The sequence below is a fragment of the Trachypithecus francoisi genome, unplaced genomic scaffold (genome assembly GCF_009764315.1).
Source record: "Trachypithecus francoisi isolate TF-2019V2 unplaced genomic scaffold, Tfra_2.0 Contig00054, whole genome shotgun sequence".
Lineage (NCBI taxonomy): Eukaryota > Metazoa > Chordata > Mammalia > Primates > Cercopithecidae > Trachypithecus > Trachypithecus francoisi.
This window is the reverse complement of record NW_022680465.1, coordinates 125,809-269,987: the sequence shown is the minus strand read 5'-3', so window position 1 is coordinate 269,987 and position 144,179 is coordinate 125,809. Positions and strand designations below refer to the sequence as shown.

General features: G+C 40.8%; 3 protein-coding genes, 1 non-coding gene and 2 pseudogenes across 6 annotated transcripts; 4 read left to right on the top strand and 2 right to left on the bottom strand.

The window, feature by feature from the left end:
• Window positions 1-25,561: 25,561 nt before the first annotated feature.
• XKRX (XK related X-linked) lies at window positions 25,562-42,964 on the top strand. Its single transcript, XM_033213757.1, has 3 exons — window positions 25,562-27,087; window positions 32,030-32,298; window positions 41,327-42,964. The coding sequence occupies exons 1-3, from the start codon at window positions 26,714-26,716 to the stop codon at window positions 42,070-42,072; spliced, it is 1,389 nt and encodes a 462-aa protein (XP_033069648.1). The 5' UTR covers window positions 25,562-26,713; the 3' UTR covers window positions 42,073-42,964.
• LOC117085185 lies at window positions 32,181-71,097 on the top strand (annotated as a pseudogene).
• Window positions 45,230-46,025, bottom strand: LOC117085235 (annotated as a pseudogene).
• Window positions 71,098-75,113: 4,016 nt separating the features above from the next.
• NOX1 (NADPH oxidase 1) lies at window positions 75,114-107,840 on the top strand. 3 transcript variants are annotated; one of them, XM_033213338.1, is made up of 13 exons: window positions 75,114-75,149; window positions 87,209-87,304; window positions 91,841-91,951; window positions 92,507-92,591; window positions 92,929-93,080; window positions 93,176-93,357; window positions 93,446-93,578; window positions 99,796-99,888; window positions 100,700-100,935; window positions 101,152-101,314; window positions 101,658-101,804; window positions 102,330-102,454; window positions 107,091-107,840. In XM_033213338.1, the coding sequence occupies exons 1-13, from the start codon at window positions 75,135-75,137 to the stop codon at window positions 107,215-107,217; spliced, it is 1,665 nt and encodes a 554-aa protein (XP_033069229.1). In that variant the 5' UTR covers window positions 75,114-75,134; the 3' UTR covers window positions 107,218-107,840. The 3 variants fall into 3 exon arrangements, with proteins under 3 accessions (XP_033069229.1, XP_033069266.1, XP_033069200.1); XM_033213309.1 differs by lacking the exon at window positions 75,114-75,149 and adding an exon at window positions 81,803-83,933; XM_033213375.1 differs by lacking the exons at window positions 75,114-75,149; window positions 102,330-102,454 and adding an exon at window positions 81,801-83,933.
• A 1,866-nt stretch (window positions 107,841-109,706) lies between these two features.
• On the bottom strand, window positions 109,707-131,562 carry CSTF2 (cleavage stimulation factor subunit 2). The gene is given in 16 exon segments (XM_033213498.1): window positions 109,707-110,517; window positions 112,875-113,000; window positions 113,805-113,915; window positions 117,822-118,117; window positions 118,386-118,561; window positions 119,648-119,789; window positions 123,204-123,266; window positions 124,565-124,688; window positions 127,050-127,187; window positions 127,301-127,420; window positions 127,877-127,998; window positions 128,001-128,012; window positions 128,882-129,051; window positions 130,031-130,078; window positions 130,080-130,107; window positions 131,165-131,562. Coding segments are annotated over 15 exon segments (1,731 nt in total). The 5' UTR covers window positions 131,223-131,562; the 3' UTR covers window positions 109,707-110,517; window positions 112,875-112,877.
• Window positions 128,552-128,683, top strand: LOC117086797. The gene has a single exon (XR_004438589.1). It is a non-coding gene; the product is annotated as a small nucleolar RNA SNORA9 (small nucleolar RNA).
• Window positions 131,563-144,179: the final 12,617 nt, after the last annotated feature.

Here is a 144,179-nt window from a genome sequence, read left to right as displayed (position 1 = left end):
GGATTGAGCCCAGGAGGTGGAGGTTGCAATGAGCCAAGATCATGCCACTGCACTCCAGCCTGGGCAACAGAGCCAGACCCTGTCTCAAAAAAAAATAATTCATGTATTATCAGTTGAAATACATTTGAATATATTGGAATAAATAATGGTGTTGTAATGCTGCAACTTTCTTATGAGTACCACTTTAGCTGCATAGTATAGGTTTTGATGGGTTCTGATTTTCCTGCTGATTATTTTACAGTTTGTGATTTCTGTTTTGATTCTCTGTTTAACTCAAGGGTTATTAGAAGACTGTTTCTAAAATGCCAAGTGGATAGATGATAAGAGCTGCCCTTTGTGCCTGTAGATTTCCACATAAGGCCAGGCAGGCCCTCAGAGAGCTAGGGTTTTTCTGAAGAGCTGTCATGTAAAAAAACGAGATTGGAAATTTGGTTCCCTGCTACTTTTTTTCCCTGTCTTTATTCTTCAGGTGTTTATTGTATACTCATTATATGCAATAAGTCTAAGTTGCTTTCCTTTGATGAGGAGAAAAAGAAAGTTAATACATAGTTCCTGGATCTTATTTTGAAGATGGCCGAATAGGAACAGCTCCAGTCTCCAACTCCCAGCGCGAGCGACACAGAAGACCGGTGATTTCTGCATTTTCACTGAGGTACTGGGGTCATCTCTCTAGGGAGTGCTGGACAATCGGTGCTGGTCAGCTGCTGCAGCCTGACCAGCGAGCTGAAGCAGGGCGAGGCATCGCCTCACCTGGAAGCGCAAGGGGAAGGAAATCCGTTTTCCTAGCCAGGGGAACTGAGACACACAACACCTGGAAAATCGGGTAACTCCCACCCCAATACTGCGCTTTAAGGAAACAGGCACACCAGGAGAATATATCCCACACCTGGCCGGGAGGGTCCCACGCCCACGGAGCCTCCCTCACTGCTAACACAGCAGTCTGCGGCGATCGATCCGCAAGGCAGCAGCGAGGCTGGGGGAGGGGCGCCCGCCATTGCTGAGGCTTAAGTAGGTAAACAAAGCCGCTGGGAAGCTCGAACTGGGTGGAGCTCACAGCAGCTCAAGGAAGCCTGCTGTCTCTGTAGACTCTACCTCTGCGGACAGCGCACAGCTGCAGTCCAATAGGGGAAAGAGCGGGGGCCGGTGCAGACGTGAACGACTCTGTCTGACAGCTTTGGGAGAGCCGTGGATCTCCTAACGCGGAGGTTGAGATCTGAGAACGGACAGACTGCCTGCTCAGGTGGGTCCCTGACCCCTGAGTAGCCTAGCTGGGAGACATCCCCCACTAGGGGCAGTCTGACACCCCACACCTCACAGGGTGGAGTCACCCCTGAGCGGAAACTTCCAAAGGAAGAATCAGACAGGTACACTCGCTGTTCAGCAATATTCTATCTTCGGCAACCTCTGCTGCTGATACCCAGGCAAACAGGGTCTGGAGTGGACCTCAAGCAATCTCCAACAGACCAACAGACAGTCCTTCTGACTGTCAGAAGGAAAACTATCAAACAGGAAGGACACCTATACCAAACCCCATCAGTACGTCACCATCATCAAAGACCAGAGACAGATAAAACCACAAAGATGGGGAAGAAGCAGGGCAGAAAAGCTGGAAATTCAAAAAATAAGAGCGCATCTCCCCCTGCAAAGGAGCGCAGCCCATCGCCAGCAACGGATCAAGCTGGTCAGAGAATGACTTTGACAAGATGAGAGAAGAAGGCTTCAGTCCATCCATCAAACCTCTCAGAGCTAAAGGAGGAATTACGTACCCAGCGCAAAGAAACTAAAAATCTTGAAAAAAAGTGGAAGAATTGACAGCTAGACTAATTAATGCAGAGAAGATCATAAACGAAATGACAGAGATGAAAACCATGACACGAGAAATACGTGACAAATGCACAAGCTTCAGTAACCAACTCGATCAACTGGAAGAAAGAGTATCAGCGATTGAGGATCAAATGAATGAAATGAAGCTGAAGAGAGAAGAGAAACAAAGAAAAAAGAAGAAAAAGAAAAGAAAGAACAAAGCCTGCAAGAAGTATGGGATTATGTAAAAAGACCAAATCTACGTCTGATTGGGGTGCCTGAAAGTGAGGGGGAAAATGGAACCAAGTTGGAAAACACTCTTCAGGATATCATTCAGGAGAACTTCCCCAACTAGTAGGGCAGGCCAACATTCAAATTCAGGAAATACAGAGAACGCCACAAAGATACTCCTCCAGAAGAGCAACTCCAAGACACATAATTGCCAGATTCACCAAAGTTGAAATGAAGGAAAAAATCTTAAGGGCAGCCAGAGAGAAAGGTCGGGTTACCCACAAAGGGAAGCCCATCAGAATAACAGCAGACCTCTCGGCAGAAACTCTACAAGCCAGAAGAGAGTGGGGGCCAATATTCAACGTTCTTAAAGAAAGGAATTTTCAACCCAGAATTCATATCCAGCCAAACTAAGCTTCATCAGTGAAGGAGAAATAAAATCCTTTACAGATAAGCAAATGCTTAGAGATTTTGTCACCACCAGGCCTGCCTTACAAGAGACCCTGAAGGAAGGCCTAAACATGGAAAGGAACAACCGGTACCAGCCATTGCAAAAACATGCCAAAATGTAAAGACCATCGAGGCTAGGAAGAAACTGCATCAACTAACGAGCAAAATAACCAGTTAATATCATAATGACAGGATCAAGTTCACACATAACAATATTAACCTTAAATGTCAATGGACTAAATGCTCCAATTAAAAGACACAGACTGGCAACTGGATAAAGAGTCAAGACCCATCAGTCTGCTGTATTCAGGAGACCCATCTCACATGCAGAGACATACATAGGCTCAAAATAAAGGGATGGAGGAAGATCTACCAAGCAAATGGAGAACAAAAAAAAGCAGGGGTTGCAATCCTAGTCTCTGATAAAAAGACTTTAAACCATCAAAGATCAAAAGAGACAAAGAAGGCCATTACATAATGGTAAAGGGATCAATTCAACAGGAGAGCTAACTCTCCTAAATATATATGCACCCAATACAGGAGCACCTAGATTCATAAAGCAAGTCCTTAGAGACCTACAAAAAGAGACTTAGACTCCCATACAATAATAATGGGAGACTTCAACACTCCACTGTCAACATTAGACAGATCAACGAGACAGAAAGTTAACAAGGATATCCAGGAATTGAACTCATCTCTGCACCAAGCGGACCTAATAGACATCTATAGAACTCTCCACCCCAAATCAACAGAAATAACATTCTCTCAGCACCACATCGTACTTATTCCAAATTGACCACATAATTGGAAGTAAAGCACTCCTCAGCAAATGTACAAGAAGAGAAATTATAACAAACTGTCTCTCAGACCACAGTGCAATCAAACTAGAACTCAGGACTAAGAAACTCAATCCAAACCGCTCAACTACATGGAAACTGAACAACCTGCTCCTGAATGACTACTGGGTACATAACGAAATGAAAGCAGAAATAAAGATGTTCTTTGAAACCAATGAGAACAAAGATACAACATACCAGAATCTCTGGGACACATTTAAAGCAGTGTGTAGAGGGAAATTTATAGCACTAAATGCCCACAAGAGAAAGCAGGAAAGATCTAAAATGGACACTCTAACATCACAATTAAAAGAACTAGAGAGGCAAGAGCAAACACATTCAAAAGCTAGCAGAAGCCAAGAAATAACTAAGATCAGAGCAGAACTGAAGGAGATAGAGACACAAAAAACCCTCCAAAAAATCAATGAATCCAGGAGTTGGTTTTTGAAAAGATCAACAAATTGACAGACCGCTAGTAGCAGGACAAATAAAGAAGAAAAGAGAGAGGAATCAAATAGACGCAATAAAAAATGATAAAGGGGATATCACCACTGACCCCACAGAAATACAAACAACATCAGAGAATACTATAAATGCCTCTACACAAATCAACTAGATAATCTAGAAGAAATGGATAATTTCCTGGACACTTACACTCTCCCAAGACTAAACCAGGAAGAAGTTGAATCCCTGAATAGACCAATAGCAGGCTCTGAAATTGAGGCAACAATTAATAGCCTACCCACCAAAAAAAGTCCAGGACCAGATGGATTCACAGCTGAATTCTACCCAGGGTACAAGGAGGAGCTGGTACCATTCCTTCTGAAACTATTCCAATCAATAGAAAAAGAGGGAATCCTCCCTAACTCATTTTATGAGGCCAACATCATCCTGATACCAAAGCCTGGCAGAGACACAACAAAAAAAGAGAATTTTAGACCAATATCCCTGATGAACATCGATGCAAAAATCCTCAATAAAATACTGGCAAAACGGATTCAGCAGCACATCAAAAAGCTTATCCACCATGATCAAGTGGGCTTCATCCCTGGGATGCAAGGCTGGTTCAACATTTGCAAATCAATAAACGTAATCCAGCATATAAACAGAACCCAAGACAAGAACCACATGATATCTCAATAGATGCAGAAAAGACTTTTGACAAAATTCAACCAGCCTTCATGCTAAAAATGCTCAATAAATTCAGTATTGATGGAATGTACCTCAAAATAATAAGAGCTATTTATGACAAACCCACAGCTAATATCATACTGAATGGGCAAAAACTGGAAAAATTCCCTTTGAAAACTGGCACAAGACAGGGATGCCCTCTCTCACCACTCTATTCAACATAGTGTTGGAAGTTCTGGCTAGGGCAATCAGGCAAGAGAAAGAAATCAAGGGTATCCAGTTAGGAAAAGAAGAAGTCAATTGTCCCCGTTTGCAGATGACATGATTGTATATTTAGAAAAGCCCATGTCTCAGCCCAAAATCTCCTTAAGCTGATAAGCAACTTCAGCAAAGTCTCAGGATACAAAATTATGTGCAAAAATCACAAGCATTCTTATACACCAGTAACAGACAAGCAGAGAGCCAAATCAGGAATGAACTTCCATTCACAATTGCTTCAAAGAGAATAAAATACCTAGGAATCCAGCTTACAAGGGATGTAAAGGACCTCTTCAAGGAGAACTACAAACCACTGCTCAGTGAAATCAAAGAGGACACAAACAAATGGAAGAACATACCATGCTCATGGATAGGAAGAATCAATATCGTGAAAATGGCCATACTGCCAAGGTTATTTATAGATTCAATGCCATCCCCATCAAGCTACCAATGACTTTCTTCACAGAATTGGAAAAAAATGCTTTAAAGTTCATATGGAACCAAAAAGAGCCCGCATTGCCAAGACAATCCTAAGTCAAAAGGACAAAGCTGGAGGCGTCACGCTACCTGACTTCAAACTATACTACAAGGCTACAGTAACCAAAACAGCATGGTACTTGGTACCACAACAGAGATAGAGACCAATGGAACAGAACAGAGTCCTCAGAAATAATACCACACATCTACAGCCATCTGATCTTTGACAAACCTGAGAGAAACAAGAAATGGGGAAAGGATTCCCTATTAATAAATGGTGCTGGGAAAATTGGCTAGCCATAAGTAGAAAGCTGAAACTGGATCCTTTCCTTACCCCTTATACGAAAATTAATTCAAGATGGATTAGAGACTTAAATGTTAGACCTAATACCATAAAAACCCTAGAAGAAAATCTAGGTAGTACCATTCAGGACATAGGCATGGGCAAGGACTTCATGTCTAAAACACCAAAAGCAACGGCAGCAAAAGCAAAAATTGACACATGGGATCTAATTAAACTAAAGAGCTTTTGCACAGCTAAAGAAACTACCATCAGAGTGAACAGACAACCTACAGAATGGGAGAAAATTTTTGCAACCTACTCATCTGACAAAGGGCTAATATCCAGAATCTACAAAGAACTCAAACAAATATACAAGAAAAAAAACAAACAACCCCATCAAAAAGTGGGTAAAGGATATGAACAGACATTTCTCAAAAGAAGACATTCATACAGCCAACAGACACATGAAAAAATGCTCATCATCACTCGCCATCAGAGAAATGCAAATCAAAACCACAATGAGATACCATCTCACACCAGTTAGAATGGCAATCATTAAGAAGTCAGGAAACAACAGGTGTTGGAGAGGATGTGGAGAAATAGGAACACTTTTACACTGTTGGTGGGATTGTAAACTAGTTCAACCATTATGGAAAACAGTATGGCGATTCCTCAAGGATCTAGAACTAGATGTACCATATGACCCAGCCATCCCACTACTGGGTATATACCCAAAGGATTATAAATTACTCTACTACAAAGACACATGCACACGTATGTTTATTGCGGCACTATTCACAATAGCAAAGACTTGGAATCAACCCAAATGTCCATCTGTGACAGACTGGATTAAGAAAATGTGGCACATATACACCATGGAATACTATGCAGCCATAAAAAAGGATGAGTTTGCGTCCTTTGTAGGGACATGGATGCAGCTGGAAACCATCATTCTTAGCAAACTATCACAAGAAGAGAAAACCAAACACCGCATGTTCTCACTCATAAGTGGGAACTGAACAATGAGATCACTTGGACTCGGAAGGGGAACATCACACACTGGGGCCTATCATGGGGAGGGGGAGGAGGGAGGGATTGCTTTGGGGAGTTATACATGATATAAGCGTCATGCACATGTACCCTAGAACTTAAAGTATAATAAAAAAAAAAAAAAGAAAATGAATATACAAAAAAAAAAAAAAATGGGCAACCAGCAGTCTTTGGGGCTGCTCTGTCTATGGAGTAGCCATTCTTTAATTCCCTTATTTTCTTAATAAACTTGCTTTTGTTTTGCAAAAAAAAAAAAAAAAAAAAGTATCTTATTTTTATGTTCCAAAAAAAAAAAAAAATACATAGTTCCTGCCCTTCAGAAGTGTAGTATTTAATTAGCATGATAATATGTATACACAAAGCAGTTAAATAGCAGTACTTGACAATAGTGACTAAATTACCACGGGAGTTCATACACAAGGAAAATCAGTGGCGGCTAAAGTAATTGGGGGAAAGACCTGTTGGAGGAGGGAGAAGTATTTGAGTTGGACCTTAAAGGGTAAGTAAGATGTAAATATGCACAGAGGAAATGAAAGGGTGTTGCTGGCTGAGAAACTGGTGTATCCAAAGGCTACCATGGTAGGGAAATGGGAAAGCTAAATTAGCTTGGTAGTGGAAGATGAATTCAGTTTTAGCTGTATTGGGTTTTAGATGATACAGGACGTGTAATGGGGAGATACTCTGAAAATTATTGATCCCCATTTCTTGATAAATTAGTTGAACTTAACCTTGTCCGAAACAGTAGTCTGTTCTCTTTTGGCTTGGTCAGAGGAATATAGTGTTCTGGTTTGGATGTATTTTAGTTGAATATATGTGTCACAGGTGGTGTACCAGGTATCTTCTACTTAACCCTCCTGATCTGCTCTTCACCCTTTTATACCCTGCTCTGTGCTCCCGGACGACAAACTATGTGGATTACATCAGTGAGTTCCTTTCCCATTTTGGCTTCTGGTAGGGTTTGAGCAGTGGAGATCCCTGGCAGGACATCACCGGAAGGGAAGAAATTGAGCTCAGGGTGTGTATTTCTGGCTTCCTCCTTGGAAGATTGCCTCAGGCTAGCTACTGTCCCTTAACTAAAGGTCACAGCTCTCTCATGGGGACTCTCTGTATCACATTCTTCTTTTTTCTTCTATGTGTTTCTCCCCTCATCCTCTTGTGCATAGGGTAGTAATGGCCCCAAGTTATGCATTCTCTCTCCCTGTTGGTTTTCTTATACCCTGCCCACACCTTTGTAGATAGTCCTTTTGTGAAACTTTCCACCAATTATGCTAATTTGAATGTGCCATCTGTTTCCTGCTAGGACCCTGACTGATAAAGATGAGGTCTCAATTGTCAAAGAATTAGAATCCAATGAAATAAACCTAACAAAATATGACTAAATATGATTCAATCTGTCTCTCTGATTAATGTAGGCTCTTGCAGAGATTTCAGATAATTATTCTGAACTGCAATCTTTAGCGTATAGATGTGTTGAGAGTGACAGTTCATGGAATATTAATAATAACTGGCATTTATTAATTACTTACTCTTTCCATGCACCATGCTAGGCTTTTTTTTTTTTCTTTTTAGACGGAGTCTCACATTGTCGCCTGGGCTGGAGTGCATGGCGCTAACTCGGCTCACTGCAACCTCTGTCTCCCGGGTTCAAGCAATTCTCCTGCCTCAGCCTCTCGAGTAGCTGGGATTATAGGCACCCGCCACCATGCCCAGCTAATTTTTCATATTTTTAGTAGAGACAGGGTTTCACCATGTTGGCCAGGCTGGTCTTGAACTCCTGACCTCAGGTGATTCATCTGCCTTGGCCTCCCAAAGTGCTGGGATTACAGGCGTGAGCCATCGTGCCTGGCTGCTAGGCATGTTTTTATGTGCATCGTTTCACTTAATCTCCACAGCAACCCTAGAAGTAGGTAATTTTGTCTCTCCCCCCTCCCCTCTCTTTTTGAGACAGAATTTCACTCTGTTGCCAGGCTGCAGTGCAGTGGCCCGATCTCGGCTCACAGCAACCTCCGCCTCCTGGGTTCAAGCAATTCTCCTGCCTCAGCCTCCCAGTTTATCTCCTTTTCATGGGCGAGGAAACTAAGGCTCAGCGAGATTAAATAACCTACCGAGATTTCATAGCTAAAAATAGTGGAACTGGGATTGAAATTCAGGTCTGCCTGACTCCATAGCTCATGTTCTAAGATAAATATGTCGTCTTCAGATTAGCAGCATTGGAGAGCTTCTTAGAAATGTAGACTCTCAGGCTTTACCTCATACCTACTAAATTAGAATCTGCATTTTAGAAAGATCCCAGGTGATTCACATTCATATTAAAGTTTGAGAAGCAGGGCTGGGCACGGTAGCTCATGCCCGTAATCCCAGAACTTGGAGAGGCCAAGGCCAAGGCAGGCAGATCACTTGAGTTCGGGAGTTTGAGACCAGCCTGGGCAAAATGGCAAAACCCTGTCTCTACAAATATATATATATATATATATATCATATATATCACCCAGGCGTGGTGATGCATAACCTGCAGTCCTAGCTACTTGGGAGGCTGAGGCAGGAGGATCACCTCAGCCCAGGAAGGTCAAGGCTGCAGTGAGCTGCATTCACACCACTGCACTCCAGTCTGGGTGACAGAGCAAGACCTTGTCTTAAAAAAAAAAAAAAAGAAAAACAAAAGAAAATTTGAGAAGCAATACTATAAACCATGTTGCTATTACAGTTTGCCTATTACAGACTGCTATAGAAAGTTCTGTTTGATTGATGTGGGGTACAAAGAGCATTTACCCTTCTGTGCTCTTTAACACTGATGTCATATGGCCTTCTAGCTGGAATCTGACAAGCCAGTGCTGCCATTTTTGAGACAAGGACATTGAGATTCAGTAGGGAAAATAACTTGGTGAGAGACGCCAGGAAACAGCATGAACTGCTGCTGTTGTGGAAAGGAGAACTTGGCCTCAGGTCACTGCCAGGAATTTTTTGTGGTTGGAGTTCAAGGATGCACCATTAACTACTGTGCTTAGAAACTCCCAAATTCGTATATACTTGACTAGTTCTCAGAAAAACTGGTGCATTCAAAAAGTTTGATTTGGCTGGGCATGGTGGCTCACACCTGTAATCCCAGCACTTTGGGAGGCCGAGGTAGGTGGATCACCTGAGGTCAGGAGTTCGAGACCAGCCTGGCCAACGTGGTAAAACCCCATCTCTACTAAAACTACAATTATTAGCTGGGTGTGGTGGCAGGCGTCTGTAATTCCAGCCACTTGGGAGGCTGAGGCAGGAGAATCGCTTGAACCCAGGAGGCAGAGGTTGCAGTGAGCTGAGATTGTGCCATTGCACTCCAGCCTGGGTGACAAGAGTGAAACTCAGTCTCAAAAAACAAAACAAAACAAAAAGTTTGATTTAGTGTCCTTAGACTCTCCTTTCTACAGTGCTCACTTCTCACCCTCATTTCATAGTCACTACCTCTCCTCCATGTCCATCATGCCACCCTTTTCTTGTTTCTGTTGATATCTGCTTTAAGAAAGCATATCAGATGGGAAATCTATGAAAAGTGCTCTATCTCACTATTAATGAGGGAAATTCAAACTAAAACCACAATGAGATACTACTGCACACCCATCAGAAGAGCTCAAATGAAAAAAGACTGACATTACCATGTATTGGCGAAGATGAGGATGTATTGGAACTTTTGTACACTATTGGTGATTATATGAATTGGTACAACTACTCTGAAAAGCTATTTGGCAGTGTCTACCAAAGCTGAACTTAGGCATACCCCAATGACCAAGTAATACCACTCCTAGATATTTAACCGAGAGAAAATCTCCACATGTACATAAGGATACACATTTATATGTAAATGTCCATTGAAGGATTTTGTTTGAGACAGTAAGAAATGAAAAGCAACCTAAATGATCATCAACAGAATGAACACATCAACTATGATATATTCATCTGATGGGATTCCATACAGCAGTTAAAATGAATGAATTATAACTATATGTAGCAACACAGAGCTACAGCAAAATATATGAAAACCATACTGTTGGCCAGGTGCGGTGGCTCACGCCTGTAATCCCAGCACTTTGGGAGGCCAAGGTGGGAGGATCACCTGAGGTCAGGAGTTCGAGACCAGCCTGGCCAACATGGTGAAACCCCGTCTCTACTAAAATTACAAAAATTAGCTGGGCATGGTGGCGGGCACCTGTAATCCCAGCTACTCAGGAGGCTGAGGCAGGAGAATTGCTTGAACCCAGGAGGCGAAGGTTGTAGTGAGCTGAGATCATACCACTGCACTCCAGCCTGGGTGACAGAGCAAGACTCCATCTCAAACAAAACAAAACAAAACAAAACAAAACAAAACAAAACACACAAAGACACAGAAACATGCAGTTGAGGAAAAAAGGTTAAAAAGTTATAGAAAATTCTGTGTAATAGTATTAATGTAAAGCATAAAAACATAAAACAATATCCTATTATGTTATAGGTTATATTATTTGTGGTACATGCATATATAGTAAAAGGAAAGTTAAATATATTTATGTTTCTAGTACATGCATAGATTTAGTGTTTATGGTATGTGCATAGAGAGTAAAAGGAAAAGAGCTCTCACTAAATACACATACACACACACACACACACATACACACACACACACACACACACACACAGAGTCAGTTAGTTGCATAACTAGGACGAGAAGCCAGTTTTGCTTATTCTTCCTTAGCCTAAGTAATAGAGGCTTCAAAATCTAAATGGTCTGCATGGTCATTAACTTGGCTTCTTGTCTCCTGTAGCTAGGTTTTGTATAGCTCAGAACACGTTATGGGAGCCTGGTGAGTTTTCGGGGAGTGGAGTTAGTATCTCTTTTACATGAAGGCAGGGGGCAAGGTTGCTACAAACTTTTTTTTTTTTTCCACATTCTCAACCCCTGTCTACTGGCCAGGAATGCTGAGTTTGACCTGATTAAGGGTATCAGTAAACAAGGTAATGTGAAACACTAGTAAGCTGGTGACTGTTCCAGCCTAAAGCTGAACTCCTCTAGCACTTCTCAGTCGTGTTTGACTAGCTCTGGCAGGAGCTGCTGGACACAGAGGCAAACTCAGAGAACCAAAGAGCTATAAATGGCCTCCAGTGTGATTAAAATGGACTATTGGCATGGTAGTTGGATCAAAATTCTAACTTCTGAACAACATAGGTTTTCATGTACAGGGTCTACAGGGTATAGGATAAGACAAAATTCCGGAAAATGAAAGGCAGTATATGGCCCCTGCTGTCCCGGATCGACTGTGGTTATTTTTTTGTCAGTTATCTAATAATTGCCTTTAAATTCCCAGGCTGTTAAGACCTCGAAAATCTACCAGAGGGATATGTGAGATAGAGCAAGAAAGAGAGTTTTAGAAGGGCAAACAAAAAGGGGAAAATAAAAGAGGAGACTCTCTTGAATGGGTTGTTTCTGTTCTTTGATGATCTGACCTGCTTTTTTTTATGCATTTGATCTAGTAATGACTCATGAGGAGAGCCTCGGAAGATGTTTGGGTTCTAGTCCTAATACCTCTATTGCAGTGACCTTGAGCAGATCAATTAACCTCTTTGAACTTCATATACCTCATCTGTAAAATGGAGATAATAATAGTATTTACCTAATATGGTTGTTAAGGTATGTAAAGTGCTTGGCATGGTGCCTGGCACAAGGTAAGTAAATAATTAATAAATTAGTGATGATCTTTCTTCTTGTTGTTGTTACAGTATCGAGAAGCAAAGGAGGAGAGCATTTTGAGCAGGAGAGGGAAGTCTGGTCTACAGAATGCCAGATGCAGCAGAGACGTCCAGAAGGATGAGAATTGAGAGAAGGCAAGGGTTCTGAGGCTTGATGAGAAATGCTGAGTGATAGGCCGGGTGCAGTGACTAACGCCTGCAATCCCAGCACTTTGGGAGGCCGAGGCGGGTAGATCACCTGAGGTCAGGAGTTCAAGAACAGCCTGGCCAACATGGTGAAACCCCATCTCTACTAAAAATACAAAAATTTGCCGGGCATGGTGGCATGTGCCTGTAATCCCAGCTACTCGGGAGGCTGAGGCAGGAGAATCGCTTGAACCCAGGAGGCGGAGGTTGCAGTGAGCCAAGACCACATCTCAAAAAAAAAAAAAAAAAGGAAGAAAGAAAAGAAATGATGAATGGTATTTACATTTGAAACCTATCTTCTGAGCTCCTTATTTTTACTGGAAATGGGAATCAGAGTTTAAAAAGAAATCCCATCACTTTTTGTTCTCAGGATACATATTTAGTTAAGTTCACAGGAAGCAATGTTTATTGGGAGAATATGTAAGAAGGTAGCTGCAGCTGTAACAGCCACAACAGACTCTTTATGCTTGTCCATTAAAACTTTCTGTGATGTGGACATCTTCTATATCTGTGCTATCCATACACGTGTGGCTATTGAGCACTTGAAATATGCTAGTGCTCTAGTGTGACTGAGGAAATGAAATTTTAATTTTTTTTTTTTTTTTTTTTTGAGGCAGAGTCTGGCTCTGTCACCCAGGCTGGAGTGCAATGGCGCAATCTCGGCTCACTGCAACCTCTGCCTCCTGGGTTCAAGCAATTCTCCTGCCTCAGCCTCCCAAGTAGCTGGGATTATAGGCGTGCACCACCATGCCTAGCTAATTTTTGTATTTTTAGTAGAGACAGGGTTTCACTATACGTTGGCCAGGCTGGTCTCGAGCTCTTGACCTCAGGTGATCACCTGCCTTGGCTTCCCAAAGTGTTAGGATAACAGGCGTGAGCCACCACGCCAGGCCTGAAATTTTAATTGTGTTTAATCTTAATTAGCTTAAGTTTAAACAGCCATATGTAGCTTGTGGCTACTCTAATGGATAGCTCTAGCTGCCCTGAAAAAGCCATCATTGTTATTAGGGGAGCAAGGCATATACTCTTGAGACCAGTTAAATACCAAAATAATTGGGGTCAGACAGTAGAGACTTAATATTCAGAAAACAAATGATATCCACTGGCCGGAGAATTTAAAGAGAGTCTTATAAAGTAAGTGAAACTTGGGCTTAAGCTAGAGGGATGTACAGTGGCTAGGAGGAAAGAAGGCAAGAGGTTATTCTGATGGGTTGGAGGGTGTGGGCAAACGTTTGCAGTTAAAAAATATCTCCTACATGAGAAGTTTGAGGACAATGACTATTCTAAAATAGAGCACTCATATTGGGAGTTAGTCGTGTTTGGGCCAGGTCATGGACAGTCTTGAATGCTAGCACACAGAGTTTGGGCTGTCTACATAGGCCGATGTTTTGCCAGGCTTGCTTAAAACATAGATTCTCAGGCCCCACCTTGACCTACTACATCAAATTTTCTGGGTTGGAGCCTAAGAAATCAGTATTTTGAGCAAGCTCCCCAGATGTTGATGATGCACATTCAAGTTTGAGATCTATTAGATAAACAGAAAGGAGCCCATGGGAGCTTTTGGTGAAGAGAGTCTTATTAAGTAAGTGAAGGGAGTGATGTGATAATAGCAGTATCTTAGGAAGCTCGATAGGGTGGGACAGTGTAAGACGTAGAATCTAGAGTAAGGAAACCAGTTAGGTGACTGTTAAAAAGTAGTTCAGATATGAACTTCACAAATTCAGATTTTCTTTCTGGCTGGTACCCCTGGAATTGTCAAATTGACTCCCTAAAATTTCCCTGCAGGCCATATTTTAATTTTCAACACAATTTGTTTGCTGTTTTAAATGACTAGGGCCCAGGGCCCAAAGCCTGACTTCCTTGGCTCAAATCCAAGCTCTACTACTTAAGTGACTTTAGCTTAGACAAGTTTTCATAACTTTTCTGTGTTTCAACTTCCTTTTCTATAAACTGGAGATGATTATAGCTCCTATCTCATAAGGGCATTGCAGGTGTTAAATTAGATCATAAAGGCTCACAACACTACTTGGCACATAGTAAGCACTCAATAAATGTTGGTATTAATATTATTTAAACTAAAGAGCCCTTTAGTTTATTACAGTTTGTATAATAGTTAAAACCAGTCAATTACCTTTCACACACACAAAAACATGTTAAATGTGTCCATTTGGTATGTTAAAACTGAGTTCTAGACTTTTTGCTGAATGAGTTGTATTTCAAGGCATAATACTTCAGTTAATTTTATATATGATTATCCTTCATAAAATAAGTCTAAACAGGATGAATTGTCTTTCCCACTAATTGTGTTAATCTGTGATTAGTGCTTGGTTATGAATGATATATCTTTTTAAACTTTGTCCTTTTAGATTGCTACTAGCTTTCAGTGGATACTATTCGTGATATTTATTTCTGAAGAAAAGAACAGACACTCTTTTGCTCTTCAGGGGGACTGATAGTGGAAATAAAATTTGATTTGTTATCTGGGCATGTGGCCTGGTGTCAGCTGATCCCGTGACTTACCCTGGAGGTGCGGCAACAGGTTTCTGAAGGAGTGAGAAAGTCTTTTCAGGTGCCTTACTTGGGAATATGTGAACTTCTGGTTGCTGCTTCACTCTTCTTCCAGGCCTCACTGACACAGAGGCTTCTAACCTCTCCAGTTTCCTTTGTATTGTCAGCTGCCTGAAGCAACTCTCAAGATGCACCTGCAAGTCAAGGGTGAGGAGGGTAGGAAACAGCTAAGACCCATGATAGCTATCTACACACTTCTGAGCCAGGCTGAGCCAACACGTTGCCTCAAAATCTTCTTTCTGCTTTCAGAAACAAAGTCACTCCTAACTTTGATCTCTTAAGTTCTGTTAGATAGTTGAAGAAGAGAGGTCTATGACACAGTTGGTTAAGATTCTTTTTTTAATGTTTTGACAAGATGAATACTATATTCCCTGCCATCTCCCGACTTGTCCATTTCCCTTCCTGGAGGCAATCAGTTACCAGTTTCCTGTGTATCCTTTCAGAGATCTTCTGTACATGTAGTATATGTATAACCTGATTTTTTTTCTTTATGTCCTTAAGTTTTATACAAATAGTAGCATACCATAAATGATATCCTGCACCTTGCTTTTTTCCTTTAATATATACTGGAGACCATTTCATATCAGCACATACAGAGCTTCTTTATGGCTGTAGGGCAGCACTGTGTGGGATCTAAGTATTTCATAATTACTGCAGATGTACCAGAATGTGTTTTAGCAGTTCTTTATTGATGGGTATTTGCATTGCATCTCAACTTTGGTGATTATCAACATGAGTATACATATTTCACATGTGAGAGTATATCTTTACGAGAAATTGGTTAGGACACTTTGGCGATTGACCTGTTCAAGTGGCTGTATAACCACAGTGCTGTGTGTAGAATCAATTTGCCATGCTTAAATAGGGAGTTACAGGATGTTAGAGCTAGAAGAGATCTTAGAGATTCCAGAGAAACCCAAGATTACATGAAGAATTAAAGGCAGATTCAAGACTAAATCCCACAGTTTTTTTTTTTTTTCTTTTTGAGACAGAGTCTTGCTCTGTTGCCCAGGTTGGAGTGCAGTGGCATGATCTCAGCTCACTGCAACCTCTGCCTCCTGGGTTCAATTCTCCTGCCTCGGCCTCCTGAGTAACTGGGATTGCAGGAGCATGCCACCACGCCCAGCTAATTTTTACATTTTTAGTAGAGATGGGATTTCACCATGTTGGCCAGGCTGGTCTCAACTCCTGACCTCAGGTGATCCGCCCGCCCCAGCCTCCCAAAGTGCTGGGATTACAGGCATGAGCCACCACGCCCGGCCAATCCCACAGTTTTTTACTCCAGTCCATAATGTAGCTCTTTGTACTGGAAAGAAAAAGAAAAAGATCTTGGGCCATTACCAGATCACCTCCCTAGCACTAGTGAGTGCCTACCACCACCACTCTAACTGCCATCAATGTTAGCTCAGATTCTCCAAGGAGCAGATACTAAGATGGAATTAGATATGCAAGAGATTGATTGGGGGGAAATGCCCGTAACAGAAAGGGCGAGAACTGGAAGAGGCTGGAAAAGCTGTCAGACTGCAATGTAAATCTGACCTTTATGGATAAGAGAAGGCAAGAAGAAGGTTGGGAAGGAAGAGTCTTGGCCTGAAGAGCAGTTCTAATAAAATTTTCCCTAGCTGATGGGAGTCCTGTAGCCAAAGCTGCCTATTGGAATAGTTCTATCTTCCAGAAATGGATCTGACTTAGTATCACTGCTGTGCTCAGTCATTGGCTGGAAGCAATGTGGCCTCAAAGAAAAAGCTGCAAATGTTGGGGTGAATTTAGAACCTAGCAGCTAGGGCCAAGGTCATTTACATTCCCCATGCTGGGAGAACTGAAAGGCTGTTTGTGAGAGAGGTTGGGAATGGCCTGATTTCTGTCCCAACAAGCAGGACTGTGCATTTTCCGGCCCACTGCAGTGTCACTTTCTGTTCTATCTGATTTCTCTTTCTAGGGTCTGACTCTGTCAGCCTGACTTTCCCTACTTTCTCTGCTGCTCTGGACACTACTAATAACTGCTCTAATAATAACTACTTTTTTCTTTTAAAATTAAAACCAAAGTCCTTTATGGTTTCGGATCCTTTCTTTAGTAGTAAAGGCAAATCAGTGAGGCAGGAGTGCTAGGACGGTGATCTGGTAATGGCCTAGATTCATGATCTTTCCCACTGCTTTCTACTCTTAACTCGTCCATTGAGTCATCATGATGTAGTCTAGGGAGAATCCTTTTCTCCTCTTGGCACTGCTGGAGTATCTCCTCTTCTTGACCATAAGATTGAGCACCTTAAGGTCCAACAAGTGCTTAATGTACCCAATAAGGAAGAATATGAAAATGTGTGCACATAGTTTCATTATTACTGAATTATATTAGGGAAGTAATATTCTTTATTTGCAGCCCAAGGAAATCAAGAGCCTTGGTGTCACAGACAGATCCTTGTGTGCGAATGACTCTGAAGTTAAGCTTAACTCTGGCCCATGCCACAGAGGTGTAAACTGCTACAAACCTTTTTGAAATCAATACTAGGATAATGGATGAAACTGTACTAGGAATAGACTGTAGAGCTATCCCTAGGACAGTTTTTCTCGAAGTATAGTCAGTCCTCTGACCACCTGCGTTGTTCAAAAGTTGGCACCCTGGAGTCTGCAAGTAGTCCTTCTTTGCCCTCAAGTGATTCTTATATGAACTTAACTATGACAACTACTGCCTAAGAAATGGTAAACTGGGGAGATGGTGATGAGTCTTTCAATTTGAAGCAGCTTATAAAATTAGTGATAAGAGGTGACTAGCAACTCCAGGTTGTGTACAGTTAATGTCATTTGGGGAGATGTAAATACTATGTTAGGTGGCTGGGCGCAGTGGCTTATGCCTGTAATCCCAGAACTTCGGGAGGCCAAGGCTGGTGGATCATTTGAGGTCAGGAGTTCGAGACCAGCCTGGCCAACATGGTGAAACCTCGTCTCTACTAAAAATACGAAAATTAGCTGGACATGGTGACACGTGCCTGTAATCCCAGCTGCTCAGGAGGCTGAAGCAGAGAATTGCTTGACCCTGGGAGGCAGAGGCTGCGGTGAGCAGAGATCTCGCCACTGCACTCCATTCTGGGCAAGAGAATGAGACCCTGTCTCAAAAAAAAAAAAGGCTGTGTTAGGTGCCCCATGTGCTCCCACAGACCCCTGTGCTTCTGTTACAACCTGACATGGTTTGGCTCTGTGTCTCCACCCAAATCTTATCTTGAATTGTAATTTCCACGTGTGGGGAGGCCGGGGGAACCAGGTAAGAGGGGATTGGATCATGGGGGTGTTCATGGGGGTGTTCTTGTGATAGTGAGTTCCCCATGCTGTTCTTGTGATCGTGAGTTCTCATGAGAGCTGATGGTTTTAAAGTGTGGCATTTCCTCATTCCTGCATTCACTCTTTCCTGCTGCCTCATGATGAAGGTGCCTGCTTCCCCTTCTGCCATGATTGTAAGTTTCCTGAGGCCTCCCCAGCCACGTGGAACTGTGAGTCGATTAAACTTCTTGCCTTTATAAATCATTCAGTCTTGGGCCTTCCTTCCTTCCTTCCTTCCTTCTTTTTCTTTTTCTTTTTCTTTTTTTTTTTTTTTTTTTGAGACAGAGTCTCGCACTGTTGCCCAGGCTGGAGTGCAGTGGCGTGATCTCAGTTCACTGCAGCCTCTGCCTCCTGGGTTCAACGAATTCTCCTGCCTCAGCCTCCCAAGTAGCTGGGACCATAGGTGCGTGCCACCGTGCCTGGCTAATTTTTATATTTTTAGTAGAGATGGGGTTTCACCATTTTAGCCAGGCTAGTCTCATACTCCTGGCCTCAAGTGATCCGCCCACCTCAGCCTCCCAAAGTGCTGGGATTACAGGTGTGAGCCACCATGCCTGGCCATGGGTATTTCTTTATAGCAGTGTGAGAATGGACTAATACACAACCTTTATCATGCTGTATTGTGATTGAATGTTTTTGTCACTTCCCTGTATAATCCAGAGGGTTTTCAGTTGTGAGCAACAGAAATTGACTAATTTAGGCAGAAAACATATATATTGAAAGCGTATTGAATAGCTCACAAAATCACCAGGTGGACTGGAGAACTAGACTCAGGCCTATATAGCCAACATCACAGCTGCCACTGCTACTACCACCAAGAGGAGAAAGGGACTCTCCCTAGACTACATGATGACTCAATGGACAAGCTAAGAATAGAAAGCAACAGGAAAGATCATGAATCTTGGGCCATTACCAGATCACCTCCCTAGCACTAGTGAGTGCCTACCACCACCACTCTAACTGCCATCAATGTTAGCTCAGATTCTCCAAGGAGCAGATACTAAGATGGAATTAGATATGCAAGAGATTGATTGGGGGGAAATGCCCATAACAGAAAGGGCGAGAACTGGAAGAGGCTGGAAAAGCTGTCAGACTGCAATGTAAATCTGACCTTTATGGATAGAGAAGGCAAGAAGAAGGTTGGGAAGGAAGAGTCTTGGCCTGAAGAGCAGTTCTAATAAAATTTTCCCTAGCTGATGGGAGTCCTGTAGCCAAAGCTGCCTATTGGAATAGTTCTGTCTTCCAGAAATGGATCTGACTTAGTATCACTGCTGTGCTCAGTCATTGGCTGGAAGCAATGTGGCCTCAAAGAAAAAGCTGCAAATGTTGGGGTGAATTTAGAACCTAGCAGCTAGGGCCAAGGTCATTTACATTCCCCATGCTGGGAGAACTGAAAGGCACATTTTCATAGCTGTCTCAATCAGAGATTTTCCACTGCTTTGGGTCGCTGGCTCCCAGTCCAAGGAATGGATCCTTGGATTGGATGAGCCAAGGTCATGTGCCTGTGTTCTGACTGCAAGGGGGACCTGCTTCCCACCAAGATTCCTAAGCCCTCTCTCCCAAATAAAGGGGTTCATATGCTGGACAGCAACCCCCACAAAGGACAAATGTCCACTATACTGTGTGACCTCCTTAAGAGCAGAGATCTTTGTCTTGCTGATTGCAATTATAAATATTTACAAATGAATGTTTATTGAAGTAACTGAGTGCCCCACAATGCTATATCTGACTAGGAAAAAAAGAAGAAAAGTGAAATAACTGAATGAATGTAACCAGCTGATGTTCAAATGCCCTTACATACTCTTTCTCTCTCTGTCTGTCTCTCTCTGTCTCTCTCACACACACTCTTTCTCAGTCAATCGATTTAGCTCTCAGGGAAATGCAAACCAAATCCACTAGGATGACTATACTTAAAAAGACAGATAAAAATTGTTGTCAAGTATGCGGAGAAATTGGAACCATCATACACTGCTGATGGAAATGTAAAATGGTGCAGCCACTTTAGAAGAGTCTGGCAACCCTCAAAACATAGTTACCATATGATCTAGCATTTTACTCCTAAGTATGTACCCAAGTGAACTGAAAACACATATTCATGCAAAAACTTGTATTCAAATCATCCTCATAAGAGCCAAAAAGTGGAGACAATCCTGTTGTGGTTAATATTATGTGTCAACTTGGCTAGGCTATTGTGCCCAGTTGTTTGGTCACACACCAGTCTAGATATTGTAGTGAAGGTATTTTTCAGAGGGGATTAACAAAATCAGTAGACGGATTACCCTCCATAATGTCAGTGGGCTTCATCCAATCAGTTGAAGGCAATAAGAGCAAAGGCCGAGGTCTCCTGAAGAAGAAGGAATTCTGCCTCCAGGCTGCAATATAGAAATTCTGCCTACATTTCAAGCCTTTGGATCCAAGACTGCAACACCATCTCTTTTCTGAATTTCCAGCCTGCCAGTCTGCCCCAAGTTTCAGACCTGCCAGTCCCCCAAATTGCATAAGCTAATTTCTTAAAATATATCTCCAACCATCCCCTTGTGCCAATTGGTTCTGTTTCTCTGTGATAGATCCATACAGTGTAGTATTACCATAAAAAGAAATGAAGTACTGATACATGCTACAACATGGATGAACCTTGAAAACATACTAAGTGAAAGAAGCCAGATACAAAAGGTTGTATATGATCATATATTGTATGATTCCATCCAGAATAGACAAATCTATTGAGATGGAAAGTGGATTCGTGCTTGCCTAGTGCTGCAGGGAGTGGAGAATGGGGACTGAGTGCTTAATGGGTATGGGTTTCTTGGGGTGATGAAATGTTCTGGCACTAGGTCATGGTAATGGCTGCAGCTTTGTACTAAAACTACTAAATTGTACACTTTAAGTGGGTGAATTGTATGGCATATGAGTTATTTCTAAATAAAGGGTATTATTTAAAAAATAAATAATATCATTATATTCCCCTCTCTGACCCTTCTATTCCACCAGGCAATGTAAATAGAGTTCGCCAGCTGCCTGGCAACACCAACATCCCAAATGCCATGCTGCATTATGTGGCAGCACTTCTTTCCCTTCAAGACTAATTTAGATGTCATTTCTAACCAGATTTGTTGAAGAAAAATGCTAGGGGTGAGGGCTGCAGGGAAGTTACTTCTGTTTTAACTCTAGGCCCAAATCCCAGCTATGGATGATATTGATGAGGGAGTGGCTCAGAACTAACAGGCAAGGGTCTTTGTTCTCAGGGAGTTTATAGCGAAAAGAAAAATAAGACCTAGATGATATGACTGATTTTGCATTCGTTTTGTGTTTGTTTGGTTTTTTTGTTTGTTTTTTATTTTTTAGACGGAGTCTCAGTGTCACCCAGGCTGGAGTGCAATGGCACAATCTCGACTCACTGCAACCTCCACCTCCTGGGTTCAAGCGATTCTCATGCTTCAGCCTCTCAAGTTGCTGGGATTACAAATGTGTGCCACCACTCCTGGCTAATTTTTGTATTTTTAGTAGAAATGGGGTTTCACGATGTTGCCCAGTCTGGTCTTGAACTCCTGACCTCAGGTGATCTACCCATCTCGGCCTCCTAAAGTGCTGGGATTAACAGGTGTGAACCACTGCGCCTGGCTTTTTTATGTTTTCTTTCTTTTTTTATTTTGAGACAGAGTTGCTCTGTCGCACAGGTTGGAGTGCAGTGGCGCAATCACAACTCACTGCAGCTTCAACTTCCCGGGCTCAAGTGATCCTCCCCATTTCAGCCTCCAGAGTAGCTAGGACTACAGATGTGTGTCACCATGCCCAGCTAATTTTGTTTTTATTTTTTATTTTTTATTTTTTGTAGAGACAGGGTCTCACTTTGTTGCTCAGGCTGGTCTCAAACTCCTGGGCTCAAGCAGTCCTCCCACCTCAGCCTCCCAAAGCGCTGGGATTACAGGCGTGAGCCACCACGCCTGGCCTCTAGATACATTTTAAGCATCCTAATAGCCCAAACTGAGCATTCTGTAGAAGGAAGCCATCTTCTATTCTGGCTATTGATTTTCTGGGCCTTGCCCATCACCTCCCACCAATGAGTGTTCTGTGACTGGACTGTCAGTCACTTGCTGCAGATCTCTGTCCTTCCTCTCCTCTTTCCTCATGGATGCCACGCACCTCTTACAGATCAATTCCTTGGAGACTTTTGAGCAGTCTTCAGGCTGCAGAGACTTGGAAAGCTCAACCCCATCCCTGAGCCTTACAGAGGGATTCTGAATGCTGATAAAGATGCCAAGAGCTTTTAGACCACATGGCTTTTAGATGCACTCTTTGTTCCCATTGAGTCAATGGTTGGAAGTAGAGTAGTAAGGAGTCAGATCTTGGTCTTCCCCTTTCTTGCAGAATTCTAGTGCTTCTCAGGAGGAGAAATTTATGCTTGAACACTACTTGGCATTCAGGGGGCAGCCTAGGTGTCATCCCAGATGACTAGTCTGTGGGAGATCAGCGCTCTTAATGGGACAGGGGTTCCTAGAGCCTCAGCAGCCTTATGACTGCAAACATTTCCAGCATCTTTAGTCCCAAGAAGAGTAAAGAGCTTGAATCTAAAGATGGCCTGAGAGAGCAAGGAGTGTTTGGACAGAAACGGCAAATTCTCACTTAGCTACTCCCAGCAAAGCAAAGGAACAGGGAAATAAGAGACCAGAGGATTTAGTGACCTAAAGCGCCAGAGAGTCCTAGGGCTGAAAATAGAGAAGTTGGTGGGTGAGGGGGATCAGATGACAGGAACTTTACAGGTCTATACCAGTCATGGGGGAGTCTAACAAAAGTACCGTAATGGGGCTCTGCCCTCAAGGAGCCTGTGATAATTTAGTTGGGGAATAAAAATTAATACACTTGAAATAATTTTTGTGCTACACTCTGGTATAAACAAAAGAATGCTGTAGAAATTCTTGAGAAGGGACAGATCATGTGGTCTGGGAACCTCTGTGAGCTGATGGCTGAATGAGACAATGCTCATTCAGCCAGAGGAGTTTATGCCCCAGCTACAGTGGCCACAACTTTTAGAGATGAGTGTGTCTGAGTCTTGCATGGTTTCATGGAGGAAGTATGGGGGAGGAAGCTTCATCATCAACACCATTTGTCAGTCACCATGTCATCAACAAGTGCCTCAAAAAACAGTCATTGAGCATCCTTCTCTCACTAACTTACACTTTTTGGAGGGAGGCAGGACAAACACAGAAAGAGTTGAAGGACTAGTACAAAAGAGCATGTGCTAGTGGCACAAAGATAGGGAAAAGTGAGAGTTGGGGAGGTGACAGAAGGCTTCTTGGAGGAGGGAGCACTTGGGCTGACCCTTGAAAGAAAGTTATGGTTTGGACTAATGGAGAAAAGGGTGAAGGGGGTTGTAAATTGCATCAACAAGCCAGAGAGGTGGGAGTGAGCAAGGCAAATAGGAGTAGTGAGAAAACCGGCTGGCCTTGTGGTAGGGGTAGTGTGGGCAATAAAATCCGAGAGGGAAGTGTGATGATTATACAGAGCCTTGAATGACAGACAGAAGGAGTCATTTTGGAACAAAGTAGGAAGGCATTGTAAATTTTTGTATTTGGGGAGAGAGAAGGGCATGGAGAAGAAGAGGAAAGGCTAAAAGGTAAATGTTGGGATTCTACATTCTTCTTCGTAGCTTTACTCTCCCATGTTTTTTTTTTTATTTTTAATTTTTATTTTTTTGAAATGGAGTTTTCACTCTTGTCACCCAGGCTGGAGTGCAATGGTGCTATCTTAGCTCACTGCAACCTCTGCCTCCTGGGTTCAAGGGGTTCTCCTGCCTCAGTCTCCTGAGTAGCTGGGATTACAGGTGCCCACCACCATGTCCAGCTACTTTTGAATTTTTAGTAGAGATGGGATTTCACCATGTTGGTCAGGCTGCTCTCAAACTCCTGACCTCAGGCGATTCACCCGCCTTGGCTTCCCAAAATGCTGGGATTACAGGCGTGAGCCACCGTGCCCAGCTGACTCTCCCATGTTAGGGGGACCAACTCCCCCTCTCCCAGTGAAATGGGATTAATTGGTCACCTTGCCTGAGATTCACCTTGTGAACAGGTAACTAGAGCAGCCCCAAGAGGTTCTGCACCATATACTGGTGCTGGAGAACCCTGTCCCAGTTGGAATGTCCCAACTAATAAGATAAAGAACACTCTCTGAAGTTGTTCTCAATAGTGTTGACTTCCTTCATGAAATGGAAAGGAGAAAGGAGCAGCCTCCTAGCCTAGATGCTGGCATAGGTGCAGACCAAGATGGGGAGTCTGCTTCAGAATGCGACAACCTTTAGATGTTGAATCTGTCCCTGAATCAGCCCTGGGGAAAGGAGGCAGCAATCATGGAAACCTTAAAAAACAACATAAGACAGGACTACCTGGAGGCCATCATTTTGGTGGCTGCTACTTGGCCACTCCTCACATGGATTTGTTTTACTGACTTCCTGCAGCAAAAGGAGATTGGCACAGGCTCTGCTACATTATTATTAGTAGTAGTAAGACGTAGTCTTGCTCTGTTGCCCAGACTGGAGTGCAGTGGCGCAATCTCAGCTCACTGCAACCTCTGCCTTCCGGGTTCAAGTGATTCTCCTGCCTCAGCCTCCTGAGTAGCTGGGATTACAGTCATGCACCACCACACCCGGCTGATTTTTGTAGTTTTAGTAGAGATGGGGTTTCAACATGTTGGCCAGACTGGTCTCAAACTCCTGACCTCAAGTGATCTGCCGGCCTCAGCCTCCCAAAGTGCTGGGATTACAGGCGTGAGCCACTGTGCCTGGCCTACATTTATATTATTACCAGGAGGCAGATGTTTTCTCTTTTTCTCTGAGGTTTAGAATTATGCAAATGAAGACATGCAAACAAAAGCTCAGTGAGGTAGCGGAGGATTACACTTAAGAATACAGGTAATTTGCAAAGCTCTTTAAGACACCCCTCTCAGTTTTTACTAACAGCTCTCTCTTGGCTCTTTGCCAGTCTGTTTAGAATTTGGCACCTCTTCATAACCTTTCAACCAAAGACCTGTAAGTTCTTTCTAAAGCTCCTATCCTGACCTCATTTTGCAAGTGGAGAAATCAAGACATAAAATATGAGCTTTCAGTGTCTGTGGGCTGACCTTGAGTCTTGACCTTTATCCTGTTCCATCTTCCCTCGCTGAAAACTCTGGCCCAATTCCTCCCAGGTTCCCCCTCGCATGATATTATCTGGAGGGCAATAGGACCTAGGGAGGTTCAACCCTGCGGCCGAGGGAGACCACACCTGCCTAACCGCGTGGGTAGAATGAGTGTTAGAGCAAGTTACTTAACTAGTTAGGGAGGGCGGGGTAGAAGTGGGCGCCTGCTGCTCTTAGGGAAGAGTAAAGCTGTGGCTTCCGCCTGGGTCTGGAGGTCGTGGTCAGAAGTGCTTCTAAAGAGCGGCCCAAGCCCCTTTTGTCCCGCCACTCCTCAAGGAGCATCCCCCGGCTGGCCGCCTGCCCGGGAACTCTCTGGCTGGTTTTGTTTGGCCCCAGCCGTCCCGCCCATCTCGCCCGCCCCCGCCGTCCCGGTGCCTTAGTTTTTGAAGCTGCCGGCCTCTCGCAGCTGGAATCGCAGGCCAGGCAGGACCCTGGCAGCAGACGGCGTCCAAGAGTTTGGCGACATCTGTCCAGCCAGGTTGGCGACCCGCACGTCGTGCCTCTCACTAGTAAAGTTTCTCCAAGGAGAAGCAGCCCCTCCAGCCTTTTCTTGATCCTGTAGAGCGAGCGCGCTCTGCTTCTTTCCCTCAACACTGCTCTCGGAGACAGGGTGGTGACAATACTCCAGTCCCGGGCCAGGCGGTCTTGGGGGCGGGGCTGGGGAATCCGAGGAGCTATCCTGAGAACCCTGGACTCAGCAAAGGTCCTGAGAGCGCGCAGGTGAGCGGGCGAGCTGATAGCTACAGCCTAGCAATAGCTAGGATACCTAGGCACTGAACTGAATCCCGGCTGCGCCCCCTCTTCTGCCCTGGCTCAGCTCTCGCTGACTTGAGAGAACACACTGGTCAGCACTCTTTGTGAGGAGCTGTTGAGTGTCGGTGCCCCCAACAGATTGGCTACCCTCTGCCTGAGGGGCTGCAAAAGGAGCTGCCACGGAAGCCACTGTTCTCATGACTCTTCACGTCCCTGGAGTTGGACTCTGGATGGGGCGCTGGGATGCTTGCTTTTGTCTTGTTCAAGTTTTACAGCAAGTATGTTGACGATTGGAATCCTGGGCCAATCAAGAGTCGAGTTCAAAGTGGTACTCCAGGGTTTTCCATCCCAGACTCCAAGTCGAATCCGAGTCTAGAAGAGAGCGGTTTCTTGCTCTAACTAGTGAATCTCTGTTCCCAAACGGGACTTGACAGAGCTCTCCTCACCTATACTTGGACTGCAGCGGCTACAGGGTTCTCTTGGGGATGGATGGGAGGGTGCTATGAACACCAGACCACAACATTCAGAAAGAACCTCAACAATGGACAGAGTTTATGAAATTCCTGAGGAGCCAAATGTGGATCCGGTTTCATCTCTGCAGGAAGATGTCATCCGTGGAACCAACCCCCGATTTACTTTTCCATTTAGCATCCTTTTCTCCACCTTTTTGTACTGTGGGGAGGCTGCATCTGCTTTGTACATGGTTAGAATCTATCGAAAGAATAGTGAAACTTACTGGATGACATACACCTTTTCTTTCTTTATGTTTTCATCCATTATGGTCCAGTTGACCCTCATTTTTGTTCACAGAGATCTAGCCAAAGATAAACCGCTATCATTATTTATGCATCTAATCCTCTTGGGACCTGTTATCAGGTGAGCAACTTTTAAATCTTTTCTTTACCCCCCAAACCCCACCCCAGACTTGGGCAGAGAAAGATGAAAGATTTACAAGATGGCTACTATGGCTCTAATCAATTCTCTCATTTCCTCCCACTCTCCCTGTCTACCATCCAAAAAACTTATCTGAAATCTCAAATGCCACCATGATGAACATGTGGTATGTACCTGTGTTCCAAAACAATGAACGATACTATTAACAAGACTTTATTAGAGAATGTTTGCTGTCTGGATTTGGGTTGTGTAAACTAGTATGGGAACAACAAGACGTGATCACCCTGTGCATGAAGGCCATAGCTGCAGAGTGTGTAATTTTATTTTTTTAATTTTTTTTTTCTAAGACAAGGTCTTGCTCTGTCTCCCAGGCTACAGTGCAGTGGTGCGATCCTGGCTCACTGCAGCCTTGATCTCCTGGGATCAAGCGATCCTCCCACCTCAGCCTCCAAGTAGCTGGGACCAAAGGCATGCCTCACCATGCCTGGTTAATTTTTTTAAAAAAATTCTAGACCAGGTATGGTGACTCACACGTGTAATCCCAGCACTTTGGGAGGCCGAGGCGGGTGGATCACCTGAGGTCAGGAGTTCAAGACCAGCCTGGCCAACATGGTGAAACCCCATCTCTACTAAAAATCAGCTGGGAGTGGTGGCGCACATCTGTAATCCCAGCTACTCTGGTGGCTGAGGCAGGAGAATCACTTGAACCCGAAAGGTGGAGGTTGCAGTGAGCCAAGATGGGTGCCACTGCACTCCAGCCTGGGCGATAGAATGAGACTCCATCTCAAAAAACAAATAAACAAAAAATTGTAGAGATGGGGTCTCGTTATGTGGACTGGGCTCAAGTGATCTTCCTGCCTCAGCCTCCCAAAGTGAGCCACCGTGCCTGGCCTGAGTGTAATTTTGACTCTACCTTTTGGATGCTTTGTAAATTGGATAAGAGTTTCTTTACCCTGAGCTGCTTGGGCTGGTGCTACTGCCATTTTCAAATTTTCAAAGTAATTTGACATCTGGAAAATATTTTAAACCATCTGTGGTAATCTGGTACCCCAACTCAATGTAGTTCATTCTCTGTTGGTTTATCAGTCTCCTGTTTATCTCTTTGTATATTTCTGCAATAAAGATACAAAGTTAGGAGGGGACAAAGGAAGACAGTTCATCTCTCTATGTGGATGCAGTAGCACAATTTAGTAGTATCAAGTATTTCCATTCAGATTGCCTTCAAGTGGAGAGAATGTACTTAATCCTAGGAAGACAGGCATCTCTGTCAACAGTCTCATCTGGATGCTATGGGGTTTTAAAGGTAGAGAGATGTTGCAAAATTTATGAGTTCAGGAGTAAGGAATGGACCACGTTTGTCTTGATTGCAAGAGAGGTAGACAACTGCAGTCAGCCGAGGAATATGGGCCAGAGTGTTGCAATGGGAAGATACTTCATCATTAGATTAAGGATGGAACTCACTCCTTTATAAAATTTCATATGTGTACATATATATAATTTTTATTTGTCATTTATACCTCAATAAAGCCAGAATTTTTTTTATCAATACATTTTTAAGTGGGGAGGAATTGATTAGGCTCCATCAGAGAGAATATGGGATATCAACAGAAACAGTGGCCTGAAATTCAGGAGATTTGGAGTCTAGTCTTCCCTCTGTCATTGACTGGTTGTGTGTTCTTGGTAAAATCTCTGAAGATGCCTTCACAGGAAGGCATATACAGTTCTCTCATCTGTAAAGCAAATGGGTTAGTCTAAATCATGGGTCTCAAACTCAAACGCTTGCAGGGACCAGGCAGGTATCATAAATGAATGAAGCAGGCCTAGTATAAGAAAAAACAGTAGCCTTGTATGTGATGATAAATGAAAACAAAGTCTCAGTGTTAGAGAAATACTGAGGAGTAGTGGATACCATGGTGATCTGAAATCTTCATGACCTGCCTGAAGGAGGTAGCCCCTCTAGAGCCCTGGCCCATTGTTTCCATGTTGGAATTCAGACCCAGTATTGCCAGATCCACTAAGTTTTCAGGAGATGCTCCAAAGACAGGATTTTTACATGAAATGTCATGATTTTAAATTGTCACAGCTGATTAAAGCAACAACAACAACAACACAGGATGGACCAAACCATCTATTGGTCAGATATAACTCAGCTGGCCTATATGCATCTTTGGACTGGGTAATCTAAAGGTCCTTTACGGTTCTAAATCTTTGAAGTTAAGCTGTAAAAGGAAGACCTCATCTTGACCTTGAAACCAAGAAATTTAAAGATGTCACTAGAGGAGCAAACAAACCATTCGTCCCTCCTTTTTCAAATGCAATATATTGAGTTAACCAATCGAAAACTCTCAAGATACAAATTTCAGAAAGTACCCAGCTGCACCCTCCCCTCTTTTTGACTTCCTTTGTTTGCTTTGTGAACCCTCTGTGTGGAGTGTTGAGTACTGTTTTTCATTTTTGTTGTTTAGCTTTCACTAGAAATGATTGGGAAGCATTTATAACTCAGGCAGCTAAGCCCACAGCAGAGAAAAGATCATTAAAAACTCATAAATTATACTCTGGATTTGTTTATTTTCAAGGCCAATTACTTGTTAGATAGGTAGGAACTTGATTAGTGCTATCAGGCACATGAAAGTGCTTGTAGGGTCTGGGTGCCTTACATGAAATGCAAGCATACTTCTGAAATGAAAATGTACTCTAATTTACTGAAGCTTATAAATGGGCAAACACCCTTGCTTAAACCAGAAAATAGCCTTGAGAATAGAAACGGAACATTTATGTAAATGTAAATGGAACATTTCATGCCACCACCTTCTCCAATACTGTTCTCCAATTTAGCAATAGTACTGATGGGTTTGGATTAAAATATAAAATTTTTCATTGAAAATGCACTTATGCAGAACAAGAATCAGAAAAAAGTGTTGCTTTTTCTTCTCTGTTCTTTCTTTGCATCTTTTTTCCCAGGTCTTAGAGTTTGTCCCTAGAAGGTGAAAATTTCAAGCTACATGCTTCAGAGTGGTACACATGCATCAATCTTAGGGTGATCTATGGAGACTGGCAGTCAGCATATGTTCCAACTTTTCCTTATCAGGAACTAAAGGCTAGAGAGCATATCAACCTCCGGGCTTGTCTTTGGTCTACTTTTCTGTTAAATTTCATTGCTGTTATTATTATCCTCTCCTCCCATAATTGCTTACCCTGTATCATTTTCTCCCTTCTTATTCTTTCATTTACTCAGCAAATATTTCTCAAATACCCACTAAGTGATAAGAGCTGTAAACAAGAAAAATACAACCCTTGACCTCAGTCTATTAGGCAAGATGCCTTAATGTCCACTACAAATGTTCTTACTAGTCATAAGTAGTCCACAGTTTTTATTCGTTCAAGGTGAGTAGGGAAGTGGTAACTCAGGTGTTCCAGAACAAGATGTTCTAGTTGCTTCTCTTCCACTTACCACATCAGAACTGCTATAGACTTCTGATTTGTATGGGGGAGATGGGGGGGCATAGCAGGAAATGTCATCTTACCCTTATTCCAAGGATGATAGACTTTCATAAGGACTTTCTCTTTGTAAAGAAAGAATCCAGTTTAAAAGGCTTCTGTCCACAAACAGGTCAAGAGGCACAAAAAGTAACTATTACAGTGATCTTTTGAGGGCCTAGATATGTAGTTCATTCAGGTTTGAGTTGTCGTCTTTTAAGTACCTTTGTTGCTTTCATTGCTTCCTGTGTATATGAGATATTTTTTTTTCCCTGATCTCTCCCAAGACTTTTTGGCTGAGATATAGTTATGAGCCCTTTCTTGAAAAAGCAGAATCTGGCCAGGTGCCAGCCTCCCAGCACTTTGGGAGGCTGAGGCGGGTGGATCACCTGAGGTCAGGAGTTCAAGACCAGCCTGGCCAATATGGTGAAAACCCATCTCTACTAAAAATACAAAAACAAAAACAAAAACAAAAACAAAAAACTTAGCCAGACGTGGTGGCACGTGCCTGTAATCCCAGCTACTCAGGAGGCTGAGGCAGGAGAATCACTTGAACCCAGGAGGCAGAGGTTACAGTGAGCCGAGATCGTGCCACTGCACTCCAGCCTGGGTGACAGAGCAAGACTCTGTCTCAAAATTAAATTAAATTAAATTAAATTAAAGAAAAAGCAGAATCTGAAACCTTGGTTATGGAGCTGAATGCTTTGAGTGAGGAATGCTTTACCTCACGAATTTGAGGTAAGAAAACAGGCCTTTTGGAACCTTCATCATTTCGCTAGGAAAACAGTATTGACTTAATACCTCTGTGTTCAAGGCACTTTTCTACCTGCCATAGGCCTATTCTTAAAAAGACAAAACAATTCCTCAAGTCCTCAAACAAGTACTTCTGAAATGGTGTTCTTAGGATAGTCAATGACTGGACAAAAAAGGATTTCGATTCATGTAACTTGTAGAAGGCATGATCTACCCTTTGACTTATGAGAAATGATCAGAGCAGGAGAGAGAAAAAGACAAAAAAGTAGTGCAGGCCGGCCATGGTGTCCCACACGTGTGATCCCAGCACTTTAGGATCCCAGCACTTTGGGTCAAGGCAGTAGGATTTCTTGAGCCCAGGGGTTCGAGACCAGTCTGGGAAACATGCTCTCATCTCTACACAGATTAAAAATAGCTGGCATGGTGGCATATGCCTGTAGTCCTAGCTACTCAGAAGGCTGAGATGGGAGGATCGCTTGAGACCAGGAGGTCAAGGCTGCAATGAATCATGATTGTGCCACTGCACTCTAGCCAGGGTGACAGAGTAAGACCTTGTCTCAAAAATAAAATAAAATAAAACAAAACAAAATAAAATAAAGTAGCACAGCCTCCCCAAGTTATTTTTTTCCCCTCATTACAACCTCCCTTCCCAGGACAGCTTTAGTTAAGTTCGCATGATGCTTTACTTCTGCAGATGTTTGGAGGCCATGATTAAGTACCTCACACTGTGGAAGAAAGAGGAGCAGGAGGAGCCCTATGTCAGCCTCACCCGAAAGAAGATGCTAATAGATGGCGAGGAGGTGCTGATAGAATGGGAGGTGGGCCACTCCATCCGGACCCTGGCTATGCACCGCAATGCCTACAAACGTATGTCACAGATCCAAGCCTTCCTGGGCTCAGTGCCCCAGCTGACCTATCAGCTCTATGTGAGCCTGATCTCTGCAGAGGTTCCCCTGGGTAGAGGTGAGTGGGGTCAGGAGAGGGGAGGGCTCCAGTTAAATCAAGGGTCTTAGAAGTCTAGACCCAAGCTGTCTAATATACTGGCCACTAGCTTCATGTGGCTATTTAACTTAAAATTAAATAAAATTAAAAACTTGCCCATTGATACTAGCTACATTTCAAGTTCTCAGTAGCCATGCGTGGCTAGCAACTACTGTATTGGATGGCACAGGTATAATTCCCATCATCACAGAAAGTTCTATTGGACAGCACTGGGAGATTGTCAAAGAACTTGTGGAGTGAGACATCTCAAGCCTGCCAGATTTCTTAAACAGGTAAGCTGTTTAGACTAAAAATGTCACAGATAAGCCTTCTCTGGGCCCAGAAGAAGCCAATAATACCAGCTGTTAGTAGGATATTTTCCCTTGCCCAAAATGTTTGAATTATGCTGTTAGTTGTTTTGTTTGTTTAAGGATGGCAGTCTTTAATAAGAGGTTCACAACTAGTACTGATCATCAGAATCATGTGATGAGCTTCTTTTTGAAATTATATTTGCTCCCCAGACTTAAATCAATCTTAGAGTGTGGCTGGGGCAGGAATATGTATTTCTAAAAGTTACCCCAGTTGATTTTGATCAGCCACATTTGGGAACCAATGATTGAATCATTTCTGCTAATGCCAGTGGAGAGAAAGAAAAGGAGTGTGGGGTGAATACTAATGAGAGTGAGGCCTGGTCCAGGTTCTGACCTTCACTGTGATCTTTGGAGGAAGTTAAAAAGCAATCACTGACCTAATTTCCCACTTGTAAAAAAGGGATCCTGAAATGAGTACGACTTCTAGCAGTGGATGAAATGTGAGTCAGTGTTTTCAAAGTTGAGATAAATTGTTGTTAATGAATTTTAACAGCCTGAGATGTGCTTCATCTGCTTGGGCAGGCGCTGGTATAGGTGTGGGTACAGCTTTGGACCATTTCCTAATTATTAGGTTCTAGCCCTGTTTAGCAAAGTCTCATGTCTCAAATAAGGTAAGGAGGAAATTTGCCCTCTTTTGTCTTTTTTCCTCACTAAGAATTGTTCTTGAAGTTCTATTGGTCTTGAAGCTTTTCACATACATACATAGTAGTTTGAGGAGAATACTCTTTAGAAATGATGATGCTTTTCCTTTAAATCATCTAATAAAAATAGGTGTACATTACAGCTGTGCGTGGTGGCTCACGTCTGTAATCCTAGCACTTTGGGAGGCCGAGGCAGGTAAATCACTTGAAGTCAGGAGTTCAAAACCATCCTGGCCAACATGGTGAAACCCCATTTCTACTAAAAAAAAATTTTTTTTTTGAGACGGAGTCTCGCTCTGTCGCCCAGGCTGGAGTGCAGTGGCCAGATCTCAGCTCACTGCAAGCTCCGCCTCCCAGGTTTACGCCATTCTCCTGCCTCAGCCTCCGGGTAGCTGGGACTACAGGCGCCCGCCACCTCGCCGGCTAGTTTTTTGTATTTTTTAGTAGAGACGGGGTTTCACCGTGTTAGCCAGGATGGTCTCGATCTCCCGACCTCGTGATCCGCCCGTCTCGGCCTCCCAAAGTGCTGGGATTACAGACGAGCCACCGCGCCGGCCTACTAAAAATATTTTTAAAAAATCAAGGCTGGGCATGGTGGCTGGTGCCTGTAATCCCAGCACTGTGGGAGGCTGAGGTAGGTGGATCACCTGAGGTCAGGAGGTTGAGACCAGTCTGGCCAACATGGCAAAACCCTGTCTCTACTAAAAATACAAAAATTAGGCCGGGCGCGGTGGCTCAAGCCTGTAATCCCAGCACTTTGGGAGGCCGAGACGGCGGATCACGAGGTCAGGAGATGGAGACCATCCTGGCTAACACGGTGAAACCCCGTCTCTACTAAAAATACAAAAACTAGCCGGGCGAGGTGGCGGGTGCCTGTAGTCCCAGCTACTCGGGAGGCTGAGGCAGGAGAATGGCGTAAACCCAGGAGGCAGAGTTTGCAGTGAGCTGAGATCCGGCCACTGCACTCCAGTCCGGGCGACAGAGCGAGACTCCGCCTCAAAAAAAAAAAAAAAAAAATTAGCCAGGCATGGTGGCGGATGCTTATAATCCCAGCTACTTGGGAGGCTGATGCACGAGAACCATTTGAACATGGAGCCCTGATCTTGCTGTTGCACTCCAACCTGGGCAACAGAGTGAGACTGTCTCAAAAAAAAAAAAAAAAAAATTAGCTACTCGTGGTGGCAGGTGCCTGTAATCCTAGCTACTCGGGAGGCTGAAGTAGGAGAATTGCTTGAACCTGGGAGTTGGAGTTTGCAGTGAGCCGAGATTGCACCACTGCACTCCAGCCTTGGCGACAGAGGGAGACTCCCGTCTCATTCATTCATTCATTCATTCATTCATTCATTCATTCATTCATAAATAAATAAATAAAGGAGTACATTACAAAAGTAATACATGCACAGATTGACGTATAAGTAATTGTATATGCACAGAAAATTTCTGGAAAACCATGCAAGAAACTACCTCTGAAACTACCTCTGCGGAGTGGGAATGAAAAGTCAGCAGTCTTACTTTTTTAAATTCTTCTGTATGGTTTGAAATTTTTTTTTCTTGATCATGCATTACTAGTTTTGGTCTTTATTTTTTTTTAATTACAAAAGTCAGACATGGTTATAGTAAAAATTAAAAACCATACAGAATAGATATAAAATAGGAAATGTAATCTCACTCCCCAAAGATAACCTCTGTTAATTATCCAGTATATATCCTTCTGGACTTATTTTTACTATGTAAACACAAACATACATGCAACATATATTGTATATGTTTTTGCCCAAAAATGGACTGTATGAAACATTCTGTCAACAAAGTCTTTTTCAAAAGTACGATATGCCAGTACATCTTTTCTCAAGTTATTATATATGCATGTATCACAATAATAAACAATAATATGGGTTTCCTTTATATGAATTAGACTATTCTTATTCTCCTAATTTTCTATTGATAGGATTCTATTGATTGTCTCAAAAAAGAAAAAGAAAAAAAAAGATAGCACAACCTCCTCAAGTTATTTTTTCCCCTCATTACAACCTCTCTTCCCAGGACAGCTTTAGTTAAGTTCCCATGATGCTTTACTTCTGCAGATGTTTGGAGGCCATGATTAAGGACCTCACACTGTGGAAGAAAGAGGGGCAGCAGGAGCCCTATGTCAGTCTCACAAATTTTAATTTTTCACAAAAAAGTTTTTTCTAATTACAAATTATGCCACAGTAAACATCTTTATAAATGCATGTGTCCTCGAATGAGACTTTGTAGGATAAATTTGTAGCAGTAGAATTGCTGAGTGGAAGGATAGGTATGTTTAAAATTTTATTGATATTGCCAAATAACTCTCCCAAAAAGGTATATGAATTTATACTTTCACCAACAGTATACAAATGTGCCTGTTTCTGTTTCTTCATATCTTAAACTCAATATTATTTATTTGTGTAATTATAAAATAATTGACTTTTAAAATATTGGCTTTCTTTGGTTATGAATGAAGCTGAGCATCTTTTTGTGTTTGGTCATTGTGTGTTCTGTGAATTGCTTGTTTATATATTTTACTCGCTTTTTCTAGTGAGTTGTCTTTTTCATGTTAAGTTTTAGGAGCTATTTGCTTATTCTCGTTATTAATCCTTTCTCTGCTGTGAATGAGTATGTACGCATATATTTGTATATTTTTTGTTTGTACATACACACGTTTTAAATATGTATATACATGTTGTACATGTAATATGTGTGTGATATATTTAATATCCACAATACACTTTGTAGTATCTTCTGGCATTCTGAAGTATTACATTTTTATGTATTCAAATTCTTTATTGCTTTTAGATTTTGTGCCTTTCTTACAAAGGCCTATCACATCTCTCATCTGGTAGAACAATTTTCCCCAATCTTCTAAGTAGATTAATTTTCAAGATCAGTTTTTAAATTCCTCCTAAAAAAACAAAGCAAAATAATAACAGCAAAAGAAAAAAACATTTCATTGAGATTCTGATTGAGATTGGTATCAAATTGCTTAGATTATTTGGGGGGAATTTACATGTTTATAGGATTGATGGATTTCATATTGTGAAATGATAAATCTCTCCATTTTATTAATTTTTTAAAATGTACCTCAGTAAAATTGTATCATTTTCTTCAGTAAAGTTGTATAGTTTTCTTGCTATGAGTCTTACATTTTTATAAGGCTTACTTTCAGATGTTCTATCAGTTTTAAAATGACCTGATTTTCTAAGTACCAGGATAGTATCCAGGTAAAGTAAACCCACCTACCATACTTTTGGAAACACGGGGATGATGAAGATGACAAAGAATAGGAAGAAAGAGGAGGAGGGGGAGGAGGAGAAAAAGGACAAGAAAGAATAAGGGAAGAAGGAAGAAAAAGAAAGAAGAACACAGCTAAAATATAGAATTTACTCGGTTCTAAGCATTTCTCTAAGCCCTTTACATGTAAATGTTTATTTAATCTTTACCACAACCTATGAGATAATTATTATTCTCATTTTACAGATGAAGAAACAGACACACTGAGAGTTTAAGTATATTCCCCCAAGGTCCCGTAAGCAAAGATTGGATTGGAATTCAGGGTGTTTGCTTCCAGAGCCTGTGTATTTTGTTCTTTTATGGCATGAGTCTATTTGTAGGGACACAGATTGAAAATGTTTTGACATTTATTGGAAGCATCAGGTTTTTTTTCCTTCCGTTACACTACTAATCAATAAATGAGTTCTAATGTAACGGAAAGCATCGCCACACAGCTGAATGTGTGCTCTGACATTCCCAGTTCTATAAGGTGCATCAGCTCTTGAGGATGGGACTGAGAATGGTTGAGAAAGCAAGTGTCACCACTTCGAGAGTCTCCATTCCAGTCTCTGAGATTCCAACACTCTACTTAAAACTGAAGAACTTAGAAACAGAGCTGTGCTTCCTTTTGGGTTTACCTGGGAGACATCTTAACTTTTCCTCCATGAAAAGTAAAAGATTAAGTTGACATCGCTATGGCCACCTTTTCCCTAGATCAAGTGTTTTAATAGGAACAGAAAGCTCCAGCTTTTCTTTTGGATGAGTATTCCTCAGCCCTCCCAGTTCTCTTGAGAGCACTGGATTTTTCTTAGTAATCAGCATCCTTTGATATAAAGAAAGAAAAGGAAAGGGCCACCTGTGTCATCTATAGTTGAGGCTTAGGTAGGTTAGGGAGCATCCTGGCTCTTTAGGGCCACTACTCTAACATATGGTTCCATGGATGTCATGGGTGAGGCAACAGGGTTTTGAATTTTTTGAACCACTCTGCTGCAAATTCAGATTCCTAACATATGGGGGTAATGAATTGACATTGTTGATGACAAATGTGAGCAACTCTAGAGTATCTCAGTGACTTGAGAACTGAGGCACATAGATATTCAGTGACTTCCAAAAGTTCCCATACAGCTGAACCAAGGATTGATTCTCTTTCTTTCTTTCTTTTTCTTTTTCTTTCTTTCTTCTTTCTTTCTTTCTTTCTTTTTTTTTTTTTTTTTTTTTTTTTTTTGAGACGGAGTCTCGCTCTGCCACCCAGGCTGGAGTGCAGTGGCCAGATCTCAGCTCACTGCAAGCTCCGCCTCCCGGGTTTACGCCATCCTCCTGCCTCAGCCTCCCGAGTAGCTGGGACTACAGGCGCCCGCCTTGTCCCCCGGCTAGTTTTTTGTATTTTTAAGTAGAGACAGGGTTTCACCGTATTAGCCAGGATGGTCTCGATCTCCTGACCTCGTGATCCGCCCGTCTCGGCCTCCCGAAGTGCTGGGATTACAGGCTTGAGCCACCGCGCCCGGCCTCTTTCTTTCTTTCTTTCTTTCTTTTTCTTTCTCTCTCTCTCTCTCTCTCTCTTTCTTTCTTTTCTTTCTTTCTTTCTTTTTTTTTTTTTTGAGACAGAGTCTCACTCTGTCGCCCAGGCTGGAGTGCAGTGGCCAGATCTCAGCTCACTGCAAGCTCCGCCTCCCGGGTTTACGCCATTCTCCTGCCTCAGCCTCCGGGTAGCTGGACTACAGGCGCCCGCCACCTCGCCGGCTAGTTTTTTTTTGTATTTTTTAGTAGAGACAGGATTTCACCGTGTTAGCCAGGATGGTCTCGATCTCCTGACCTCGTGATCCGCCCGTCTCGGCCTCCCAAAGTGCTGGGATTACAGGCTTGAGCCACCGTGCCCGGCCCTCTCCTTCCTTCCTTCCTTCCTTCCTTCCTTCCTTCCTTCCTTCCTTCCTTCCTTCCTTCTTTCTTTCTTTCTTTCTTTCTTTCTCTTTCTTTCTCTCTCTCTCTTCTTCCCTTCCTCCCTTCCTCTTTCTTTCTTTTTCTTCTTTCTTTCTCCTTTTCTTTCTTCCTCTTCCCTTCCTCTTTCTTTCTCTCTCTCTTCTTCCCTTCCTCCCTTTTTCTCTCTCGCTCTCTCTTTCTTTCTTTCTCTCTCTTCTTCCCTTCTTCCTTTCCTCCCTTTCTTTCTTTCTCTCTCTCCTTCCTTCCTTCTTTCCTTCCTTCCTTCCTTTCTTTCTTTCTTTTCTTTCTTTCTTTCTTTCTTTCTTTCCTTCTTTCCTCCTCTTGTCTCCTCTCCTCTCCTCTCTGTTCCTTTCCTTTCCTTTCCTTTCCTTTCCTTTCCTTTCCTTTCCTTTCCTTTCTTCTCTTCCTCTTTATAGGCATGCACCACCACGCCTGGCTAATTTTTGTATTCTTAGTAGAGACCAGGTTTTACCATGTTGGTCAGGCTGATCTTGAACTCCTGACCTCAGGTGATCCACCCATCTCAGCCTCCCAAAGTGCTGGGATTACAGGTGTGAGCCACCGTGTGCCTGGCTGGAACCAAGGATTTCTAATTAGTTTTATTTATTTATTTATTTTTTCTTTTTGAGACGGAATCTCACTCTGGCGCCCAGGCTGGAGTGCAGTGGGGCGATCTCAACTCACTGCAACCTCTGCCTCCTGGGTTCAAGTGATTCTCGTGCCTCAGCCTCCTGAGCAGCTGGGATTACAGGCATGCCATCATGCCCAGGTAATTTTTTTTTTCTTTTTGAGACAGAGTCTCACTCTGTTGCCCAGGCTGGGTCACAGTGTGTAATCTCGGCCCACTGTAACCTCTGCCTCCCGGGTTCAAACAATTCTCCTGCTTCAGTGTCCTAGGTAGCTGGGATTACAGGTGCACACCACCACACCTGACTAATACTTGTATTTTTAGTGGAGATGGGGTTTCATCATGTTGGCCAGGCTGGTCTCGAACTCCTGACCTCAGGTGATCCATCTGTGTTGGCCTCCCAATGTGCTGGGATAACAGGCATGAGTCACCACGCCCAGCCTAATTAGGTATTTTATGCACCTCTCTAATCTCAGAAGTCTTCATTAATTCCACAAACATTTACTGAGCACCTGTTATGTTCCAGGTAATATATTAGGCTCTGGAATACAGCAGTGAGCAAAATAGACATGGTCCCTCCTGCCTTTATGGAATTTTCAATACACATTTTGACACATCACTGAAGTTAAGTGTTATAGAAATACTCAAACAATGTTAGTTCCTTGAAGAAAATATACATCAAAGAAGGGACTTCTATTAGCAAGGGCATTCTCTATGAGTCTCCCAAGACTGGATTTTTTCAGATAGAGTTCTTTCTGCCTTATTCAATGTTTGTTCCAAAGCCTGCTTCATCAGCAAAGTCTGCCTGATACCTTTATATGTACTCTTCTCATGTTAGTGACTTCTCAATGTTCTAAGACCCACGCTTTTTAAGGAAGTTTATTTTGTATATTTATATGATTATTAAAGTGTTACAGTATATGTTCATCATGGGAAATTTAGAAAATAGAGCAATGTAGAGAAAAAGATTTCTAAAACTGATATAAGACTATCACACACAAAAAAGATATTTTGGTTCATTTTTTCAATTTTTTGTGCATCTATTTTGTTTTATTGTATGTATTCAAGGTGTACAATGTGATGTTTTGATGTATGTACACATTGTGAAATGATTACCACAACCAAACTAACACATTCATCACCTCACATAGTTACCATTTTTGTACGTGTGTGTGTGTGTATATGTGTGTGTGGTAAAACTTAAGATCTACTCTCTTTAAAAATTTCAAGTACACAATACATTATTGCCAACTATAGTCATCATGTTGTACATTAGAGCTCTGAAACTTATTCATCTTATAACTCTAAGTTTGTAGCCTTTGATCAAAATCCTTCCATTTCCCTAAGGCCCCATCCCCTGGTAACCACACATTCTACTCTGTTTCTAGGAGTTCAACTTTTTTAGATTCCACATATAAGTAAGACAATGCAGTATTTTTCTTTATGTGTCTAGCTCATTTCACTTAGCATAATGTCCTCTAGGTTCATCTGTGTTGTCACAGATGGCAGGGTGTCCTTAATTTTATGGTTGAATAATATTCATACACACACACCAGATTTTCTTTATCCATTCATCTGTCAACAGATACTGAGTTTGTTTCCATAGCTGGGCTATTGAGAATAATACTACAATGAACATGGGAGTGCAGATATCTCTTCGAGATACTGATTTTCTTTAGGTATACAGCCAGCAGTGGGATTATTTGATCACTTGGCCATTTGTTTTTAATTTTTTTGGAGAACCTCCATACTGTTTTCCATAATGGCTGTATCAATTTATGTTCCCACAAACAGTGTACAAGGGTCTTTTTTCTCACATCCCCACCAACACTTTTTTTTTTTTTTAATAATAGCCATTCTAACAGCTGTGAGGTGATAGCTCATTGTGTTTTGATTTGCATTTTTGTGATGATTAGTGATGTTGAACACCTTTTCATATACCTGTTGGCCATTTATATGCCGCCTTTGGAGAAAGTCTATTCAAATGCATGCTATTTGTTTACATAGCTGTGATGATATTTGCATTTGCTCTTAACTGGAGCTCTCAAGTCTCACCTGTCATCTCTCTGGACCTCTGGGTTATAAAGTACAGCCTTCATTACCAACATTGACTGATTGCCTGTTTTTTTTTTTTTTAACAGTTGTGCTAATGGTATTTTCCCTGGTATCTGTCACCTATGGGGCTACCCTTTGCAATATGTTGGCTATCCAGATCAAGTATGATGACTACAAGATTCGCCTTGGGCCACTAGAAGTCCTTTGCATCACCATCTGGCGGACATTGGAGATCACTTCCCGCCTCCTGATTCTAGTACTCTTCTCAGCCACTTTGAAGTTGAAGGCTGTGCCCTTCCTAGTGCTCAACTTCCTGATCATCCTCTTTGAGCCCTGGATTAAGTTCTGGAAGAGTGGTGCCCAGATGCCCAATAACATTGAGAAAAACTTCAGCCGGGTCGGCACTCTGGTGGTCCTGATTTCTGTCACCATCCTCTATGCTGGCATCAACTTCTCTTGCTGGTCAGCTTTGCAGTTGAGGTTGGCAGACAGAGATCTCGTCGACAAAGGGCAGAACTGGGGACATATGGGCCTGCACTATAGTGTGAGGTTGGTAGAGAATGTGATCATGGTCTTGGTTTTTAAGTTCTTTGGAGCGAAAGTGTTACTGAATTACTGTCATTCCTTGATTGCCTTGCAGCTCATTATTGCTTATCTGATTTCCATTGGCTTCATGCTCCTTTTCTTCCAGTACTTGCATCCATTGCGCTCACTCTTCGCCCATAATGTAGTAGACTACCTCCACTGTGTCTGCTGCCACCGGCACCCTCGGACCAGGGTTGAGAACCCAGAGCCACCCCTTGAGACTGAAGCAAGGCAAAGTGTTGTCTGATTCTATTTCCTGGGTATTTTAGGATGAGTTGGGAGTTGCCAAGAGTAACCATGAAATTGAAGGAAAGGATGAGGCTCATGGGTGAGATACCCATCAGTACATTTTCTTGACTTTTCTGTTAAGCCTATCAGAAGAAAGAGCAACTCCCAAATAGGTTTTATTTTCTTAAGAGTTACCACTATGTTTGGAACCAGGGGGTATCCACTATATAGTTGAAAGGGTCAGAAATACCATTCACACCTTTCTTACCCAGGTTGATTGGGATAACTTGCCTTCAAACACTTTAGGCTCTCTAAAGTGACCTTCTAGCTCTGCTCATTTGCTTGATGCATTTCTGAGCTTTCCTGGACTGAGCCGAAGGCCCAGAATCCCACTAGAATATATCCTGACTGATCAGAGGATATGACAACTTACCAGCTAAGAGTACTTCCCAGGAAACAGTCTGACTAATGTGGAACCTGCAACTGTCAGTGTGGCTGGGGTCTTTTTAATTCCAGTGAGAAGCTCTGGCTGAGAGGAAAATCCCCACTATTAAAAAAGCTGCTCCCCAAACAGATTAGCTCTCTGTTAGGATTTTACTAGTGGCCATTCAGCAAGGACCTCTCTTTACAGTGGCACTTCATAGGCACACTCTGAGGAGAGAGTGCAGAGTAGAATTCCTTCAGGGCATAAGCCAAAATGACTCTTTTTCTCAGGCACCTGCATGGACCTCCAGCTTGTCTAGTGGAATTGTTGAGCGAAGCCTCTCCCTTAGTGCCTCATTAGCAGAGATTCATCCAACCCAGCTTTTCTGTGCTCTTGGTATTTTACTACTTGATGTGGACCTCAGAGAAGTTGAACTGTAATTGAAAATGTTTCCGATGTGTGGAAAAAATGAAGACTACTTTGTGTCTGCTGTTGTCCTGAGTATTTCATTAATGTGTGTGTGTGTGTGTGTGTGTGTGTGTGTGTGTGTGTGTGTGTTTAGGGGAGAGAGAAAGTAATGATGGCTGAGACATCACCTTCATGTTGTTTGGGATTGGGATGGGTGACTAACACTCCAAGGTAGAGTGAAGTCAAAGGAGGGAAACAAGATCACATTAAATCATCATCAGTACTGGTTTCTGCCTACAGGATTTTACTTTTTTTTTCTTTTTTTTTCTCTTTTCTGAGATGGAGTCTCACTCTGTTTTCTAGGCTGGAGTGCAGTGATATGATCTTGGCTCACTGCAGCCTCTGCCTCCTGGGTTCAAGCAGTTCTTCTGCCTCAGCCTCCCGAGTAGCTGGGATTATAGGTGCCCGCCACCATGCCTGGCTAATTTTTGTATTTTTAGTAGAGACGGGGTTTCACCATGTTGGCCAGGCTGATCTCGAACTCCTGACCTCAAGTGATCCACCCACCTCGGTCTCCCAAAGCGCTGGGATTACAGGCATGAGCCACCTCACCCAGCCAGGATTTTACTTTATAACAAGGAGCATATGTTTACCAACCCTCTGTTCGTTCCTATACCCCCAGTGGATGAATACGTGTCTCCTTTTCTCCTATATTTTAATGTTTACATCTTATATCAGTTGGGTATTTTGATAGGAATGTCAGCCAGCTACCTCTGAGGTAACCAAGGGATTGAAGTTACTGTGGCCACTGCCTTTTGGGACCAGATATTCCAGCATTTACCTAACTAATGCTTGCCCTTCCCAGACCAGGAAAATTAGAACTCCTAGTAATGTGTACCAGTCGTGGCCACCACAACACTTCAAGAAATTGTGAACAATCTGACCTAGGGCTTCCCGTCCTCATCCAATTTTACTCTTGGTAGCATGCTAAGAATTTATCTTTAGTCATTTCCTCTCCTCTTATCCAATGTCAGGACATTATGTTGAGGGAGCTCTTTTTTTTTTTTTTTTTTTTTTTTTTTTGAGACAGAGTTTCACTCTGTCGCCGAGGCTGGAATGCAGTGGTGCAGTCTCGGCTCACTGCAAGCTCCGCCTCCCGGTTCATGCCATTCTCCTGCCTCAGCCTCTCGAGTCACTGGGACTACAGGCCCCTGCCACCATGCCCGGCTAATTTTTTTGTATTTTTAGTAGAGACGGGGTTTCACCGTGGTTTCAATCTCCTGATCTCATGATCCGCCTGCCTCAGCATCCTAAAGTCCTGAGATTACAGGCATGAGCCACCACGCCCGGCCAGGAGCTCTCTCTTCTAAGTAGCAGGGCTGTTAACCAAAGTATCTTATTTCTTGGCATGGCTAGCATGGTTTTCCCTTCATCAGTCACTGTTTGGGACTAAAAGGATTGTATACTTAATTTGGGAGAGAGTGTATGGACTTGCTTTGGAACAGTGGAGAGCTCCTTTCTTCAACCCCAACTCCCTCATTCCATTTTTCATGATGAAGAGACTTAGGTTATTGTCATATAAAGCTCACCTGCTGTCTTCTAACTATGTTATTCAAGGTGAACTTGAAAGAAATAATCTATCAGACCTCCAGAAGAACACATTACTTCTTTGGAATTCAAGCAAGAATTTCTCACCAATAGTCACTGTACCCTCAAGTAAAAGCAAGAGCAGCATGGAACAATAATTTGGTCCATAAAAGCCATGTGAATCAGCTACTTAAGGAGTGGGTGCTATGGAAACATACAGACACATACTGATCTAAGCAAGGCAACTCGAGATACAATGACGCTACACAGGACAAAAAGTGTGTCTCAGTACTGGACCAGGCAAATTTTTCCTTCCGTATATCCTCCCCAGCTTACTCAATGACTTAACATCCTGGGAATGCAGAGAGTTTAGGGGTGTGGAGCAGCTTCTGACCTGAAAAACCTGCTGCCCTCACCCAAGGAGAAAAGACACCAATGATACATTATGTAAATGAACCCTTAGAACTTCCTACAGATTCTGGTGGCCATTTGTTCTGTAAAAATCCTCCAGATACACAGGAGAAGATGGAATTGTGAAATATGGTAATGGGGCAGGGAACATGCTCCCTTCCATTTGCAAACACTTTTAAAATTGACTACTCTCTTTTGACTTTCTGAAATCTTTTTTTAACCATTTTAATGTTTGCAATTTACTAAATACATATCTTGATGATTGCAGACATGTAAGGCTGTTTGGTAGTATTCACAAACATCACAGTAATGGCAGTTTTTTTTCAACTGGTTTGTAGTCCTCAATAATTATATATGAAATTGCTGTCAAACCAGTAAGACTGCATTTATGCATCCATCATTTTCAGGATTGTTGGTAACCTGGTCATATTTTCCCCAAATGACTTTGCCTCCTTGTGTCACAAGGCCCAATTCACTCACATTTACCTCAATGACAGTACCTTTGGTAATAACACCCAAAGCTGTATACAGTGGGGATGAGGGATTCTTCTTTACACCAAGTATTGGTAGACAAAAGGTGGCTTTCAGTTCAGGATGTGTTACATGCGCTTTCTTGAAATGCGAGCCCATTGGCCTAATGAGTCTTCTATATTTAGGTGGTTTTCTTGTAAAGCCATCTCCAACAAGCAGACTTTAGTAACCATCCTCTTCCATGCCGTTTTTTTCTTTCCTGTTTGAATAACTTTTAATACTTCTGTTTCTCCTTGGGCACGTACTTCAGGCAGAGGGACTCCCCATTTTCCCACCTTCTCTTTCATTTCTGTTTAATCATATTGGAAAGTACTATAGCTCGAGATTGTCCCTCTCTGTCCAGCAGATAGGCAGGTACTGATCCCTGTGGAGTCTTTGCATCATTCTTTTGTTTGGTGTTTCTCTTTTCATGCATCTTGATAGTCTTTTTCACTTGTATTTTCTCAGCATGGTGCTGTTTATGGTAAAGCTTAGCCTCAGACCATCATTTTCTTTGCCTTCTTTGAACGTTAGTGAGCCTCTTGACTTTCCTTTTTTCTCTTTTTCTCATGGTAATCTAAACGGTACCCATAGTGTTTACAGTGTAATTCAATATATTCGTTCTGTGGCATGGTGACGGCCGCAGAGCCACCAGTAGCAGCCTCTAGGGTGCAAAAACGCTCCCAATTTCAGGTCTCAGAGACCCACGAGCAGATGCCACGCAGTCCTCTCTGAAATCTGTTTTTTTTTTTTTTTTTTAAGATGGAGTTTTGCTCTTGTTGCCCAGGCTAGAGTGCAGTGGCATGGTCTCGGCTTACCGCACCCTCCGCCTCCCGGGTTCAAGCGATTCTTCTGCCTCAGTCTCCCAAGTAGCTGGGATTACAGGCATGTGCCACCACGCCTGGCTAATTTTGTATTTTTAGTAGAAACGGGGTTTCCCATGTTGGCCAGGCTGGTCTTGAACTCCCGACCTCAGGTGATCTGCCCGCCTTGGCCTCCCAAAGTGCTGGGATTATAGGCGTGAGCCACCACGCCTGGCCTACTCTCTGAAATCTTAAAGCAACATAGGGTACATTTGTGGGGACAAGTCTTGCTGAGTGGAGAGGAGGCAGAGATAGGGCCAGCAAATGGTTTCTGGAAAAGGCAGGCAGAACTATGAAGTTTGGGGAAAAGAAGTAGGCCATTGTAACAACAGCTATTTTCATATTATTGGAAATCTGGTAGGCTACGTATGGGCAAATTTGCATGTTAGGAAGAGGAATAAACTAATAGTTTTCAATTTCATTTGCTCCACAAGAACTTTAAAGACTATGGGCATAGGACTGTGAGGCACTGTGGGAGAACTAAATAATAGCTTATATTTATGAGCACTTACTATATTCCTGGTATGGTACTAGGTGCTTTATATGCTTTTTTTTTTTTTTCTTTTGAGATGGAGTCTTGCTCTGTTGCCCGGGCTGGAGTGCAGTGGTGCAATCTCGGCTCACTGCAATGTCCACCTTCTGGGTTCAAGCGATTCTCCTGTCTCAGCCTCCCAAGTAGCTGGAATTACAGGCACCCACCATCATGCCCAGCTGATTTTTGTATTTTTATAGAGACGGGGTTTCACCATGTTGGACAGGCTAGTCTTGAACTCCTGACCTCAGGTGATACTTTTGCCTTGGCCTCCCAAAGTGTTGGGATTATAGGCGTGAGCCACTGCACCGGGCCTATATGCATTATTTCATTTGATCCTCACGACAACCCTTATGAGGTAGGTATTGTTATCTCCCATTTTACAGATGATTGTAAGGCATAGGAAGGTTAAGAGACCTGTCCAAGGTCACAGCTAGTGTCAGAGACAGGATTCAGTCCTATGCCCTCAGGCGCCAGAGCTTACACTCTTTATCATGGCACAAGCCTCTAAGTCCTCTTAGGTCCTTTGTGAAAGCATTTTAATATGTTAGTGGTTTCAGCAGTATTTTCTGAGCTATGGTTGGGTTCATCCCAAACATTTTTTCCCCCTAAACACTCCTTATCAGGAAGCACTACTGAATTCTCTCTAGAGAGAGAAGTCCTAAAAAGCCTGGGATGAAAGCTGAGCATATGCTCACATGTACTTGCAGATTTGTACTGGGATAGTAAGGAGAAGGATGGTAGAGGGGCCCATTTTCTTTCTAGTTTCAGGACATTAACTCCTGTATGCTCTTCCTTACACACCTTTCAAACCATGGTTGTGGGAAGAAAACTGGAGAGAGCAGTTCCTGCTAAGAGTTGTATGACCTCTGACTCCAGGAACAACCAGTCAGGCCAGTGCTGAAGCCTATTCCCTTCCACTTCGTCTTGCCAGCACTGCTCTTACTCCTGCTAAGAAGCTGACTTCTAGTTCTAGAACAGGCCAAGGGAAGTGAACAGTAGAGAATAATGCCCCTCCCTAGAGCCTAGGTCAACCTTCAGTGCCCTTTCAGCTAGCCCCTTCATGCCTGCACCTCATATGGTCATGGTCGTTAACATTACAGAGTTTATTGTCATGTTCCAGGTTGAGGGTGGGGCAGCCATCTGTGGGGTAGGGTACTCATCAGGACTTTCCATCTAAGCCCATGGGGCTTTATATCTAGGAATTCTTTAGTATATGATCAGCTGACTCTATCCTGCGAAATACTTACCTACTCAAGAGTGGGAACCCTTGTTCTCTGAAGCCTTTGCTATTGGGCTGTCTTACTATCTTCAGAGGACACACATGTCCATAATCTTACTATGTCTTTCCTCCTGAAGGATTGGCACAGTCACACACTTTAGACCATAGAGGCCCTGGGGTACATAGCAGAAATATGTTGAGTCTTGGCAAAAGAAAGTACACTGTGTGAAACTAGCAAGCTGTGAGGCCAACCTATGTGAGATATGTGAACTAAGTATGAAAAGAACACACATCCCGGCCGGGCGCGGTGGCTTACACCTGCAATCTCAGTACTTTGGGAGGCCGATGTAGGCAGATCACCTGAGCTCAGGAGTTCGAGACCATCCTGAGCAACATGGTGAAACTCTGTTTCTACTAAAATACAACAAATTAGCTGGGCATGGTGGCACATGCCTGTACTCACAGCTACTTGGGAGGCTGAGGCATGAGAATCGCTTGAGCCCAGGAGGCAGAGGTTGCAGTGAGCTGAGATCCATGCCACTGTACTCCAGCTTGGGCTACAGAGTGAGACTCCATTTCAAACACACACACACACACAAACACACACACTCCATGCATGAAAATAATATCTGAATAGTACTTTATAATATGAAAAGCACATTTACACACATTGTGTGTTACCAATGTATCATTGTTAGGATAAGCCCTCTGAGTTGTACACATGGATTTGCATTGTTTTAACATTCAATTCACCAAGGATTAAGCTTTTATTTTTTGCCAAGAAAACCTATATGGATATCTCAAAATGCTGTGTAGATCCTGAAAGACTTAAAAATGAATTCCATATACCTAGTGTAAGAGATGTGGGAGATAAACAGGTACTCTCACACATTATTGGTATGAGTGTAAGATATTGATGTACATTTTGAAAGGTGATTTGTTAATATTTGTGAAAATTAAATTGACATACATTGTGTCTCAGAATTTTAACCTCCAGAAAATTTCCTATGGAAACATAGTCACAATTACACAAAGAGTTATGCATAGGGGTGTTCATTGCCCCTTTATTTATAATGGTGAAAAACTGGTAACTTAAATTTTCATCTATGGGGAAATGACTAAACTCTAACAGTTCCATAATTGGAATACTATCTACCCATTAAGAGGAATGTGGTAGCTGCATACAGCATGTCCTGAATGAAAACATAAGGGACAGGTCAGGTGTGGCGGCTCACACCTGTAATCCCAGCACTTTGAGAGGCCAAGGCAGGAGGATTGCTTGAACTTAGGAATCTGAGATCAGCCTTGGCAACAGAGCAAGACTGCGACTCTACTAAAAAGAAAAAGAAAAATCAGTCAGGCATGGTGTTGTGTACCTGTAGTCCCAGCTACTTGGGAGGCTGAGGTAGGAGGATAACTTGAGCTCAGGAGACTGAGGCTGCAGTGAGCCATGATCACACCACTGCACCCCAGACTGGGCGACACAGCAAGACCCTGTCTCAAAAATTTAAAAAAAAATTTTTAAGTGACAAAAGCAAGTTGAAGAATAAAATGTGTAAGATGAGGCTATGAAGAATCATTCAAAATTTGGAAGCAAGGGTGAGACAGGAAGAATAATGACTACCCCCACTTAAGATCTCCATCTCCTGCTCCTCAGAACCTGTGAATATGTTATATTACATAGCTGGGGGAATTAAGGTTGCAAATCAGTTTACCTTGAAATAGGGGGGTTACCTTGAAATAGGGGGTTACCTTGAATTATCCAGGTGTGCTTGATGTAATCACAAGGATCCTTATAAGAGAGAAGGTGATGTGAAGATGGAGGCAGAGAGATTTGAAGATGCTATGCTGTTGGTTTTAAAGATGGAGGAAGAGGCCACGAACCAAGGAATGCGAGAAAGCAGCTTCAGAAGCTGGAAAAGCATGGAAACTTTCTCTCATAGAACCTCCAAAAGGAACATGGCCCTTCTGACATGTTGATTTCAGCCTTGTGAAACAGATTTCTAACTTCTGATCTCCAGAACTGTTGAGAGAATAAATGTGTGTTGTTTTAAGCCACCTAGTTTTTCGTAATTTGTTAACAGCAGCACTAGGAAACTAATACAAAAGGAAAGATGACTACTTGATGCTTTAACGTCATGTTAAGATACTTTTTTTAACAGGCCTCTCTGAGTGTGATCTGACTCTCTAGGTCTAGATAATTGCAATTTAACACAGTTGATGAGAGTCCAGTCATTTTACAACTCTGTAAAACTGGCAAGATGCAGTGACTTTGTTTCCTGTCCACCTAAAGAAGACACCACAGGGAGAAGGGGAGGGATGAATAAGTGGAGCATAGAGGATTTTTAGGGCAGTGAAATTACTCTGTATGATACTACATTGGTGGATACATATCATTATATACTTGTCCAAACCCATAGAATGTACAACATCAAGAGTGAACCTTAATGTAAACTATGAACTTTGGGTGATTATGATGTGTCAATGTATCTTCATCAATTGTAACAAATGCACAACTTTGATGAGGGATGTTGATGAAGAGCGAGGCTATGTACTTGCAGGGGAGGGGATATATGGAAAATCTTCCCACCTTCCTCTTAGTTTTGCTGTGAACCTAAAACTGCTCTTAAAAATAGTCTTTTTTAAAAGAAAAACCTGGAATATAACATTATTGGATGAAGCAATCAATTATGTTAATACTGACAATTGATTTAATAGAACTGTCTTGGCTCTAAAATTGTAATTTTAAATGCATCTTTATAGAAATAAAACTATATATTAAACTATATGTTCATTAAATTATTTTTTAAAAGACACCACTATTTTGGTTCTTATTGCCCTGTAGAACATTAACCAGCTTTGATTCTAATTTAGCCATCTTATTTTAGCATTCCTTTGGTGTTTTTACTGACTATATGTAAAATACCAGTTTTCATATCCTCTTTTGAGTTGGCTGCCACCTTACTGGTTTCCTCCTCAATTAGTTAAATAAATCTTTGATACATACAAATTCTCTATTTGTATGAAACTTATATTTCTTTGTTTTAGAATTGTTTTGAGAATCATATGTTAACATGTTTTACAAAATGGGCTCATTTTTGCTCATACAAAACCAACATATGGGGGTGGGGGTAGAGGAAAATGTTTCAAGCTCTTTTCAGCAGTTCTCTGTTTTGGGAAGGTGGGAGAGATTACTAGAGATTTCTCCTGTGTTTAGTGTTTTGCAACATTTAGATTTTGTACAATTTACATGATATTTGTAATCAGAAAAATACATTGCTTTAAAAAGTAAGTATGTATGAAAATGATTCACACACAGTGTGCACCCTCAACAAGTTTAAGATCTGGCTAAAGATAGAGACATGCGGCCGGGCGCGGTGGCTCAAGCCTGTAATCCAGCACTTTGGGAGGCCGAGACGGGCGGATCACGAGGTCAGGAGATCGAGACCATCCTGGCTAACATGGTGAAACCCCGTCTCTACTAAAAAATACAAAAAACTAGCCGGGCGACGTGGCGGGCGCCTGTAGTCCCAGCTGCTTGGGAGGCTGAGGCAGGAGAATGGCGTAAACCCAGGAGGCGGAGCTTGCAGTGAGCTGAGACCCGGCCACTGCACTCCAGCCTGGGCGGGGCAGAGCGAGACTCCGTCTCAAAAAAAAAAAAAAAAAAAAAAAAAAAAAAAAAAAGAGACATGCTTCATTCAACTAAATAGAAATACAAGGCCAGTTATGATAGGTGTCTTCGAAGGAAGGGGACTATCATCTGTTGAGTGCTTATGAGATACCAAGGGCCATCTTGGATCAATTAATATAGATTCATTTTACCATCACAATAACTCTGTGAGGTAGATTCTATCTCTCTTTTTCCTATAAAAAAGCTGAAGCTGAGAGTAACTTGCCCACAGTCACACAATTACTAAGACAAAGAGCCAGAATTTAAGCGCTGGTCTTATTCCAAAGCTCATATTCTTTCCATTTTACTGTACTACCTCCCATAGATGTTGGGACCCATGGTCTGGACTGGGTAGGACTGAAGTCAGTGAGTATTTTATACTCATTATTGGCTCTTTAAATGGGGGCAGATCTATTCACATATCACATAGAAAACAGGCAAAAGACCTCTATTTCTAATATTTATCCAAACCAGTTCGTGACTTAGCCTACTCTATATGGTTCCCTGCCCTCCACGTGCTTATATTCTTGACGTTGGTCTCCAGGCCTTCTTCCTTTCCTGACCCGTTTGGCTCTGCTTCTCTGGTTTACCAGCTTCTACCTGCCTCACTTGATTTTCCAACTTGCTCTTCTCCATTGGATTGGCTCACTTACCCATAAGATATTCCTTCTGCCAGCCTCAACCCCCAGGTATCAACACCTGCTGGACAAGCTTCCCTGTCTCCCAGCCAGGAGAGTAGGATTAAACAGGCATAGCCAGGTCAGAAAACTTAAACTTACCTGGGAGTGGCATGGAAGAATCATGTGTTTAGGGGGCCAAGCCAGGAATTCAGCACCAGAGCAGGAAAGCAGGAACGTATTTAATTAAGAATTAAGTTGAAAGCTTTTTAATTTTAATGAAGTCCAGCTTATCAATTATTTCATGGATCATACCTTTGGTGTTGTATCTAAAAGGTCATCATCATATCCAATGTCATCTAGATTTTCTCCTATGTTATTTTCTAGGAGTTTTATCATTTCATGTTTTACATTTAAGTCACTGATCCATTTCGAGTTAATTTTTTGAAGGGTGTAAGGTCTGGTTTGTTTGTTTGTTTGTTTGTTTCATGTATATGTCTGGTTATTCCAGTACTATTTGTTGAAAAGACCATCTTTGCTCCATGGTATTGCATTTGCTCCTTTGCCAAACATCAGTTGACTACTTATGTGAGTCTATTTCTGGGCCATCTCTACTGTCCCATTGATCTATTTGCCCTTTCACCAATACCACACAGTCTTGATTACTGTAGCTTTATAGTAAGTTTTGAAATTTGGTAGTGTCAGCCTCTTTGTTCTTCCTTTCCAATATCGAGTTGGCTATTCTGGGCCGTTTGCCTCTCCATAAATACTTCAGAATCAGTTTATTGATATCTACAAAATAATTTGCTGGGATTTTGATTGGGATTGTATTCAAGCTATCGAAGAATTTGGGAAGAACTAACAGCTTGACAATATTGATTCTTCTCATCCATGAACATGGACTATTTCTTCATTTATTTAGTTATTATTTGATATCTTCCACCAAAGTTTTGTAGTCTTCTTTATATAGAACTTGTACATATCTTGAATCTATATTAATGATCCAAGATGGCCCTTGGTATCTCATAAGCACTCAACAGATGATAGTCCCCTTCCTTCGAAGGCACCTATCACAACTGGCCTTGTATTTCTATTTAGTTGAATGAAGCATGTCTCTATTTTTAGCCAGATCTTAAACTTGTTGAGGGTGCACACTGTGTGTGAATCATTTTCATACATATTTACTTTTTAAAGCAATGTATTTTTCTGATTACAAATATCATGTAAATTTATACAAAATCTAAATGTTGCAAAACACTAAACACAGGAGAAATCTCTAGTAATCTCTCCCACCTTCCCAAAACAGAGAACTGCTGAAAAGAGCTTGAAACATTTTCTTCTGCCCCCACCCCCATATTGTTGGTGTTGTATTTTACAAAAATGGGCTCATTTTTGTAAAATTATGTTAACATATGATTCTCAAAACAATTCTAAAACAAAGAAATATAAGTTTCATACAAATAGAGAATTTGTATGTATCAAAATTTATTTAACTAATTGAGGAGGAAACCAGTAAGTGGCAGCCAACTCAAAAGAGGATATGAAAACTGGTATTTTACATATAGTCAGTAAAAACACCAAAGGAATGCTAAAATAAGATGGCTAAATTAGAATCAAAGCTGGTTAATGTTCTACAGGGCAATAAGAACCAAAATAGTGGTGTCTTTTAAAAAATAACTTAATGAACATATAGTTCATTAAATACTTAAGTATTTTATTTTTGGCGGGTGCTAATGTAAATGTGCATATGAAAAGATATTTGACATCATATGTCATTAAGGAATTGCAAATTAAAACAACAGGATACTACTACACACCTGTTAGAATGTCCAAAATCCGAAACACTGATTAATACCAACTGCTGATGAGGATGTAGAGCAACAGGAACTCCAATTCATTGAAGGTGGGAGTGAAAATGGTACAGCCAGTTTGGAAGACAGTTTCGTAGTTTCTTACAAAACTAAATATACTCTTACCGTACAATCCAGCAATCATGCTCCTTGATAATATGTCATAAATTTCAAATTCTACTTGTTCATTGCTGGTATATAGGAAAGCAATTAATTTTTGTATATTAATTTTGTATCCTGCAACCTTGCTATCATTGTTTATTAGTTCCAGTTCCAGCAGTTTTTTGTCAATTATTTCAGATTTTCTGCATAGAAAATTATGTTAACTACAAAGACACTTTTCTTTTTTTCCAATCCATATACAGTTTATTTCCTTTCTTACTTTATTGCATTAGCTAGGACTTCCAATATGTTGGAATGCAGTGCTGAGATGAAACATTCTTGCCTTTTTTTGTTGTTGTTTGTTTTTTTGTTTTTTGCCTTGTTTCTGATCTTGGCAGAAAGCTCCAAGATTCTTACCATGAAGTATGATGTTAGTTGTGGGGCTTTTTTTTTTGTTTAACACATTTTCTTTATCAAGTTGAGGAAATTCCCCTCCATTCCTAGTTTTTCAAGCATTTTTATCATGAATGGATGTTAGACTTTGTCGACTTTTTTCTATATCTATTAATAGGATCATATGTTTCTATTTAGTCCATTTATATGATGAATTACATTAATTGATTTATAAAGATAGAACAGACTTTCATTCTTGGGATGAATCCCACTTGTTCTTGATGTAGTATCCTTTTTATATTGTTTGATTAAATTTGCTAATACTTTGTTAAGAATTTTTGCATCTATGTTCATGAGAGGATTTGTCATTTTCTTGTAATGTTTTGTCTGGACTTGGTATTATGGTAATGCTGGCCTCATAAAATAAGTTGGGAATTGTTTCATTCTTTTCCACTTTCTGGGAAAGGTTATAGGGAGTTGTATCATTTTAGATATTTCATTTCTAATATATGCATATAATGCCATAATTTTTCCACTCAGCACTGCTTTTACTGCATTGCACAAATTTTGATAAGATGTATTTTAATTTTCATTTAGTTCAAAATATTTTTAATTTCTAGACTTAATCTAGACTTATTCTTTGACCTGTGAGTTATTTAGAACTGTATTGTTGAATTTCCAAATATCTGGGAACTTTTCAGCTATCTTTCTGTTACTGATTTCTAGCTTAATTTCTTTTTGGTCTGAGAATGCATTTTGTATGATTTCTATTCTTTTAAATGTGTTGAGTGTATTTTATCATCCAAAATATGATATCTTTTTTTTTTTTTTTTTCAGATGAAGTTTCGCTCTTGTTGCCCAGGCTGGAGTGCAATGGCGCAATCTCAGCTCACTGCAACCTCCACCTCCCGGGTTCAAACAATTCTCCTGCCTCAGCCTCCCAAGTAGCTGGGATTACAGGCATGTGCCACCACACCCAGCTAATTTTGTATTTTTAGTAGAGACAAGGTTTCACCATGTTGGTCAGGCTGGTCTTGAACTCCTGACCTCAGGTGATCCTCACCTTGGCCTCCTAAAGCATTGGGATTACAGGTGTGAGCCACCATGCCCGGCCTCAAAATGTGGTATCTTGATGAATGTTCCGTGTGCACACTAGCAGCAATGTATTCTGCTGCTGTTGGGTGAAGTGTTTTGTAAATGTTATTAGGTCAAATTGGTTGATAGTATTGTTAAGGTCATCTGTATCCTTACTAATGTTCTGTCTGATCTTTAAATTACTGAAAGAGGGGTATTGAAATCTCTCACTTGTAGATTTTTCTGTTTCTCCTATCAGTTTTACTAGTTTTCTTTCATGGATTTTTAGGCTCTGATGTTGCATGCATGTTTAGGATGGTATGTCTTCCTGGAGAATTGACCATCTTATTATTATGTAATGCCTCTTTTGTTCAAAGACTATTTCTGAAATTAACATGGCTACTACAGTTTTATTTTGCTTAGTGTTTGCATGGTATATCTTAATTCTTTAATTTTTAACCTAAGTCTTTATATGTAAAGTGAATTTCTTATAGACTGCTTACATTTGGGGTGTTTTCTCCCATTATTATTTCTTTATTATTTACACTTGTGATACGTGATATATACACACATATGTGTATAGATAGATACATACACACACACCAATGGCACCGACTTTGGTGTACATCAGAGTTACTTAAGGAGCTCGTTAAAAATGGAGATTTTGGGCCAGGTGCGGTGGCTCACGCCTGTAATCCCAGCACTTTGGGAGGCCGAGGCAGGCAGATCATGAGGTCAGGAGATTGAGACCATCCTGGCTAACATGGTGAAACCCCGTCTCTACTAAAAATACAAATAATAGCTGAGTGTGGTGGCACGCACCTGTAGTCCCAGCTACTACTCGGGAGGCTGAGGCAGGAGAATTGCTTGAACCTGGGAGGCAGAGGTTGCAGTGAGCTGAGATTGCACCATTGCACTCCAGCCTGGGTGACAGAGCGAGACTCTGTCTCAAAAAAAAAAAAAAAAAAAAAAGGCCGGGCGCGGTGGCTCAAGCCTGTAATCCCAGCACTTTGGGAGGCCGAGACGGGCGGATCACGAGGTCAGGAGATCGAGACCATCCTGGCGAACATGGTGAAACCTCGTCTCTACTAAAAAATACAAAAAAATCAGCCGGGCGAGGTGGCGGGCGCCTGTAGTCCCAGCTACTCGGGAGGCTGAGGCAGGAGAATGGCGTAAACCCGGGAGGCGGAGCTTGCAGTGAGCTGAGATCCAGCCACTGCACTCCAGCCTGGGCGACAGAGCGAGACTCCGTCTCAAAAAAAAAAAAAAAAAATGGAGATTGTGAAGCTACATCTCAAACCCCCATTCGCCTTAGTGTTTTTTATACATATCATAGATTCAGTCTTTGAAAACCTGTAGGACATACATTCATTTTTTTCTTTTTTTAAATTTTATAGAAGCTAGGTCTCGCTATGTTGCCCAGGCTGGTCTTGAACTCCTTAGCTCAAACAAGCCTCCCACCTCGGCCCTGCAAAGTGCTGGGATTTTAGGTGTGAGCCACCATGCCCTACCAGTACATACATTCTTAACATGATATCAAATATTGAATTATGGATATGATCATTCTTTATTACTTGGGGACAAGAAAAAGTATTGTCAAAGACAACTGAGATTTTGAGTCCAGGTAGCTTGGAGAGGAAAGGTAATATTAGTGAGAAAATAAGAACTGGGATTGGGTGTGATGGCTCACACCTGTAATCCCAGAACTTTGGGAGGCCAAGACAGGAGGATCACTTGAGCCCAGGAGTTTGAGACCAGCCTAGGCAACATAGTGAGACCCCATCTCTACAAAAATAAAAATTATCCCTGACTAATGGTGCACACCTGTAGTCCCAGCTACTCCGGAGGCTGAGGTAGGAGGATCACTTGAGCACAGGAGGTTGAGACTGCAGTGAGCTGAGATTGTGCCTCCCAATGCTAGGATAACAAGCATGAGCCACTGCACCCAGCAAACTCTTTCAGTTTTGTTTTTCTTTTCCAAGATATTTTGGCTATTTGGGGTCTTTTGCAGTTCCATTTAAAATCTACAATCATGTTTTCCATTTCTGTAAAAATGATGGCTGAGATTTTGATAGGGATTGCACTGAATCTATAGATCACTTTGAGTAGTATTGTCATCTTAATATTAAATCTTCCAATTCATAAACATGGGATGTTTTTCAATTTATTTAGGTCTTCTTTAATTTCTTTCAGCAACATTTTATAATTTTCATTGTACAAGTCTTGCCCTTCCTTGGTTTAATTTATTCCTAGGTATTTATTATTTTTCATGCTATTGGAAATGAAATTGTTTCTTTAATTTCACTTTTACGTTGCTTCTAGTTCACAGAAACACAACTGAATTTTTGTGCTGATCTTACACAGCACAACAGGTTACAACCTGTAACTTTGTTTGTTTATTAGTTCAAATTGTTTTCGTGGATTCTTTAGAAGTTTCCTTATATAAGATCAAGTCATCTGTGAATAATTTTACTTCTTCCTTTTCAGTTTAGATGGGCTTTCTAAATTTCTCTCTCTCTTTTTTGAGACAGGGTCCCACTCTGTCACCCAGGCTGGAGTGCAGTGGCACCATCTCGGCTCACTGTATCCTCTGCCTCTCAGGCTCCAGTGATCCTCCCGCCTCAGCCTGTCAAGAGGCTGGGACTACAGGCACGTGCCACGACACCCAGCTAGCTTTTGTATTTTTAGTAGAGATGGAGTTTCACCATGTTGGGCAGGCTGGTCTGGAACTCCTGACCTCAAGCGATCCACCTGCCTTGGCCTCCCAAAGTGCTGGGATTACAGGTATGAGCCACCACACCCAGCCTGTTCTTAGTATTCTCTTAAGACAGTTTATTTAAAATCTTTCGCTAGTAATTCCACTACCTGGGCTTCCTCAGGAGTAGTTTCATTCATTTATTTATTCTTGTGTATGTATGGGCCATGCTTTCTTGTTTCTTTGCATGTTTCATAATTTTTTCATAATTTTTTTGTATAAAGCTGGATATTTTGAGTATTAAAAGTTGGAACTCTGGAACTTGGATTCTTCTCTATTGCAGGACTTTTGTTTCTGCTTGTGGATTGTTGTTTGTTTAGCGACTTTTCTAAACTACTTGTTAAAGTCTGATTTCTTTGCTACGTGTGGCCACGAAGTCTGTGTTCCATTAGCTTAGTGGTCAGCAAGCGTTTTGATGAAGTTTTCTACTTAATGCCAGGAGTCAAAAAAAATAAAGAAAGAAAGAAAACAGAAAAAGAAACTAATGCTCTTCCAAGCCTTGTCGATTGACTCTTTTAGGGGAGTAGTCCTTCAATGCTTACCAACGCATTTGCAACTGTGCCTCAGGCTTCATGTCCTGCTTGTGTGGAGTCTGATGATGGTCAGCCACCAGTGAAAGCTAAGGTTCTCTCAAACCTTACAGAGTATGTGTTCAACCCTGGCATGTGCATGGCCTTCTCATTTTTTTGGTTTAGGTGGGAGCTTTTGAAATCCATTATTCCCCTAGTTATCTTCTTCCCAGCCTCCTCCTTCCCATTCTTTTCAGTCTGTCTATTGCTTGTCCTAACTGCTATTGTCTTGCCAAAGCTGCTGTGATCAATACCTTTGCCTTGAAATGCTTTTGGCAGATCTTCCAGTAAGCTGCCCCAGACCTTGGAACATTTCAAGTCAGTTGCAAAAAAAAAAAAAAAAAGGCAAGCCCTCGCGCCTTTCCTTCAGGGAGTCACCAGACAGGTCAAAATACACATCCACAATTCTTTGAGAACAGGTCTGTGTTGTTTCCTCTGGCGAAAGCAACTTGCACCAAGAATGTAGGCTGCCATTTTCATAGGTGCCACTGATCTGGTGAGTGAGGACAACAGACAGGCAATTTTAAATGCCAAAGTCTTCAATTATTACAATGTAGCAGCTTCTTTCTTCATTAAGCTTTCCCTTGGTTGGTGTAAAGTGTTAACTAGATTCCAGAGTATTGCTAAAGTTGCTTCTGACAGTTTGATAGCTAATTAGTTACCTGTATGGAGGACAGAACCCTGGAATTATCTACTCCACCATTTTCAGTGACCTCGACTTTTAATTTTTTGTAATGACAGCAATGTCACTCTTAACATGCCTGAGCCAAAAGCAGATGTCCCTTCATTATTTTTATGCACAAATTGTCTTATCATTGGCCAGTAGAATCCCCTCCAAAGTGGTTCCTTGTTTTTTTTGACAGAATCCCAGTAATCCTTGATAGCTTTCTTGCTTTCTGCTGCAAGATGTCCTGGGCTCATCTCATACATGTACTGACCCCGACCTGGATAGCAATTTCTCCAAAAGACTCTGACTCCTGACTCCTTTCAGTGGGAAATGGTATTGAAAGATCAAAGGCTGGGTGCTAAAGATATTTTTTTGCTGTTGAGTTGTCATTGCTTCTAGGGTTTTCAGTGGAAAGAACTAGGAAAAACATATATATATATGTTCCATATATGTGTTCCATATATGTGTTCCATATATATGTGTGTGTGTGTTCCATATATATATATATTTGTGGGATTTTTTTTTTTTTAAGACAGAGTCTTGCTCTGTCACTGTCGCCCAGGCTGGAGTGCAGTAGTGTGATTTCAGGTCACTGCAACCTCCACCTCCCTGGTTCAAGCGATTCTCTTGCCTCAGTCTCCCGAGTAGCCAGGACTACAGGCACATGCCACTACACCCGGCTAATTTTTGTATTTTTTGGTAGAGACAGGTTTCACCATGTTGGCCAGGCTAGTCTCGAACTCCTGACCTCATGTGGTCCACCTGCCTCTGCCTCCCAAAGTGCTGGGATTACAGGTGTGAGCCACTGCATTTGGCCGAAAAAGATATTTTTAAACGTGAAAAATATAATGAGTTTATAAAGCTATTTCCAATTCAAATGTAATGGTATAGGGTTTTACCCAATATCTTTATCTTGTACTTGTGTCCTCTTTTTTTTTTTTTTGAGACAGAGTCTCATTCTGTCGCCCAGGCAGATCGCAGTGGCGCAATCTCAGCTCACTGCAACCTCTGCGTCCTGGGTTCACGTGATTCTCCTGCCTCAGCCTCCCGAGTAGCTGGGATTACAGGCGCACACCACCACGCCCAGCTAATTTTTTGTGTATTTTTAGTAGAGACAGGATTTCACTATGTTGGCCAGACTGGTCTTGAACTCCTGACCTCATGATCCACCTGCCTCGGCCTCCCAAAGTGCTGGGATTACAGGCGTGAGCCACCGCGCCCGGTGTGTCTTTTTTCTCTTACCATGACAATCTTTGTTTCTAAGTATATTAACCTCATACTTATTTGCTTAATTCTAAACAAACCAGTAGTAATTTAAACATAACAATACCAATATTACTATTAACATTAAGACTATGGAAATCAGTTTAAGATTTCTTTGTGGTTCATTTTGTCCTTAGATCATATATCATTAGGGATGTATGTTCAAAATATTGTTTTAAAGTAATTTGAAGGTATTCTATTCATATGATTATGCCACCTACTTGATATACAGTGAGGTTCATTTGTTTCAGTTTGTTTTCAGTTTTTAGGGATTGATTCTTATTTTCCTTTTGCGTTAATATTATTAAAAATTTTTTTAGTAATTTTTTTTACATAGGGTTCACTCTGTCTCCCAGCTGGAGTACAGTGGCATAATCACGGCTCGCTGCAGCCTCAAACTCCTGGGCTCAAGCAGTCCTCCTGCTGCAGCCTCCTAAAATGCTGGTATTACAGGCAGAGCCACTGTGCCTGGTCACTTCATTTTATTTTTAATTATGCTTCCAAAGGAAACTAGCTAACAAGATACATCCAGAGAAATTTAGCTTCCGTTCCTATTACTTCATCCTGTTCCCTCCTTCCCCAGTTTTGTAAGATTGTGGTTCATACTTTGAATGTTTCTTATTTATAAATATAAGCAAATATATATAGAGCCATACATGTATGTGTATATTTCCCTTCTTGTACACAAAATGATACATGATAAAAACTGTTCTTTACCTTGACTGTTTTCACTTCATACATCCAGAGATCATTCCATGTGAATATATGAGGATTATTTTCATTCCTCTTTACAGCTGTGTATTACTCCATTATGTGGTTGTATTGAGTTTTTTAGTCTTTTAGCATTGTAAATAATGCCAATAAATAGCACTGGGCATATGTCATTCTGCATTTTTTCCAGTATGTCTTTGGACTAGATTCCAAGAAGTGAGATTGCTCTGTGTATTGACAAGTTCCCCTCCAAATGGGCTATACCATTTTGCATTCCCAGCAGCAATGTGTGAGAGAATCCAGGCCTTTTGACATCTTTCCACAGAGCTAGTATGGACCAAATTGGTAACTCGGGGTTTTACGGCCTGGGAGAGACCTCACCTCCCTCAGTACTCATCTCACAGAGATATACCACAGCTCACATCCTATTATTTTCCCTATTACATACCCTGTGCTTAAAACAAATGGGTTGCCTAGCAGGATGAGCAACCCTTCGTGGCAAGCCTTGTCTTGTTATGAGCCACTTCTCAAGTTTGCCTGGCTGCCTGTGGCTGAGGAAGGTTCTGAAACACGTTAAACAGCCCTGACAGCCTGATTGCTAATGAGTCTACATTGTCAGCTGCCTACACTAACCAAGTGATCTTGCCCATGAACCTGCGTCTGGAGGGTATAACCCAGTATACACAAGGCAGAATGGAACATCAAATGTTCATCTTTCTGCTTCTCTGAAGTACTTGCTTCTGTTCATTATTACCAACATTGAAATAGACCCAGGGGAGGCCCCGCAAGACAGACCCATCACTGTTTTCGTTGCTGATCTTTCACCTGTGGTGCTGGCCTTCACTTCCATTCGCTGCCTCTCCTTGTGTCTCCTTGGAGCTCTCGCCATCTTGTGGCAGGTCAGCAGGCTTCAGAAAGGAAATGTCGACTTTTCCTAAGTGTGAAGAAATTCAAATCCAAACTCCTTACCATGCTATACTGTATATGTGCAATGTATACTGTTCATAATTTGCTTCAAAATGCTTCAGTATCATCTGTGTGATAAACCTTATTCATCTATTCTAAAATGCGTATCTTTTTCACTTTTAATCACCTCTGAAATTAGGATGAATTTTACCATTAATAATATGTCATAATTTAATTGACAGCAAATTTTCTTTCTGGGTGCAGAAAAGAATGATGAGTCCTACAACCTATGACATTTTGGATTCATGAATTAATTATTTGATGAAATATTGTGTCTGTCTACAAAATGATCTTTTGAAATACCAGCCTAGGCTGGGGGGACAGTGGAGGTAGGAAGAAGGGGTGGATTTAGTATATACTTTGAAGTGGAGGAGAAACTGGTAATGTTTATTCATACTGATCACAGGTTTTACAATTCATTGTTAATTAGTTTTAATCCACACTCTGGGGGTGGTTAGTTAACATTCAAATTATTCTAATCAGGAATACATACTCAGGAGTGATTAGTTAGCATTTGAAAGATCCTACTCAGGTGTTTACATCCCAGGAGTAATTATACTCCAGGATGTTCACTTTTTCCTATCTGAACCTGCACTAAGTCAGAAATTCTTATACTTTATTTTTGTCATGGTCCCCTTTGGCCAACTGGTGAACCCATTTCAGAGTCATGCTTTTAATACCCAAAATAAAATACATAGGATTACAATCAAAACCAATTGCATAAGCCTGTAATTACAGCACTTTGGGAGGCTGAGGCGGCAGGTTTGCTTGAGGCTAGGAGTTTGAGACCAGCCTGAGGAACACTGGAAGACCACCCCACCATCCCATCCCACTCGTCCCCACTGCCTCTACAAAACATTTAAAATTAGCTGGTGTGTTGCTGTGCACCTGTGGTCCCATCTACTTGGGAGGCTGAGTACTCCCCTGCCATCACTTGAACCCCGGGGGTGGAGGCTGCAATGAGCTATGGTTACACCACAGGCTGAAAAAAACATAAATGCATTCAAATGCAGTCATCAAAATATTAAAGATACAATTTATGACATTAACATGTGCTTCTTCGCCCTCAGCTTTATTAAGGTATGATTGACAAAGTTGTATATATTTATGGTGTACAGCATGATGTTTTGATATCTGTATGTATTGTGAAATGACTAAGTCAAGCTAATTTACATATAATTATCTCACATACTTATTATTATTTTGAGACAGAGTCTCGCTCTGACATCCAGGCTGGAGTGCAGTGCCATGATCTTGGCTCACTGCAACCTTCCCCTGCTGGGTTCAAGCAATTCTCCTGCCACAGCCTCCTGAGTAGCTAGAATTACAGGCATGCACCACCATGCCCGGCTAGTTTTTGTATTTTTAATAGAGACGGGGTTTCACCATGTTGATCAGGTTGGTCTCGAACTCCTGACCTTGTGATCCGCCTGCCTTGGCCTCCCAAAGTGCTGGGATTGCAGGTATGAGCCACCACACCTGGCCTATTTTTTTGAAAAATTTTATTTTAGATTCAAGTACATGTGTATGTTTGTTACATGGGAATTAAATGTGTAATGGTGAGGATTGGGCTTCTAGTGTACATATCACCCAAAATATTGAACATTGTACCCAGTAGGTAATTTTTCACCCCTTCCTCCCCTCCCACTCTCCCTCCTTTGGAGTCCCCAGAGTCTATTTCCCCATCTTTATGTCCATGTGTGCCATTTGTTTAGCTTCCACTTGTAAGTGAGAACATGCACTATTTGATATTCCGCTTCTGTGTTGGTTCACTTAGGATAATGGCCTTCAGCTGCATCCACGTTGCTGCAAATGACATTATTTTGTTCTTTATTGTGACTGTGTAGTAGTCCATGGTGTATCTCCACCACATTTTCTTTATCCAATCAACTGTTGGTGGACACTTAGGTTGGTTCCATGTCTTTGCTATTGTAAATAATGCTGTGACAAACATATGAGTGCAGGTGTCTTTTTTATACAATAATTTCTTTTCCTCTGGATAGATATACAGTAGTGGGATAGCTAACTGAATGGTAGTTCCCTTCTTAGTTCTTGGAGATTCTCCATACTGTTTTTTTGGTAGAGGCTGTACTAATTTACATCCCCACCAACAGTGACATACTTATCATTTTTGTGTGGTGAGAACATTTAAGATCTACTCTCATAGCAATTTTCAAATATATAATACATTATTTACTATAGTCACCATGCTGTACAATAGATCTCCAGAAATGATTCATCCTTACTGAAACTTTGCACACGTTGACCAACGTCTTTCCATTTCTCCCACCCCAATCCCTAGTAGTCACTATTCTCTGCTTCTACTAGTTCAAATTTGTAAGATTCCACACAGAAGTGAGATCATGCAGTATTTATCTTTCTGTGCCTGGCTTATTTCACTTAATGTAATATCCTCTAGGTTTGTCCATGTTGTCACAAATGAAAGGATTTCTTTCTTCTTTTAAAGCTGAATAGTATTCTGTTGTACATACATACCACATTTTCTTTATCCATTCATCCATTGGTGACAGTTGATTCCATATCTTGGTTAATGTGAAGAATGCTGCAATGAATGTGAGAGTGAAGGTATGTCTTCAACGTATTGATTTCAATTCCTTTGGATATATACCTGGAATTGGGATTGCTAGATCATATGGTAATTCTGTTTTTAATTTTTTGAGGAACCACTTACTGTTTTTCACAATGGCCATATTAATTTACATTCCCACTAACAGTATGCAAGGGTTTCCTTTTCTGTATACCCTTGCCAACAGTTGTTATCTTTCCTGTTTTTGAAAATAGCCATCCTAACAAGCACGAGGTGATAGCTCATTGTGGTTTTGATTTGCTTTTCCGTGATGATTAGTGATGTTGGACATTATTTTTTTTATATCCCTGTTGGCCACTTGTTTGTCATCCTTTGAAAATGTTTATTCAGATCCTTTGCTCGTTTTTAATTTTTTTTACATTTATTTTAATTTTTTTAGTTTTAACTTTCGTGGGTACATAGTAGGTATATATATTTGTGGGGCACATGAGATGTTTGGATACAGGCATGCAATGTGTAATAATCACATCATGGAGAATGGGATATCCATCCCCTCAAGCATTAAACTTTTGTGTTACAAATATTCCCATTATACTCTTTTAGTTATTTCTACATATACAATTAAATTATTATTGACTATAGTCAGCCTGTTTTGCTATCAAATACTAGGTCTTATTCATTCATTCAAACTATTTTAATTGAGTTATGTGTTTTCTTTCTCGTGAGTTGTTTGAGTTCCTTACATATTGTGGATATTAACCCCTTATCAGATATACTGTTTGCAATATTTTCTCCCATTCTGTAGATTGTCTCTCTTTGTTGATTATTTTTTTGGCTGTGCAGAAGCTTTTTAGTTTAGTGCAATTCTATTTGTCTATTTTTGCTTATGCTTTTGGGGTCATATCCAAAAATTTATTGCCTAGACCAGTGTCAAGAAGCATTTACATTATGTTTTTTCTAGTAGTTTTGCAGTTTCAGGCCTTATATTTAAGTCTTTAATCCATTTTGAGGTTTTTTTTTTTTTTAACATAATATAAGATAAGGGTCCAATTTCATTCTGCATGTGGATATCCAGTGTTCCCAACATTTAATTTTTTTTAATTTCCTTCCTTCCTTCCTTCCTTCCTTCCTTCCTTCCTTCCTTCCTTTCTTTCTTCTCTTTTTTATAAATAGAGACGGGTCTCACTATATTGCCAAGGCTGGTCTCAAACTCCTGGCCTCAAGTAATCCACCTGCCTCGGCCTCCCAAAGTGCTGGGATTATAGGCATGAGCACCATGCCTGGCCCCCGAAATCATTTATTGAAGAGACTGCCGCTTCCCCATTGGTACCTTTGTTAAAGATCAATTGACCATAAATGTGTAGATTTATTTCCGGGCTCTTATTCTGTTCCCTTAGTCTATATGTCTGTTTTTATGCCATTACCATGCTGTTTTGGTTACTATCTCTCCGCAGTATAATTTGAAGTTGGGTAGCATAATTCCTCAGTTTTGTTCTTTTTGTTCAGGATGGTTTCGGCTATTATGTGCCTTTTGTGGTTCCATGTGTATGTTAGTATTTTTTATTATTATTTCTGTGAAAAATATCCTTGGAATTTTGATAGGGATTGTATTGGCTCTGTAGATCACTTTGGGTAGCATGGACATTTTAACAATATTGTGTGTTCTTTTTTTATTACCTAGCAAATAACACAACTAGAGCAGGTCTATAATCATCACAATTTTTAAATAGTGATGAGCATAACTGATCTTATGAGATATTTGCAACAGCTATAATGTGATATGAAAATATCTTTGATATATGTTGGTGAGAAAGTTGCAGACACTGATAATAAGACCGTGATTTGTTGACTACATTCAATTAGAATGAATAAAAATAAAGGTGTAATTTTTCCCATCAAAGTCCAAAGAGCCTCCCTAAATTCTATTCACAGAACCTCAGGGAAGGAAACCTTGTACCAGAGAGTCCATTAAGTAGTATAAAGGATGTAAGAAATAATATTTCATTGGTGAGTTGAATTCTGTTAAAAATATGTGCAATGCTAGAAATTTTGTCCTTGTACCTCCATGTTTGCATGAACAAAAGATAAAAATCTGGCACGCCAGCCCAATAGTTCAGCATGTTCTGGAATGGCATCTAGGCCTCAGACTCTGTGTGATCCTATATAGAGCCAGTTTGCCAGATGTCCCTAGTGATAATAAATGTTGTTTTTAGCCACTACATGTTGGGGATAATTTGTAACACAGCAATAAATAAATAAAATAAATAGGATTACTTAATAGAAGATTTTCCTGTTCCAACCAGAAGATAGGTTGATCCTGTTACCATAATATTAGGCCAACTATTTCATGTGGATTTTTTATGCAAAGAGCTTGCTGGTGTTCCTAAAGATCAGAGAGCATGTATCAGGTTGGTGCAAAAGTAATTGCGGTTTTCATCACTGCTTTTAATGGCAAAACCCGCAATTACTTTTGCACCAACCTGTACTTGACCGACTTTACAAGGAGAGACTGTATGACTGTTTTGATCCCTGATTGCTAATAGCTGTATATGTCATAGAATTCAGTCTGACAATTACCTTCATTATAATATTCTACCTGGTAAGGAGGTAGGAGAGGTGACTTATGGCCCTCACCTACCTCTAATTTTCAGAAGCGTCCTAAATCTACCAAAAACAATGAATTTAGGTTCACTTGCAAAGCCCTAGGTAATCTGACTTTTGTCAACCTCTCTGAACTCACCTCTCCCCACCTACCCTCACTTCTGTCCAGCAACTCTGGTTGTATTCATTCGCTGGGATGCCATAGCAAAGTATCACAAATTGAGTGGTTTAAATACCAGAATGTGTTGCCTCATACTTCTTGAGGCAGGATTTGTTCCTTATCAGGGTCTCAGTCTGTCACCCAGGCTGGAGTGCAGTGGCACAATCATGGCTCACTGCAGTCTCAACCTCCTGGCGTCAGGTGATCCTTCCACCTCAGCATCCCAGGTGGCTGGGACCACAGGCATGCCCGGCTAATTTTTGTATTTTTTTGTAGAGATGGAGTTTCACCATGTTGCCCCGGGTGGTCCCAAACTCCTGGGCTCAAGTTATCCACTCATGTCAACCTCTCACATTGCTGGGATTATAGGTGTGAGCCACCACATCTGCCTGGGTTTGTTCCTTTTGGGGGCTGTGAGGAAGAATCTGTTCCATGCCTGTGTCCTATCTTCTGGTGGTTTGCTGGCTATCTTTGGCATTCCTTGGCTTATAGAAGCATCACCCTGATCTCTGCCTTCATCGTTATATGGTGTTCTCCCCTGTGCATGTTTGCATTCAAACATTCCCCGTTTTTAGCCAGGCACGGTGCCTCACACCTGTAATCATGGCTACTCGCGAGGCTGACACAGGAAGATTGCTTGAGGCTAGGAGTTCGAGACCAGTCTGGATGATCTAGGAAGACCCTGTCTCTAAAAAAATTAAAAAAAAAAAAAAAAGTAAAAAACCTGCCCCTTTTCATAAGGACACAGTCATATTGCGTTAGGAGCCACCCTACTCCAGTATGACCTCATCTTAACTAATTACCTCTATAACGTACCTACTTTCTTTTTTTCTTTTCTTTTTTTTTTTTTCTCTTCTTTTCTTTTTTTTCTTTTTTCTTTTTCTTTTTTTTTTTTTTGAGATAGAGTCTTGCGCTGTCACCTAGGCTGGAGTGCAGTGGTGCGATCTCAGCTCACACTACCATGCCCAGCTAATTTTTCTATTTTTAGTAGAGATGGGGTTTCACCATGTTGGCCATGACTGGTCTCGAACTCCTGACCTCACTTGATCAGCCCACCTCGGCCTCCCATAGTGCTAGGATTACAGGCATGAGCCACCGCACCCAGCCAGTTCCCTATTTTCAAATAAGGTTATATTCTAGGGCACTAGAGGTTATGTCTTCAACATATGAATTTTTGGGGAGACACAATTCAACACATAACTCTTGCCTTCTTGCTGTTCCTCTAGCACACTAAACTGATTTTCATTTCAGGTCCTTTGTACATGGCAAGTCTTTCTGTCTAGAACCCTAAAGAAGGCTGGCTGTTCCCTTCTCAGCATACACATATTATCTCATATGCCACTTTCTCAAAAAGGCCTTCCCTGATCACTCTATTTAAAATAGCCTCTCCAGATAGATTTGTCAGCTTGCTCCTTTCTGCCTGTGGACACCACCCAAGAAGCATCACTTAAGCCTCTCTTCTTCCTTCCGTCATGTCTAAGTCAGAGTCTCCTAAAGAGCCCAAACAGCTGAGGACTCTTCATTAGAGGTTTGAGCTTTGAAACAACCGTTGAGAGCCTGAGGAGCCATTTTGAGTGATGGGGAATGCTCGCAGACTGTGCGGTAATGAAAGATCCAAATACCAAGCACTCCAGGGGTTTTGGGTTTGTTACATACGCCACTGTGGAGGAGGTGGATGCAGCCACGAACACAAGGCCACACAAGGTGGATGGAAAAGTTGTGGAACCAAAGAGAGCTGTCTCAAGAGAAGATTGTCAAAGACCAGGTGCCCACTTAACTGTGAAAAAGATAACTTGTTGGTGGCATTGAAGAAGACACTGAAGAACATCACCTAAGAGATTATTTTGAACAGCATGGAAAGATTGAAGTGATTGAAATAATGACTGACTGAGGCAGTGGCAAGAAAAGGGGCTTTACCTTTGTAACCTTGGACGACCATGATTCCGTGAATAAGATTGTCATTCCAAAATACCATACTGTGAATGGCCACAACTGTGAAGTTAGGAAAGCCCCGTCAAAGCGAGAGATGGCTAGTGCTTCTTCCAGCCAAAGAGGTCAAAGTGGTTCTGAAAACTTTGGTGGTGGTTGTGGAGGTAGTTTCGGTGGGAATGACAACTTTGGTCATGGAGGAAATGTCAGTGGTCGTGGTGGCTTTGGTGGCAGCCGTGGTGGTGGTGGATATGGTGGCAGTGGAAATGGCTATAATGGATTTGGTCATGATGGAAGCAATTTTGGAGGTGGTGGAAGCTACAATGATTTTGGCAATTACAACAATCAGTCTTCAAATGTTGGACCCATGAAGGGAGGAAACTTTGGGGCAGAAGCTCTGGCCCCTATGGTGGTGGAGGCCAATACTTTGCCGAACCACAGTGTCTATGGCGCTTCCAGTAGCAACAGTAGCTATGGCAGTGGCAGAAGATTTTAATTAGGAAACAAAGCTTAGCAGGAGCGGAGAGCCAGAAAAGGGACAGGGAAGCTACAGGTTACAACAGATTTGTGAACTCAGCCAAGCACAGTGGTGGCAGGGCCTAGCTGCTACAAAGAAGACATATTTTAGACAAATATTCATGTGTATGGGCAAAAAACTCAAGGATTGTATTTGTGACTAACTGTATAACAGGTTGTTTTATTTTCTGTTCTGTGGAAAGTGTAAAGCATTCCAACAAAGGGTTTTAATGTAGTTTTATTTTTTTGCACCCATGTTGTTGATTGCTAAATGTAACAGTCTGATCATGACACTGAATAAATGTCTTTTTTTAAAATGTGCTGTGTAAAGTTAGTCTACTCTGAAGCCATCTTGGTAAATTTCTCCAACAGTGTGAAGTTAGAATTCCTTCAGGGTGATGCCAGGTTCTATTTGGAATCTATATACAACCTGCTTGGGTGGAGAAGCCATTGTCTTCAGAAACCTTGGTGTAGTTGAACTGACAGTTTCTGTTGTGACCTGAAGTTCACCATTAAAAGGGACTACCCAAGCAAAATCATGGAATTATTGGTTATAGAAATGATTGCTGGCACATCCTATGCAATATATCTAAATTGAATAATGGTACCAGATAAAATTATGGATGGGAATGAAGCTTGTGTAGCATCCATTATCATATGTAATCAATAAACGATTTAATTCTCTTGAATGAAATGACAACTCTATGGATTTGGGACTGGCAGAGATTTGGACTTTCCCTACCCACTACCCCTGATAATTTTGAATGCTTCTATCACAATTCAAGTTCAAAGCTCTGCCAGGAATAGAAACTAGCTGCTGGCTAATGCTGCTCCATAAACCCACAGATTTGAAGTGTTTGGGCGGCTTTTAAAAATGACCAATATCAGAAAGCATTTTAATGAACATAAAGAGACTTACATTAAAGGAAAAAATAAATAGCCTCTCTACCACACACACATCATTCCCTACTCCCTTTCCTGTTTCAGTTTTCTTCATAGCACTCGTTACTACCTGAAATACTTTTATTTTTAGTTGTTTTTATCTGTCCCTCCCACCAGAATGTAAGTTCCTTGAGGACAAGAAACTTGTTCATCTTACTTCTGTATCATTAGCTCCTAACATAATGCCTGTTCAAAATTAAATATTTAATGAATGTTGAATTAACATTGAATGAATGAACACTCACTTTATTCTCTGATTGAGTCTCTAAAAACTCCAATAGAATCAAGTTTCCACTGAGAAAATAGAGCTTATTTCAAACTCCTAAAGACATTCATTTTCCCCCTTTGAAATAAACTACACCTGTCTAAGAGACCAAGTATAAAACAATAAAATACTCCTCTCTCCCACAGTTGCCTTTTCTCTGTCTTCTTGTACTACCAGGAAACTACTCAATGGTAGCAAAAATCAGAGTGAAGAGAGGTTAGTTCCAAGACAGAAACACATTGTCAATCTTTACTCAAAGATTGTCCATCACCTGCTCTCTCTCCAGCCTGGCTAGCTCTTTTCAGGTCCGATAGGCACACATTCATGGGCCTGGCTGGACCACCTATGAGAGAGAAAAGGGTGATCCCTTCCGTTAGATTAACAGGCTTAGAAAAGGCTAGGGAGCTAAGCTGACTTCTTTTTTTTTTTGAGATGGAGTCTGGCTCTGTCACCCAAGCTAGAGTGGAGTGGTGCGATCTCAGCTCACTACAACCTCCACCTCCCAGGTTCAAGCAATTCTTGAGCCTCAGCCTCCCGAGTAGCTGGGACTACAGGGATTACAGGTATTAACCACGTCCAGCTAATTTTTGTACTTTTAGTAGAGATAGGGTTTCACCATGTTAGCCAGGCTGGTCATGACTCCTGACCTCAGGTGATCCACCCGCCTCAGCCTTCCCAAAGTGCTGGAATTATAGGCGTGAGCCACTGTGCATGGCCTAAGCTGACTTCTTCTTCTTTTTTTTTTTTTTTTTTTTTTTGAGACAGAGTCTTGCTCTGTCGTGCAGGCTGGAGCGCAGTGGCATGATCTCGGCTCACTGCAACCTCCGCCTCCTGGGTTCAAGCGATTCTTCTGCCTCAGCCTCCTGAGTAGCTGGGATTACAGGCATGCCACCACCATGCCCAGCTAATTTTTGTGTTTTTAGTAGAGGCGGGGTTTCACCATGTTGGCCAGGCAGGTCTCAAACTGCTGACCTCGTGATCCACCCACCTCGGCCTCCCAAAGTACTGGGATTACAGGCATGAGTCACCGTGCCTGGCCCTAAGCTGACCTCTAACTGAGATTTCTGAGTGTAAGAGCTTTAAGTCAGAGCAATGGCTGGCTATGTTTTGCTCCTCAGAGGTTTTTTAAAAGATAATTGTCCACTTTGAGTTCTGACCTGCCTGAAAATTGAGTGGTGAACCTAATGACCTCCTGCCTGCTGCCTCCCAGGTCTTTTATGACTTACGACAATTACTAAGACAAATTGATAGCTTAAACAAAGGTCTCTTGGGGATTTTTTGTTATTGTTTGCTTTTGTATCTTCTTAACGATCAAAAGAGGACACTAACAGGAACCTTTGATGTTTATCCAAGTAAATTCAGGCTTTTCCTGCAATAACGAAAGTAAGCTTGTTTGTGGTTTGTGAAGATTTAAGCAAAGGAGGAAAGAAAAGTTGATTTTTAGAAACTGTTTCTTAAAGACAAATCTTTAAATGAACAGAGGAAAGAATTTAATTTAACAGTTTTCTGAGATCAGGTTCCAACTTTTTTCTATTAATCCTTTTCCAAACCTGCTTAAGTCAGTATTTTTAAGCCCTTGTGGATTGCAGACACCTTAGGGCAATGCATCTCAAATTTAGTATGGGTATGAACCACCTGATGGTCCTGCTAAAATGAAAATTCCGATTCAGTAGGTCAGGGGAGGGCACTGTTGGATGGATCGAATGGATCTTCAAGCTTCCCCACTTGGGCACCCACTTTGGCTTCAGCCCACCTCCAAATGCCCAATGCACTCCTATTTTTCAAAGTCCACTGCTGCAGTATCCCATTCTAACTATTAATTCTTGTCAGATGCCCCTGTTACAAATCTTCTGTTTTTACTTCACCTTCAAGTTTACCTCTCTTAGGTCCGTTTCTCTCTGGACCCTACTCTTGGTGAAAATATAATGAGCAACAGGTAATCGTGGGTTGATGGGTTATTTCTCTTCTCCCTTGGACAGAAGACCAAGCCCACTTATCCCTCCACCACCACAAGGTAACAATGGAATTTAACTACAGCTTTCAGGAACAAAGCTTTTCTCAAAGGAAAAATTCCAAATGATAAAATTTTTCTGCCTTATAACACACTAATGAAAAGGCTATTTTTTAGTGGCTTAGAGAGGAGGAATAGAATTTCTAATTTCTCAGAAAAAAAAAAAAAATCCGTACAACCTACCTAGGTAACTGCCAATCTGACCTGCTTACACTCTGCTCTGCCTCTCATCTGCTCTGGTCTCATTGAAAGCAACACTGTCTGATTTTAGAAATGGAACCATGAAACTGTTAAATGACCAGTTATTTCATGGTTATGTCCAAAGGGGTTGACATTCCAAAACAAGGGGAGCAACCAATTTATTTTTCTTTTCTTTTCTTTTTTACTGAGAGACCTTGATGACCCATGGTGAAGAGCTTCAAAGCAGTGTCCAAAGTCTTAACCATGAAAATCTTTTTCTTAACTGCAAAGAGGGCTCAGTCTTCAAAATTCAGATGGTCTGCATGTTCTCACTCATAGGTGGGAACTGAACAATGACATCACTTGGACTCGGGAAGGGGAACATCACACACTGGGGCATATCATGGGGGGGGAGGGGGGAGGGATTGCATTGGGAGATATACCTGATATAAATGACGAATTGGTGGGTGCTGACGAGTTGATGGGTGCAGCACACCAACATGGCACAAGTATACATACGTAACAAACCTGCACGTTATGCACATGTACCCTAGAACTTAAAGTATAAAAAAAAAAAAGAGAACAATAGCTATTGGGGCCTATTTAAGGGTGGAGGGTGGGAGGAGGGTGAGCATTGAAAAATTACCTGTGGATATTATCATGCTGATTACCTGGGTGATAAAGTTATCTGTGACATGCAGTTTACTTGTGTAACAAATGTGCACTTGTACCCCTTGAACCTAAAAATAAAAGTTGGAAAGAAAAAAAAAAAAATTCAGATGGTCTTATCTTGTACTCTCCAGAAGGGAGGGCAACTATTTGCATTCTGTTCTGGGAGAGGTCCCTTCCGCTAAGAGTGTGTTAAGTGCTCCTAATACAACAAAGGAAAAGGATTTTTTTTTAAAGCAGTTGCATTTCCTTATTTAAAAGGCCAATCGTTTACATACTGCTTTACTTGCAACCAAAATAGTTCTAATGCATTTATCCACAGCACGTTATATTGATGGTAGGGGCTATACATTGTCAACCTTTAGCTCTGACATCTTGTGGCTTTATCTTCTTCTTCTTCTTCTTCTTTTTTTTTTTCTTGAGATGGAGTCTCACTTTGTCACCTAGGCTGGAGTGCAGTGGCGTGATCTCGGCTCAGTGCAACCTCCGCCTCCAGGGCTCAAGTGATTCTCCTGCCTCAGCCTCCCAGGTAGCTGGGATTACAGGTGCCCACCACTATGACAGGTTAATTTTTTGTGTTTTTAGTAGAGATGGAGTTTCACCACGTTGGCCAGGCTGGTCTCGAACTCCTGAACTCAAGTGACCCGCCCACCTCAGCCTCCCAAAATGCTGGGATTGCAGGTATGAGCCACTGCACCCAGCCGATCTTCTTTCCCGGGCTACGGGTAGTCAGTTCAGAGCCAGTAAATATGGTTGCAGGAAAGTCTTTTCTTTACCATCTGTATTACTTCCCTATTGCTGCTGTAACAAATTACTATAAACTTTGTGGCTTAAAGCAACACACACTTATCATTATCTTATGGTTCTGGATGTCATAATTCTGCATTGGCTCTCACTGGGTTAAAATCAAGGTGCTGACAGGGCTGCATTACTTCTGGAGGCTCTAGGGGAGAAGTTCCAGCCCACATTCCTTGGCCCCTGGCTTCCTTTCTCTGTCTTCAAAGTCAGTAGTAGTAGGTCATGTTCTTCTCACATCTCATCAATCTGACTTCTGTGTCCCTCTTCCATTTTTAAGGATCCTTGTGATTACATTAGGCCACCCATATAATCCACAATAATCTCCCTACTTTGGGGTCAACTGATTAGCAATCTTAATTCCACCTTCATTCCCTTTTGCCATGCAAGGTAACGTATTCAAAGGCTTAGGATGTGGACATCTTTAGGGGTCTATTATTCTGCCTACCACACCACCACATGACAAATGTTTATTGAACATCTGCTGTTCATGGAAAGCTTTCTGCTCTGCCTTAAGGGACAATCTGGATAAGACAGGACTTATTCAGAAAAGGGTAAATAACAATGGGAGGTTTCACAGGCTATGAGAGAGGTAAGAAGATGAGGAACTCATGCTATGTCATGCCACAAACATTAGAAGACAGTGTGGTATGATGACTGAGGTGGTCAGAGAAGACTTCCTGGAAGAGGCAGAGCTTAATCGGTCTTAAAGAAAAGGCAAGACTTGAACATTGTTTCTGAGCTGAATAAGTCTTACATATACATTTTGAGGGCAGATTTCCAAAGTAGCACATGTAACATGAAAGTACTCACTGCTATTCTAGTGATGTCTCCATGACACTTATCGGCCTGAAAATCACTGTTATACATACCAGCTCATTTGATGCTCACCACAGCCCTGTGAGGGAAGTAGGGAGAACAGGGAACTACATAAATCTTTCCATCATTGAGTCCCTGGGCCCCTTTCCAGGCCTAGGGCCACCCCCAGTGTTCTTTCTTCCTTGTGGCCATAGGGATATCACCTGTTTTCTCCTTTGGTAATTATCTCCCCAAGCCTAGCTGCAGAATGAGACACAAACTCTGCACCTTCCCAGTTTCTTGCTACTATTGAAGCCAAGCACACGGCTCATTTAAAATTTGCTAAACTCTGTAGAAAACAGGGTAAAACCGACAGACATAGGGGAGTGACAAAAAGTTCATAATCTTACAAAGTTTGTATAATAATGGTCTCTGATCTATAGTTTCTGCTCCCCTTTTCAATGGCAAAAGAAAGTAGTATTGAATTTAGGTCCTCTGCTTATATTTTCTTAGGGCTCATCATCATCATCATCACTGTAGCAAGCAACTATGGAGTACTTTTTATATGTCAGGCAGTGTTCTCATTGCTTTCCATACTTTAACTCATTTAATTCTTACAACAACCCATTTTATGGATAATGAGGCAGACTTCAAACCTAGGTAGACTGGCTCTGGAATCTGTTTCTAACCACTACACCATACTGCTCTACCATCTCTTCCACACCACCACTTTGCCTTCTGCCTGTCAATATAGGCTACATTTGGATACTTTCTCCATGAGGGATCAGTACGCTAAGTTACAGAAGAAGAAACTGAGGCTGAGCAAAGTTAGACTTTTCCAAGGCAGCATTAATAATGAGTGGGGAGCTGGAGGTCAAATCCAGCTCCATCATACCATGTTGCCTTTATGAGGTGCTACTTTGGTGAGGTCTGGTTCTGCTCCAACATAGTAAAAAGAAGTGATTTCAAATGATTCCACATGTATCAGTCCCTCATACCATTATGGGATGTTTCATTTTTGGATGCTGTAATCAAGACCAGATTAATACCTTTAAAGGCTCTAAGATTTAAAAGAAACGAATGTCCTCCCAACACCATCCTCTATGGATTCAAATTAAAAGTAATTATAAACAATAAAATACGTAAAACAAACTATCATTTTTCCCATGACTACTTAAATTTTTGTTTTTGAAATACCAGCCATCAAATTCTTTTATAAATTCTTAAAAGTATTCTCAAAACAATTTTTTCTGATGTCCTAAGCACATGTTTAAACTATTAAGTAATTCAACACTCTCTGTTACATCTTATTCCTGGAAGAGGTGTACAAGATTTGTAACTGTAAAGGCAAATTTGGGACAAACGAGGACAGAAACAAGTGATCAGGAAGAAGACAGAACATGCAGGTCAGGGAAGGGCTGTGTGTTTATAGTTTGCAAGAATCCACCTACCATGGGTGGGATCAACCGTCTACAGGAAATCTTCCCGAAAGACTGCAGTCTATGGTAAAACTATGAATAAGTTACTGATGACGTTTAAGTACTCCCTAGAGATCTCCAGGAAGCAACCTCAAATTTAATCAATGCCCTATAATCCATAAACCTGGGAAATGCAAACATTAAAATAGGTGAAACAATACAGGGTGGAGGGGACTATTATAATGTCTAGAGCCAACAGAAGGAAAGCAATTCTTGGAGAATTTACAAAAAAGGGAAGTTGATGGTGAGAAGTTTTATTTATTTATTTTAACTTATTTTTATTTTACTTTAAGTTCTGGGATACATGTGCTGAACGTGCAGGTTTGTTACATAGGTATACATGTGCCATGGTGGTTTGCTGCACCTATCAACCCATCATCTAGTTTTTAAGCCCATATAGTTTTTAGGGTGGATTCTTGCAAACTGTAAACACACAGCCCTTCCCTGACCTGCATGTTCTGTCTTCTTCCTGATCACTTGTGTCTGTCCTCATTTGTCCCAAAATTGCCTTTACAGTTATAACTCTTGTACACCTCTTCCAGGAATTAATATGTAACAGAGAGTGTTGAATTACTTAACAGTTTAAACATTAGGTATTTGTCCTCATGCTCTTTCTCCCCTTGCCTGCCACCCCCCAACAGGCCCTGGTGTGTAATGTTCTCCTCCCTGTGTCCATGTGTTCTCATTGTTCAAATCCCACTTATGAGTGAGAACATGCAGTGTTTGGTTTTCTGTTCCTGTGTTAGTTTGCTGAGGATGATGGTTTCCAGCTTCATCCATGTCCCTGCAAAGAACCTGAACTCATTCTTTTTTATGGCTGCATACTATTCCATGGTATATATGTGCCACATTTTCTTTATCCAGTCTATTATTGATGGGCATTTGGGTTGGTTCCAAGTCTTTGCTATTTTAAACAGTGCTGCCGTAAACATACACGTGCATGTGTCTTTATAGTAGAATGATTTACAATCCTTTGGGTATATACCCAGTAATGGGATTGCTGGGTCAAATGGTATTTCTGGTTCTAGATTCTTGAGGAATCACCATACTGTCTTTCACAATGGTTGAACTAATTTACACTCACACCAACAGTGTAAAAGCATACCTATTTCTCCACATACTCTCCAGCATCTGTTGTTTCCTGACTTTTTAATGATCACCATTCTAACTGGCGTGAGATTGTATCTCATTGTGGTTTTGATTTGCATTTCTCTAATGGCCAGTGATGATAAGCTTTTTTTCATGTTTGTTGGCCGCATAAATGTCTTGATGGTGAGAAGTTTTTAGTGTGTCCAGCATTGCCCAAGAGAGGGAGGTTTCAGATTTGGGGCATGAATATTTTAGTTGAATTTGCTGGTATAATCTTATCTTGAAAAGGGCCAAGTGAGTTTGCTGCTACAGTTTAATAGTAATATTCCATTAAGATCATCTGACTATCTTAGCTCAGATTCTGTGATCACCAACTTATCAACGGACTTCATAGTACTCTGATATTGGGAATAGGAGTCCTACCTCACAGACATAAGGGTCCGATCAGCATGGCATGTATAATTCTTTAGATAATACATAATTGTCATCCAGATTATAGATCATTCTTTTATGAATCACAGGATCTCAATGTTGGAGTATATGTAAGGGACATTTAGTTAACCATCCACCTGGTGCTGATATTCCCCTTATAAAAAGCTGACAAGGGGTTGTCCATTTGTCCTTGAGAGTCTCAAGTAATAGGAAACACATTACCTCTTTACTTCTCTGAACACCTGTGTTGGAAAATTCTGCTTTATATTGAAAAAAAATGTGTTACTTTATTTGTATTTTTATTTTTTGACACAGAGTCTTGTTCTGTTGCCCAGGCTGGAGTGCAGTGGCATGACCTTGGCTCACCACAACCCCTGCCACCTGGGTTCAAGTGATTCAAGTGCCTCAGCCTCCTGAGTAGCTGGGACTACAGGCATGCACTACCATGCCAGGCTAATTTTTGTATTTTTGGTAGAGATGGGGTTTTGCCCTGTTGGCCAGGCTATTCTCAAACTGCTGACCCCGGTGATCCGTCCGCCTTGGCCTCCCAAAGTGCTGGGATTATAGGTGTGAGCCACCGTGCCCAGCCAAAAGTGTGTTACTTTAGAGCCCCCATTCCTTGGTTGAATCCTTGGGTCACATACAAAATAATCTAAATCTTCTAAAAAAAAAAAAAAAGTAGATAAACTCATGTCCCCGATAAACCTTTTCCAGGCCAAATTCCCTTCCTTCTTTAAATCCTCCTAATATAGGATGCTTTCAAATCATTACATCAACCTGGTCACCCTTCCATAGACAGGCTTTAGTTTCTCTTTTAATATGTGGTCTTGGGCATGGGCAAGTATTTTTGTAAAATTTACAAATGTAAAATATTTTCATCGCTAGTGATTGACTGTCTCTTACCACTCCAACTTCCCTCTGTCACACTTCCCCTCAGGTCAAGTGATGCTGGAGTGGCCATGAGCATTTCTGGAATACAGATAAGAGGTTATTGTTTTGGTGGTATATTTAGTTTGGATTTAGGAGAATATATATTATGTGGTTCACTGCCACTTCTATATCTAGTTAACTGATTGATAGCTGCCTTAGTGTAGAAATGGCTTCCAGGAAAACTCCTACTACGCACTATGCCAATTTCACCTGGCATTATGATACTAAATTGCAGGTGTGTTCGGCAGCTAATGAAAATGTTATTTTTATGGGTTTGGTGATGTTGAAGAGATTTTTCAGCTTTTTACAATAAATATAAAATGTACTATGCATTGAGCTATACTCCTTATAATGGGAACATTTCATGGCATATAAATTATACCTCAATAAATCTGTTTAAAATGTGCTGTGATTTCTTTCCTATTTTAAATAAATATTTGCTTTTGTGCCTAAAGTAAAATAAAAATATGTAGCAGGATATCTACAAAATCTGTACAAAACATCCCCTTTGTATGGAAGAGTGAAATGGAAGCATCCCCTTTGAGATTGGGAATTAGGCAAGGGGATCACTACTTCTACCTTTGTGCAACATTGTACTAGAAGTTCTAGTAAGTGCAGTAAGCGAAGAAAAAGAAATTAAAGTTATAAAAATTAGAAAAAAGAAGGTTGGGCGCAGTGGCTCACGCCTGTGATCACAGCATTTTGGGAGGTCAAGGCGGGCGGATCAACTGAGGTCAGGCGTTTGAGACCTGCCTGGCCAACATGGTGAAACCCCGTCTCTACTAAAAATACAAAAATTAGCTGAGCATGGTGGCAGGCGCCTGTAGTTCCAGCTACTCGGGAGGCTGAGGCAGGAGAATCGCTTGAACCCGGGAGGCAGAGGTTGCAGTGAGCTGTTGCAGTGAGCTATTGCACTCCAGCCTGGGCAACAAGAGGGAAACTCCATCTCAAAAAAAAAAAAAAAGAATTAGAAAAAAGAAATAAAACTGTGTTTAGAGCAAAAAATGTGACCATGTTTATAGATAATCTAAGACAAAATACAGAAATATTATTACAATTAATAAGTGAGTTCAGCAATGTTGCTGGGCATAAAAATCAATATGTAAAAACAAATTGTCTCTTTAACAGCCATCATTAAAAATAAAAATAAAAATATATAATTTACGACCTCATGAAAACATATAAAGTTCTTAGAAGTGAATATAACAAAGGAGATGCAAGAATTTGATTATAAAATTTACATGAAAATGAAAAAGACCAAGAATAAAAACAAAACACAGAACCCCCCCCCAAAACAAAGAAACAAACAAACAAAAAGCCAAGAATAGCCAAAGCACTCTTAAAGAACAAGGTGGGAAAACTTGTCTTATCAGATATCAAGACTTAGTAATTAAGGCAGTGGCATGTAAGAACTAAATGGAGAGCTCCGAAACAAACTCGTGTATAAAGACATTTCATATATAATAGAACTGACATTTTAGATCAGCAAAGAAAGTATATTTTTGAAAGTACTTTTCAAAAATGGTCGGGCGCGGTGGCTCATGCCTGTAATCCCAGCACTTTGGGAGGCCCACGTGGGTGGATCACATGAGGCCAGGAGGTCAAGACCAGCCTAGCCAACATGGCAAAAACCTGTCTCCACTAAAGATACAAAAATTAGCTGGGCATGATGGTGCTTGCCTGTAATCCCAGCTACTCGGGTGGCTAAGTCATGAGAACCGCTTGAACCCAGGAGGCAAAGGTTGCAGTGAACAGAAATCATACAACTGTACTCCAGCCTGGGTGACAGAGCAAGACCTGTCTCAAAAAAAAAAAAAAAAGTACTTTTCAAAAATGATGCTGGAGCAATTCGTTTTTCATATTTAAAAGTCGTAAATTGGATATCATAAGTAAAAATCAGCTCCAGGTGGATTCAAAACATAAATGTAAAATGCAAAAATATAAAATTTGTGGAAGAAAATATAAAAGAGTGTCTTGATATCTGGGTATTTCTAGAATTTCTAAAGCAAGACATAAAATGCATAAATCATAAAAGAAATGACTGATAATCAGAGTGCATTAAAATTAAGAACTTTCATTTATCAGAAAACACTATTAAGAAAGTGAAAAGATAAGCCATAAACATAACCAATAAAAGATTAGTATAAGATTATAAACAGAACCCTAAGAATCTATAAGCAAAAGAAAAATAAACCAATAGAAAGATAGGCCATAAGGTAGAATAGGCTCAGAATAGGCTCTTTTAAAAAGAGAAAACTCAAATGGCCAGCAGTTGAATTAAAAGATGCTCAAACTCATTAGTAATCAGGGAAATGCAAATTAAAATCATAATAAAATAGTATTCCACACTTACTTGAATCATAAAAATAAAAAAGTCTGGAAAATACTGAGGGTTGGTAAGCATGTGGAGGAAGTAGAACTCTCATTCATAACTCTCTGTAGTATACATTTAGGTGGTCACTTGGAATGGGCTTAGAATTACATAGCAAAGTAGAATATGTGCAAATCTCAGGACCCAGGAATTCTACTCCTGGTATATACCTTAGAGAAACTGTAGCATATGTGTGACATTTGATCAACATTGTTCCGTCATCATATCTATCAGTAGTGGGATGAATGAATACATTAATGTATATTCATTCATGCAATGGCATATTAGATAGCAGTGTAAATGAACTGTAATTACATGTACGTGTATGAATCTCAAAAACCCAATGTTGAAAGAAGCAAACCACAGAAGCATACATACACACTGCCAGGTTTCAATTACAAAAAGTTCAAAAACAGGAAAAACTAAACAATATATTGTTTAGGGATGCAACTATAGTTAGTAAAAATATAAAGAAAAATAACGGAATGATTACCCCAAATTTCAGGATAGTGATTACATCTGGTGGGATAGAGGAGGGGAAGAAGAGAGATGTGATCAGGGAGGGAAACAAAAAGAGCTTTAAGATACTGGAGAAAAATAGTCTATTTTCTTTAATCTGAGTAGCGAACACATAGATATTTGTTCCTTAAAATTATTCTTTAAGTTACATATATATGTTTTATATACTCTTCTGTGTATATTTCACCATTTTAGAAAAGGAAAAAAAATCAGTGCCCAGAGCTGAACATACAACTCTAGTTAATCTGCCCAGAGCTGAACATACAACTCTAGTTAATCTATCATACTAGAAGACAATCATCTCCATTCTTTTGAGTGCTCTGCCCCTGTTTATTTTGAACCAAAGTGTACATTTATACTTGTTAAATTTTCTCTTATTCTATTTGGCCCTTCTTTTCACTTGTCCTTCCAGCCAGTCAAGCTCTCCCCAAAGCCATCATCATATATATCAAGCATGGGTCATCCTCCAGGGCAACTGGTATACTAAAGTTTCTGAGCCAGCCGGGCTGAAATCCAAATGGCAGCCAGCAGACGTGGCAACACTTTGAAACAGCTTCCTTACCACACACGCTTCCCTCCCTACTTCTCCTGAAGTAATCTGTTAATGGACCCAGACTAATTATCTTTTTTATGAGAAACTTTAGCAAATCTTTTATCTAGGAAGGCAGTGCTTCACATTAGGTCATGTTGATAAGGTGATGAGAGAAAATATTTCATCCATGAATACTGCTATTTCCTGAAGGGGTAAAAACCCCACAGGGAAAACCCCTGTGGTTCTCATAGGTAGGGCTGGTCTATCTAAGCTGATAGCACAGTTCCGTCCAGAGAAGGGAGGCAGAATAAACTTATTCATTCTCGGGGACTCTTGGGATAGGTGTGCGTTTTTCACATCTTGAAGACTCACAGACCCTGAGCTGGATAAATGTCCCATTCCTGAAGGACCTCTCCAGAATCTGGATTGCTGAATCTTCCCTGCTGCCTAGAGGGGCTCCAAACCACCTCTTGACAATGGGAAACTGCGTGGTTAACCACTGGTTTTCAGTTTTGTTTCTGGTAAGTGATGTTTGACTTCCTATTAATCAGGAAGAATTAAGGAGAAATCATGTTTGTTAATATTTGTAAAATAATTTGAAAGGGAAAGATTCCATGCCAATTATTGGGTTCCTCAGGACCAGCTAGTTAAAAAATACAACTCTGGGTCAGATGAGAGGACAGAGGCAAATAGCATGCAATTGTTCATGTTGTCAAATCACAAGTATTTGGAATTTCTATCTGTTTTCATTTTCTGTCATCTCCCTTTCTCTTCCATCTCACTTCTAACTACTACCATGAGTACTGATTTCTCTCTGTCTTTCCTATACTGGTCCCGTCAAGATTTCAAAAAGTCGCTGAATGTTTGAGATGAAAGTGATCTTAGAGATCATCTGGCCCAGTACTACCCACTAGAAATATAGCAAACCACATAATGTATTTCCTAAATTTTCTAATACCTGCACTGAAAATGTAAAAATAAACAGGTGAAGTTAATATTTAACAATATAATTCATTTAACCCAACATATCAACAGATCCTTTCAGTATGTATTCAATATTGAATATATTAATAAGATAATTTACATATTTTTATTTTTACTGAGTCTTTCAAATCTGATATGTATACCCACAGCACATCTCAGTGAAGACTAGCCACATTTCAAGTGCTCAGCAGCCCCATGTGGGTAGTGTCTGTGGCATTGCATAGTGCAGATGTAAACCAACTTATTGATTGTACAAAGGAAAATAAGACCTAGATGTCACACAATGAATTGACTGAAGAGGCATCACTCGAACCCAGCTCCCCAGTGACGTTCAAGCCAGAACCCCTTTACCACCCTATATATGCACAATCCCTTTCTCCTAACACTCCAACGCCTCTCTCTACTCTCATTCTTCCATTTCTGAGCCACAATTGAGCCTGGGGCTCCCTGTGTCCTTTCTCACTTTCCTAGATCTTCATTCATTACTCTTTCTCTTTTCTCCTATTTGCTTTTGGGTCCCACAGGAGAAACAGGAGAAAAGAGAAGGTGTGATGCTTCTTTTTTCCTCCTGTCCACCCCCTCGCCCCCCCACCAGGTGCTCCAGGGAAAAATATGTGAGTTTCCCTGGAGGGTTGTTTGTTTTACATTTAACAAAAGTGCTTATTTTGTCAGGTATCCCATGACATATTTTAAACGCTCAATGCCTTATATTGAGTTCCTTTTGCACAATAATGGAAAAAACACTAGTTTAGGAGAAAGAGAACCTGGCAAGTACTTTGAATTCTGCTACTAACTGGGTGACCTTGATCAAATTATTTATCCTCTCTAGACTTCAGGTCCTGTATGTGTATGTGGAGGGGACTGGGCAGGGGAGGGCAGCAAGGGATTAATAAAGTGACTAGATTAGATACAAATATAAGGGTGTTTCTAGCTCTAAAATCCACATTTACCTGCATTTTGCCCCTCTTATTTTTTGCTGGGAGAGCTTACCAGCTATGATGGTGACTCACATTTAACTCTCTAGCTTTGAATTTCCATCCCCCACCAAACCAGCTGGCAAGCTTAGACTTCTCATTATCTCTGATATATACTCCTATGCACTGATTTTTAAATAAAAAATAAATTACTTAAAAATCGTTTTATTCCTCCTTCCTCCCAGGTCTTGTAGTTTACCTACTTTGTCGTTCATAGTGGAGGAAATGACAGCTAAGATGGGGAATGGAATTCCTTACTCCTAGATATCACTGTATTTCATCATTTGCCTTGCCTACAATTGATGATGGGCTGACACAGAGTTATTTGCCCCTGTGTCTCTTTGTGATCCAGAAATATTTCTGCTCCCTCTAAATAAACTTCTCTCCTCTGTCTTCCAAATTCTGGAGGTATCTGTGACTGTTGACTTTCTTTTCTTTCAAAGACCTTTCTCTGGAAGACACTCAGCTCTGGAAAAGGGTATCTGAGCAAAGGAGGCAGGAAGAAATTGGTAAAGGAGGTTCGGTGGTGACACAACTCTGTAGCTAGCATTTATTGATCTCTTACTAAGCCCCAAGCATTGCATTAATCACTTTACACGCATTATCTGACGTTAGCCTCACAGCACTACTATAAAGTAGGTCCTGCTATTATCCTCATTTTACAGGTGAAGAAATTGAGGTTTAGAAAAGTTAAATCACATGTCTGTCTGAGATTACAGAGCTATTAATTGGTGATGCTACAACTTGACTCCAATATCACACTTTAAATCACTATGTTATAGTACTAAAGGTGTGTGAGTGGTCTAGATCTAGGGAGTCTGAATAGGCCATGTCCTAGGCTAAAGGTCCTTTGCCTGTTGTGCTGAGATGGTTCTGACTTACACTGGGTCGAGGGATATATACTAGCGCCCTGGAGACCTGTCGAATTACAGACTGTCAAATCACCTCCACACCTGAGCTAGAGACCAGTTGGTTGGTCCTCAAGGCAATGGGCAGTGAGTTCCAAATTTCACGTTTAGCTAGTGCAGAGGCAGAACTTGGGACAAGCAAAAGCAGTCTTAAGAGCTCAAATGAGTCCAAAGGAAAAATAGATTAATTTGAAAAAAGACTCACAATCTGAAAACAGGAAAATGTATGTCAGGGTGTAATTAAAAAGGCAGGCCCATCTGGAATGGTTTAGTTCTTTTCAGATAGGTATTGTTATAGATGCTAAATTTGTTCTTTGTTTCTTCAGATATCCATTTATTCACTTATTGCCATCTTTTAGGTGCAACAGTTTGAATGCTGTAGTCCAAGAATTGGCAAATGTTTCTGTAAAAAGCTAGATAGTACATATTTTAGGCTTTGCAAGCCATATGGTCTCTGTCCCAACTACTCTACTCCGTCATTGTATCACAAAAACAGCCATAAACAATACAGAAATGAGTAGCAGTGGCTAAGTTTCAATACCACTTTATTTATGGTCACTGAAATCTGAATTTTATATAACTTTCATGTGCCACAAAATATTCTTCTTTTGATTTTCTCAACCATTAGCAAATTTGAAAATATAAAATACAAAAAACCATTCTGAGCTTGCAGGCTGTGGCAAAACAGGTCATGGGCCATGGACCTCAGTTTGCTGACCACGCTCTGGTCTAATGCATGTCTCAAAGTGCTGACTCACTCTGAAAGCCAGTTAGATACTGGCAGGATTGTACTCATTTAAGATGAAAACAGGTAAACACAAAATAGCCAAAATGGCGACACTCTTCCTATCCCTATCATTTATTTACTCCTTCCCATACTCAAATTTCACTTTATTCCTTGCATGTTTTTTTTTTTTTTTCTTCCTCTAGGCTGTTTGGTTGGGGCTGAATGTTTTCCTGTTTGTGGATGCCTTCCTGAAATATGAGAAGGCCGACAGATACTACTACACAAGAAAAATCCTTGGGGTGAGTATCACGGTTGTGATGGAAGAATCCTATTTTTTCCTTATCTCTGATTCTGGCTTCTTTGTGACCTAATGCCCTGATATCCTCTAGGGCTAGGGTTGCCAGAAAAAGTACAGAATGCCCAACTGACTTTGAGTTTCGGATAAATGACAAATTATTTTTTGATATGAGTATGCTCCAAATATTGTATGGAACACAGGTATATGAAAATATTTATTTTTAAAAATCTGAAGTTAAAATTTAGCTTAGCATCCTGTATTTTTATTTAATAAATCTGATAACCCCATCTAGGGCACACTACCCAGACCCAATAAAGGAAACATGCCATAAAGAAAACTATTAGGCAGTGGTTTTCAAACTGGTTTCCAGAAACTCGGGTGTTCCTACAGGGTATGAGGGGAAGGCTAACTGGGCAGTGCTCCTGCTCCTGCCCCTGTTTCAACCAAAGCAGCCTATATCTATCTATGAACACCTGCTTACAATTTTAAGGAAGTGTTTGGTTTTTTTTTAAAAAAAGGAAAGTAAAAAAGAAAAAACAAACACAACTTGAAAACACAGCTGCCATGGAAACATACCTCTCTATCAAATAAGAGGGATACTTAGGGGAGTCTCATGGGTGCTACAGAATTCAAGGCCTGCAGAAAGGAGGGCTCAGTCAAGGTTACACAACAGAGAAGCTTGGGGAAGCGGCAGATCCAAAACAGAAGAGGGAGGGAGTGGGTAGGGCACATGGGTGTGGAGGTGACCAGGAGGAAGCATGGAGTTGAGGATGGTTCTCTCACAGGCTGATGAACCCGGACACCGCCTGGTTAGAAGAGCATATTTGACTGCTACCTCTAGTCTATTATGCAATAACAGAGGATTTTTAAATCACTTTCATCTTGACAGTGTCTTTTTTTTTTCTTAGTAGCTTTCAGTATCCTTCCAATGTACATGTTTAAAGACAGCTTGTCCTTTTAAAAAAAATGCTTTTTTCTCTCTCCATAATCAAAGAATCCATGTTGAGATCACAACTAATTTGAATGTTCTGTTCATGGTTTATTTCACCCTGCTGTTTTCCATTTTAAATGTTCATCCTTTATCCTTCTTTAGAAAATAACTCCAAAGGAGGTATTAATTTGCTTTAAAAATAGTTTTTTACTAAGAGAATGATGCGATAAATGTGACTAGTTTTTAACAGCTTGATTACTGCATGACCAAACTGTCAGCAGCAGAAAAATAAATTATGCTGATGTCCCATGGACATTTTGTTTTTTAAAAATTATTTAAAAATTGTTTATATATGTAGGGGGTATAACTGCAGGTCTCTTTCCTTCTTTCTTTTTTCTCTTTCTTCCTTTCTTTCTTCTTCCTTCCTTTTCTTTCTCTCTCTCTTTCTTTTCTTCCTTCCTTCTTTCCTTCCTTCTCTCTCTCTCTTCTTTCTTTCTTTCTTTTTTTCTCTTTCTTTCTTCCCTTCCCTTCCCTTCCCTTCCCTTCCCTTCCCTTCCTCTTTGTTTTCATTCTCTTTATTTTGAGACAGGGTCTTTCTCTGTTACCCAGGCTGGCATGCAGTGGCATGATCATGGCTCACTGCAGCCTCGACTCTCCCAGGCTTCAGCCTTCTTCCCACCTCAGCCTCCTGGGACCACAGGTGTGCACCACCAAGCCTGGCTAATTAAAAAAAAATTTTTTTTTGTAGACATGGGGTCTCCCTGTGTTGCTCAGGCTAGTCTCAAAACTCCTGGGCTCAAGTAAAATTCCCACCTTGGCATCCCAAAGGCCGGTATTACAGGTGTGAGCCATTTTGCCCAGCCACAAGTGCAGGTTTCTTACATGCATATATTGCATAGTGATGAAGTCTGGATTTTAGTTACCTATCACCTGAATAGTGAACATTGTACCCAGTGGGTCATTTTTCAACCCTCACTCCCCTCCCACCCTCCCACCTTTTGTAGTCTCCAATGTCCATTATTCTACTCCGTAGGACATTTCATTTTTAAGGCCTATTTTAAAAAATTAATTATCAATAATGCTGCTTGCAATGAGATCAAACCATATATTAGGTTGGTGCAAAAGTTATTGCGGTTTTTGCTATTAAAACTGTTTGCAAAAACCGCAATTACTTTTGCACCAACCCAATAGAAGGGTATAAGTAAAATGTGAAAATCTCCCTCCCACCCCACTCCCCAGAGATACACACACACACACACACACAGACAGACAGACATGCACACACACTGACATAAGCTCACAATGTATCAGACACATAGGATTTTTTTTGAGGTGGGTACTATTGTTTATTCACATTTTCATTTTCATATAGTCAAATTTGCTGTTTTTGGTGTACAGTTCTATGAGTTTGGGTAAACACATACAATAGGACACACAGTTTTTTTGTTTTAACCGAAAAAGGGATCACTTTGTAGATATGTAGATATTGGCTGGAAATTGTTTATGTTACTATATCTCACATATATCTTTTTTTTTTTTTTTTTTTTTTGAGACGGAGTCTCACTCTTTCAACCGGCCTGGAGTGCAGTGACGCCACCTCCTGCGATCAAGCAATTTTCCTGCCTCAGCCTCCCGAGTAGCTGGGATTACATGTGTGCACCACCATGCCTGGCTAATTTTTTGTATTTTTAGTAGAGATGGGGTTTCACCATGTTGGCCAGGCTGGTCTTGAACTCCTGACCTCAAGTGATCCACCAGCCTTGGTCTCCCAAAGTGCTAGAATTACAGGCATAAGCCACTGCACCCAGCCTCAGATAGCTTTCCATGTGAGTGCCTAACCAGTGGTGTGCTGAAACCAGCTCATATCAGGTTGCAATGCCGGTTGTGTGCATCTCTTCCCAACTCTACATTCAGTGGTGTTCAATGACATCAAGTTAGTGTCTTGAAATCTGCCATGGTAGGAGTATTTACATCATCAAAATTGGCAAATGCTAGAAATCAGGAATCCCCCTCCCCTGCAAAAGCTAGTCATTAAAATATTTACCATCACTGCATCACTGCATAGAGCTCTCAGCCTTTTAAGAGAATACAATTAATTACATTGATATACCATAATTTATTTAAACATTTCACAGGTTATTTCTTCAACTCATGCTCTCCTTGGGAAAATACAGAGAGCAATTTGATTCACTATGAAGTAGAGCAGATAAGCAGCAGAGGAAGAAGTTTAAATCCATAGTCAATGATGCATTAATGGCAGCAGGAGTTCAATTATAACACCAGTGAGTGGGGATCTAGAGAAATGAACATACATTGGCATATTTAAATGTGCTGCAATGAGGAAAAAATGTTTTCTTTAAAAAGAATTCATCCTATACAGATAGCCACCACAGAATATGGAACTGTGAAATTATAGTCCTATATTTTCAATTCACTTGCCAATTTTAGCTTTAAGAAATCTCTGTGATTCAAATAAGCAAGTAGTGGGAACCAATGTGGAAATGCAGGATCTCTGAGATGAGCAGAGGAAATTTACTCAGAAATGGAACAGGCTGGCTGTACCGAAAACAGTCGGAGCGTGACTCAGCAGAGGGAGAAAACACAGGTCATGTGGAAAAGCCAGAAAGGAGAACAGTAGGGCAGCTTTTGTTCACCACACTGCCTGACATTCTTAGCCATTATGGATACTAGACAGGTCTTGTCCTGGTGTATTACACTGATATCACATGTTCCTGGGTTTACGATGTAAGGAAAAATCAATTTTGTGCTTCATAGATAATTAGACAAAGGCCAAGAAATTGTTAACCTTAACCCATACCCCTCCTTTTAGAAAGTCTTTGACATGCACACAATATAAGGCTGGCCAGTCAGCTGAAATGCAAAAAAATTGCCTGGCTGCTGCTGTCAGCTCCTCTGCTATGACAACATTGTCACACTCTATAGCAGTCCCAAGTTCATGAAGTAGACTCAGAGACCAGTTGTACAGAGTTGAGGAGAGAAGTCAGATTTAGCTGTCATGGAGTTAAGCATATTCCGTCCAGCTTATACCTAGTAAGGCCTGTTTTTCTGGGCTAAATACTTCTTTGAAGTGTTGATTTCTTGTCTCCTTTGCTAGCAGCTTCTACTGCTGGATCAGGTTGTTCTTGATTTATGCTGCCTGGCCACCCAAGGAAATCAGCTTAAAATTTTGCTCCCCTGAAGTTCTCCCTTCTCAAATATCTACCTGTTTAAAAATTTTACTCTAAGAGGTTTGCTAGTCTTGACTTTGTTCAATTTTTAAAGACATCTTAATAGAATTGCTTAAAATTTTAAGGGTTTTTATTATACAACTATTATGTGCTTATAACTGCAATATTAGAAAATACAGAAAAGAATAAAATACCATCTGTAATTATACCTCTAAGTATGAGCTTTATTTAAAATGCAAATAAAGGTATATATGATCCTTGGCCAGGCATGGTGGCTCACGTCTGTAATCCCAGCACTTTGGGAGGCAGCTGTAGCCCTGTTCATTTGCAGGCCTCAGACGAGTGGGCTGGGTCAGTGGCTCACATGCTAGATGGTGAAATGAAGCAGCTAATGGTCTCTTTTTCTCCTCTGCTCTAGTCAACATTGGCCTGTGCCCGAGCGTCTGCTCTCTGCTTGAATTTTAACAGCATGCTGATCCTGCTTCCTGTGTGCCGCAGTCTGCTGTCCTTCCTGAGGGGCACCTGCTCAGTGAGTCCCAACCACTGCTAAGTCAACTTTCACATTAAAGAAGGAGACCCCAGGCCGGGCGCGGTGGCTCAAGCCTGTAATCCCAGCACTTTGGGAGGCCGAGACGGGCGGATCACGAGGTCAGGAGATCGAGACCATCCTGGCTAATACGGTGAAACCCTGTCTCTACTTAAAAAAAATACAAAAAACTAGCCGGGCGACGAGGCGGGCGCCTGTAGTCCCAGCTACTCGGGAGGCTGAGGCAGGAGAATGGCGTAAACCCGGGAGGCGGAGCTTGCAGTGAGCTGAGATCCGGCCACTGCACTCCAGCCTGGGTGGCAGAGCAAGACTCCGTCTCAAAAAAAAAAAAAAAAGGAGACCCCAGACTCCTCAGTAGGACAGCCCAACACCATGCTCCTAGGAATGGAAGGCAGAAGTCTCCTTTGGTAGCTAAGGGGGTGGGTAAGGGTGGGTGAGTATGGGCATGCTATGTGCAAGAAGACATATTGGTTATGGGTTAGTGAATTTAATAAAGCTGGCTGGAGACATCTGACCATGATCACTTTACATTTGTAGTTTTGCAGTCGCACACTGAGAAAGCAATTGGATCACAACCTTACCTTCCACAAGCTGGTGGCCTATATGATCTGCCTACATACAGGTAATGCAGGCAATCCATGAATCTGCAGACTCCAGGGCATTCAGAATCTTGCTTCATTCATCCATCCATATGCATATTCAAAAAATATTTATCGAGCACTGGGCACTATTTGTCAGGCACTGTTCTTGGCCTATTTTCATGAGCTTAAGTTCTATTCCTTTGGGAACAGAGTAAATATAAAAAAGATCTCTCTGCAATCGAGGGTTTATTGGGCACCTTCTGTGCACTCAGCATTCTGCTAAGCACTATAATGTAGGATTCTTCTAGTCTCGTGGGGCACACCTGCCGTGATGTTGCTGAGATGCCTCTTAACATTTCTTTTCATCTTTCCATTTAGCTATTCACATCATTGCACACCTGTTTAACTTTGACCGCTATAGCAGAAGCCGACAGGCCACAGATGGCTCACTTGCCTCCATTCTCTCCAGCCTATCTCATGATGAGAAAAAGGGGGGTTCTTGGCTAAATCCCATCCAGTTCCGAAACACGGTGAGCTGACTTTCTAGCAAAGCATCTGAGATCAGGTCATGAGCAGGAAGTGCACAGGTGGACATTGTGTCAGGCTGACATTTCTCCTTTCACAGACAGTGGAGTATGTGACATTCACCAGCATTGCTGGTCTCACTGGAGTGATCATGACAATAGCCTTGATTCTCATGGTAACTTCAGCTACTGAGTTCATCCGGAGGAGTTATTTTGAGGTCTTCTGGTATACTCACCACCTTTTTATCTTCTATATCCTTGGCTTAGGGATTCACGGCATTGGGTAAGATCCTCAAACCCTCATTCTCATGGCCCAGCCCCTGACCTTGCATAATTCTTTGTCCCAAACCATCCTTCTTTGTCTATTTCAGTGGAATTGTCCGGGGTCAAACAGAGGAGAGCATAAATGAGGGTCATCCTCACAAGTGTGCAGAGTCTTTTGAGATGTGGTATGATAATGACTCCCACTGTAGGCGCCCTGAGTTTGAAGGGCAGCCCCCTGAGGTAAGAGCCCTATGGGCAAGGACAGACTCTTGTTAGGAGCTGTTACTGTTATTATTCTTATCATTACTCTTATTGTTATTATCATCATTATTATTAGCTCAGTCTTGTGCTGGGTCTTATGAAGGATATCCATGGGGTTCCTACCTTTAAGAAACTTCCAATATCACTGGCAACAGGCAATTACAAGGGGATCTTGAAGAGAAAAAACTAATAGTTCTTGCATGTTGTGAGACCTTCTGCAAGGGTAATAATGATAGCCCACATTATTAATTGTGTTTATCATCTGCCAGCCTTGCTGCATCATATGGATTATTTCATTTATATATAGCAATAACCTATGAGATATGTACTTCTTTTTTGTCTAAATTTGAAACAAAAGGACAAGAATCCAAGAGATTAAGTAAACTGACAAGCTCTTACAGTAAGTAGGTAGTGGAGCTTGAATACAAGCCCGGGCCTTTTGGATTCCAAAGATTTGAACTCTTGACCACTATACTGCCCCATAGCTCAGCTGTGATATTCCAGTCAAATTCTGGGGGGAAATAAAGCATTCTTGAAGTGGGCTTTCTTTGGTGTTCTAAGACTATGCTTGGAAATTTTTGCTAGATACTGGGCGATCATGAAACTGTGTTCTAGGGAACTCAAGGTGTGCCCCAGGGTAATTCTTGCAGATATTATGATTTACCTTTGCTTGCTCACAAAATAGGTTATATTGAGGAGTAAATGGAAGGGGAAGGTTGATTTGTGGTGCCTCAAAGTACTCTGAAAATGATTAAGGTCTTTAAATCAGATTCAGAATTAAGAACAATAGCTTAGTTCTCATTTGGAACACGAAAAATATATAAAACAAAAAGCCTTCTAAAGTTGGCATTTTAATTCAGCAGGAAAAGGATAAATTAATAATTTTTAGTACAAGAAGATCATCATCTGGGAAAAAGGTATATTTTCATTTCACACCTTGCACTAAAATATGAATCGAGGATACATGAAGCAAAAATTTACATGTAAAAAAACCATAAAAGTACTTTAAGACCACATGGGAAGTTTTTTTCTAATACTGAAATGGGGGAACATGTTTCTAAATAAAATAAACCATCCTGAAGCCATAAAAGAAGAGATATTTTTGCATGGCAAAAGAAATCCCCATCGGGCCAGGCACAGTGGCTCACACCTATAATCCCAGCAATCTGGGAGGCTGAGGTGGGTGGATTGCTTGAGCCCAGGAGTTTGAGACCAGCTGGGCAACATGGCAAAACCCCATCTCTACAAAAAATGCAAAAATTAATTGGGCATGGTGGCGTGGAGGGTGAGGTGAAAGGATTACTTGAGCCTGGGAGGTTGAGGCTGCAGTGAGCTGTAGTCATGCCACTGCACTCCAGCCTGGGTGACAGTGAGATCCTGTGTCAAAACAAACAAACAAACAAAAATTCCCATTGTAAATAAAGATAGACAAAAAATTACCAAGTAGGAAAAGTATTTACAACTCACAGGCCATGGACTAATTTTCTAATATATCAATAACTCCCAGAAATCAATAAGTACCTATTTAGAAACTAATTTTGTAATAAGATAGATGGAGTGCTAGCTATACAAATAAAGAATGGACCACTAGCTACACTAATAAAGAAAAAAGAGAGAAGATCCAAAAAACACAATCAGAAATGACAAAGAGAACATTACGACTGACCCCACAGAAATTAAAAAAAACAAACCCTCAGAGACTACTATGAACATCTCTATGCATATAAACTAAAAAACAAAAAACAAAAAACAAACAAACAAAAAAACCTAGAAGAAATGGTTTAAAAACCTAGAACAAATGGATAAATTCCTGGACACATAATACAACCTCCCAAGACCAGACCGTGAAGAAATTTAATCCCTGAGCAGACCAATATTGAGTCCCAAAACTGAATCAGTAATAAAAAACCTACAACCAAAAAAAGCCCAGGACCAGACAGATTCACAGCCAAATTCTTCCAGATGTATAAATAAGATCTGGTACCATTCCTACTGAAACTATTGCAAAAAAATTGAGGAGGGTCTCCTTCCTAACTCACTCTGTGAGGCCAGCATCATCCCGATACCAAAATGTGGCAGAGATACAATGAAAAAAGAAAACTTCAGGTCAGTATCCTTGATGATCATTGATGAAAAAAATCCTCAACAAAATACTGGCAAACTGAATCCAGCAGCACATCAAAAAGCTAATCCACCACGATCAAGTAGGCTTTATCCCTGGGATGCAAGTTTGGTTCAACATATGCAAACCAATAAATGTGATTCATCACATAAACAGAACTAAAGACAAAAACCATATGATCATCTCAGTAGATACACAAAAGGCTTTCAATAAAATTCAACATTCCTTCATATGAAAAACTCTCAGCAAACTAGGCATTGCAGGAACATATTTCAAAATAATAAGAGCCGTCTATGACAAACCCACAGCCAACATCATACTGAATGGGCAAAAGCTGGAGGCATTCCCATTGAAAACTGGAACAAGACAAGGATGCACTCTCTTACCACTCCTATTTAACATAGTGCTGGAAGTCCTGGCCAGAGCAATCAGGCAGGAGAAAGAAATAAAAGACATTCAAATAGGAAGACAAAAAGTCAAACTATCCCTGTTTGCAGACAATATGATTCTATACCTAGAAAACCCCATAGTCTATGTCCAAAAGCTCCTAAATCTGATAGACATCTTCAGCAAAGTTTCAGGATACAAAAGCAGTATACACAAATCAGTGGCATTGCTATACCCCAACACCCAAGCTGAGAGTCAAATCAAGAATGCAATCCCATTCACAATAGCCACAAAAAGAATAAAATACCTAGGGATACAGCCAACCAGGGATGTGAAAGATCTCTCCAATGAGAGTTACAAAACACTGCTCAAAGAAATTAGAGATGACACAAACAAATGGAAAAACATTCCATACTAATGGATAGGAAAAATCAATATCATTAAAATGGCCCTACTGCCCAAATCAATTTACAGATTCAACACTATTCCTACCAAACTACCAATGACATTCTTCACAGAATTAGAAAAAAACTATTTCAAAATTCATATGGAACCAAAAAAAGAGCCCTAATAGCCAAGCAATCCTCAGCAAAAAGAATGAAGCTGGAGGCATCACGTTACCCAACTTCAAACTATACTACAAGGCTACAGTAACCAAAACAGCATGGTACTGGTATAAAAACAGACACACAGACCAATGGAACAGAAATAATGTTGCATATCCATGACCATCTGATCTTTAACAAACTCAACAAAAGTAAGCAATGGGGAAAGGACCCCCTGTTCAGTAGGTGGTGCTGGGATAACTGGTTAGCCATATGAAGAAGATTGAACTGGACTCCTTCTTTACACTATATACAAAAACCAACTCAAAATGGATTAAAGACTTAAATGTAAAACCCCCAACTATAAAAACCCTGGAAGACAACCACCCTGGAAACCAACCTAATACCATTCAGGACATAGGCCCCGGCAAAGATTTCATGATGAAGATACCAAAAGCAAATGCAACAAAAATGAAAATTGACGAATGGGATCTAATTAAACTAAAGAGCTTCTGCACAGCAAAAGCAACTATCAAGAGAGTAAACAAACAACCTAGAGAATGGGAGAAAATATTTGCGAACTACACATCTGATAAAGGTCTAATATCTAGCATCTATAAGGAACCTAAACAAATTAACAACAACAACAAAGAATAAATTATCCCATAACAAAGTGGACAAAGTCTCAAAAAAAAAAAAAGTGGGCAAAGGACATAAAGAAACACTTTTCAAAAGAAGACACACATGCAGCCAACAAGCATATGAAAAAATGCTCCACGTCACCAATCATTAGAGAAATGCAAATCCAAACCACAACGACACACCATTTCACGCTCTTCTTTTATGGCTTCAGGATGGTTTATTTTATTTAGAAACATGTTCCCCCATTTCAGTATTAGAAAAAACTTCCCATGTGGTGTTAAAGTACTTTTTTGAAGAAATATGTGTATGGTATATATACCATTTTAATCGTTTTTAAAGTAAACATTGTGGCCATTACTTTACTCATGTATAATACTTTTTCACACCTTAATTATTTATCTCCATTTCCTAGAAGTGAAGTTCCAGGGTAAAAGAGAAAGAACACTTTTGAGGCTATTGAGATGTGCTGCTCAATTGCTCTCTGGGAAGATGTTGCCAATTTGCATTTTCAGCCATGTGAAATGCATGTTCAATTTGCATGCCCACGTGAACACGCCCATTTCCCTGAATCCAGTTAATGCTGGGCATTATTACTTAAAGTTGTTTTTCTTTTTTTTTTTTTTTTTTTTTTTTTTTTTTTTTTTTTTGAGACGGAGTCTTGCTCTGTCGCCAGGCTGGAGTGCAGTGGCCGGATCTCAGCTCACTGCAAGCTCCGCCTCCCGGGTTTACGCCATTCTCTCGCCTCAGCCTCCCGAGTAGCTGGGACTACAGGCGCCCGCCATCTCGCCCGGCTAATTTTTTGTATTTTTTAGTAGAGACGGGGTTTCACCGTGTTAGCCAGGATGGTCTCGATCTCCTGACCTCGTGATCCACCCGTCTCGGCCTCCCAAAGTGCTGGGATTACAGTTAAAGTTGTTTTTCAATTTGAGAGACTAAAATGGTATCTTGTTTTGATATTTATTACTCTGACTATTTCTGAGGCCAATGTTTTTTTCACATTGTTATTACCCATTTCTTAAATATGTTTTTCCTCAAATTCAGCTGGGGAATTTTTTCAAATAAGAAATGGCACTGAATTGCATAATGTTCACTCTGTTTGACTTATCCCATCTCTGCCTCTTCCTTCCCTAGAGATACTCAAGGAAGTTATTTGCTTGCACCAGCTTAAGAAACCTCACTTCACACAGTCCCAATGTATCACACTTGAGCAACTGTGCAAGAAAGGACATAATTTAGTATTGCTAGGAAGTACATTTTTAGTAGTTCCTGTACAGGTAGAAACAAACTGCCGCTTTGCAAAGATCTCAGGGATAGAGAGGCTGCTTTATTTATTTATTTTATTTATTCTGAGATGGAGTCTCGCTCTCTCACCCAGGCTGGAATGCAGTGGCGCGACCTGGGCTCACTGCAACCTCCTGGGTTCAAGTGATTCTCCTTCCTCAGTCTCCCGAATGGCTGGGACTACAGGCGCCCACCACCACACTCAGCTAATTTTTGTATTTTTAGTAGAGATGGGGTTTCACCATGTTGGCCAGGCTGGTCTTGAACTCCTGACCTCAAGTGATCCACTTGCCTCAGCTTCCCAAAGTACTGGGATTACAGGTGTGAACCACCACGCCTGGCCGAAAAGCTGACTTTAAAAAAAATGTAAACAAGGTAAAAAAAAAAAAAATTACTATGTTAAATGTTTAAGCACTTGAGAAAGGAGGTGATGGATTAGTACTGAGTTTTATGAACCAATAGCATCAGCCACATACTTTCCCTTTCTTGTGTTTATTTTGTTTTTAATCATCTGCTTCTATTTCACATCTACTTTCTCTGTTGGTTTTTTAGATTGGACAAGCTGTCTTCGAAGATAATCTTAGATTCTTAAAATTAAATCTTATTTTATTTTATTTTTTTATTTTTGGAGACAGTGTCTTGCTCTGTTGCCCAGGCTGGAGTGCAGTGGCATGATCTCAGCTCACTGCAACCTCTGCTGCCTCCCGAGTTCAAGAGATTCTTATGCCTCAGCATCCCATGTAGCTGGAATTACAAGCATGCACCACCACGCCCAGCTAATTTTTTGTATTTTTAGTACAGACAGGGTTTCGCTATGTTGCTCAGGCTGGGTCTCCAACCCCTGAGATCAGGCAGTCTGCCCGCCTCAGCCTCCTAAAGTGCCAGGATGAGTCACCGTGCCAGGCCTTAAAATTAAATTTTACATGTAATTTAAGAATAAGGATATTTACCATGTGTCCCATTTCTGTGCTTTTCTCTTGCTTCTTGGTCAGACTTGTAAATTTCCAGGAATTGGTCTGTTTTATGAATAACAGATTAGCAAACTACACCATTGTCTTTTATTTTTTCTATTTCCGTCTTCCAGATTTGGTGAAATTAGTACCTTAAAAATGATACACATTGGAGAACTCAGTAAAGAATGAAGGATGAACTGCTACATAAATAAGTCCTAAACAAGAAATTAATGTGTAATCTCATTCTTAACCCTGTCTCTGTGCAGTCTTGGAAGTGGATCCTTGCACCGGTCATTCTTTATATCTGTGAAAGGATCCTCCGGTTTTATCGCTCCCAGCAGAAGGTTGTGATTACCAAGGTAAAGAATATGCACTTTCCTCTTGCTGTGATGAGTTCTCTTCTATCAGAGTATAGAACTAAATTTTCATGTTGTCACCCTGAAGGGAATAAAGAGGAACTTGGAGGCCGGGCACCGTGGGTGGTAATCCCAGCACTTTGGGAGGCCGAGGAGGGCAGATCTGTTGAGGTCAGGGGTTCGAGACCAGCCTGGCCAACATGGCGAAACCCTGTCTCTACTAAAAATTAAAAAAAAAAAAAAGTTAGCTGGGCGTGGTGGTGCCCACTTGTAATTCCGGCTACTTGGGAGGCTGAGGTGGGAGAATCGCTTGAACCCAGGAGGCGGCAGTTGCAGTGAGTTGAGTCGAAGTCACGCCATTGCACTCCAGCCTGGGTGACAGAGAGAGGCTCTGTCTCAAAAATCAAAAACAAAAACAAAAACAAAAAAAACTTGGGTTTGGCATACAGTGCTGGACAGAACTGGGAAAGAGGGGCTTCGCCGAAATCATCAGGATGATTGTTTGGTGCACACAATGTTTGTTTATAAAGTCGAATTGGTTGCCAGCATTTAAAAATCTGGATGGAAGCTTTTGTTTGATTTTTTTCAAAGCTATTTCTTACTTCTCTTGAAGAATCAGAAAACCTGATAACATTGTCATGGTTCCATGTTGCAACCACTGTCTGGAGCTAAGTAGCTGCTGCCCTCTTTAGAGAGGATTTGTGTTTGTAGTTCACCACTGTCACCAGCCCTCTAGCTTCACTCATTTGCTTTATCTGCCTGTCCCTGTCACCATTAGAGTTTGCCTTCTTTGGTCTATGTGCTTCATTCACAGGTTGTTATGCACCCATCCAAAGTTTTGGAATTGCAGATGAACAAGCGTGGCTTCAGCATGGAAGTGGGGCAGTATATCTTTGTTAATTGCCCCTCAATCTCTCTCCTGGAATGGCATCCTTTTACTTTGACCTCTGCTCCAGAGGAAGATTTCTTCTCCATTCATATCCGAGCAGCAGGGGACTGGACAGAAAATCTCATAAGGGCTTTTGAACAACAATATTCACCAATTCCCAGGTAGGTCCTTGAGACCAGAAGAGTCCCAGACCAGAATGCAGACTGGCAGAAAAGAGAAAGCAATTCTTCCTTGAACCTTAAGTTTGGTACAATAGAATAGGATTAAAATAAATACGCAGAAGTCAACCATGGGAACAACTATATTTCTGGGAGGATGTTTGAAGTTGGAGGTAGAGGGGAGCCTTCAGTTTCCCGTTATCTTCTGTCTTCTGCCAGGATTGAAGTGGATGGTCCCTTTGGCACAGCCAGTGAGGATGTTTTCCAGTATGAAGTGGCTGTGCTGGTTGGAGCAGGAATTGGGGTCACCCCCTTTGCTTCTATTTTGAAATCCATCTGGTACAAATTCCAGTGTGCAAACCACAACCTCAAAACAAAAAAGGTATAATCCCGTATATCACTTTTCATCTGACCTGGGTCTGACAAGTCTATTGCATTCTTGGGTTAAGTTCTTTACAATTGATAAGAGCAAGCTATCCCTGGGGTTATGAGAATAAGTGACCACTTCTCTTGGCCAGGACATCCACTTCAACAGATTTGTCATAAGAACAGTGTCTTCTTTTCTATTTGGAGTTTAAGATAACCCTGACCAAAGATGTTGGAAGGCTCTTTCCTAAGGAAAATTGTCAGAACTCTGAACATTCCTGCTGCCTAAAGTTTGCGGCTCTGTAAATGTGACTTTTAAGGTCACCTAATAAGGCTATGTTCTCTTTTGCTGATTTCAGATCTATTTCTACTGGATCTGCAGGGAGACAGGTGCCTTTTCCTGGTTCAACGACCTGTTGACTTCCCTGGAACAGGAGATGGAGAAATTAGGCAAAGTGGGTTTTCTAAACTACCGTCTCTTCCTCACTGGATGGGACAGCAACATTGTGAGTCCAAATAACACACTAATTCCCCTAGTAAACATAAGACGAATGTCAGACAAAGGATAGTGCATATGGATTAGAAGTTATTTCTTATGATTTCCTACCTGCCCTCACACTCACACACAAGTTTCAAAGTGGTGGAAAGAAGGAAGAGGCAGCTATCAGGACTTGGTTTTTCTTTTCTTTTCTTTTCTTTTTTTTTTTTGAGACGGAGTTTTGCTCTTGTTACCCAGGCTGGAGTGCAACGGCGCAATGTCGGCTTACGGCAATCTCTGCCTCCTGGGTTTAAGCACTTCTCCTGCCTTAGCCTCCCGAGTAACTGGGATTACAGGTATGCACCACCACACCCAGCTAATTTTGTATTTTTAGTAGAGACAGGGTTTCACCATGTTGGTCAGGCTGGTCTTGAACTCCTGACCTCAGGTGATCCACCCACCTCGGCCTCCCAAAGTACTGGGATTACAGGCGTCAGCCACGGCGCCCAGCCTAGGACTTGGTTTTTCTAACTTTTTATTCCTCTGAATCCAGGTTGGTCATGCAGCATTAAACTTTGACAAGGCCACTGACATCCTGACAGGTCTGAAACAGAAAACCTCCTTTGGGAGACCAATGTGGGACAATGAGTTTTCTACAATAGCTACCTCCCACCCCAAGTAAGTATATTTTCCTCCAGTAAGATGAGTTTGCGGGGGCCGTGTGCGGTGACTTACTGCCTGGAATCTCAGCACTTTGAGAAGCCGAGGCAGGTGAATCACCTAAGGTCAGGAGTTTGAGACCAGTCTGGCCAACTTGGCAAAACCCCGTCTCTACTAAAAATACAAAAATTAGCTGGGTGAGGTGGCGCATGCCTGTAACCCCAGCTACTTGGGAGGCTGAGGCAAGGAGAATCACTTGAACCTGGGAGGCAGAGGTTGCAGTCAGCTGAGACTGCGCCATTGCACTTCAGCCTGGGCACAAGAGAGAAACTCTGTCTCAAAAGAAAAAAAAAAAAGATGAGTTTGCGGAGTTAGGATTTAGGAAAGGTATTACAGCATGTTGAACATTCTTAAGAAAAGATCTCAATAAAAAAATAAAAAATTTAAAAAAATTAAAAAAAAAAAAAAGAAAAGATCTCTGGGGCAGAAACCTTTTGTGCCATTCTTAGATTCTTGGTGAAGACTGAGGAAATTTCATCTGGGGTTTTAGAAAAATAGGGTCATGATCTTGAAATTGATGAAAAGAGGTTTTTTGCCCTAGCAAACCTCATTCAAACAGCGAGGCAAGTGGAATCAGTTCTGATCTATCCTACCAAACAAACTAGAGAACTGGAGCAATTCAAATGCATTTTTGGTGGGAGGGGACTCAATAATCTCTACTTAAAGTAACAAAGGTATTATCTACTTTACTGGCCACCTGAGCTCAATCTTTCTGGAGGGTTTTGAGACATGGTTAGAGCACAAAAAACCCTGGTGCTATGAAATCAGCCATGCCAATGGGAAGGAGATGAAGCTGAGATTCCCTGAACAAGTAGGCAGGTGATGATCAATTCAATGCTACAAATATTCTTGATTACTTTTTTTTTTTTGAGATGGAGTTTCGCTTTTGTTGCCCAGACTGGAGTGCAGTGGCATGATCTCTGCTCACTGCAATCTCCGCCTCCCAGGTTCAAGCGATTTCTCCTGCCTCAGCCTCCTGAGTAGCTGGGATTACAGGTGCCCACCACCATGCCCAGCTAATTTTTTTGTATTTTTAGTAGAGATGGGGTTTCACCATGTTGGTCAGGCTGGTCTCGAACTCCTGACCTCAGGTGATCCACCTGCCTCAGCCTCCAAAAGTGCTGAGATTACAGGCATGATCCACCGAGCTCAGCCTTGGTTACTTTTTATAAGCTCAGCTTTCACCATTCTAGAAGCTTTGGAGGTTGAAAGATAAATAGGATATGGTTCTTGCCCTGAAGGAGAATACATTTGAATAAGAGATGCACACAATCACCTCAAAGCAGAATAATGCACTCCGTGAAACAGGTGCATGGTTGCTAGAGGGAAGAAAAGTCTATGGCCACATGGCATGAGGTGATTAAGAAAGGCTTCAGGAAGGCAGTGGCTAGAGCACTTAGTGACTTGGATTCAGATGATCCTGGGTCCTCATGCTGGTTCTCTCTCTTTTTTTTTTTTTTTTTTGAGACACAGTCTTGCTTTGTCACCCAGGCTGGAGTGCAATGGCGCGATCTCGGCTTACTGCAACCTCTGCCTCCTGGGCTCAAGCTGTTCTCCTGCCTTGGCCTCCTGAGTAGCTGGGATTACAGGCGGGTGCCTGCCACCACAACCAGTTAATTTTTTTGTATTTTTAGTAGAGACAGGGTTTCGCCATGTTGGCCAGGCTGATCTCGAACTCCTGACCTCAGGTGATTCACCCACCTTGGCCTCCCAAAGTGCTGGGATTACAGGAGTGAGCCACCGTGGCCGGCCTTCATTCTGGTTCTGACACTGTCTAGTTATGAGACCTTGAACTTCTGAACCCTCTGATCTTGATTCCTCATCTGTAAGACAAGGGTCATATTAGTGAATGCCTGCTCTACTCACTTGCAGGGTTGTTGTGACAATTAAGTGAGACAATATATGAAAAGAATGCTTTGTAAATTGTAAAGCAGCATATAAGCATAAGAGATGCTAATTATCCTGTTGAATGTAACTGAAGTTTTGAGAGAGTATGAGGTTGTCAGGAGAGAGAGAGAGAGAGGAGAGAGAGAGACTAGCAAGGGACAGAGTACCAAGGAATGCTGCCTAGGTTATATGGGAAGGGAAAAAGACAAACCAGGGAAGAAATAGGAGTACACAGAGAAGCGGTGTCACAGAACCCAAGGGAGCAAATATGAGAGAAGCGTGGTCAATAGTGTTGGAAGAGTAGCAGGGTCAGGAAATGTTTATTTAGCTTAAGCATATTTATAGACAGAACAGGGACCATTACATAGAATAAAATAAATACATGAAAGAGGGGAGAGGACTAAGATGGCCATAATAAAAGATGGACAATAGTGTTAGCAAGGAAGTGGAGAAGTTGCAATCCTACTACATTGCTTGTGGGAATGTGAAATGGTACCACACTTGGGGAAAACTCTTTGACTGTTCCTCAGTGTTAAATACAGTTTCCGGCCGGGCAAGGTGGCTCACTCCTGTAATCCCAGCACTTTGGGAGGCCAAGGCGGGTGGATCACAAGGTCAGGAGTTCGAGACCAGCCTGGCCAACATAGTGAAACCCAGTCTCTACTAAAAATACAAAAAATTAGGCCAGGCGTGGTGGCTCATGCCTGTAATCCCAGCACTTTGGGAGGCCAAGGCGGGTGGATCACGAGGTCAGGAGATCAAGACCATCCTGGCTAACATGGTGACACTCTGTCTCTACTAAACATACAAAAAAAAAATTAGCCGGGTGCGGTGGTGGGCGCCTGTAGTCCCAGCTACTCGGGAGGCTGAGGCAGGAGAATGGCGTGAACCCAGGAGGTGGAGCTTGCAGTGAGCTGAGATCGTGTCACTGCACTCCAGCCTGGGCGACAGCGAGACTACGTCTCAAAAAAAAAAAAAAGGTGAAAAAAATTAGCTGGGCATGGTGGTGGGCACCTGTAATCCCAACTACTCGGGAGGCTGAGGCAGGAGAATCGCTTGAACCCGGGAGGCGGAGGTTGCAGTGACCCCAGATCACACCATTGTACTCCAGCCCGGGTGACAGTGCGACACTCTGTCTCAAAAAAAAAAAAAAAAAAAATCACACAGTTTCCATACGACCCAGCAATCCCACTCCTTGTTATACACCAAGAGAAATGAAAATATATGTCTACACAAAAAAGTGTACATGATGTACACAGCAGCATTACTCATAATAGCCCCAAAGTGAAAACAAGCCAAGTGTCCATCAATAGATGAATGGATGAAGCAAATGTGGTATATTCACATACTGGAATATTATTTAGCTATAAAAAAACAACAACAAGGTACTGATACATGCTACAACATGGACAAATCTTGAAAACATCATGCTGAAAAACACCAGACACCAAAGGCCATGTATTGTATGACTCCACTTATGTGAAACGTTCAGGATAGGCATATCCAACAGAGACAGAAAGTAGATAAGTGATCGTCTTGGGTAGGACAGGGTAGTTGGGAGGAAATGAGGACTGCTAATGTGGATAGGGTTTCTTTTGGGGATGATGAAAATGTTCTGGAATTAGATAGCGGTGATGGTTGCATAACTTTGTGGCTATGCGAAAAAGCACAAATTGCACACTTCAAAGGGCGAATGTTATGGTATAGAAATTATACCATGATTAGATTTTTAAAAAAGAGGGGGAGAGAAGGGTATGAGAGAAGGAAGAAGAAGGTGAGACCCAGAGCATAGTTGGAAAGATTAGCCTTGGCAAGAAAGAACACTACCTCTCCAGTAGGAGAAATTTTGAGGTGGGGATAAGCTCACAGTGGATGGGTTTAATGGGCGCTAACACATATGTACTTGCTATGTGGCAGGCATTTTTCTAATTTCTTTACATGTTCTTATTTAATCCTTAAAACAACCCTATGTGGTGAGTGCTATTTTTATCCCCATTTTATGGATGGGAAAGCTGAAACAGAGAGAGGTTAAGAAATTTGCCCTTCTCGGGCATTGTGACTCACGCCTGTAATCCCAGCACTTAGGGAGGCTGAGGCAGGTGGATCACTCGAGGTCAGGAGTTTGAGACCAGTCTGGCCAACATGGTGAAACCCCATCTCTACTAAATATACAAAAATTAGCTGGGCATACTGGCGCATGCCTGTAGTCCCAGCTACTCAGGAGGCTGACGCAGAAAATTGCTTGAACCCGGGAGGCGGAGGTTGCAGTGAGCCGAGATCGTGCCACTGCACTCCAGCCTGGGCGACGGAGCAAGACTCCGTCTCAAAAAAAAAAAAAAAAAAAAAGATAAAAGAAAAAAAGAAATGTGCCCGAAGTCCCACAGGTGGGATAAATATCAGAGCTGAGATGTGAGCCCAGACAACGCAGACAGACTGGCTGCACAGTCTGGCACTTAGCCACTGCACTGTCCTATGTCTCTCATCTGTGTTCTCAAAACAGGGAAGGCCGAGTGCTGAAAGTGTTAAGGGCTGAGAGCATATTTGGGGTTTGTGCGCAGAAAAGGTTAAAAAACTACCATGAAGAACGTGGGAGTTAACAACCAAATTTTTATTCAAGGTTCTTGGAAGTAGTAGAGGCCTAACAGAGGCAGTTTCTCCATTCTATCATTGTTGCATTCTAGCCCGTACTATTGTTCTGTTCCTACAGGTCTGTAGTGGGAGTTTTCTTATGTGGCCCTCGGACTTTGGCAAAGAGCCTGCGCAAATGCTGTCACCGATATTCCAGTCTGGATCCTAGAAAGGTTCAATTCTACTTCAACAAAGAAAATTTTTGAGTTATAGGAATAAGGACGGCAATCTGCATTTTGTTTCTCCTTTGTATCTTCAGTAATTTACTTGGTCTGGTCAGGTTTGAGCAGTTACTTTGGGGTAAGAATGTACCTCTCAAGCCTTGACTCCCTGGTATTCTTTTTTTGATTGCATTCAACTTCATTACTTGAGCTTCAGCAACTAAGAACTTCTGAAGTTCTTAAGTTCTGAAGTTCTTAAAACCCATGGATCCTTTCTTGGAAAAATAACTGTAAACCTTTCTGGACAGCCATGACTGTAGCAAGGCTTGATAGCAGAGGTTTGGTGGTTGAGTTATACAAATAATCCCAGGTGATTTTATCAATTCTGGTGTTACCATCTCCTGAATTTTGGTTTGTAATCTTTTGTCCCTCCCATCCCCACAGAAGATTTCTAAGTAGGGTGACTTTTTAAATAAAAATTATTGAATATTAATGACAAACATAACAATAAACATAAATAATAAACAAAATTACTGAGAACCCCATCCCCATATAACACCAACAGTGTACATTTTTACTGTCACTTTTGATACGGTCTTATCCAGTGTGAACAGCAATTTATTCTTATTTTTGCTTGTCAAAAAATAAAGGATTTTCTTCTTTGCTTGATGAATGAGTCTTTTGTTACTTCTTTTTGGGCTCTCCATTTGGGAAAGAAAATCTAGAAAGTATGCTAATTGTAATTGAAATTGTATTATAATTGCAAGTCAGCTATATTGTCGTCTTGTATTATTCTGTTAAAAGCGATTGTGAAAACCTGAACTCCATGTTAGGATGACTTATTTAGTCAAGAGGAGCTCTTTATCACTATTTTTATTAAAGGAGTTTATTAATGTCTAGTTTAAAAAATAACAATTTATAATTTTCATAGATTTTTGTGGACTACCTATATCGCTAAGGAATAATTCAGCTAATGACATAAGCAAAACGCCTTCATTCTCTATCAGAATGCTTTTTATTTCTGCCATCTACCCAACCTCAGCCTAGAAGGACCACACTGGCTCTGGGATGTTAGGCGTCACAGTGAATCACTAGGAGAGAAGCCCAGGGCTCTTAAGAGAGAAACCTCACACTTCATCGTGCCCAGACAATTCAACTCATTATAGATTTAGAAGAATGGTTCTACTGAATTAGCATTATATTATCTATTTTTTCTACCATTAAGTGACCAAGAATGAACAAATGGTTGTTTCTAATATTTTAGGAATCTCTATGGCTTGAAGGATAAAACTTTCTTTTTTTGTCACTAGTCTGAGCACAATAAAGGTAGGTCACAAACTCATGGTGGCTAATCACGTTTCATTTATTACAACAGTAAAAAATACTGATAGTTGTTTACATAGGGAGGGATACCACTGCTGTTGCCAATTTGTTCACCCGGATTTCAGCTAATTCAGGTTTAATAAGGCTTTGGGAAAATGCACAATGAAACCTTGAAGACATGGTTCTTATTAGACAACTACTGACCAAATGACAACTTCATCTTCAATGACCTTGATTTGGAATCTTGAAACTTACAATGAGTTCCTAATGAGAAAGGCATCACTCTTGGTCTCCATGTCTAAATATATTGACACACTCACTTCAAGATATGATGGCTGCCAAAATCAATATCCCAAGGCTTGAATATTTATGGAAGTAGACATAAATTCATGATTTATTATATTCATGGTAATGAAAATAATAAATCCTATGCATAGCCAATATCCAAGTTGAACTGGGGATGAGCAGGATACACAGAAAGCTCCCCATCTGCTTTGAGCAAGTTTTTCTTGCAAAGTTGTAATACGAAATACCTTAATCAGCAAATTTCTTATAAATGTTTGAGTAGAAAATCCTTCAATTTCATTGTCACTCAAAAGTTGATTATCTTTGCATTCTTTTGCTTGACATGTAAGCAATATGCTATTACATTCTCTAAGCCTATGCCAGGCTTTTAATTCACCTGACCATAATCCTAACCCAGGGGATAGGATTCACCTGACCATAATCCTAACCTAATTTACCTGACCATAATCCTAACCCAGGGGATAGGATTCCAAGAATAGAAGTTGGCTCAAAAGTAGTTCCAGTAGAACTTTACTGATTATTAAGGCAACTCTTAACCTCTTGAGGTTGGCCTGATGAAGAGAAACCAGGTTCCTCCTTAATGCTACTACGAGAGAGAGGGGTTGGGGGGCGGGGGGAGAGGAGAGAGAGAGAGAGAGGGGGAGAGAGAGAGAGAGAGAAATACTAGGCAAGAAGACCCATAGGTTAGAGCTAATGGCACTAATTATGTTCATACCTATCCACAAGGAAGCAGGCAGGAGCAGACCTAATGAGCAATCTGACTGTGTTCTACATTTGGTCCACTTAAAATCAGAAGAATGTACAAGTTTTAGGGTTTTCTGTGTTTTAAGTTCCCAGAATAAATGTAGTTACAGGGTAGGGCTGCAGGTTAGGGACTGCCTGGAAGATAGGATGAATGTATTTTGTTCATTTGATTTCTGTTTTTATTTCATCTCGAACATGTGAAAAATCAGTGGCTTTTTAAACTTTCAAAGTTGACTGCCTAGACTGATAAGTTTAAGAACACACAAGTAAATGTCAACAGTCTTTTGTGTGCTGACAGACTCAAACCAGTGCTAAAACAATTTTTGTCTTAACTCTGAATTATACATGTTCAGACCTGCTACTGAAACAAATGCATTTTGATATTTGGATTTTTCTAAACTAAACACATGGCTGTGCTAGGCTCTTTGCTCTGTTAGCCTTCTGACCATTTTATAGCTCTAAGCACGTGCTATTTTCTCCCAGAAGACTCAGAAGTCCTAGAATGTTTTCAGAGGGCAAAGCCTTATAATAATTCTTACTGGAAGCAAACTAAACAAAAACCAAGTTCCAGAAAACATTGCTTCTGAGAAATGCTCAAATATCATCAAGAAGAATAAATGGTTAACTTAAAATAAAAACAAAACTATGGCAATATGTTAAAGTACAATACTGCAGTAAGGGTAGAAAACACATCTAAGGTTTCACCCTTACTGTTAAGCTTTTTAAAAGCAAAAAGGTCATGTATATCAATTTGCAGTGTACTAAAATTGTGTTCAAAGTTTATTTCAAGTCACAGAAAATATACAAACTAAGACAATAAAATGAAGTGATTTTGTTCTGAGAGAAGGTGATGGGAGTCCTCCACCTGGCACTGATTTGAGTCATTCAAGGGTTAGGATGCAGGTCATCTTTTTTCAATATTTCAACAAAATTATAGAATTTCCAGATTTCTTGCCAGGTATTTTTGAAAACCTGTAAGAAGAAGTTAGGAGAAAGCCATTAGGAGTGAAGACAAAGCTCTCTTCAGGAAAAACTTCAGGAAAAAAATAAAAGGCTAGGGGAGGGAGGACAGGCATACAATCAAATCACCAGGACAGATTTGCAAGGTGTCTGTCTCCGACCTCCTGCCTCCTCAAAGCAATCATCCCTTGCAGCAGGGTTTCTCAACCTCAGCACTATTGACATTTTGGGCTGATCACTAGTTGCTATTGGGAAGTGGGTAAGGGGGACCATCCTGTGCATTATGGGATGTTTAGCAGCATCTCTGGCCTCTACCCACTCAATTCCAATAGCATGCCATACTCCCTAAAGTTGTGATGACCAAAAATGTCTCGAGACATTGCCTAATGTCCCCTAGGGGGCAAAATTGCCCCTGTTTGAGAACCATTCATCTCTAATGATAATAGTATAGAAGCCTGTCCGTGATGGCAGAGATGGATCACAACTAGCTAGGTATAGGATGAAGGAAAAGGAAAAGCCAACACTTCAGCCATGGTATGCACAAACAACAGTAGACACACAATAAAATCCTGCCCACAAAAAATTGCATAGAACCACACATACATACACACAATTATGATAGGTTTTTTAAAATGGTGAAAACTGAGTTTGTAGTCAAGTTAACAGTAATGTGCCAATGTCAATTTCTTGGTTTTATAGTACACTGGGTGAAAGGTACATGAGACTCCTTGTACTATTTTTCCAACTTTCCTTGAGTCTATGATTACTTAAAAATAAAAGGTAAAAAATTAGACAAAAACTTTGCCCTGTGGTTAATATGCAAGGCCTTAAACATCTTATAAGCAAAAATATAATGAAAGAAATTTCAGAAACATTTCTACTTCTACTATCCAGAAACAGTAAGCAGTAATTTTCTCACATTGTAGGGAATACCTTCTCTGGCATAAGTAAACTAGTAAAAGAGAAATAATTTGTATCTATTCCTCTGAATGTAATAGGTAGTCTATACTTTTACTTAAAAAAAAAGAATATGTGGGGTTTGTGGAATAAAACGTTAAGGTACCAAAAGTCTACAGAGCCCTCCATCTATGATAGCTTCTCATTAATTCATTTAAAGTCTAAATATATATATGATGCATAGTTGCAGTTTAAACATTTAAAGACATCACAAATATGGATTAAAATGATATATTTTGTAAGAGTGGTAATTACTAATAGTTAAATGAGTTCACTATTATATAACATAAGGATAGGAATTATAATATGGATGGGGTGAAAAGTAGAAATTTAAATTGTGCTGTCCTACCTGATAGTGGGGCAACGTGAATTTTAAACTGTTTTTAGAAAAAAGAATTGTTTATAAAATACAAAATGCTGGGGCAATTTTTTTTTTTAAAAAGGAAACACTGATACATGTATGTGTAATCAAGTTGTCACATGATTATTTATGAAGCAGGTTACCTGGATTCTTTTTTTTTTTTTTTTGAGGCAGGGTCTCACTCTGTGACCCACGCTAGAGTGCAGTGGCATAATCATGGCTCATTGCAGCCTTGACCTCCTGGACTCAAGCAATCATCCCACGTCAGCCTCACAAGTAGCTGGAACTATAGGCGCATCTCACCATGCCTGGCTAATTTTTAAAAAAAATGTTTGTAAAGATGGAGCCTCACTATGTTGCTTAAGCTGGTCTTGAACTCCTGGTTTCAAGTATCCTTCCACCTCAGCCCGCCAAAGCTGAGATTACAGGGCTAAGCCACTGTGCTTGGCCCCTGGATTCTTTCTGCCTAAATGATGAGCAAGAAAAATAAAGGTAGCAGGGTACAGCAATCTTCAAAATATATAGAAACTGATGGTGATGATGGACATTTACTACCTTAAATTATGTGCTATAATAGTTCAACATCAAAATATTCACTGTAAAATAAATACAGGAAACAAAATATTTACACATTTTATTGAAATGCTCTGTATTTTTTCCATTTTGACAGGACAGTTTGGAATAAAATAATACAACTGATTGTAGAAGGATACACACCAAACTGTATTTAGAGGTTTTGTCTGGGGAACAAGATAGAGGAAACAGGGCTTTTTACCTTTCACTTTCTACATTTCTATATATGATTACTTTTGTTAAACTGATCATACATTACCTTTGTCATTAGGAAAGATTATAAGCAATTCAACAACTGAACAAATATTGTATAGCCTTACTCTATTCCTACAGGAGCTAACCTACTGAAGGGTAAAGAAGAGTCTAGCTAAGTGGATTGAGGGCTGCTGAGAGAACAATCTTGTTGGTTAAGGTTAAAAGTATATACCGAGAATAGACAAGGAGCTAGTCCTACTCAGATGGGATTAAGTTTGCTCACCTATCAAGGTGCTCCAGTGGATTTCTGTATTTGTTCTTTTAAAATCAGGATACTCTGCCTTTGCTCAGGAGGCAACATGGCAATCTGGTCTGCAGTCAGTTGTAGAACCTGCATAATCAAAGCAGCCTGTGCAGAGGAAAAAAAAAGGTAGTCAGTTTTAATGATGGCAGCTAAAAAATACAAAACAAAACAAAAAACCCACCACCAGCTTCTGTCCAAAAAGTTACTGTAGTGGGATATGAAGCAAAATGGAAAAAGAAAGAAATGGAAAAAGGAAGAACATTTCACACAGAAAGAAACCAACAGCCCCCTCCAAAAAAAAAAAAACAAAAAACAAAACTGGTGAGAAAAGCTACAATGAAAAGAACAAGTATAAATTAAAATACCTAAGATTAGACGATTCAAAACAGACAACTTCATGAACTCAAAGTTCCTGGAGACTTTAAGATGATATCTGTGAGCCCTGGAAATCCTTCAGGTTTTAATCCTGTTTTGAAAGTCTCTCTTTTTCACAAATTTTAGCCTTTCCTCAGACATAAGCTCCCCACAATGGTCAAATATAAAAACAGAAAGATATAATCATGGGGAATCTACTACCGTTTTTAGGGATAAAGTAGAAAGGGAAGGAAAAAGGGTATGGATTTTCAGGTCAATCTGGCCTGAACAAGAAAAACCTGCTATTGGCAGATGAGTCTGAACTATAAAATAAGCTGCCATTTACATCCACTTAAGAACTTCACATCCATTAGCAACTTCAGGACCAGACTCACAAATTTTCAGGTAACAAGATCATAAAAGAGTTCTAAGTTAGAATAAACATCACCTCCAAAGGGACTTTGAAGACCCAGGATCGCCACATGGTAACTGTGAAAAGAGGAATCAAAAAGGCTAGAATTGTGCATAAGGAGGCAGTCAGACAGTGTTGCTTACCTTCTCATGATCCTGTGGAGTGACTTGGTTCTGCCCAGGACTAAAGCCGCCAGGCTGGCTTCCACCCTGTATACTCGCTCCTTGCATGCCTGTTCCCTGCATGACTGGGACCTATATGCACAAAGAGAAAAAGAGATTTTTGGGATTTTTAATGTATAGCTAACCTGAATTTAGTAATAATGTGAAAAATTACGATCTCTACACAGATATGAGTAAAAACAGCAAACCAATGACTCTGAAGATCATTTTCTACTGTTAGCAATAGCAGAAGGCAGCGTTTAACCAGAGATCAACTAATAAGTTTGACATACTTGCTTACAACAGCTCCAGCACCATCAACAAATATCACACAGCACAACTGGATACCACTGAATTAATCAAAACTCAGCCAAATAAGCAAAGGGAAAACTGAGAGCACCCTGGAAACTAGCGCTCACTGGAAACACAAATGAAAGCCAACAGAGTCTAGAGAAAATGTATTCTGGTCCACTGGGGAAGTTAAATTCACAGGGCCACCCCCTACCCTAGTTCAATCAGACACAGGTAGTTTGTCCCAAAGGGCCCTATCCCACAAGTGAGGCAGAGATGTTCATAATGTCAGAGAGTTAGAAAGGCAATGGGAAGGCCTCCAGGCAAAAGACTGCTATTAGCCCAACATTTGCTGTTTATAGCTTTCCATAGAGAACACATGGCAGATGCTTTCTGCTAAATGTAGACCAAAAAATATGACTGACTTGAGTGAACGAACAAAGTACAGTGATATCATACTCACTGGTATTTAAGATCTTCAATAAGTTCAACACTTTGCAAGACTAGCAGAACCCAAGGAAAAGACCTCTTGAGTACCAAATGTAACTGTAAGAATGTCCCTATACAAGCATTATGTTCACACTCAGGCATTCACCCAGGGCTTAGGTACTCTCTTAATAAACATATATTGTTAACAAACTTGTTACCTGCTTACCCAGCAGATTAGAAGCAGCAAAACATAAAAGAAATACGGATAAACAACTGTTAGGAGCAGATACCACTTCAGCAATATGAAGAGCCAGGTGACAGCCTGACAGTGAAGGAGACCAGAAACCAAACGGGAGATAACTATGTTTTATATTACGGTATAGACAATAATGAATCTATTTAATGACGACCTTGAGTAGTCAAAACTGATTAAACTATTTTTTGTATCCTGTTCAAGAAAGGAAATATCAAATACATCTTATAATTTTTTAATAAAAGTTAAAAAACTTGGTAGAATAGTTCTATTATCTGGAACATTCACTTACATGCATTAACTCATTTCCCAAAGACAATGGACAGATGAAACATTAGTAGAGATTTGTACAGACTGCTAGAATACTATCACTGTTCTGTTCATCATCAATACTGAATCCAGAGACAAGTTTCCAGAGACCAGTCTGAACATTAATGAGCTATTATGGGTCTGAAACACCTATGAGTATAATCTTTTTTTTTAATTTTGTATTTCCATAGATTATTGGGGAACATGTGGTGTTTGGTTACATGAGTTTATAGCAGCACAATTCGCAACTGAGTACAATCTTTTTGAAGCTTTAATTTGAGGTACTGTAATTGTGATCTAACCACTCGATAACGGCCCTTTTAAGTTTCTAGGTATGCTTGCTCTAGGCAGATAAGTACTAGCAAGAGTGACCATACACATCTTGGTTTCCCTAAGATAGTCCCAGTTTATGTTTTTGCCTCCAAGTAAAGTAACAGCACTTTCATTCATGTTCTCCTTAGCTGATAAATTATATAATCACCCTAGTAATAATAAGCCTTTTGCTCACAAGTTTCTAACTACGTGGACTAGAGTTATTTTAAAATCTAATTTAAAAGTATGAATTAAGGACATGTTGTTAAGTTAAAAAAAAAAAAGGCACAGAACAGTGAAAGGGGAAAAATAAGAATATATATTCATATTTTCCAGAAAGTAACATGAAAAATCTAATAAAAGTCATTATCTACAGGACCTAGGGGGCCACAGGGGAGACAGGCACAGGAGAGGAAGCAAGGTTCCTTTTAGTTTAAGATATGGTCTCACTATGTTATGTAGGCTGGCCTCCAACTCCTGTGCTCTATTGATCCTCCTGCCTCAGCCTCCAGAGTAGCTAGGACTAAAGGATTCTACCCTGGCTTTTTTTTTTTTTAAAGATGGGAGTCTAATATGCTGCCCAGGCTGGAGTGCAGTGGCTAGTCACAAGTGTGATCAGAATGCACCACAGCCTCAAGTTCCTGGGCTCAATGGTCTTCCTGCCCCAGCCTCCAGAGTGCTGGCACTATAGGTGCGTGCCACCACGCCTGGCTTGAAATTAATATATATATCTTTTATAGATGAACGAATGTATATATTTATAAGTTAATATATTAATTAAAAATTTTTTAAAAGTTTGAAGATAAAATTTGTATTTTCTCTTGCCTCAGATCTAATTGGCTTTATAGAATCTACTAACGAAAATGATATAAACCTAGTATTAGGGTAATAAGTTCAAGCACCAGCAGAGAGAGAAGGAGCAAAATATTATCCAGAAATGTTCTTCCAATCCTTACTTGCAATGTCTTGCACCATAGAACTACCAGTAAAATTACATAAGTGCATTATATAGTTATTTGTTTGTTATCTGTCTTCCCAACTAGGATGTAAGCCCATGGGGGAAGGGGCTTTGTTCTGTTCACACTGCAGTATCCCCCATACCTAGATCTATGTTTGGTACATAGTAGGTGCTCAATAAATACTTGCTGAATGGCAGAATGAATGCATAAAACCCATTTCTGTTACTAGGTTACTGACCATACAGAGTACAATAAAAATCAAGGCCCACGAACACTTCAAACACAATAGAGAACAGTTTTATTCTACACAAAGCAAAAAAAACCCTCTATTTGTATTTCATATTAAAGAGGAGGGGGTAGACACATATCCACACATACACACACACACACACATGCGCAGATAACAGGACAGAGTAGTAAAGTGGAAAAAGGAGTGGCTTCTGTTCCTTACTCTGCCAGTTTCTAGTCATGTGAATTTGGTCAAGTCACCTGAATTCTTGGGCCTTAATTTCCAAACCTATAGACTGAGGGAATTAGACGACTGATGTGTTCCATTCCAGCTCTGCCATTATCTTTCTCTCTCTCATACACACAGACATGGGGAGGAAGACACATAAACAAATAGAAGAGAGAATTACACAGAGGAAGGGGAAAAAGGAAGGTAGAGCGGTTAGAGAGAAATGAAGGTGCAAATATAAAAACTCAGGAAGAAACACACATACCACGTCTTCACAACCAAGTGGAGACGAAGAGGGAGGTGATGACCACCACAGACCGGCATGCACACACAGGCAGAGAGGCCCAAATGAAAGAGAGGAGACAAGCCTTCGGTTCCACACCTTTTAAGGTGATTATTAATAAACTGGCTTTCACATTCCACTGTTCACTGTTCATTCACTGTTCACTTTCAATTCACTGTTCATTGTTAATTGATGACAATAAATGAACACAGGTCTCTGTAAACCCAAGATTATCTAAATGGCCACTAACAGCTCTTCATATACTCTAACCCCGTGGTTCCCAGTCAGGGTTCACATTAGAATCATTTGGGGGAGGTTTTTCAAACTATCCATGCTCAGATCCTACTAATAAGAGATTCTGAGTTATACCTGGGATGAGATCCAGGCAAGTATATTTTGGAAAAAACCATGTACATGATGTTGGTTTGTATCCCAATGAAGACTACTTTCTAACCCCTAAATTTTCAGGGGCTCTGCTCTGAATGAATAGCTACTTACTGTGGGATAAAGTTGTTTTTTTTTGAACTACAATCCTGATAGCCAGAGAATCACCACCCTAAGGGATAGAGAAGCTACAGGGAGATCTGAGTCTTCCCCTTCTAACAAGCTAAGAAACAAACCAAGTCAGAAGGCAGTAATATTAGGCTCAATAATCAATTCCTGAATAGATCAAGATTTCATTGGATGCCAGAAGTCAGTGTTACACATACCTGTCTGGATCCCTGGGGACAACTGCCCCCATGTTAATTGGACTGGGACCCTGCATTCCACTAGGTATAGGTCCTCTAGGGCCAGGCACCGGGCCCCTGGTATCCATGCCTCTGGCCTCCATCCCTCGGACTTCCATCGCACGGGCCTCCATCGCTCGGGCCTCCATCGCACGAGCTTCCATTGCACGGGCTTCCATTGCACGGGCCTCCAGTCCTCTGGCATCTAACCCTCTTGCCTCCATGGCTCGGGCCTCCATCCCTCGTGCATCTATTCCTCGGGGATCCCTTCCACCTATAAAGAAAATTGTAAGAAAACCATTATGTAGCCACTTGCATGTACTGCAAGAATGATGAACAATCCAAGAAAGATAGAAATCTCTTATGGTCACATTTGCTCCCTCAGCTATTAACATATGAGACTAATGTCTCCTCCCAGTTTCTCAGATTTGTGATAAACCTTAAAGATGCTTGCAACCTACTGTTTCCGGCATTCTTTATCCCAGATTAGAGCCAAAGACAGCTGAGTTCATTATCACATTTGCAATGTGGTCTCCCCTTACCTCTGCCATCCAATGGTGGACCCCTCTGATCTAGCATGGGTCCTCTTGGTTCTGCCATTAGAGGTCTGGGTTCAGGTAATGGCCCACCCCTCAGCTCATGTGGGGGTGGGCCTCGGCTCTCATGGCCAGGGACATGGTGCATGGGTGGACCTTGATGAGGTGGTCCCAAGTAACCTCTGGAGATGGAGAAAAACATTATATTTTAAAATAGAACATAACAACAACAAAATACCAAGCAGAAGATCAGTAAGTAAACATCCAACAAACAGCTGATGTAAACAGTCTATGAATACTAACAAGAAAATAACACCAAATAGATGGAAGAAAAGCTACAGAGATATACATCCATGTATTCTAGAATTTCGTATTTGGTTCATAATTAGGGAGGAATCAAGAATATTCATTATATGTATTAGTTTGCAGTACAATGTATAAGAACATGAGCTCTGGATTCAGACTGTATGGGTTCAAATCTAGGCTCTATCACTTATTAGCTGCGTGATATTGGACACATTTACTTAACTTTTCCACACATCAGTTTCACGTGTAAATGGGACTAATAATGGTATCCATCTCACAGGGTCTTGTGGATTTAATAAGATGATCTAAGTAAAGTACTCAGAGCAGAGTCAGAGGCATGATCCCCATTAATGTCAATTATTATTATTGCTATTATTATTTTATTTATTTATTTACTTTTGAAATGGAGTTTCACCCTTGTTGCCCAGGCTGGAGTGCAGTGGCATGATCTTGGCTCACTGCAACCTCCACCTCCTGGGTTCAAGTGATTCTCCTGCCTCAGCCTCCTGAGTAGCTGGAATTATAGGCGCCTACCACCATGCCCGGCTAATTTTTCTATTTTTAGGAGAGACGGGATTTTGCCATGTTGGTCAGGCAGGTCTCAAACTCCTGACCTCAAGTGATCCACCCGCCTTGGCCTCCCAAAGTAGTGGGATTACAGGCGTGAGCCACTGTGCCTGGCCTATTATTGCTAGTATTAATATTTCCACTACTATAAATTTCCCTGTTCAAGTATGTATACTAAAATTTCTAATTTCTGAAAATACAGTAGCTCAAAATGACATACTCAACTACATAGTTCTGCCTTAGGAGAAGTGCTTATCCTTGGACAGTGGCCATGAATATTTATCTATCTTTTGAAGTAGGCAAACAGGTACAACTGGTACAGAAAGATTTTTGTTCTCAGGAAAGAAGGGACAATTCTGATTTCTTCAACTGTTTCCTTCTATGTTAGTGCTTACCTAGGCTCTACCTCTCCAGTTACAGAAAGTAAAGTGCCTCCCCGTGGATCATTCGGAGCATCTCCTAACAAGCCTCGAGGGGTTGGGACGTTGGCAGGCAAGGATCCCCGCTGCATAGCTGCTCTGGGGTCTTGCATCGGCACTGACAGGGAAACAAACGGGGAGTTACTGCTGTGAAAGACACATAAGCAAACAAGAAATGACTCTATATACCACTGACAACATAATTTAGACACCTTAGAGTGGGTGAAACCTCACCACAGCAGAATCCTCTTGCAGCTCAAGAACAGAAGCAGGGTGTAGGCAGAATCTGTGCCATGTCAGAGGTATGGATGGAATTATATTAAGAGCAAACTGGGGAGCAACCTGCCAAGGACTAGCACTGCAACCTGAAGAAACTTGCTACTGGTTTTCCTTCTAATCAATCTTAGTTCAAGGACCAGAGTCACAAAAGAAAGGTAGAGTCTTGGCATATGTGAACACTGCCATGGCTCTGCAAGAACCCGCTGTCTCCTTACAGACTGCTATTCCATCCAAGCCTCCTGACACCAGTAGGGAGGGAGTACAGCCTCGGACAGATGCCCATATCATCCATGTTCTCTGCCCTGTGTGAAGAGGTCAATCTTAGGCTTGTGGCCTCAACAGGAAAAAATTAAAAAACAAAAACCCAAAAACACTACCCTTTTGGGTTCTGAACGCGAGGATGACTGCCAAGCAGCTCTTTTCCTCTCAACGTCCCACCCTGAACACCACAAGCAAAAGGAAACCCACAGATACAATGGGTACTTTGAACTCGCTCAATTGATGCAGGCCCGGCGGGTCCCACGGGCGAGTGCTGAAGGGTTCCTAGGTAAGCAGTAAGTTCAAAAGGAGAAAGAGCAGACACTTAAATAGCTTGCATACACATGCAGAAACAACACACGGAGATTGAGATTTACATATATAAGTTAAAAAGCCAAGAGTTCATTGGCTTGCTTAAGGCTACAAATCTCCCTAAACTACACTAGCTCCTTTGGGTCTCTGAAACAGTTCCTTTTGAGCAGATAGCTTTTGAAAGGAAATCCCATGGGGCACTGGTTTGCTCTAGGCGGGAATAACCAGACATTTTCGATTTTCACCTCTGCTACTACTTTTCCCTTAGGTCTTCTTCTAAAATCATTAGGAAAAAAATATATAAAAAGGATAGTTTTGGATCTTCTAGTTACGCAAAGAACATAAATGTAGTTTCAGAAGCAAAACATAAAAGAAACTGCACTGAATCTGGAAGGCAAGATTCATTCTGAAGCGGCCATAACTGAAGTACAGCAATTCTATTTTTGTCCACATTTTAAAGCACAAAAATTTCTGCTGTCAAAAACGTATCAGATGGGGAAACGCAGTGAATGAACTTTACGTGATGAAAGAGAGTATCACTCCACAAGAAATACTCTGCCACAGCAAGTCTTTGATAATAAACATCATGACAACAGCAAACAAAGACTAATGAGATGACATGGGCACCAACACTAAACAAACATGGCAGGGAAGCAAGAAGTATCTTCTCAAACATCTCCATCTCCTGTCAGCATTACAAATGTACAAAATCAGCATGGATTTCAGGAAAAGTAACACAAACTAGGCACACACGAAAAGAAGACTCTTGCTTCCTCTGCTGGGTACTGAAGGAAACTACAAAAGAAAGCTGATCTCCCTTCCTCTCTTCATGAAGACATCCTGGAAATACCCTCAAAACATGAGTCATTTCCCTTTGTCAGTTTCTGACAAAAAGGTGAAGATAACTGTAACAAGAAGATGTCTTGTGCAAGTATGCGTTAAACAGCTAAAACCTGATGGATTGAGTGCTGGCCCCATGACAGGTAGAAGTATGACTGAAACCCTAATACCTTCTCATTACTGCAAAAATACTCTGGGGAACATATATAATCTATTGACATGGTGGGGTGGGGATAGGGCGGCGTACATAGCACAAAAGCATGGGATGCTTAGAGAAAATATGAGATATTTGGCCAGGGAGTTTGTCCTGCTGTCAGACATCTAACAAGAAAAAGTTAATTCTGTCACTTCAGCAACCAACCCCAGTGTAAAAACCACAGACTTGTATATGTTTATGTATGCATGTATGTGTATATATACGTGTGTGTGTATATATATATTCATATATATGTGTGTGTTGATATAATTTCTCTGTTGCCCAGGCTGAAGTGCAGTGGTGTGATTATGGCTCACCGCAGCCTCAATCTATCTGTTGGGCTCAAGTGATCCTTCCACTTCGGCCTCCCAAGTAGCTGAGACCACAAGTGCACACCACCACTGCCCATCTAGTTTCTGTATTTTTTATAGAGACAGGGTTTTCATGTTGCCTAGGCTGGTTTCAAACCTCTGAGCTCAAGCGATCCACCCACCTCAGCCTCCCAAAGTGCTGGGATTACAGGCATGAGCCACTACACCTCGCCAATATTTTGCTTTTTAAATGGGTTCCACTTATAAGCCATATGCTACAGAAGAAAAAACCTTAAGCTTCTCTATGCTTCTCCAAAACAGTCTTTCCCATCATCTTATTCCCAAGGAATAAGAGAAGAAGACACTGAAGAATGTAAGTGGAAGTTAACAGGCAGTGTGGAGTAACAGAAAGAGGATAGATTTTGGAGTCAAAGACTTCTGAATCTTAGCTCTGCCACTTACTAGATGAAAAAGAGAATAAGAGCACCAAATCCAGTCCAGACTACTCATACATTAATATTTACTTACCTTGTCCCCTTGAGTAAGTAACTTATTCTGAGCTTCCAACTCTTTGCCTGTAAAACTGAGGTGCTGCCACCTAACTCACAAGATTATTTATGAAAATTAAAGTACCTGGCATATAGTATGCACTCAGTTCCTTCTCTTTTCTTACCATCTCTCCTCCTAACATTGTTTCCAACTGAACCACTGCACTTTCTTGTCCTTCAAACTCCAGTAACATGAAGAAATAATGTGGAGATTTTGGAACGGCAGCTACTGTTATATACAGCAGTACAGCCACAGCACAACAGATGTTCATTAAGTAGGCTTTACAGACCTATGATCCCCTTCCGGTTTTCTCTGGGGTTTAAATCTAGTCTTCTACATACCCAGCCACATATTTACATGCTCATTATTAGAATTCCTTACTCAGTCAACAGATACCCATACAGGGAGAGAAAACATGTCAGTGGAATTATTAGACTAGGAATCAGGAAACTAAGGATCCACTTGCTTCATTATCAATTCTTGTAGAGCTGGGCTATGAATCACCAAGTGGAAAGTCTAGACCAGCACTGTCCAACAGATCTTTTTACGATGACAGAAATGGTCTATATCTGCAATGTCCTGTGTGGTATTCACTAGTCACCTACGGTCACTGAGCACTTGGAATGTGGCTATTGTGACTAAGGAACTGAGTTTTAAATTTTACTTAATTTTAATTAACTTAATATTGAAATAGCCATGGGTGGTTAGTGGCTGCCATATTAGATACTGTGGATGTGGAACAATTCCAAGACCAATTCACCTTAGTCAGACATAAACATTTATTTACCTTGCCCCCGTTCCATGGACACTGGTCCACTTCCTGGCATTCCAACCTGAGCCTGCATTCCTCCTAGAAGACAAAGGGCAGACAAGAAAAAACACCAATTAGAACAGCAGAAAAGAAAAATTAGAACAGGGGCTGAGTTTACAAATTTCCTCATTCTGCTCCACAAGCAGAAACCTACAAAGGAAGATATTCAACAATGCAATGAGATAGAAGATGGGGTTTGTTAGTATATTTACAATTTGTACTTTATGTTTCAGTGACAGAATAGTTGAGTTCAATAAGAAAAATTCATCTCATTGGTTACCAAACTCTTGGCAGGAAGCTCTTCTATAATACAGGAAAACAGTATCACTTACTCCTGGATCTCCTCTCATGAAAGATAATCTAAATATAAATATAACTCTATTAGGATAAAGCAGATACATAACAATCCTGAAGTAGATACAAAAAATTGCTGAGTTTGCAGAAATTTCTTTAAAAAATCTCTTCTTCCATTCCTCATCAACTTAGCTCTGCAGACTGGATTCTCTACAGAACAGGACAATTTAGAATTAAATCATTCTCCATGACTAGTGTTGTACTCAACATACCCTAGATTAGATGAATTAGCAAGAAGCAAGTTTGTTACATAAAAAATCTTCAAATATTGGTAATACATCATGTGTTCATACAGATGTTTCATATGGGGAATCATTATTTCACTCAATCTTCTTGGTTACAATTGTTGAACAAGGGACAGTTACAGGTATATGAGCAATACTCTTATTAATTGCCTATCTATACACTTTCAATAAATGTATATAGCTTTTAAGTTTCTCTTTTTCCCTTTTGTTGTTTGGTCTGATTATGTTTGTTAAAATACAATTTTACATCAGTTTAATATGATATAACAAATGTGACCTTGTGTTTTTCTGTCTGTTTTCTTCATGAGCTTTTGAACCCAACAGTTCATTCATATTTAGCACAGTAACAACTACATTAGTTTTTATTCCTTCCATCTCACTCTACATTTACTACTAGTTATTTTACACTGTCTCTTCCTTTTTTTCTTTTCTCTATTTTTGCTGGCTTGATTTCGTTATCACTCATTCCATTTCCCCCCTCGTTATTCTATTTTCCCCCTCGTTAACTTGGAAGTTTTACTATGCTCTTTCACTTTACTGTCCCTTTCCATGTTCTTATAATTAGACATACAGGATTTAACATAAGAAATCTACTATTTCCTCCACCTAAGTTATATACTTTCTAGCTGTGGATTACTTTTACCTAAGGATCCCATTATCATATTTGGCTGCACTGCAGCAGTGCCTATGATAAAACTTTAGCGAGTACTGAAATGGTGAAGACTAAATGAAACTTACCTCCAGGAGCTAAGGAACCAGGGCCAGGTCCTGTGACAGCAGCTGGTATTTGCCCTGGTGCTGGAACTCCACCCTGCATAGAAGCTTGCATCAGAGGAGGTGCGCCATTGACATGCATTCCACCCTGAACAAGAAAAAAAAAAACAGAGTATGTACATGCCTCTGTGGAGACTCAATACTAAGTCTATGACCTTAAAAGTCCTCTTCAAATGAACAGCCCCAAATATACTACCGAACATCCTTTTTGTATGGCATGTCTTATGCAGCATTAGATTTGTCACACACTTTAAACTCCACAGAAGCAAGTTGCAATACACATCATGAGCCTGGTTATATGGAACACGGTTAAGATGGAACATATTCTCAATGTAGAGATTGACAAGTCTTATCTGTGTGGCAAGGCAGCACATAGCACCTATTGTTAACTTCATGACTGGGGCCTGGCAATAAGAGTTTAAAAAAAAAAAAGCCCTAAACCCAAGAAAGATAAAAGGAGGCTGGGACTCTTTAAAAAAAACAACTGCTAGTAGTCCACATTTTTAAAATCAAACTTTTTTTTTTGTTTTTTTTTTAAATTTAACCAATCTTTTCTCACTCCTGTCCTTAGATACAATTCTGGTTCTGGGGGAATGTGAATTTCTTTTTTTTTAATGCTACACTAAAACTCTTGAGAAAAAGAGAATGTCAACTTTTCATCTGGCATTCCCCAAAACACTGAGTAGTCCCTTGAAAAAGAAACAGCTCAACAATAAAGAATAAAAGCCAAGTTATATAAAAAAAATTACATACACGTTTAAGGAACACAAAACTCTACAACAGAAAAGGAAGAGCTGTATAGGAAGGTAGTTAAGAGAAAACTGGCTATGAGATCAGATAAAACCAAGTTCAGAACTATACCTGCCACTTATAATTGTGTCCATTTTTGGACTAGTTAACCTCTCTTTTCTATCTCTGAAAACGTATTTATTTATTTAGAGCAGGAGTTGGCAAACTATGACCCATGGGTCAAATTGGGCTCACTGCCTGGTTTTATAAACGAACTTTTATTGGAACACAACCACACACACTTGTTCACATATTGCCTATGGCTGATTTCATACTACCATGGCAGAGTAGCTGTGGCAGATCCTGTGGCTTGCAAAGCCAAAAATATTTACTATCTGATCATTTACAGAAAAATGTTTGCTGGCTCCTGCCCTATACCTCTGCCAATCTGAGAGATGAAAAATGGTAGCTTATTGTAGTTCTATTTAATTTATCTTTTAACATTACATGTATTATAATTTATTACATTATCTTATTTTGAGGTTGAATACATTTTTATATATTTACTTTATATTTCTACTTTTGTGAAATATTTATGTCCATTTCCCATTTTTCTACTGGGTTATTGGAAATTTTCTTATTAATTTATAGGAGGCCTTTTAAAATGTACTATGAAAAATTACAGATATACAAATCATATAGAAAATAAAATAGCCACGCAGCTTGGGAAATAACAATAAAATAAACCAATGGCCTGTATGGTCTTCCCCAATTGCATCCTGTGCTCTCTTCTCCTTAGATGACCGCTAAGACGTCTTCCTAATGTTTTAAAATTTTATAGGAATCATTACATACTCAATATATTATTTTGAAACTCACTCCACATATTTTGGGGATTTATGCAGAAACACATATCCTACATTCGGGAATGCATCCACATTCACTTAGTTCATGTCCGTTTGTTATTGTTCTGGAGTTATTTGTGTTGATATTATGTATCCTAGTTCATCTTAACTGCTGTATGGAATTATGTTTTTCAGAGTCATTCATGTTGATATGTGTAGTTCATTTAACTGTTGTACAGTATTTCACTGGATGAATGTACCACACATTTTCTCCATTCTTCCATTGATGTACATTTAGGACATTTCCAATTTTTCACTCTAAGGCAATAAACATTTCTGTGCATGACTATGGGCTCTTTATTAGTCTGTTGTCCACCACATGTGTGGCAAATACTTTTTCTCAATTTGTCATGTCTTTGATACTTATTTTTTTCTTTATATAGAAATTTTTTAGTTTTCAAATGTATCCATTTTTTATGGCTTTAGGGTTTTGTGTCATGCTTTGAAAGCAAGCTTTACTTTTTTCACTGGTAAGAATGGAGATAATAAGAGTGCCAACCTCATACAATTGCTTTGAGGATTAAATGAGATAATGCATAGGAATAATGAAAAAACCACAGTGCCAGGCATGCACATACACACAAAGTTAGCTTATAAGAAAAGGCATACAGGAAGGATCTCTTTGTTTTACAAACTTGGAATCGAATCTATATTCATTCAGATGTCATGTGCTCTGCAACCTGGAAATTGCTTTTATGCCTGGAAATTGAAATTATCATCTCTGGTTCCTGACCATTCTTCTTTCAATATATTCTCCTAAAAAGAAATGACATTCTAAGACAGATACAAAAAAATGTTAAGGGATAAAGCCCTACCAAAGACTGGGCCTGAGGGGCCTGAGGATTCTGCTGGTTCATTGACACATTGGATCCTGACCCAGGCCCAGCACCATGGACTGGCTGAGGGTTGCCTGCAATCAGCGTTGGGATATTTGTCTGGCGATGCAGAATTTTCTAAAAAGTGAAAAGACAAACTATCAGCTGTCTGTTTAACAAAGCAATCAGGTAGTTCCTATCCCACTCAAGGTTTACCCGACCATTTCCATAAAAGAACCAGAAGCACTCACCAGTGCAATTTCCGGATCCACAATTCTCATCACTACCTGTGCTTGCAGCAAAGCATAAGCCAGTTGAGGGTTCTGAAGCAACATGTTCCGTGCCTCCTGGGGACTATTCTGGACACAGAGCTGAGAAGATAAGCAGATTCAGGTTTAATACTTATGACTTAGAAACTGATAGTGATTTAGAGTCATTCCCCTCTGAGAAATGTAATATTCAAGAGGCTCTTTATCAGTAGTTTTTGCATGACACAAAAAACCTTGGTCATGGCAGGCAAGAGAAGAAAGAGGCATTTCAAATACTGTGATACTATCATTTAGGAAAAAAGCCAAATTTTAATATCTACATCTGACATCTATGGGCCACAAAAATCCAGCTGGATTGTTTGGATAGCTGTGTTTGTGTACAAAAATAGAAATCTCTTTGTACAAAATGTAAAATATACTGTGTACATACAGAATATTGAAGGTGCAAGAAATGGTGGTCTATAGACAATTTCTATTTGAGCTCAGGGAACTGATTCAATTAACTCCTTTAAAACCTGATGTGGTTTGCTTTATTCATAACCTAATGCCTCCTCCCACCTTCATTTGTTTCATCAGCTCAAACATCTGCTCTGGTGGAAGGCTGGCAACTGCTTTGCTAATGGACTCAGGGGCATCCTCAGGACTGATGGTCTCTCCATAAGGTGACTCAATGACAGGGCACCAGTGCCAAGGCCTAATCAAGAAGAAAGTACAAGAAAGTTAGGGAGGCAAAACAAAAAGCTAAATCATTTCAAATATCTACTTTTCAGGGCTGCTGTAAGAACCAGCTGATAATTTTAGATTCTCCAGAGCTGAGAAATAAATGATTTGAAAGCCTCTTGTTTCTGTGGAGGAAAGTGAGAGTGTATTTTCTGTTCTCAGAGGAAAGCTGGGGATCATGATCACATGGAAGGACAATGTTAACCTAAGTTAGAGAACTGGGAACACTGACTTCTTCTGACAAGTCATTTCAGAAACAAAATGTGAAAAGAGAAAAACATGCTGATTTCAAAAACTCCTGAAAACAGTGACAGCAATGACTAATGCCATAGTTAGTACTACTAATGGCTTGATGAATTTGAACTCATCTTTAACTGAAAATAACTCCTTAACAATGGAAAAATTTCGTGGTTTTTTTTTTTTTTTGGAGACAGTCTCGCTCTGTTGCCCAGGCTGGAGCAACTGAAGCATTTCTAATGTCAACTTTACTGTTTCTTAAAAATATACACTTACTAGCAAGCCTCCAGTATGCTTAGGTCTGCAGTGACCCTATGCATTCCTACAGTGCTTGCCAGAACAGTTTTGAAATGGTTTGAGGCCTTGCCCTGCTCATCCAGAGCAAGGGTATAGAAATTTCAGACATTACTTGAAAGAAAATTTATAAAAAATTTTTAAAAAGATATATATAATACTTGCCTAACTCAGGCACATCAGATCAGTCAAGTAATAAACAAGCTGTGTGGCTAACCATTTCAGCATATTCTAAAACATTGCAGAAATGGAAAATCTTCATTGTTACATCTTTACTAACTCATACTGCATCCAAGTTGGAATTGTACTCACTCTTCAGCTCTTCTTTGTTCTTTTCACTGGCAGCATTGTCCACTCGAAGTGCTCTCCCACTGAATTCACGCCCATTCAGGTTCCGCATGGCACTAAGTGCTGTCTCTTGGTCTTGGTATTCACAGAAGCCATAACCTTTTGGCTTTCCTGTCTCTCTATCATATACCAATCTGGAGAGCAGAACCAAGAACCAAGTGTCAGGAACAAATGTTACACACATACAGGGTTCCTGCTAATATTGCCATGCTTTAATTGGGCCCACTGTACATAAATAACTTTACAGCTCTGACAGCCTTACAGAATATTTTTAAAAACTTTTTTTTTTTTTTTCCTGAGATGGAGTCTCGCTCTGTTGCCCAGGCTGGAGTGCAGTGGCACGATCTCGGCTCACTGCTATCTCCGCCTCTTGGGTTGAAGCAGTTCTCCTGTCTCAGCCTCCTGAGTAGCTAGGACACAGGCATGCGACACCACGGCAGCTAATTTTTGTATTTTTAGTAGAGATGGGGTTTCACCATATTGGTCAGGCTGGTCTTGAACTCCTGACCCCAGGTGATCCGCCTGCCTCGGCCTCCCAAAGTGCTGGGATTATAGGCAAGAGCCACTACGCCCTGCCTAAAAAACATTTTTTTCTTTCTTTCTTTTTTTTTTTTTTTTTTGAGATGGAGTCTTGCTCTGTCGCCCGGCTGGAGTGCAGTGGCCGGATTTCAGCTCAGTGCAAGCTTCGCCTCCCGGGTTTACGCCATTCTCCTGCCTCAGCCTCCCGAGTAGCTAGGACTACAAGCGCCGCCCACCTCGCCCGGCTAGTTTTTTTTTTAATATTTTTTAGTAGAGACGGGGTTTCACCGGGTTAGCCAGGATGGTCTCGATCTCCTGACCTTGTGATCCGCCCGTCTCGGCCTCCCAAAGTGCTGGGATTACAGGCTTGAGCCACCGTGCCCGGCCCTAAAAAACATTTTTAATGAGAAAAACATATTTTAGGTAAGAATAAATGTCAATTGTATAGTATATAAATTATATCTCAATAAAGCTGTTACAAGAATAAAGTACATGTGAAAAGTAACCAGTAAAGAAAACCTGCCATTATTACTAAGAGCCAAATCTGTGGTAATTTTTAAGAAGCTCCCACCATGAAGTAAAAGGGGATCTCACCTGAAACTAACAACAGGTCCAACCTCAGAAAAGATGTCCTTCAACTGTCTTCAGTAGTTCATAAGGAATGTTCCCCACTAAGGAAGAAAATAGGTTAACATTAAAATTCCGAGTTTATAACATAGTTCTTTAGTGAGAAAGTAAATGACAGAGTATCTACTTATATCATCAAATATAAGGCTCAAAATAGTGTTCTCCAATCCCAATTCCACTGTATTTCTCTAGACCTCTTAACAAAGGAAATGTACCACTGAAATTAAATACAAAATGTGTAGGTACTCTTAATGTTAATTCTCAGACTGATCTGACAAGTGTTAGATTTTCCTTAACTTGGTGAAAATAAATATTTCGGCACTGGTATTTACCTAAAGATCTGCAAGTCTCATCAGTGACAACAAAAAATGTCAATGTTATTTAATATAATTTTTAAAACAGGTTCATATGTATTTCCACACATACAACATTTAAGGGAGAATGACCATGAATGTAGTGAAGAATGTTTAAAATTATTCTGAACTACTTTGTCATGTCCCTTTCAAATGGTACTCTAATCACATGTATTTTTAAAAACAACTTATTTCAGCCAAAAAGATAATTCAGATCGTTTCGATCCTTTTTAAATTCCTCTGAGGAGGTCTTAACAGTTGATTCATTCATTCACTTACAAGCCATCTCAGGACACCAGGTGGCCGCTACTACTATTGATGAACTAAAATGTTACGGATAAAAAGCAAAGGATGAAAGTCCTTAGGAGAGAACAGGAAGTGGACACTAGGATCTATATCCTCAGCATATAGTCTGTATTCTGGGGCAGAGGATGAGAAGTAGTACGGGACAGTGAGGAGCTGTTGCCATGCGCCCTCTCCTCTAGAGAATAATTAAAGCTCATGAAAGGAGAAACGCACAGAAGCTGAACGCTAGTCTAACTTCCCCAGTGATATTGAGGAAAGCCTACTAGACCTCGGCAGAATGGGAACATCTCTTTGCTCACGAGTCCACCAGGTTGGACGCCCTACAGGATAGGCAGGGAGAACTGCATGTCCGAACCGTCAGCGGCTCCGGTAGCGATTCATGAGATAGGAGGTGCAGAGGGGAGTCCCTCCCCGAAGCTTGGCTCCAACGAATTCCTCTCACCGAACACAGAACGTAGAGAACGATCCACCGCTGGGTCTCTCACAGTCAAACCCGCCATAGCTCTGTTGAGTCGGCTTCCGGTGCGCCAAAGCACACTTCCGTACGGAGCACAAGCCCGGCGCTGAGCACGCTTCCGTACGGCGCGTGAGCCGGAAGTGCCTGGGTGGAACGGACGCAGAGCCCCTCCCCTGGCGATCTTCTGTTAGCCGCAGGGGCGAGTTGCGTCCACCGGAGGACTCAACCCCCACCGCTGAGATTAACTATGTTCCGAGCCAGATGCAGGCGTGTCCAGGCTGATTTGAAGGGTTTCAGCCTGCGGACTTCCTTCTTATTAATTTTCTCTTAGGTTGATGCAAGTACTCGTCAACCACAATAAAGATGGCGCAGCGGCTTTACCATGGTAACAGGAAGTCCTTTGCTGACAACTGTGGCTCTTGCATTTTAGTTCCGCCCTATCAAGGGAGGGAAATGCTTGGGCGCGTCCAAGCAGCGTGCATATTAGTTTGCTAAAGCTGTGCGTGTATGGAGTGAGATGAGGAAAGTGTGTGCTAGCCGAGAGAAGCATAGTTGAAGAAATGGGAGAGGTAAAGGGAGAACAGACCTCTCTCTGTCCTCGTGTAGTCCGTGGGTTCCATGTGGTTCGTGGTGGGGCGGTGCGGCTGGGGATTCTGGCAGGCAGGAAACAGAAAACGTCATTCATTGGTTTTCACACTGTGGTGCCCACGCCCCTGGGATGTGGCATGCAGGGTAGGTCGTTGTATCAACCCGAAAAGGCAGACCCTGCCGGGGTTGGAGGAAATCCAGAGGGCACCTCAGGAGGACAGGGTTAGGGGAGAAGCAAAGAAAGGAGCCAAGAGTGCTACCTTTGAGGGACTTGTCCGAAAAGGGAAGACAGTAAAATAGCCACGGAATTGGAGGCACGGACGTTTTTATTATTTCCACATGTGTTAAAAGTATATGGACCAGGTGCGGTGGCTCACGCCTGTAATCTCAGCCCTTTGGGAGGCCAAGGCGGGCAGATCACCTGAGATCAGGAGTTCGAGACCAGCCTGACCAACATGGAGAAACCCTTTTCTACTAAAAATACAAAATTAGCCAGGCGTGGTGGCACACGCCTGTAATCCCAGCTACTCAGGAGGCTGAGGCCGGAGAATCGCTTGAACCCGGGAGGTGGAGGTTGTGGTGATCCGAGATCCGCCATTGCACTCTAGCGTGGGCAACAAGAGCGAAACTCCGTCTCCAAAATAAAAGTATATGAAATATGATAAATATTTAGAAAAAATAAAGTGCTAGTTTACACCGTGGAACATATCACTTAAAGAATTTCTGGTAAAGATGGAACGTTTGAGAAGAGTATTCTCATTTTCCATGACTCTGGAGTCCCATTTGCAATCACTGTGTGACCAAGAGGACACCTTGTGTAATGGAATAGTCCAAAACGAGATTTACAGCTCTGTAGAAGGCACAGTTTCAAAGAGTTTTGGTATGTGTCATTGTTCCGTTGTGGTGAACTTTTGCTAAATGCATGTACGGCTGAATATATTTCTAACTCAGTGTTTGGCAAACTTACATAAACAAAAGATTCACCTGGGATCTTTAAGTAAGAGTATAGATTCCTGGGGCTCCACCCCAGCCCTATGGAATGGGACTCTAGGGAAAGAACTTCAGAATCGTTATATTTAAAGAAATGCCACTGGTGATTCTTAGGGTCAGGTAATTTGAGTAGTATTGTAGTTATTGAGGTAGCTTTATGGCAGCATTTAAAACACGCATGCTTTCTTATGAAATTTCCCTTAAAGTAGTTCTCGAAGTTCTCAACCTTTGTGGAGGAGCATGTTTGGAAATGTACAGGGGCATTTTCAGTTGTTGCAATGACTACTACTAGGAGAAGAGAAGCCAGAGATGATAAATGGACTGCCATGTCCAATTCCGTTCTACAAGATGAACCCTTTCCCTCATTGAATGCCAATAATGTCTCTCCCCTTGAGAAACACTTAATATCAGCCATATTAGACCAAATGGACCCTGGATCTGAAGGCACTGCCAGCCTTGCATAAATAATTTGTACTTTAGTCTTCCTGTAACTGTGTAGCTGATCCCAATGAGTTAGTAATAATAAAAGCTAACATTTATTAAGCACTTGCTCTGTCCTCATTGTATTGGTTTTCCATTGCTGTGTAACAAATTTCCACAAACTTAGTGGCTTACAGCAACACTCATTTATTAGCTAACATTTCTGTAGGTCAGAAGTTTGGGTGGACACGAGTGGGTTCTTTGCTTAGGATCTCACAAGGCTGAAATCAAGGCGTTGGACTCTTATCCGGAATCTTTGGGGGAAGAATCAGCTTCCAAGCTCATTTTTCTTGTTGGCAGAATTTGGTTGGTTGTGGTTGTAGGACTGAGGTCCTTGTTTCTTTGCTGGCTGTTGACTGGAGGGCTGTAGCTCTTAGCTCCTAGGGGCTTCTTTTTGGTCCTTACATGTGGGTTTCTACATCTCAGAGCCAGTGATGGCACATTGAAACCTTCTTATGCTGTAAATCTCTGACCAGAGATTCTTTTGACCGGCTGGGGAGACCTCTGCTTTTAAATGGCTCTTGTGTTTAGGCAAGGCCTACCCAGGTAATCTCCCTGTATTAAAGTCAACTGTGCTATGTAAAAACTTAATCATAAGAGTAAAATCCATTATAATCACAGTCTTAGGAATTATGCAGGGCAATACATCAAGTGGTCAGGAAATCTGGAGCCGGTCAACTATACCCATTTTATTGATAACATCTCTAAAGAAGTTTCAGTAACTTTCCCTAGGTCCCACAACAAGCAAGCTAAGGCATGGTTTGAGCTCAGGTTGCTCTGGCTCCAGAGACTGCTTAATTGTTATATCGCCTGCCTCTCAATATAACTGAGGAAATGTGGATGACTCAGCATATTTCATCACTGTTTTTGGGAAAGAGTATAGAACATGTGACCTGGTGATTGTGGGTCCGTGGCTCATAACAATGAGCTACTCAAGGAAAGGGTGGGGGACTTAGCCAGGCTTGTTCTGCTATCATCAGCCATCTATGAAAAACAGACTATTGGTTCTATGACTTCAGCAACCAACTTCACTCTACTGGTTATAAAAGAGGAGATGTGTGCAAGGAATGTATCCCAAGTGCTTCCTTTTTTATCTTTAGATTTAACTTATACACTCTGTGCTAGTGACTCCTGCCTCAGTGCCTGTCTGTGAGAGTCTTTCCCTTCATTGAGATCCTCCCTGAGTGACAGCATTTCCTTTGCCTCCAGTTTATAGCAAAATGAAGACAGAAGGTGGGATGTTTCATGCTGTTGTTGATGTTATGCGAGCCTCAATTAACGATATAGGTATGGTATGAAAATGTAGGGGGAACACAAGCAAAGAAGCATTTCTACAAAAAACGGGACAAAATATGTAGGATAAATGTTATTTGGGGCTTTGAATGGAAGAGAAAGGGAACCTAGTGGAGAATCAAAGAATTTGGGAGATCACAGTCATGATCTGTGGGGCACTGGCAGAAAACTTTGTTGAAAAGTCCTGATTTCTTAACCAGTCATGTCGATGACACTAAGAATCTTGAGTGAGGTAAATGTAAGTGAAACAAGCAAAGATATTCAAGACTGTGAAGGCACAGAGACTTGAGTTCTTTCTCCCAGTTATAAAAGATTAAATTTCTAAGGCTGGGGTAGATACTACTTCGTGTTTGATCCATGTTTAAACCTCTTCAGAGTCATGGAATAAAATCCTTCATTGGTCTCGCAGGGGATATCTGGAAAGGCAGCAACTCCTGGATAGTTGTCATTGCATGTAAAAGGTGCCAGATGAGACTGGTAGCATTACCTGTGATAAGAGAAATCTTCAATGAGCAGCACCTACAAGAGCTAAGGAACCTTGTAGCCAGAGAGCACCTGAATGCTGACATGGATCCTGATCAATATCAGGATGAAGGTATCAATTGGTCTGCTTTCTAGAAAGAAATATCATTCTTAAGTTCTGCACTACTGCATCATCAGGTGGTTCTACAACATGTCTATACTTTCTGGGAATATTTGAGGGTTCAGCCCTGTGGCTACTCTACAGGGAGTTGTCTAGTCCATCAAAACTGGTCATGTTTTAGCATTTTCATTTTTTATTTCTTAGCTAATAGATTTTATTCTCAATACACACTGCGTACATTTCTTTTATTCCTTCCCCAGAATCCTGTCCTTCAAAGAAGGTTCAGAGTTGTTCACCTGCTCAAAGGATGTATTATGAGATATGTTGTTTGGTAGAAGGCCAGGGAGTTCAACTGAATTGGAGGAAGATATGCTCTATTCTTGGCCATGGCATGATGAGCTCTTATTACTGAATAAGGACTACTTCAAAGCCAATCATTGGGAAAAACTAGGTAAGAGGAGGAAGTCTTTGAGTTTTTGTTTTGTTTAAAAACCAGAACAGTAGGATATTGTTGGCTAGCACATGGCATCCAGGGTTTAGCAAAATGAAGGTGAGTATTCACCAGATAGCACTCAAACTCAGTGTGCTGTTGGGTAAGTGTGGCTGGGTAAAGCGTGTGGATAATGGTATCAGATTGGGGAAAATGGAGTGATAATGACTAAGAAGAGCTAACATTTGCGAAGGGCTGTATAGATTACAAGGCTTTTCTACATGGCTCTCATTTGATTCTCATAAAACCATGAGATCATTTTAGTATGTTACCTTTTTTTGTAGTAAAATATGTATAACTTAAAATTTACCATTTTAGCCATTTTTAAGTGTGCAGTTCAGGGTCACTAAGTACATTCATATTGTTGTGTGCCAGTTTCCACCATCCATTTCCAGAAATTTTTTATTTTCCCAAAAATGAAACTCCATACCCATTAAATGCTAACTGCCTATCCCCTCCTCCCAGCCCCTACTTTCTGTCTCTATGAATTTGACTACTCTAGGTACATCATATAAGTAGAATCATACAATATTTGTCCTTCTGTGGTTGGCTTATTTCACTTAGCATAATGTCTTTAAGGTTCATCTAAGTTGTAGTATGTGTCAGAATTTCTTTATTTTTTAAGACTGAATATTTTATTGTATATATATTATATATAAATATACGACATTTTGTTTATTCATCTGTTAATGGACACTTGGGTTGCTTTCACCTTTTGGCTATTGTGAATCATACTGCTATGAACATGGGTATACAAGTATCTCTTTGAGTCCCTGCTTTCAGTTCTTTTGTGCCCAGAAGTGGAATTGCTAGGTCCCATGGTGTGATGATTAGTTTTAGGTGTCAACTCATCTGGACTAAGGAATAACTAGAGAACAGGTGAAGCATTATTTTTTGGTGTTTCTGTGAGTGTGTTTCCAGAGGATATTGGCATGTGAGTGTGAGTGGACTAAGTGGGGAAGATTTGCCCTCAATGTGGGCAGGCACCGTCTAATCAGCTGGGAGCCAGGATAGAACAGAAATAGCAGAAAGATCTTTCTCACTCTTGAAGGTGGGATACACTCTTCTCCTGCCCTTAGACATCAGCACTCCAGGCTCTTTATCCTTTGGACTCCAGCAGCCCCCTGGGTTCTCAGGCCTTCAGACTTGAATGGGGCCATGCTACTGGCATTCCAAGGTCTCCAATTTGCAGAAAGCCTGTTGTGGGACTTATCAGCCTCCATAATCACATGAGCCAATTCCCTTAATAAATCCCCTCTTGTATCTTTCTCTCTCTAGATAGCCTATTAGTTCTGTCTCTGTGGAGAATCCTGACTAATATACATGGTAATTCTATGTTTGGTTTGTTGAGAAACTGTCATACTCTTTTTGACAGTGGTTGCACCATTTTACATTCCTACAGCAATGCACAAGAGTTCCAATTTCTCCATATCCTTGCCAACATTTGTTATTTTCTGTTTTTTATAATAGCCATCCTAAGGGGTGTGAAATGATATTTCATTGTGGTTTTGATTTGTATTTCTCTAATGGTTAGTGATGTTGAACATCTTTTCATATGTTTACTGGTCATTTGTATAACTTCTTTGAGTTCAAGTTCTTTGCCCATTTTTAAATCAGGTTGTTTGGTTTTTTTTGTTGTTGAGTCATAGCAGTTCTTTATATATTCTGGATATTAGTTGCTTATCACATATATGATTTGCAAATATTTTCTCCCATTCTGTGGATTGCCTTTTCACTCTGCTGATAGTGTCCTTTGATATACAAAAGTTTTTAATTTTGATGGAGTCCAACTCATATATGTTTAAATTGTTGCCTGTACTTTTGGTATCAGATACAAGAAATCTTTGCTAAATCTTGTTATGAAACTTTTCCCCCTATGTTTTCTTCTAAGAGTTTTATAGTTTTAGCTCTTATATTTAGGTCTTTGATCTAATTTGAATTTGAGTTAATTTTTGCATGGTGCAAGGTAAGGGTCCAACTTCATTTTTTTCTATGTGGACATGCAGTTTTCCTAGCACCATTTGTTGAAAAGACTTTCTTTTCCCCATTGGATGATCTTGGCACCCTTTTTGAGAATTATTTGACCATATATGTGAGGTTTTACTTCCAGAATATTTATTATTCCATTAATCTATATGTCTGTCTTTATGCCACATGGTTTTGATTACTGTAGCTTGTAGTTTTGAAATCAGGAAGTGAGAGACCACCAAGTTGTTTTTAAATTTTTTTTTCAAAATTGTTTTGGTTCTTTGTGATTCCTTGAATTTCCATATGAATTTTAGGGTTAATTTTTCTATTTCTGCAAAACATAATTGAGATTTTACTTAATCCATAGGGATTGCATTGAATTTGTAGATCACTTTGGGTAGTATTGACATCTTAACAATTTTAAGTCTTCCAACTCATTAATATGGGATGTCTTTCCATCTATTTGTGTTTTCTTTAGCTTCTTTCAGCAACATTTTGTAGTTTTCTGTGTACAAGTCTTTCACCTCTTTGGTTTTTTTCTAAGAATATTATTCTTTTCGATGCTACTGTAAATGGAATTGTTTTCTTAATTTCTTCTTCAGATTGTTTAATGTCAATATAGATACATAACTCATTTTTGTGTGTTGATTTTGTATTCTGCAACTTTGCTGAATTTATTTACTAGTTCTAACAGTTTTTGGGGGGAAATATTTACAGTGTTCTACCTGTAAGATCATATCCTCTGCCAACAGAGAAAATATTACTTCTTCCTTTCCAATTTGGATGCCTTTTGTTTCTGTCTTTTGCCTAATTGTTCTGGCTAAAAGTTCCCATGCAGTGTTGAGTATTATTTATCTTAGAATATCTTAATTTGTCCCTCATTCTGAAGGTCAGTTTTGCAAGATGTAGAATTATCTGTTGATATTTTTAAAAAAAATTCCTTTAGGATCGTTGTAGACAGGAGGCAGGACTTGATTGCAGCTCCGGACAGAGCAGCATGCGGAGGCTTGCATTGTGAATTTTAGCACCAGATTGACTATAGGAACAAACCAGCAATCCCGAGAGGACCCACAGACCCTCTGAAAGAAGCAGAGTACTCCTGCAGGACAGGGAAGACACCCCAAATACTGTGAGTTCCCAACTGCGGAAGTGAGAAAGGTAGACCCTCCTCTCCTGAAGACACACCCTCACTGGAGAGGCTGAAGTTCTGTTTGCAGGAGAAGTTTCCAGCTTTACCTGGAGCTGAGTCAAGTTAGAGAGCCAAGTGAAATACAGAGGTAGAGGAAGCAACAGAAAGGACCCGGGAGCTTGCTGGGACCCAGGCAGCCCATTCCTGCCTGGCACCACAGGGATCCATTCGGAGGGTGGCCAGAGGAGCAAGGGGTGAAACTCCACAGGGAGAAGGAATTCCGTAGCTGAACTTTGTAACAATTTGAATGTGGCCAGAAGCCTCCTGGGTGGAACTCAGCAGAGGGAGTGAATTGGGCATGCACATTTCACAGGCAGGGAGAAGAATTAAAGCCCTTTTCTCTCTCAGCTGGGAGGCGGATAACCTTGAGCAGGTTTTCAATCCCGTCTCACTCTATGCCTGGAAACAGACTTGGGGCTGTTGGTCAGGACACGGTGGGAATGAGACCTGCCCTTCAGTTTGTGTGGGAGGTGGGTGAGGCCTGTGACTGCTGGCTTTCCCCCACTTCCCTGAGAACCTGCATGACTCAGCAGAGACAGCCATAATCCTCCTAGGTACACAACTCCAGTGACCTGGGACTCTCACCCCCATCCTCCATAGCAGCCTCAGCAAGACCCACCCAAGGAGAGTCTTGAGTTCAGACATGCCCAGTCCCTCCCCCATCTGATGGTCCTTCCCTATCCACCCTGGTAGTGGAAGACAAAGGGCATATAATCTTGGGAGTTCTAGGGCCCCATACACCACCAGTCCCTCTCCACGCTACTAAAGCTGATGCTTTCTGGAAAGCAACACCTCCTGGCAGGAGACCAACCAGCACAAAAATAGAGCATTAAATCACCAAAGCTAAAGACCTTCAGGAGTCCATTGCACCCTCCGCCACCTCCACTGGAACAGGTGCTGGTATCCACAGCTGAGATACCCATAGTTCACATCACAGGACTCTGTGCAGAAACCCCCCGTACCAGCCTGGAGCCAGGTAGACTAGCTGGGTGGCTAGACCCAGAAGAAAGACAATAATCACTGCAGTTCAGCTCACAGGAAGCCACATCCGTAGGAAAAGGGTGAGAGTACTACATCAAAGGAACACCTCGTGGGACAAAAGAATCTGAACAATAGCCTTCAGCTCTAGACCTTGCCTCTGACAGAGCCTACCCAAATGAGAAGGATCCAGAAAACCAACCCTGGTAATATGACAAAACAAGGCTCTTCTATACTCCCCCAAAATCACACTACTTCACCAGCAGTGCATCCAAACCAAGACAAAATACCTGGTTTACCTGAAAAAGAATTCAGGAGGTTAGTTACTAAGCTAAACAGGGAGGGACCAGAGAAAGGCAAAGCCCAATACAAGGAAGTTCAAAAAATGATACAAGAAGTGAAGGGAGAAATATTCATGGAAATAGATAGCTTAATCACAATAAAAAACTCAGGAAACTTTGGACACACTTTTAGAAATGTGAAATTCTCTGGAAAGTTTCAGCAATAGAATTGAATAAGTAGAAGAAAGAAATTCAGAGCTTGAAGATAAGGTCTATGAATTAACCCAATCCAGCAAAGACAAGAAAAAAGAATAAGGAAATATGAACAAAACCTCCAAGAAATCTGGAATTATGTTAAACAACCAAACAAGAATAATCAGTGTAGCTGAGGAATAAGAGAATTCTAAAAGCCTGGAAAACATATTGGGGGAATAATCGAGGAAAACTTTCCTGGCCTTGCAAGAGACCTAGATGTCCAAATGCAAGAAGCACAAAGAACACCTGGGAAATTCATTGCAAAAAGATATTTGCCTAGGCACTTTGTCATCAGGTTATCCAAACTTAAGACCAAGGAAAGAATCTTAAGAGCTGTGAGACAGAAGCACCAGGTAACCTATAAAGGAAAGCCTATCAGATTAGCAGCAGATTTCTTAGCAGAAACCCTACAAGCAAGAAGGGATTGGGGACCTATCTTCAGCCTCCTCAAACAAAACAAGTATGAGCCAAGAATTTTGTATCCAGAGAAACAAAGTATCATATATGAAGGAAAGATACAGTCATTTTCAGACAGACAAATGCTGAGAGAATTCACCATTATGAAACCATCACTACAAGAACTGCTAAAAGGATCTCTAAATCTTGAAACAAATCCTGGAAACACATAAAAACAGAACTTCTTTAAAGCATAAATCATAGAGGACCTATAAAACAAAAATGTAAGTTAAAAAGCAAAAACAACAAAAACCAAAGTACACAGGCAACAAAGAGCATGATGAAAGCAACAATACCTCACATTTCAATACTAACATTTGAATATAAATGGTCTAAATGCTCCACTTAAAAGATACAGAACTGCAGAATGAATAAGAACTCACCAATCAGCTATATGCTGCCTTCAGGAGACTCACCTAACACATAAGGACTCACATAAACTTAAAGTAAAGGGGTGGAAAAAGGCATTTCATGCAAATGGACACCAAAAATGAGCAGGGGTAGCTATTCTTAGACAAAACAAACTTTAAAGCAACAGCAGTTAAAAGAGACAAAGAGGGATAGTATATAATGGTAAAGGGCCTTTCCAACAGGAAAATATCATAATCCTAAACATGTAGGCACCTAACACTGGAACTCCCAAATTAATAAAGCAGTTACTAATAGACCTGAGAAATGAGATAGATAGCAACACAATAATCGTGGGGGACTTCAATACTCCACTGACAGCCCTAGACAGGTCATCAAGACAGAAAGTCAACAAAGAAACAATGGATTTAAACTATATGTTGAAACAATTGGACTTAACAGATATATATAGAACATTTCATCCAACAACTGCATAATAAAACATTCTACTCAACAGCACATGGAACTTTCTCCAGGATAGACTATATGATAGGCCATAAAATGAGCTTCAATAAATTTAAGAAAATTGAAATTATATAAGCACTCTCTCAGACCACAGTGGAATAAAACTGGAAATCAACTTCAAAGAGAACCTTCAAAACCATGCAAATACATGGAAATTAAATAACCTGGTCCTGAATGAGCATTGGGTCAAAAACGAAATCAAGATGGAAATTTTAAAAAATTCTTCAAACTGAATGACAATAATGTCACAACTATCAAAACCTCTGGGATTCAGCAAAGGCAGTGCTAAGAGGAAAGTTCAGAGCCCTAAATGCCTACATCAGAAAGTCTGAAAAAGCACAAACAGACAATCTAAGGTCATACCTCAAGGAACTAGAGAAACAAGAACAAACCAAACCCAAACCCAGCAGAAGAAAGGAAATAACCAAAATCAGAGCAGAACTAAGTGAAATTGAAACAAACAAAAATACAAAAGGTAAATGAAATGAAAAAGCTGGTTCTTTGAAAGATAAATAAAATTGATAGACCATTAGCAAGATTAACCAAGTAAAGAAGAGAGAAAATCCAAATAATCTCAGTAAGAAATGAAATGGAAAGTATTACAACTGACACCACAGAAATACAAAAGGTCATTCAAGGCTACTATGAATACCTTTATGCACATAAACTAGAAAACCTAGAAGAGATGGATAAATTCCTGGAAAAATACAACCCTCCTAATTTAAATCAGGAAGGATTAGATACCCTGAACAGACCCACAACAAGCAGTGAGATTGAAATGGTAATTGAGAAAATTACCAACAAAAAAGTCCAGGACCAGACTGATTCACAGCAGACTTCCAGCAGACATTCAAAGAATTGGTATCAATCCTTTTGACACTATTTTACAAGACAAAGAAGGAACCCTCCCAAATTCATTCTATGAAGCCAGCATCATCCTAATACCAAAACCAGCAAAGGGCGTAACCAAAAAAGACAATTACAGACCAATATTTTTGATGAACACAGATGCTAAAAGCCTCAACAAAATACTAGCTAACCAGTTCTAATAACATATCAAAAAGATAATCCACCATGATCAAGTAAGTTTTGTACCAGGGATGCAGGGATGGTTTTACGTACACAAGTCAATAAATGTGATACACCACATAAACAGAATTAAAAACAAAAATCACATGATCATCACAATACATGCAGAAAAAGCATTTGACAAAACCCAGCATTCCTATATGATTAAAACACTCAGTAAAATCGGCATACAAGGGACATACCTTAATGTAATAAAATCCATCTATGACAAACCACAGCCAACATAATACTGAATGAGGAAAAGTTGAAACCATTCCTCTGAGAACTGGAACGAGACAAGGATGCCCACTGTCACCACTCCTCTTCAACATAGTACTGGAAGTTCTAGCCAAAGCAATAAGACAAGAGAAAGAAATAAAGGGCATCCAAATTGGTAAAGAGGAAGTCAAACTGTCACTGTTTGCTGATGATATGATCATGTTAGATATGAGTTCTAAATTTCTTTTCAAAGAATTCATATGTATGTTCAATTCTTTGCCTTCTACTTTTAAACTTAACTTCCTTGTAAAGCAACCTTTTTGGATTACCTACTCCACCCTGACTCATTCTGATCACCTGCTCCACCCTACATTCCAGTCACCTGCTCCACCCTAACTCATTCCAATTACCTGCTACCTGCTCTGCCCTGACTCCCTCCAAAGCACTCACTCCGTCATTCTTTTTAGCCAATCGGAATTAGTTTAGTGTGTGTGGTCTAACCCTAGCCAATGGGGAAAAACACAGCAGCAGGGGCCACATGCATCAGGGATAAGAACCCCTTCCCCTCCCTTGTCCAAGTGTGCACTCACCATTGTTCCATCTGTAGGGGCGCACCCTTCTATATAGAAGTAACTAGACTTGCTGAGAATTAAAAAGAAAATTGTATATTCGAGTGCTGTTTCTTTTGCGGCATCGAAACTTTATATATAACAATCATTTACCTTGAAAACCCTAAAGACTCCTCCAGAAAGCTCCTAGAACTGATAAAAGAATTCAGCAAAATTTCTGCATACAAAGTTAACGTACACAAATAAGTAGCTCTTCTATACACCAACAACGACCAAGCAGAGAATCAAATCAAGAACTCAACCCCTTTTACAATAGTCACACACACACACAAAAACCCACTTAGGAATATACCTAACCAATGAGTCGAAAGACCTCTACAAGGAAAACTACAAACACTGCTGTAAGAAATCATATATGACACAAACAAATGGAAACACCTCCCATGCTCATGGATGGGTAGAATTAATATTGTGAAAATGACCATACTGCCAAAAGCCATCTACAAATTCAATGCACTGTCCATCAGAATACCACCATCATTCTTCACAGAATTAGAAAAAACAATTCCCAAACTCATATGGAACCAAAAAAGAGCCCACATAGCCAAAGCAAGACTAAGCAAAAGGGACAAATGTGGAAGCATCACACTAGCTGATTTCAAACTATACTATAAGGCCATAGTCACCAAAACAACGTGGTACTGGTATAAAAATAGACAT

What these genes read in the sequence shown, in the direction of transcription:
- NOX1 (XM_033213309.1), top strand. Translation starts at nt 83,889, where the DNA reads ATGGGAAACTGCGTGGTTAACCACTGGTTTTCAGTTTTGTTTCTG. An exon ending in ACACAAGAAAAATCCTTGGG is followed by an intron (nt 87,305 to 91,840) that starts GTGAGTATCACG and finishes CCTCTGCTCTAG; the next exon opens with TCAACATTGGCCTGTGCCCG. An exon ending in AGAAGGTTGTGATTACCAAG is followed by an intron (nt 99,889 to 100,699) that starts GTAAAGAATATG and finishes CTTCATTCACAG; the next exon opens with GTTGTTATGCACCCATCCAA.
- XKRX (XM_033213757.1), top strand. Translation starts at nt 26,714, where the DNA reads ATGAACACCAGACCACAACATTCAGAAAGAACCTCAACAATGGACAGA. An exon ending in CTCTTGGGACCTGTTATCAG is followed by an intron (nt 27,088 to 32,029) that starts GTGAGCAACTTT and finishes TTACTTCTGCAG; the next exon opens with ATGTTTGGAGGCCATGATTA. An exon ending in AGAGGTTCCCCTGGGTAGAG is followed by an intron (nt 32,299 to 41,326) that starts GTGAGTGGGGTC and finishes TTTTTTTAACAG; the next exon opens with TTGTGCTAATGGTATTTTCC.